This window comes from Boleophthalmus pectinirostris, unplaced genomic scaffold (genome assembly GCF_026225935.1).
Source record: "Boleophthalmus pectinirostris isolate CB_2022bp ecotype Guang Dong unplaced genomic scaffold, ASM2622593v1 HiC_scaffold_22, whole genome shotgun sequence".
Classification (NCBI taxonomy): domain Eukaryota; kingdom Metazoa; phylum Chordata; class Actinopteri; order Gobiiformes; family Gobiidae; genus Boleophthalmus; species Boleophthalmus pectinirostris.
In genome coordinates this window covers 21,737,815-21,871,212 of record NW_026571190.1, presented here as the reverse complement: position 1 = coordinate 21,871,212, position 133,398 = coordinate 21,737,815, and the positions used below count along the sequence as shown (strand labels likewise).

The window sequence follows — 133,398 nt, the reverse complement described above, 5'->3', positions numbered from 1 at the left end:
TCTTCTTTTGCCCTAACACAATTCACAACTTTTGTTTTGTTTGTTTCACAGTTTCTTCACAAAAAGCAGGCTGTCAAAAGAAATACTGTAGAGTTTCTTCTTTCATCAAGACCTAGAAACTTTAAAACACAGAGCCACAGGATGTGTGTATACATTTGTGTATATTTGGCAATTGCAATTTACAACCTGCAGCATGTCACAATAATTACTAAATCAACTTATCATTCAATATGTGAAAGCTGGAGCAATATAATTCGGGGTTCAGTATTTATCTTCTGTACATTTTCTTTCTTGAACTGGGGATTTTTTTTATTTATTTTTTTATAAATATGAAAAACAGACAGAGAAACAAAGAACACAAAAAAGAGAAAAACAAAACCCTTCCAGCTCCACCCCTGTCTCCATATGCACAATACAGACCTCATTAGTCACTCAAGTCCAGTGTAGTCAAAACACTCGAAAAAGGTGTCCTTATCAAACCAAAGTCCTTTTGCTTTCCCCTCACAGAGTGCAGGATCTTTTCTGGAGTAAGGTATGAATATAGTTGATGTGGGGTAGTTTTGTTGTAATACAATAAGATTTAAGATATAGAGTGTTAAATAACTAACTTCTATGGCTAATCTAGTAAAGTAGTAAAGTGTGGCTAATGGCATTGGTTCATTCTTCTATTTATGTGTTGTGGATCAGGCCTTTTAATGATACTGTCTATTTTAAAAGTGCATTACATGGATTATTTAATGTTATTGTTGTTTTGTCACTGGCTTAAAGTAGTTTCAATATTACAGTTTATGGCAGTATTTCTCTGTAGCAATATATATGCTTCAAAATTTGTTATCGTGACAGGCGCATTTATGTTTTTAGCTAGATACTGCATGTGCACAAAACACGACAATGAGAATGACTGGACCAAATTTGCTCACAATGTTTGGCACTAGAGCCAAAGCGCACCTTGCATTCCAGTGTTGTTTACTCTATAACCCCTAAATTATATAACTTCTAATCTGGAGAGCTATACCTCCATGGCTCTGACTTAAAGTGCTTATGACAGGTTAGCCTATTCATTCTTCTTAAACACAGTTAAGGTTAAATTTTTGACAAAACATTAATACTTGTTTTTTCCAATTTGGACATTTTTTTAGGTTTAAAATTTTACTTCCTGGTTGGAAATCATGACATCACCCTAGGGAATTCTGTTAACTTGAAAAACGTCTCTAATGAACACAGAAATTATTCTATAATTAGATATTATTATATCTGAAAAATACAAATATAAGAAAACACCCTTGAAATAAAGTTTGAAGTATCTGAAAAATACGTGTAAATTGTGCTGAACTTTTTGGATAGAAGTCTGTGTGATGTCATCATTATGTTTTAAAAAGCTCTACTTCCTGTAATTTTCAACATATTTTTTAACCTTTCTTCACAAATTGCTACTGGATGGATTGGTGTAAAACTATAATTTATATTTACAATACTTATAATCTCACCAAAATCTGTCATATGCACTTTAACCCCCTCCTTCTTCCTTCTGTTTGGAGAATAGACCTGCATCATGGGCGTCTGGCTGCCCTGCAAGTGGGGCACTTTTCTTTCTTTCTTTGGGTCCTTGCTTGATTTCATTATTTGTATTATTGGGAGACTTCCACCGTGGCAATCCCATTAGAGTAAGACTGGGCCCATGGAGAGGGAGTGCCGCCTGCAGAGCATGGCTGTGTGCGGGTGTGTAGCGCATACACAGAGATAAAGGCTACCATTTAACTTAATTGTTAGGGCATAGATTTGGAATGTGATATCATTACTTTGGCTTTGTAAGGTGCCTTGGTATTTGCACATAGCATTATGTCTGTGGCTGTGTGTTTTGTCTGCATTCCACTTTTGCATAGATACAGTATGTTGTGTCCTCGTATTGTACAACTTAAATATTATTCACATTTTTGCCCATTTTGCTGCCCATTGCCCATGATTATTTAAAATGAATTAATGTTTTGACTTTATGTAGGCTAAATTAAATTTAGTTCATACTTAACCGTGCTAGCTCATCAGTTTTCACTTTACACAGGACACATTCATTAGTAAATACCTGCAGTAAGTTTATGCAGTAACTATATTTAAACTGTTGTGTTTGTCTCTGTCAGATTCTCACCCTGGGGACCACAGAAGATGAGAATTAAACTACTTTTTGTTGACAGGACACTTATTTTGCAGGTGTGATATTTCATACTGCCTTAAATCAGGTGGCAGAAACCAAACCACATGGGTGGGGAGGGGCATAATTAGTTGAAATTCATGCTTGAGTATTCCTCCTCTCTCTGGGATAGTCTGTGGCGCCTGCTGATTGAGAATTATTGGGGTCTGAATGTATGTTAAAAGGTCGCTGTCTAATCCAATTATCTTGGATAAACAGGGGCAAAGCATTTGTCCTGTAAAGGCTAAGACTCAAACGAGTTATTTAAAGGGGAGATTTCAGCTCAGACCCTGGAGGTTTTCATATAAACTACTCAAACTGTCTGATTCATTGCTCTTTTGTTCCCCAAATGGTAAATACTTCAGTATGTTAAGTTATAGCCTATATTAGGCCATATCCAAGAGAAATACCTGAACTGATTTCCTAATGTTCCTATAGCACACGCTCATGACCAGTAAATAGGACAAACACTATATGGTCTGTAGAAACTCTAATCTGGTAAATACATGTGTTGCCTCTCTTTACATAAACAGAGCGCTCCTATGTAAATGTATAGCTGCTAAATGCATAAACTTAATCCTTTCAGTGTGCTGTCAGCAAAAAAAATGCACTATCTGCATCAAACTGTACATAGGCTGTACATACAGTGTTCCTGTTACATATAAACACAAACTAAACTTGCAAAATCAATGACGTATCAGGTTTATGTATCAACAATAAATATATAATATAGACATTCTAGGAAAACATCTTATTTATACTTGTCTAAATTCCAGTGAATTCCAGATTATTATTCTTTTTAAAAGGCCCATATTACACTGTTTTCTGGTCTATGTTATAATGCTGTTTCCTTATCACAAACATACCTGGAGTAGTAGTTTGACTCCTTCACACATGTTTAACACACAGACCCTGGATATTTAGGTTGAATTCTTCTGTCAGAAAACATGATATTATGAGCTAATACAGGAAATGCTCCACTGTCTTTTTAAACTATGTACACCATCACTAGAATCATTTGGATGATTTCAGCCCAACTACCACTTTATGGGATTACAAGGTGGAACAGAGCATTTTGAACTTTGGAGGTATAGACAGGGTTACAATAAAGGGTTACTCAAACATGTATGAATGAAGCAAAACACAACTATGTTTTTGATGAGGAAACATCTTAAAGCTCCCAAGAATCCATTTTGTGCAAATACCCTAAATTTGTCAGTGCCTCAGTTGGAAGAGCAGCTCTCATCGATGCATAGCATTATTGTATCCTTAATAAAAACACAACATCCAGGTTTCAGTGATTGGTGGTGATCAGAGAGTTCAGTGATGAGAATGAGCAGTCTTGTTTCCTCAGGTCTGGCCCAGGGAAGCTGTGGATGGGGACTGAATGAATAATAGTGTACAGAATCACTTTTAGAAACTTGTCCATCTTATAAATCAATCAATAAATTCCAAGTATTTACAATTAAATTACTAGTAAATTGTAGAGGATATAATGATGATGATGTTACTATCTTTCTTCTTTGTGTTTCTGGGTAAGTAGGTCTACATCAAGGCCTCAAGCCCACAGCCTCCTCTCCCAAAAGTAGGTCTTCCATTGAGCCTCGAGGACAAAGGGGTGTTGTGGGGCGAATGGGGTGAAGAACTGGGGGTTCAGGGGCACAAGATGATACCAAGCAAAGTAGTAAACACACACAGGGACCAACATTTATTTTGAATTTGAATAGCTTTGCATGCAACTTTTTATATTATTTCTGTTATGGAGACCATACGGTCTTCAACAAAACAAAATCATATTTATGGATTTGTTATAAACACTTACACAAAATATTTCTTTTAGAAACACTGTCATTTATCCACACTTGGGACTGACAAGACTTCAGTGGCATCTCATTGTGTTTAAGCCAAAAACGTTCCTGAATGTATTACTGTGAATGTATGTAGTGGTATGCAGATTATGATTTGGCCTCCTCTCCCGGCTCTTGTGATAGGTCGTCCATGGTCCAAGTGCGTGTCCCCATTGAACATCTGTGTTGCATCAAAAGCTCTACGCTCTTGTCTATTCATCCTCACTCTCATAGGCTTTGAATGGCGATTTGATTTTTATTGTTCAGCCTTCTGGTTGTGAACCCTGCTCCTTGATATTTACACAAGAGGTTTTTAATGACTGTGCAAAATACTATGGATATGTGTGCATTTAAGATCAAATTCATACTTTTTGTTGGGAGAAAGAAGTTCTTTCTCTGCAGACATGCATCTTGAAAGGGGGGAGGCTGGTGTTTTTATTATGGCCAAAAATGTCTGGGCAGAGACAATGAGCTATGCGAACAATTTGGCCAAGTCAATTGGCAACTCCCAGGGAAGCTCGGCCCCCTTTTGTGAATCAACAGGAGGGAACAGTGGAGAATAGTATATGTTAAAACTTATAAACTACTTATAAACCTGTTTCTTTATATAATATTATAACCCTTATAATCTGAATAGTTTTATATTTCAAGTATATAATTCACGTATAATACAAAAAAGTCATAATTAACTTTAAGCTATACTCAAGTATTCTATGCTTGAATAAACTGAATGTTGAATGTTATCTGCCAGATGAAGTTAAAAATGTACATTGTTGAGTGAGAAACAGTGCAAACAAGTCATTGCAAAAACCTATCTATCTGTATTGTGAAAAGCCCATTGGTTGAGTTTACAATGTTGGTAAAGTAACCATTTTTAGGTAGCTGGACTGTAGAGAGCTTTGACACAGATTTTGTTGCGCTGCACTCAAATGGTCTTGTTCAGCATTTAAAGATCTCATTGCAGTGTGTGCCCCTTCCTCTGTTTGTCCAATCCAAAAAGCAACCCCCTCTGTAGACAAAGGGCGCAGATGGCTGGGCCCTCCTTGGGTTTTCAGGGTGGGGTCCCAGGAGCAGACGCCTGTGAGAGAAGCGCCGTGCCCCCCCACCGAGTTCATTTCAGTTCCCTTCTGCAGAGACGACAGACAGGGGGCCCTGCTTATAATAAGAAGGGCTTAGAGTCTCCCCCCGAAACAGCCCAACGCCTCCTCAGGACTGCCCCATGACCCTTGGCCCTCTGCAGGTCACATGCACAGCTACAGAGGTGGGAGGAATGCCAACGCAAGCCGAATGCACAGTGAGGGAACAGCATGACTGGGGCATGTCAAGTTTGTGATTAGCACACTTAAATATTTTACATCATACACACATTTTTATAGTCTGAGTAGTTTCAAAGTACTTGTTTTCATTTTTCCAAATCTGACTCATGTGTGATTTGGCAAAAGTGTTATTCTGGTTGCTCTTCATGCTTTTTCTTCTCCAAGTTTATTCATCTTGGCTTAGGACTGTCACTAATAAGAGTACCTTGTTTTGTGTTTAATCTTGAGTTTCTTCTAAGTACATTACATTCTACATATCATGTCAATGTATAGTAAATACGAGACCTAATAATACTGTAATAGTATTGTCAAAATACTAAGTTGTCTGCTCTGTTTATTGTTACAGCATATAACATGACTCATGTAGTGTGATTTTTCTCATTGGCTTTATGTTGTATGCCCTCCCTCTGTGAAAGTATCTACAACAAAGTAGATTGATAAATGTAGAAAACGCTAATGTGTCTAACAACTAGGCAAAAACGTGAATTGGCCACAGACTGCCTGGAGTCAGACCATCTCTGTTATCTCCCCAGCTCCTACACTTGACTGCGTTGCTTTGCTCTCATCCGTTCCTGATAGCATGTTCTCATTTCAGAAGATACAGTCGGTGCTGTTGAATAATAAGGTCAAGGTGCCTGTGATTAGCCGGGAGTCCGTGTTTTGGCTCCATCACAACATAAGGCGGACTTTCCCTAAGCATGGTTTGATTAAGGCCAGTATTCGATGGAGGATAATCTGCGGGCGATTATCTGTGCGAGATAGGAGCCAGAGACAGCGCGCCACATTCATAATTCCTATGTAATACACAGCACTTAGTCCATGTGACCCAATGACCCACATCCAGTCTTGTAGATGGGGGAGTGTATATTGTGATACTGAAAGGCTTACAATGGCTTATGTGGAGGGACCTGAGGCACAGTGAGACGCTTGTCAGACCACTCCTGATCCAGGGGATTGGACCACAATGTGAGCTTTATATTGGGGAGAGGGGAGTGGGATGGACGTGGGCTCATTGGCAGCTGTCCCATGCACTGTACACAAAATAGTAAGGGAGGGGGGGGTAGGTCTAAGTGTGTGTGATAAAGGCAGAAAATGTGGTTTGTTTGGCAAAAGAGGACATGTGTTGTATCTGTGCAGTGTGCCAGTGGTCGAAAAGTTAAGTAAAGGCACAGTGTAAAATGTAGCTACAGTTGCAGTCATATATCTTGTGTAGTAAAGTGTGCAGGTGCAGTAGTAGTAGTAGTAGTAGTACACACAGTTGCATAGTCATAGCACTGATAATAGAATTAGTAGTCACTATGAGTAATTTGTATAAGTCAAAGTTGGGCAATTCTGGAAGGAAATCTAATTGCAGTTTTGTTTAGATTTGCAATTTATGTTTTCAGGTTTGCAATGCACAATGAGAAGACTGAAATATGAACTGCTAACATAATGCAAGAGTCTCATACATTTCAGAACCCATTTGTAGAGGTCTAGATTACCTACTTAGCAAGCTTTCTATAACCTAAATTATTATTATTGACTTTGTGATTAAATAATTACAACACTTCAAATAGTGATTTTGTTTACAATATATTATGCAAGCCTAGCCAAAAGTAATTTGCACTTCCTGTCTTGAGTTATAAGAAGTCGTTTTTAGTTTTATTGTGTTCTGGAACCACACTGGTATTTACAACATAAACCTCAAGTGTGTGTTTTTTTACTAGTTAATTCAATAGTTAGCCAAACCAGTTTCTGCATGGTCCAGAAGACATATGAAACTTTAATGCATATAAAGCCTAGATGCCAACTGTGTCACTCGCTGCATGCCTAAGCACAGTAAATGCATTTGTGTGTCTACAGTATAGTGTCCAGTCTTTGTGGAGTTGGAGGGATAAAGGACAGCTTGTTTTCAGTTAGTGTGCTTGAAAACATTGCATGTAATTAGTGTGCGGGAGTGCACAAGAAAAGGTTTTGTGTTTAGCAGTTGTAGGCTTCAGAGTGGATAGTAGCATTATACAGTGGCTAGTGGGCGGGGGTTGTTAATGTCCGATGAGTAAATGGAGGTCAGTCTGACTCCTGAAAAGTAAAGGCAGGACATGACAGAGAATGAATCTACCAGCACTGTGTAATATAGGACCATTAACCTTAACCTTAAGAATCTCATATGCAGTAATTTGACAAAATGACCAAAATAAGTGCACAGCAAATTTCAACTAATCCACTGTAACTGTTTAGCTAAGACATTAACTTGCAAATGCTTTAACTTAATTAGTGTCTATTTGCTTAAGCGACACATAGCAACAGAAAGTCTGTGAAAGAATCAGCTACAGGGCGTGGTGCATCAGAACCTACACAGAGATGTGTGTAGTACATTATACATAGATGGACTCAGGGGAGTTGCATCAGACAGAGGAGGAGGAAGTGAAGGGGCCCATTGTGGGGCCATAAAGAGTAGTCCCCGTGCCAGTCTGGTCTTTTGAAGTCACTAAATATATGTATTTAGAATAGGCGATTAACATTGTAGAGCAGCATACATTTACATTGCACAGAAACGTTTCCACATACGCTTAAAACATGAAATCTACAGTGAAGGTATCATGAAAACAAAACAGATGATAGAAAACAGAATATGGCACAATATAGAATTATTTAACATGCACTTTGTTTAAAGGTGCACTATGCAGCTTTTTGGTTGTTTCTGTGGATATGTCATTGCTTTCAGTGGCATGTTGCACAGTATGACATTAAACAGCTGTGCCTTACATTTATTCAATTACAGGTGATTTTACAGCTAAAAAAAACAAAACAGACAATCTGACAGTGAGCAGGGTTGCCTCTCCACAGATTTTACCTGTAACTTGGTCTGTTTTTTGTCTTTGTGAGTTTTAAAACCATTCTGTGAAACAATCCAGAAAAGTTACATAATGCACCATTAAAGCGGCGCTCATAATTCAAAGGGCATTTATTTGTTTTATGTTACTAAGAACTGTAAAAAGCTCCATGTTGATCCATATTTAGTCCTCTGTTCCCCCCTCTCTCTTTTTCTCACTGTGTCTTTAGCAGAAGAGCCGTCACAGGGGACTCACACTTGCCTCAACCCTCCTGAGATTCTGTTGTTGTTGTCTCTCTCCAAAATCTCTGCAGGCCACGAACAAACAGGAAATCCACCAGAAACCCCACCACCACTTCCACCTGTACTGCACTGATACTGATACTGGTCTGATAACGTGGACAGAAGCAGAGCATTCTCAATATGGGGCGTGCTTTTTGAGACAGCAGGAAGGTGCCCATGTTGTTTTTCAGTAATCCGTTTTTAATATCAGGTTTGGGGCAAGTGGGTAAAGGATAGGGAGAAGGAGGGAAGGAGAGAGGAGACAAAAGAGGGTTTGGGGCCAGACAAAAACGATTGGCAGCTCCCGGTGGTACGATAGTGTGTCTGTGTGTACATAACAGCTCAAGTGAAGGAGATGAATAGTTTGGCTAATACCCTTGTTGTAAAGCCAGCCACACAAGTCAAAAACATGCTTTGACTTTCTCTTTCAAACTATGACGTTGATCCAAGAAAACTGTAAAGTGAGACTTTAAGTGTCATTTGAGGACATCTGTGGATATGTTTTGGTTGTAAAGTTTGACTGGAGACAGTAGTAACTGAAACTAGTCAGAACTGGTTGTAATCAGCTGGTGTGACACATGACTTGCCGAAAGGGAAGCAAGTTTTTCTTTTCATTTGAAGTCATTTCATGCCAGCTTTGTAAAACATATGTTAAATCCAGAGTTAACAATAATTTATTTATAGTCATTGTAATGTTTAAGACTTTATTCAATTTGAAAAGTGTTGTCTGATTTTCTTCTTCGTGATCAACAAACAACTTGAAGAGTGATAATAAATGAAGTATCATACACATGGAGAAAATAAATTATACTTGACTCACAATTTTGTGTTAACGATGCAACCATGCAACTTTTCTGGTAAAGGGTCTGCCATCTGCTCGTTTTTTTGGAGATGTTATTGTCTTGTCTGGAATGTTCATTTATTCAGTTACAAGTGATTTATTGCTTAATAACACACACTTTCTCCACAGATCTGACCTGGTAGTAGCACATGATTGTTTCTACATCAGAAGAAATAAAGGAAAAAACAACTTAATTTAATGTAATCTGAGGGGAGTAAATAGTGATTGTATTTGTAAATCATGGGTGACCAGTGAGATTCTTCGTTTAACATGCATCACTGAACAAACAAATCTGATTGTACGATCATCTTTGTGCTAGACACACGAAGGAGGGTGTGGTCATCAGACTGATATCAATCTGTATAAAAAGAGATATCATTCCAGATTTGTCAGGCAACTTGAAAACAGTGCAAAGCTTGTTACTTAAAAGTAGAAAAATACTTTTTATATTTTGTAACATTTCCTGTACAGTTAAGTCCTTCCAGTTATTATCCAAACTCTGTCATCCTAAAAGTCCCCACAGTGTAGTAGCCTGTGCACTCTCCCTGATAAGAGACAGGAGGATGAGCGCTCACTCTCAGACATTTATCAGTGTCACTTAGCTGGAGAATGGCCTCACATTAGCGTTCCATTGTAGAAACAGGGCCTGACACAAAGAGCAGGACGGGCCCACGAGACTATCCTCACAGTAGCTTGGTTGTACCTTATTGACCCGCTTTATGGCTGAGGCACCCTTTTTGTAAAGCAGATCGGCGTCTGTCTCACCCTCCCCTCCTCTTCCTCCTCCTCTTCTACCCCCCTCCTCGCTGCTCGGGCCACTACAGGGTGTGGTAAGGAACATGGGATGGCAGAAGAAGAGAGAAGAGGAAGCACACTCTCTGACTGTCTCTATAAAGGTATTGTCTGACGAGCATGTATTTAAGTCTCTCTCTGGTGCCCCTTGACCCTGGTATTTAGCACAGGGGTGATATATGACCGTGCAGCACAAACCACACATGTGCATTATTTATCTGGCAGGGGTCAGAACTGCTGCTGTGGCGGGAGGTCAGGGCGAGAAGGGAGAGTGGGTCAAATAGCTGCACCCAGACATATGACTCATCACTGCATGTGTAGACCTAAACCTGACCAGCACAAAATTACATCATTACAACATTGTCTCTTGCATAGTGTATAGTATATGATGAGTCTTATAAATATGCAGTGTCTTATGAACTAAATAAGCCATAGATCCAATATAAAAAATATTACAGGAGAAAATACCTTTGAATGTTTTGATCAGAAACCATAAGTAAAACTTTGCATCATTATATTCCATTGATGATAGTTCAGTGGTTCTCAAACTGTGGCATGTGTACCACTGATGGTACACAAGCTCCTTCTAGTGGCATTTAGACAGCTCTTCACATTTTGGGCTTGAAGTACATTTGATTATTTATTTTTTTTACATTTTTGCCTTCCTTGAATTTCTTGGTTATAACTACTATGGCCATGATCTGTTCAACTGTTAGATCATGGTTAGCCCTAGATTAGACCTGGAATAGTTGCATTATATACATGGTTTAAATCTTGTGTGCAGAAAACCAAATATTTACATTGGTGGCACTTGGTGTGAAATGTTTGAGAGCCACTGGCCTAGAATGTCGTGCTCAGACCAGAGCAGAAGTCTACAATGTGCTTTGATGTTTGGTTATATCTCCTAATAGAATTTCCTTCTGTTTAGTAAAAATAACTTGCCATATTTTCCACAAGTGTTCAGTAACAAGTACACAAGTGTGCCTATCAGTAATAACATTTTGATATATCAGATTAAGCAATTTCGTTATGCAGTCTACAAACCATAATGCTAATAGGCCATGCAAATCTAAAACCCCATAAATCACCAAGTTAAATTACAATTATAAAATGGGTTCACATAAGGGCACATTGAAATAAAAGCAACATTGTGCTGCCTTTACCAAATCCCACCATTAATTTTTCATGTTTGCCATTAGGAGTTCACTTGGAGGATCTCAGCAGCAGCAGTAGCAGCAGTAGCAGTAGCAGTAGGAGTGTGTTAAAATGTGCAGGGCTGAGATTCAACCTGATGTGGTAATAGCACAAGGGGGAAGTGTCTGCTCAATTAAAACAACATGTGGGAAGAGTGTGAATAATACAACAGAGAAACAGGTTCAAGTACCCCAAATCTGTGCCAATCTATTGTGTTGCATTGTGTGGGATTATCTCTAACATTAGGCCTATTGAATTATTATTTGTTTAATATCATATACCGTACCAAAAACTAAATTGGCCACAATACATTTTAGATGAGCATAGCGTATAAACAATGTTATTTTTGGAATTGGCAACTAAATAGCAAATTGTGTGGGTGTGTGTGAGGCTGTTGAAATAGTACACATAAATCAAACGAGTGCAGTGGTTCAAACTGTAGTACACAGCTATAGCCACCGGTCTTTCTTAAATTCAGTCCTAATAAGTTGGGCTTTATTTGTTAGATTATTGACTGGAATAAAAAGTCTTCTCTCTGATAAAATATAGCAAAGTAAAGTAAAGTTTCTACAGATCTGTTTTATTACTGTAACTGCAGAAGGACAGCATGCTCTGCCATTTGCTGTAGAGTAGGAGGAGTGATATATTGAGGTACAAGTGTATGGGTGTATATGTTGTGTCCATGTGACATCTCAGCATCTAGAATCCCTGTAGTTTAAAGTTGATCTGGAGAGTGTCAGAATGTATTTTAGAATGTGACATATTACAGGTTTGTTTTATCTGGTTTATGGTTCATCTTCATGAAACAAAAACTGGCACAAAGTTCAAAATCTGTGTTTAGTATGAAAGAGAATTACATTTTTCAAAATGGCTTCAGGAACTGGTACCAAATGGGCGACAGTAGCTCAGTTTGAAGAGTGTTTGTCCACTGATCTGAAGGTTGGCAGTTTGAATCCAGCTCCCACAGATGAATGCTGTTATTGTGTTCTTGGGCAAGACACTTAACCTACCTTGCCCCCATGTCTGTGTACACTGGTGTATGAATATGTGTGTGAATGGGTGAGTGGTTCTTTGATAAAGTGCTTTGTGTGCCTTGAAGGTGGTAAAGTGCTACATAAAAATGTGACCATTTACAATTATTAATCTCACAAGGTCTGATTCATTCAAACCCAAACCCTAACAAGTGGGTTACACATTTCTACAGTGTTTCTGTTGTATTGCTGCATCCTTAGTTTGCACTCAGTTTAAATCCTGCTACTCCCTCATTTTGATCTTATTTGATGTGGAATATTTTGAATTTAGTCCTGATTCAGTTCAGTTCGGTGTTGTGTGTGACATGTCAGAAGTCAGACCCACTGTGTGGACAATATAATTAATTTAGTGAAATGTTCCCACCCCTTATTACACCATGATCACACTTGGTCATGTGCCTTCATCATCTTACAATAGTGGGCTTTAGATGTGACTCAAAGAGCTGATGTCAGTGCATCGCTTTGGCTTCTGTGCGTCTTCCTTCCTGGATCCCTGCGCTATGGCGATAAGGAGGTCAAAGGGCGCGGCTCGTGTGAAGGGCCTGACGGGGGGCTATAGATCACCCCTGAGTGACCATAACCTTTCCTTGTTTCTGCTGAGAATGCACAAACACAGCAGTCTATCGCTTCAAACCCACCTTTACAACTGGCGCTATTAAAAAGAAGGACATAAGTCTGATATGTAACATGACAGAAATGATCGTCTACATGGAAATCTTCAAATCAAATTATTTTTTAATTGTCTGGTCTAGCTATTGCACACTTGACGAGCAAAGGGGAAATAGGACGCTATTGATCTCACATGCAGGATTAGATTTCCGATAGCAAATAGGATCCAGGTCTCTTTGTACAATGGGAGGAGTAAGTGACAGAGTGCCCTATATATATCCCATAGCAGGGAGTCAATAGCCACAAGAACAAATAATACTGTGGCTAACGGCAATCAGGGCTAGCTCTAGCTCTCAGCAGTCTCTAGCCTGTCACGTGGAGAACTTAATTGTAAGATGGGAAACATATAGATATACAGTTGATGGGAGATCCAACATGGTGTGATGTCAGTAAGGGCTAGACAGTTCACTGCATATATAATAATCTTTTTCACTATCACCAGCCTATGCCTCCTCTCTGCAGTGATATGGTTGTAGCTTGTTTACAATTTGTATCAGATGCCTTACCATGAAACATATCTTTATTTTCATTTAGGCCTACAGTGGGAAAAGTGAAAGTGATAACATTTTAACTCCTCATGATGGCATTGATGGACTGTCATTAAAGTATTACTTGGACCAACACCCAAACCATGGGTTTGATTGACACATGGCCAGATTGTGGTACAAAAGTCATTATATTGATAGACTGACTTGGCTTGTACAGACCATGACCTTTGCTGTTGGGTGACTATAGCTATATATCAATGGGCATGAGAAAACTACTTCCTCATGCCGATGAAAACAGATGGGTTAGCCAACAGGGTTGGTAGTGGACTATATTGAAATTATACAGTCAGATTTCATTAGTCAGAAGTGTTCCTGACATTTATTAGCCTGTATCTTCTGGTGAGGGGTCTGCCACATGCTTGTCTCAACTGATGTTTTTGCTTTTCCTGAATATTCCACATTATAGCACCATGCAGTTTATCTTTATTCAGTTCTTACTGTGATGTTACAATGCATGTTCCACAGTATGGCATTAAAAAGCATCTAGCTCCATGGAGTCAGGGAGGTGGCAGACCCTCCACCAGAAATGTTAGAGTGTCTTTTCTGGTGGTGGGTTGCATAAGTGTAAAATAAATACTGTTTTTATTGCACACCCCCAGTTGCTCCCAGTGTCCTTTGTGCAGAGACAGGTATTCTCTGTGACAAACTGAAAATGCCACAGGAATGAATGTCCAAATGCATCTGGATCCTCTTTTATGGGTTACACAATAATTCTCAGAACAAATAAAGTGTATTGTGTGTATTCTGAGTCATACATTTACAAACATGTGGTCCTGCAAAATGGCTTAAATTATTACAATAGTTATATAGAGAAAAATTTAATAACTTTAAAAAGGGTACTTAGACTCGGCATGAATTTTCCCTTGTGTGTGTGTTTTTTTTCTTATTTCGAACAAAGAAAAAATGTGATTTAAGCCTTGATGACAGTCTCTTTTTCATACTTGGACAAATGGTTTCAATTTCAGCTTTTATGAAACATGCATAACAAATGTAGCCACATCTGGGCACAATAAATTATGATTAGTCCTGGATTACAATGAACAATGTCAACTGCTGGTGTGGGTGGTCCTGCGCATGGGTCAGACCTGACTGACCCCTCTGTTGTTTATCAAGATGTAATTCGCTCTGTTGGCGTCTGGTCATTGCCACCCTCCTCATGAGAGCAGAGAGGCTGTAGACCGCCATGTCCTGGGATGGATCAAGGGACATGGGTGGGTGCTCGTTGGGTGGGTGCCTTTTGGGTGGGGCCTGTCCTAAAAAAAAAGACCTATCATAGCCCATGTCCTCCTCTGGCCAGACCATCCATCTGGACACAAGTGCATTCATTGTTGTGACATTCCCAGCGTGGGGTTGTCTGCTGCGGGCGAACCGGTGCGGGCCTTCTTCACCTCCTAAATACTAACCATAGCTTTATTAAAGAAACCCCATTGAGTCTTTCACACAAACAAAAACAAATTGCGCATTGTGCTACTGTGTACATTTTTGTATGGTCTATTAGTATGTAAAGAAGAGTTATATATAATGGGAGCTGAAGCTTTATTGATCCAACTGTAATTTCCTCCACAGCAATCAATAGCCTCATCTCTTGTATTATTTGTCTTGTCGCATACAGAATATTTACTGAATGAACATAAACTAATCAAGGTGCCACACAAGGAGAGCTCACTTGAATCAAATGGATGCATACAGTATATTGTTTATTTTAAGATAAAACACAATGCAACTTGTCATTCAATTTTAAAATATAAAGAAATCAAATGCTGTGTATTGACACAAAGCAGAATAACAGGGATGGATGCTGTAAGTACTATTATATACACACACATAAAAGAGACAAAAAATAATAATAATTCAGTACTCATAGATTTTATTGGGCAACATGACGACATCTCCCCATTCAAAAATATATTATAATAATTTGTTTTGAATTGTTAATTGCCATAGCAACGGTACAAATGATTAATTATTCTGAACCCATAGATGAAAAGTTGACCATATTTTCATGTACTCAGAAATGTCTCTCTACTTTTCTCTCACTGGAGTGCATGTTTTCTATTTTATCCCAACAAATAATTGAAAAGTTTCACTTTTTGTAAACAATGAGGCTTCAAATATGTTTTAATCACTTGAAATGTGTGATTTACAAAGTTGGCATTTTGGTGCGGGATAAGCAGCATTGTAGCTCATATTCAGAAATATTATAAAACAGGAAGTAATTAAATCTGACATCTACAGATTGTCTTTGGGGTTTTTAACAGTGCAGGCATTTACTGATGCCTCAATATAAAACAGCATTGGTCTCCTGCAGCCCTATGAAGCTTGACTACCCATGAATCAACCTGATATTGTTGGAGATGTAACTCATTGGCACATCGTGTATAGGGCCAGTGAGTGGGACATTATGTCATAGACTGTATCACACTAAATGTTTTGCATATTGTTGTTGTTTTCCATTTGAGTCAAGGCACATCGGCTGCTGAGACAGGTCCAGTTGCCTGGTTACGGGCACAAGACGCCATATTTGAGTTTGATGACCAGCATGAGTCAATCATTTTCACATTTGGATCATCTGCCTCCATTTGAACTCCTCTGCACCATTTATACACTCATATCTACACGTCTTCCTCTTCTCTTTGGTCTTCCTCTTTGCCTCCTGTATCTCAGCTCATGTTTATCAATACTCTCTACTTCATAAGCCTACATTTATAACAAAGTGTGGGGGATTAAAGGTGCATTATGTAACTTTCTATGTGGAAAGTCCGCAATCTAACTTGTTTCCATGGCGTTGTTATTGTTGGAAATTTCAACAGTAGGACAGTAGTGTTCTCTGTTTTGCATTTTGGATACAGGGGTTTTTATTTCTCTAAAATACTGTGAAATTACCTGTAACTTGCACTACATTTCATCGGTCTGAAGTCATCTGTATGGCCCTGTTTGAGGGGTCCCAAGGGGGACCGCTGTAGGTGATGTGACTTATATGTTGATCTGACATGCTTCACAAAACTAACCTAACCAGCTCTTTCCTGTTTATCGATGCACACCATTCATGTCAAGATCAAAAATATTACATTTGCAGTGCAATGCAAATGTAATATTTAATACTGTAATACAACTAAAACTAGAAAACCAAAGTATTATACAGAGACACTAGAACTATGTATTATATATAGAGGTGCAGCTAAATGAAATAATTGTAGTTAAATCTGACAATAAACCAGAAGTAGTTTTGAGTTTACACTAGCTTTAGCCACGTCTACCAGAGCCACAAACTTGGAATTACTAAATGTGTTTTTGTGAATCACTGAGATTGGCCTCATGATTAAGTTAAATGAATATTAGTTATGTTTGTGTGATGTCAGTTGCTCACGTAGCAGAGCCCTGTCCCTGGACCGTGAGCCATGCTCGAAGGAAACGTAACTGGACTGGAGCTGCACCTAAGTGAACTGTACCAATATCAAAGAGGCTCTCGTCTCCATGGATATATATCAATAACATCCCCATGGAGACAAGCAGGTGACCCTGACCATGCAAAAAGTGACATAATGCACCTTTAACGTAAATGCAGACATCATGTTTAGAAATGGTTCGATAGATAAATAGAAGTTTGATTTCTAAATGTGCTTGTGATTAACTTCCTACTTAAATGCTCTATATAATGTGCTGCAGCATAAGGACAATTTGCTATTTTAGTAAATAGTAACAAGCCCCTTAATAACAGAAGGCACCAAATATAAAAAATATATATTTCAACTGTGCATTTCAAAATTAAGTGCTTCAGCATTAGACATAGGAATAGTTTGTAAAATGGACATATTCATTTTTATTTAGTGATAATGGATCAAACCAAAATAATATGAGTTATGCTGAACTAAAAAGGTGTAGGGATGGACAGTGGCAAAAAGGAAAATGAAAAACATAAATAGTTTCTTAAAATACTGATTTATTTATGAATTTACACTGATTAGCAATACAACTAAAGCAACTCCATTAGATTAACCATTTATATAGGATTTTCACAGGTCACAATGAAGCTTGGCTCAATCTGGCATCCCAAAGCAAAAACACGGAAGGAGGCATTAGTAAAAGCACAGTGCAAATGGCAAGAAACTGAAGAGAAAAATTACAATGGAGTATGCACATTCAATTCATAAGGGAGCGTTTTCAGCTCAAATCAAATAGTCAATAAAAGAGCTTGCTTTCTCCAAACTAAGAAAAATGAAACAAATGAGATGACAATGACAGAAACTTTGAAAGAAAACAGAATTAACATGGTGTGCTGCTAGGTCAGTCTGTTCGTACACTTAAGCTCATTTACCCTTGTTTTAGTTCAGGGACCAACTGCCCCTCCCTCCCTTCCTTCCTCCAAATCCAATAGTTCACATTGCTTGCTGGGATATTGGTACATCTGGTTGCACTGTAGGGGTTGCTAAGGGGGAGATGTGGCAACCCATCACACTTTGGTTTACAGAGTTCAGCTGTGGGTCACTGGACTGTTACACCAATGATCGTGTATTAACTGCCCAGCGGGAGGCCACTACTGACCATTGCATTGTAGCTTACATACGCCCAATATTGTGGACATGTGCATGATATGGGTAGTTTTAGTTTCATGTTATTATCACAACCCCACTAATATAAGGTGACCAGATTTTCAAAATAAAAAACTGGGACATCCCTGGTTTGGATTGGTTGGTAATAATAAAATTATGAAACAAGTGCATAATAAAGGAAAACTGTTAAGCACTCTGCACTAATGTGAGTCAGTTTAGTCACATTTTCTTTGTGTTTTGGTCATTTTTAAGCAGCTTTTCTATATTTAACCTAAACAAATGACATAATATGCGTCTCTTTGCTGTTGGCAGGAATCAGATTGGTGAAAAATAGGGACACCTGGCTGGGACATGTCTTGTATAAAACTGGGACAAATCACTGGTTTTGGATAAATCTGCTGAGACAGAGGACACAGGGCTCATAACTGGGATCGTCCCGGGTAAAAAGGGATGTCTGGTCACCCTACATTAATAGGCAGTACCCTTATACACAATTAATTACAACAGGCTCTGTGCACAGTAGCACGCTAACTACGGTGCCTCAAGGCTAACTGCCACGTTTATTAAAATCATAAAATATTAATTAAACAATCTATTACAATTTAAATTAATTCAAAAAAGGGGTACACAATTATTTTTATATGAATACTTCCATTTGTGGTGTTGTTCTAATATTTATGAGTTAATAAGACAAGTTAGCATTAGCATTGAGACACAAACAGCTAACTTTCTAAGAGATGCTACATGTTGCTACAGAAGCGTTCTCTAGTGAAGAATTTGTTTGTATTGTGTGTTTTTTAACATCTTGTTGCTGTCCAATGCCTAATCTTTAAATATTTATTAATTTTAGCAAGACTTAGGGCAAAACCCATAGATACTGTACAACTGGAAAGGAAGTAGTGACGTTAACACTGTGATTGTTGGGTTGATTTGTGCACAGAGCCTATTACACTGACAAGAACCAGCTTAATTTCTGCTATTTAAGTTACAGTAAACCATGGACTTTCAATAGTAGATTTTAGGGCTGCACAATATATCAAAATCAAATCAAAACCGCAATTGCAGTTGACGAAATTATCAAATCGCCAATATCCTCCTATGCATTTATTCAAAAATCTTGTAGTACCTTTAGTTTAGACTTCTATGTGTTTCTTGTATTGTCTTGTATTATAGTTTAGCAGTTCATGTTTCAGTTTTAATTCAGTCTCCTAATTTAATGCGCTGATTACAATATCCATTCCGAACAAAATCCTTCTTTTTAAACATACATTGCTATTAGATTTTTTTCTAATTGTGCAGCCCTAACAGATCATGACAACTCCAGGCAAAAAACACCTCGCATGAGCCACAGTTTTGAAAAGGCTTCTACCCAGCTCCATAGTCCACTTATAAGCAGATGTACAGCCTTAATGAAGAGATAATCTGTTATTATCCTTTCCCATTAGTGGTCATTATAGTACGCCTAATCAGTGTGCGTTATCAAAAATACAAGGCAATTTAAAATATCATAGAATTTGTATATTTGTTGGAAGCCTGAGATGTGTCTATGCAGTCCCTGGGGTAGTATTTGACACCAAAGCAGGAAGAAACTTAACCTTTGTCTTATTATCAAAGTAAAGGAGTAAAACTACAATATGGCTTTAAAATAAACTCACAACAAACGAAAGGCTTCAATATTATCGACCCATTTTAACAAGTGACTGTATTTGGACTTTACCGAGAAAAAAAATCATGCATGTGACTTCTAAATCCAACTTCCTGCCCCCTGATGAGTTAACTATTACTATGCCTTACATGCTTGCACAACCAATCACTTCACATCTCCTTCACTGATGAAAATACCTGTAGCTAAAATGTTAATGTCATCTACCACAAGAAAAGTGCAGCACAATAAAAAATATAATATAGTTAAAATTTATAGCCAAAAATATCCAGTTTTATATTTCTGTGTTATATAGTAGCTCTGTGTACATGATGCTAGCAAAAAATAGTCAGCCATTCCTTTCTTGGAAACAGAGATGCTTAACAAATGTAATATACAAATGGAGATGACTAATACAGAAATTTCAATCAATAGAAATTAAATTCATTTTCAAACAAAGGCAGAGACAGCACAACGAGATTGTTTTGTTTTTTTGTTTCAGTTTGTTTGGCAAAAACAAAACATTGAGATGAAGAGATGAGACAAATGCAATGCTACACAAATGATAGAGATGTTTGTAAATGCTAATAGAAGCTTAAAATCTCTGACAATAAAGCAGAGACTATTTTACTACTATATGACCCTGTGGCTATAGTTTTGTTAAAGCAGTTTCCAGTGTGACTATTTAAATGTAGATTTCATTTTCAACAAAATAATACAAAAATAAGGGAGATTTTGTTGCAGTTGTGCAGTCATTTTCCAAAGTGTTTTCGAGATGGGGTTTCAGCCTATGAAGAACATGTTATTCAGGATTTAAATGGCCTCAAGTGACACTTTTTGGCTTTATACAATGAGCCCTATTGGAGTACTGCATAAGTAATCAGGTGAGCGATATCCAACACCCACTGAGTTGCACAACATCTTCTGCAACTTATGTGACCCCACCAGATCATTTCCCAAAGTCTTTAGGACAAGTCGTAACATAAACATATTTGTATGTAATCCTTTCTTTTTTGCACATAAAATCTTTTTGTTAAAAAAGTCAAATAACATTAAAAACAAAACGATAAAAGCAGAGACAAAATGACAGACATTAACAGAAAAGGCGACACTTGCTCGGGATCTGCTCTCACGCCTCCGTCTTCTCTTTCTTCTTGTTTTTCTTGAGGAAGGACGGGGTGCGGAACTTCTTCTTCTTCTTGGTGTTGGGCGACTTGGAGGGCGAGCTCTCCTGGGACAACACTTCTTCGATCTTCTCACCGGGACGCACCAGGATCTCCACGCTCTCCACACTGGTGGTCAGCTGGCTCACGCGGTTTGACAGCTCCTCGTCCAGGCTGTGGTGGTCTTTGCCGTTCATGAGGCCCGTGTGGTTGTCTAACAGAAGCAGGAGGGACAGGTGAGGATAAGGTGAACTCAAGCATTTCACGTAGACTTGTGTATTGTTAAAAGTATACTATGTAAGTTTTCTGATTGAGTCTGCCACCTGCTTGTTCCCATGGAGATGTTATTGCTTTGCCTAGAATGTCCCACAGTATATATCTTGCATTTATTCGATTACAAGTGTTTTTAATGCTCAAAAATACATTGAAAAATGCATTCCTACTGTGAACATGGTGCCTCACCACAGATCTGAACTGTAACATGACCTGATTTAATGCCTTAATACTGTGGAACATTCCAGAAAAAACTATAACACCTCCATTATGTTCCTTTCCATTTTAAAGTTACCCTTTATTTGGTGTATGTAGCATAACATTATGACCACCTTTTCTTGCTTTAATAAATTGTGAATCAACATTGACTTGCTGTCCAGATATATATTGATTAGTCCTTATGGTTACTAAATAATTCCACTAATGTGTAACTATTTGTGAATTATTAACAACATCAATATTTCCCCATATAATCTTGGGGCAGTCATATGTACTCCTATGTGATTAGATAATTTACATATAGTTCACAAGTTTAAAAAATGAATTTTCTGTTGTCTAATAGGGCTCCAATATTAAATCCAATATTCTCATTCCACTGCAGAAAATGAAACATATTTGATTGCGTGCAGAGAGACCCACTGGCCCTGTGCTCTACATCCTTCATAATATCCTGTCATAAACCTCAGTGACCCGCTGGCCTAGAGTATGTCCTCCTTTCACCTCCAAAATGAGCCTTTTAAAATACTGCTGCTGCTCCCCATTCACTTAATGAGTGTTCACGTAACTCACAACAGCCCTTTCCCTGTTGTAACTAACAGATTAGGGGAATGCAGGGCAGCCCTATCAAATTACTTCTCTACACCACAAAAACACAGATATCTTCATGGCTTCATTTTACCTGAACACAAAACATGGCCACGTTAGCTAGACACTTGTATAACATCTGACCTGTTTTTTTTTTTTCAGCATAACAACTGGGTGACCTCACTGCAATGGCGTCAGGAAAAATATGGGTCCCCAGTGCCAGTATGTTGTCATAGGTTAATTGTTACTTATTGTGCGTGGTTTGAGTTGCAGGGGAGCGCACAGGAAGTCAATGCCTCTGTGACACACTTGTACAGTCACTGCTATTATCTTTTGTCTTACATGGAGGCCGGCCCAGTTCAAATGATAGGGATTTTTACAATAAGTGGGTTTCTGGTATTTAAACCTGTTTTACTGAAATCGCCACAAAGCTTGGAAGTCAACCATTTAGCTTCCCACTGAAATTTCAGCCTGAAAACTATCAACACTATATATACTACAAGATAATGTGAACATAAATGATTTCTTTTTCAAGTCTCATAAGTAGTAGCAAGTAATAATTATGTACTCAAACTTTGAATTGCAAGTGCTGACATTGAGAGAGTTTGATATGGGTCAAATGTTCATGGCTAGTCTATTTTTTTTATTTTTTTTTTACAGATCTCTCTAAACTACAGTTCTTAAAGGGCCCATATTACAGTATTTTCTGATCTGATTCTGATTATGTTATCACACAAAATTGATTCTTGTGAGCTTTTATCCTCATCAAAAACATATCTGGAGTTGTGTTTTGTTTCATTCACACATGTTCAACACACAAACCCTGCATATTTAAGATGTTCTTCTCAAACAGAAAACACTCTGTTCCACCTTGTGATGTCATGTGGTAATGCATGAAGTGCTCCACTGTGTTTTTAAACTGCATGCACCTTCACTAGAATCATTTGAACAATTTCATCCCTGTTAAAAAGTTAAAAGGTAAAAGGTAGCTGTACACTTGAAACCTACCACTACATGACATCACAAGGTGGAACAGAGCATTTTGGTTTTTGTCCCCTAAGGAAAGCCATAGGCTGAAACGCGTTGGGACTTTGTAAGTTGTCCATTAAGACATGCCGTAAATTAATAAAGGCATTTTATTTTAACCAGTGAGTGCCTTGGGTTTTTTGCATCTTTTTACTGACTTCCCTTCCCAAAGAGCACCACTGAGTTGGATCTTCTGTGTATTATCCTCTGGTGGTCCAGGAAGCGCTTCTTCTGAAACCTTTTTATAGAGCATTTTGAGCTTTGGAGATGTAGACAGACTAATAATAATGGGTTACTCAAACACGTGTGAATGAAATAAAACACAACTCCAGGTAAGTTTTTTATAACATAGCTAAAAACACACAAGAATCATTTTGTGTAATATAGGACCTTTAATTGGTTTTACCAGATCTGTTGATAGGATTGAAATTGACTATTGAAATTTTGCTATCATGGCAACCTAGTCTGTATGGTCCGATTGTAATCCAAATGGTCCAGAGGTAAACCCAAAACAGTTTAAACCTATGGGGCCAGGGAATGAAACATAGTTCTAAACACACATGAAATGACTAGTGAAAGTGGTCACAATGTTATACCTGATCAGACTTTTGATTCAAACTCATGCAAACACATGTTAAATATATATTAAAGTTAAGACATAAAGCATTCATGGAGATAAGTTGTTGTGAGAGATACCTTCTTTGGCCGGAGTGCTTTGTGCGGACTGGGTTACAGACAGAGACTGAGACAGAGTAGAGCCATCGTCAGAGGTTAGCTCGTGCTCGCCATCTGCAGGGAGGGAGGGAGGGATGCGGGGTGAGGGGGGGCAGTGGTGAGAGGATTGTACAGCAGCAGGGGTAAGTGGATGAGAGGTGAAGGGGGTAGTTGGAGAGATTGGGGATGAAGGGTCGAAGGGGTGAGGGAGTGGGTAGAGATTAGCAGTAACACAGACATGTTAGAATCAGGCCATGCACAGCTGCGTCCACACACAACTAACAAAATCCTCCACTGCTGCAAATGAGAGGGTCAAAGAGTCACCGTCACTCTGTTATGTAGCCGACACAGATCCGGCAGGGCAAGTTTGTACAACAACTCACTGCCAGTTTTGCGTTTTAAGGGTCAATGCATCAAATCCTTTGCCTCAGCAGTGTGGAAAATTCTTCTTTTGTGTATTGATTTAGCAAATGTTTTAGTCAGATGCCCTTCCTCTGTAACTATCACTTATAAATACAATGGCACATGTCTCGTTCCAGTTTGAATGACATGTGATGTTTTCACTGACATTGATTTGCGGTGACATCACACGGGGGGGGTGTTCTACATATATGTTTATGGTGGAATGTTCAGCAGTTAACACATGAAATCTGAGCCTGATACTTTTTCAGGAAGCTGTGGTAAATCTGAGCATTTGTGTTCATGTTTAGGTGTTTGATTTTCAACAAATGGTGAGAGTAACTGAAAAACTGTTGACTAATGCTAGCTAGTTTGTAATTGTAATAATTGTATGTGTTTAGGCTTGTGGTAAAAACACAAATCAGTTCTTTGTGTTAAAATAAAACTCAGATTACAGATTAGAGCCTAACGTTAGCTTCACATCTCCAGCGAATATGGATGACATCAGATCCAAAATATGAGCAAATTGACCACAATAGTTTAATGATTACAATTTTAACAATAATTTACCTTATAATCTCCTTGACAGTTATTCCTTTATTAGTTAAACTACATATATCTGTGTAACTGCACATAATGGTCACATCTTTAGCAGCAGTAACAAACACGTGTTAATTTAGAGTTTAAAAACAGAAAATAAAGTATGCATTACTGGTGTCATTAGACTGAAATGCTGATTAGAGGAGCAGTGACATTCCCATATCACGTTATTATCATATTCATTAGCACATTCACTTGGCTGAGGTGCCATTGACAGTTCATTCATGCAACACTGTTTAGAGCAGTCTAAGTGAGGCTCTGTTCTACAAAAGACCTTCATTCATTTTAAGGCCAAAGTAATGTTATATAATATTTGAACTGAATTTACACTAATTATATTTAAAGGAGCACTATGTGATAACATAGGGGAACATTTCGCCACCTGCTCGTCTACACAGAGATGTTATTGCTTGGCCTGGAATGTTCCACAGTATGGTATCAAATTAATGTGTACCATGGAGACAGGAAGGTGGCACCATAGGTTCAAGGTACAGTCACAGAAAGAATGATTTTTCAAGGTATATGTTTTAGCAAATGTAAACCTGTAATTGAAGATAGATAACTTTAATGTCATATCCCCTGTCTCCTGAAAAGTTACATAGTGCACCTTTAATAAAAGTTGTCTACATTGAAATCTTTGGTTTGGTTGATAGGTAAATGGTAGATTTGGCTCAGAATAAGGAAGCTGTTTTCACAAAAGATACTGTACATACCAATAATTCCTGTGAATACGCCAGCCGCATAGCAACTTTATTATTTCAGCTACTCTGCCCAAAGAGTTAAGAGACATTTCTTTCAACATTCCTCTTTTTGTTTATTATTTGTTTTAGTTTTAACAAAATAGTAAGTTAGTAACAATAATATAATGGTATAATTGTAGTGTTTTAAAGAATGGAAATTAATTGGAGTGTTTGTAGAATATATAGTGCCCCACAGGCTAGTATCAAGACCATCTCCAGCTTGTATCCAGATTGGCCTCCTGGGAGTCATGGGGCTGTGGGGGCAACAGTGTCATAGCAACGGGCCGCGCTCCTGCAGCGGGTGTGAAGACCTGCTGTTTGATCAGTCTGTCATCTTACTCACCCCTCATGTACATATGCACACCGGTGGTACCATGCATTTTCATAAGCAGGCAACACATGTGAGAGCTTATGCATTAAAACATCAAAATGACATCTTCTTTCGAATGGGTGATGGAGATTAGGAGACATCTCTAACCAGTCTGTTCATTATTGATTTTGCCCATGCCCCTTGTAAAGGCAATATGGCAGAGGGCTAATATGATTATAGCACTGACTTGACTGCGTGGTAGTGTGGACAGATAAAGAGAGGGGAGCCATTAAAGACCTGTGCTCATGTTTAAAGACCTAAGTACTGCGTGTGTATCCAAGGTCTTCAGATTTACCCTCTGGGATGAGCTAAGACAACAACAGGGTACACAGAGTAATGTATTATGTTATTCTAGCACTACACCATGGTGAAGGAGCTGTTCTTAACAAGGATTTTAAAAAGCCTTGATGATATTTGTGGGATTTAAAGGTTGAAGGTTTTTTATTTGTTATTCAAATATGCGAGAGAAACACATGGCACGGTGCAACTTGTAACTTTTTCTGGTGGCATGTCCGCTACCTGCTTCTCTGTGAGATGTTATTATTGTGCCTCTAATGTTCCACAGCATGCCATTAAAATTATCCATTTATCATTTGTTTCCATGTGTTTTTATTCTCAAAAAATCTTTGAAAAACCTAATTCCAGCTTGGCCCAGTGATGTCATTTGCTTGACTCCATGAAAACAGATAAGTTTATTGCCATGGGGAAAAGTCCAGGCAAAGCAATACAATGCAATCTCCTTGGGAACAAGCAGGTGGCAGACTCTGCTTCAACCAAAAAAATTACATAGTGTCCCTTTATAGGGATTTTATTTTGACCCATTGATTATACAGACTTTGTATGAAATCACTATGGGAAATATTTAAACATGCTATGGCAAATTTGGGCCTTTCTTCTTTATAATCCATCACTCCATTTATAAAGATTTATAAGGATACAAAGCTTAATACATGTTTCATAAGTGGTTCTGTTGTAAAATAAAGATGGTGGAGTAGACAGGTTCTGCCTCTGTGTGTGTCCATGCATGTGCTGGGGCCATATGTCTCACACCGTGACTTGGCTTTTATGCAGTTTGAGCCACTTTGCTCAAACAGAAATAAACAATGGTCAACACCATATATAAGAAAAGCATTGCCCAATTGAAGTTGTTTTACTGAAATGAACTAGCAATTAAAATATTCATAAAATGTTGTATCTATAAAGCCACTACAGTATTATCCCCAAGCAGCTACCTCACACTTATGTTTCAGCACCGCAAATAAACTACTAACAGACCATTAAATTCATAATAAAGATGCTGCACCATTTTTGTTCTTGTACAATGTCAGAAAAATAGAAAATAAAACATAGGAAATTCATTAAGTTTGGTGTTAATATTTAATTTTATCAGGACTGTGTATGTTATGGTGACTCTCTTACCGCTAAGGCCCAGTTGTCTCCTCTCCACATTCTTGCGGTACTCTTCCAGTTCTTTCTCCGACAGTTCACTGAAAGGGTTGGGAGGCAGGGGCGCCATCTGGTCCTCCTCTGTGGGTACGTACGGCTGGGGAGGAGGCGGACACAGAAACATGGGTGAGTTTGGTAACACACTAAAGCCATAAAAGCAAATCACAGTCACATGCTACAAAACACTGGATCATAATGTAATGTGATCCAGAGCGTATTTGAGATAATAAACCACATCACACAACGGAGACAGGGAATCAACTGACGCCCCTCCTCTCTTTTCAAGTAATCAGTCTGCAAACCATAACGTGTTCAGACTGTGGGAACCATCACAAAATTTATGCAATTTACAACAGTGAAACCACAGCATCCAGGGACAATCTTCAAGCATGCACACATGGTACACACATGACATGTATGTGCTTTGAATGACTGAAGAATAATATGTGGATATCTTAATGCTGTCATGCTACAAAAAATATTAAAAATAAAACAAATTGTAAAATTTGTGTGACATCAGATGTAAAGGTGCACTATGTAACTTTTCTGGTGGGGAGGGTATACCACCTGCTTGTCTCCATGGAGACGACAGCAGGCTAGGTTCTGGGGCAAGAAGTCCACAATCAAAGTAAAAAAGCAAAAAATAAGTAAAACATTTTTGAGCATTTTAACAACTGTAATGGTGTTAAGGTTTATATATTTAATTGTATGCTATGGAACATTTCAAACAACATCTCCATGGAGACAAGTGGGTGGACCCTAACTAGAAAAGTTAGATAGTACACACTTATTATTATAATGACATGCATATATCTTCAGAAATGTTAAAATAAAAGACACACATCACAAAACATCACTGCAATTCACTGTGCATAGTTACCAGGACATTGATCTGCACTGTGTCCTTTAAGACAAGACATCAACCAAAAAGCAAAGCAGTCATCATTTGTTTCCATTTAAATTTAATCACTTGTCTCCCTCTAGTGGTCAGAAGGTATTTAACATGTTCAGTTCTAACTTGACCTGCAGGCTGCATGTTAAACTCTTGTTTACCCACTCATCTGTTCTCACTTAATCATCAGTAATCATTGTTCCTGCCAGGCTCCAGCTTAACCATAGGTTAACCATTATATTATTCAGCTGTTGCAACAACACTTTATGTTTTGCCTTTTGTAAACCTTTATCAGATAAAGTAACTAAACAATTTCATTAAATATCAAGACAGGACACGTGTGTAAAAGAAATCATTCACTAAATACAATTTATATCATTATATTATAATTTTTTGCTCAAAGGTATAATAATGACAGTTACCTTGCGCGGAGGGTCCACTGGGATTCCTGCGAGGTGCTGAGAGACGGGCCCAGATGACTTCATGTCATATCTATTCTGCTCCCGTATCTAAAGAGACAAAGACCACACTTAATATAAAAATAAACAGAAATAAAAAGAGCACCACAAATACAAGATTAGCTTCAAAACTACATTGGCCTTTTAGAATACATAGATATAATTTTCATAGATTACATAAATTTTAGATTGGGTTTTATACTGTTACAAAATGGAGTGACATTCAGCTACAATGATTCCAGTATTCAACTGACCAGTTACTGAATACATAAACTTACTTTGTTTCTCTTTTCAAGCACTTCACTGGGGTCTGTGTTTAGTGGGACAAACTGATTGGGATCTTCAATTCTGATTGGTGTGCCCACCTCATCTGCCTTCATCCACTGTGAGAGCAAAAAACACACATTTAAAAACATAATTTTAGTTCTCTGAAACCATGCTGACAACTTAAAACTACACAGAGAATAATGAAGTGGCACTGTATGGGGAAATGTTTTATACTCCGTAACCAACAGAGGGCGTTGTGGCATAAAATATCAAGTTATCTAGTTACAGGTCAGGACTCAAACTCCACATTAACTTAACAGGATTAGGTAGAAAAATTTACCGTGGTTGTCCGGCTGTTGTAGCGGTCTTCATTGTTTTCCACATTGACTTTCATGTAACTGTTGGGAGAGTTAAGCCAGCGTGTCTTCTCTCTCTGCTGTCGCTGCTGGAGGAACTTGAAGGGGAGTCTGGTGGCCATGTCTCCATCCTCCTCGAACATGAAGGACGTGACTGTGGCCGGGATCTCCACTTCGCTCTTGTGCCTTGGCTTGTCCCGTATAATGGGCTGGCGATAGGCATACCCTGTCCTGTAACCCTGCAGCAAAAAACAGGTACACTTTATGTCACTGAATTACATGTGTCACAGCAATATAAAACATACGTTCCCTAAATTAATTCAGTACACAAAAGCTTTGGGCATCACAGATTTTGTATTTAATGGTCTCTTTCATTTGTCTCCGTCATCCAACGTTCCTAAACTTTATGGTTTTTTTTGTCTTTATGTCAGTACCACTGCCAAAGCAGAAGCTGCATCCAAGCAGAACATTGTGTTCTCTCTAACTCCACTTTACATGAGGATAATTTAGAATTTTCAACAAATATGCTAGATGCATATCTTTTATCTGCTAACAGAACACATCATGGTAACATCTTATTGAGCTCACCATGTTGTCAAGCATCCTCATGAGAGACTCAAACTCCAGCTCTCCCTCCCTCCACTTGTGGAGGCCGCTGTGGTTAACATCATTTATTTCCACATCATGAACTCGACTTTTGTATGCCTCCTGGTCCAGCACTATTAGGTTGTCAACACTTCCAGCACAAGAAATTGCCTTGACCTACAAGAAAATGGTTTTACAAAACACAAAGTACAAACTAAAGCTACAATGCAAACAAATGTATTTGATGCAGAGATTACTGCTGACATTGGTGGTGGATTTATTCATAGAATTTAAGATGGGCTTTACATGATGGATTAATGTTTCCTTTTGCCAATCTGATTTGCCTGACAGGGACAGAGAGGGGACCATCTAAAAATCCTGCCATGCTACAGAGAAGAGAGCACCCTTCTTGCTTTACCTCCAGGGATGTTTTGTTCAATCTCAGTGTCTCGCCATTGAAGTAAAAGAGGAAGGGACTTTTTTTTAGTATGGTAAAGATATAAAGGCCACAGGATATAGTTATTTATTGTTTTGTAAAATTTTATACATTTTGTCATGACAATGTAAACCCTCACTCATTCATTCAGATAACTTACCCCTGAAACCTTTTCTGCCTAAACATTTTGTCTTTATTACAATGCTAAATGATGTGGCAAAGAAAGCAGAGTGATATGTAATGTGTACCTGGATTTCACAGGCGTACTGAGCTTGGTACATGTAAAAAAAGGCCTCTTCGATAGTCTCTCCCAGAGTAAGGACTCCATGATTTCTCAGCACCAGCACCTTTACACACACATACATACAAAGTTATATTTATCTTGTAAACTCAATAACAGCTGACAGAAGCAGGAATTCCTATTAGGAACACACCACGCCCTGATAATTAGCTCATTTCCTCTGGTTGACCTCGAGGAAGGCCTATAAAAATACTACTTCCTTCATCCAAAATAACTCTGGGATATTGTGACATTAAAAATACTTTAGTTTGTACCTTTGTTGTTGGCCCCAGGGCTTTCTGAAGCTCTACGCGCTCCTCCTGCTCATCAATGCTGCCGTGGTAGTTGTAGTATGCAATGTCTCCCAGAATCAAAGATTCCTGGGAAATTGGCAGGAGCCCACACTTCATGGATGACACCTTAAAATAGGAAAAAAAAAAAAAAAACATTCAGCAGAACACTTTTTTAAAAATATACGCAGGCATGTCAAAATGTCCTCAAACTAAACTATGAACTTGGCTGTTTAATGCTGTCCTCAAAACATCGCTATTGAGAAGCGGTGTGCAGCTTCTGAAAGCTACTAGACTAGAGATACATGTGAAAATATGCAGGTATAAAAGATGAACTTACAGCGGCAGTGGCAGGACTGTGCACATGCACAACACAGCGGATATCTGGTCTCATGGAATAAATGGCGGCGTGTGGGCTGAATCCCGACCGATCGATCCTTAAGTTGCTGGATCCCTGTTCGATTACATTGCCAATGATGTTCACTTTAACCTGAGGAAATGAAGAACAATATTCAGAAAAGAGGCCTATGTAGCTAATACAGATATAACAATATCCAAATCTTATGATACGCATCTCACAGTGCAATATTTATTGTGATATTTTGTGGAGGCTGAAAAATGCAAACTGTGAATGTGCTACTTTTCCTTTTTGAATGCCTCGAAAAGCCTTTGGTACAGTTATAATACAAAGAATTAAGATTTGTGCTTAATCACCATTATTTCTTCATATAGTCTGTACTGACACAGCAAAGGATCATGGTCTATTTAGTTCCATCAATTTTTTTGTTGTTGTTGCTGCACCAAAACGATACAATAACACAATATTTTGGTTATGGTTACATCCCTATTAACTAAATATCTAAAAGAGATGGGATTTCTAGTTATTAACACATAGCAGACATTAGTATTATTATTATTAGAGAATAGTAGCATCACATTAGGAATGATCAAATAATCTACTTGAATATTATACAGCATTATACTTTCACTGCCTACATAACTCATAATCAGTCGTTTCAGGTTTATTACATTCACCATGGCAGAGAAAAGAGAAAGGATGATGAAGATAAAATACCTCTGTAACTGAAGACTATAAAATGTCAGGTAGATGGAGACATAACAATAAAAAGCAAGTTGAAAACTAAGAACAGGTGTGGTGTCCAAACTGATAAAAGAGCGTGACAACCCAGATGTCATTTCAACATTTCCACTAAACAGCTCACAACAGACACACTTTAATCTGAAGTAAAACCTTAATACCAAAGTATTACAGCTTACATATCCAAGAATTACTACTTTAATAATCATAATACAATAAAAGATGAATGTAACTCTATGTAGACTGTATATGGTTCAGTAAAAATCCCACTGTTGTAAAACCTTTTTAGATGCTACATATTGATGTGTGGACAGCTATATTGATATGGTACCCAGCATACACACAAAATAACTTGCAGCTCCAAATAACTATGCCAGTGCATGCCTAGATTGATTTAATATTGACAATGTTATGCAGCATGTCCGGTTCAGTCCAGCACAAGTTCACTCTAGGTCTTTGGCTGTGGGCAATGTAAATCCATTAAGTATGGAATTAATAGCCTCAAAAAATGAATTTAATTAGTTGAAGAGAATATATTATGCGTTTTGCTGTTTTTTTAATATTAGACTATAACTTACGTAGTTTCTTATTTTTTTTATAAATTGTGTTCATTGTAAATTGTAAATTCAAAAAGCTTAATAATGGAAACTGGTCAACTGACTTCCTGTTCAAAACTGCAGAAAAGACAAACCTGCTTCCTAACCATGGTATTTAATCATAGCAACAGCAGATTTTCATTTAAGTGTGTTTACTGATGAAAGAAAATACAATTTAGACCCCAACATGCATGATCAGGAGTCTGAATTTTAACATAAATGTAAGTTTATACATAGTAATTGGCGGAGAGTAATGGGGGGTGGGTGTAAACAGACATTTTCAAAACACTCAAGCCTTGAATGATGGAGGATACACAAACATGCAAGAATCAATTTTAATACGTCTTAGAGTCAGCTAGTGGTGAGGATATACTGCTACAACCTCGGTAAGTAATCATAAAAGTTGACTTTACACAATGCCCCCTATAAAGAAGTGTATTTGTGTGTGTAATTGTGAACTTGTATAACCCTGATCTCCGAGAGGGAGGAGCAGATGAGAAATGACTAGAGCCAACTCAGATCAGTCTGACACAAGCCTCCGCTGACCTGCAGACGAACTCAGACATTTTTGATTCACCACGTTTTTGACAATGTTCCCTTGTCTAGAGTACAACTACTTAAATATGTAAAATAAATAACAATAAACAGAGTAAACTAAATTGTGGTTATCAAGATGTTAATGAATGTTATAAAAATGTTAAGAGTTATTAAGAAGGTGTCATCATTACGTTCTGGCCAATCAGCTGTCTAGTATCACAATATATTATAGTTAGTATGTTTGTACAGGTGTTAGCAGCAAGGACACTCATAATGAAACAGGTTTTAGGAAAATACCCAGTAAAAGTATTAGCCCTAAATCATAGGGCCAAGTTCAACAAATGACATGCCAAGTTTGCATCCAAGATATTGTAACATACAGGCGATATTACCTCCAAACTAATAGTTACTCAATAATGAAAATAAATATTGGGAAGAGGCAACATATTAAGCTTTTACTTCTTACAGCACCACAGTACTTTTAATTTTTATCACTTTTTAACTTCTTGAGCATCTTACCAGATTTGACGCAGCAGCTTCGGCAAAGGAAAGCCCTCTTGGTATGATGAGGATGTGGTCCTGCTCTTTGCTGACACGAGCCTGTGGAAAAAGGATAAAAATATAAATTACAAAATTCCAAAAGAAATATGAATAAAATTTGAGTTTTGCCTGAGTAAATTTGCAATAAATATGCCCTGGGAAACAGGACTTTATGCCATTACAAATGCTTTTTGCAAGTGACTCCTCTGTATGAAGATGTTATTATTTTACCCCAGAATACTTCACAATATGGCATTAAAGGTAGCCACCTTGCATTTATTTCATTATAGGTTTATTACTCAAATATAACTATATATGCATATGAGCAGTCTTGTGTCACAGATCTGAGCTTTAACTTGGCTTAGTGGCAGACCCTCCACCAGATAAAATTATATCTGCACTTAAATTTTACACAAACCATTATTTCTGCCTCCAGAACAAGTACTACATTTTATTTGACAAATCTTGACAAATATGTATGGTTTTATCAATATGAATGAACTTGATCAGATTTATGGGCTGAACAAGTGCCATATCCATGTAACCATAGAAACCCTTACTGTGATGTAGGAGCTGGCGAGGTGTGCCCAACTGAACAGGTCCACCAGTCTGTAGACACTGGCCAGTTTGCAGCGCATTTGCTTCTCCCCCTTCACCATCGCAGACAAGTCCGCTCCGTACAAGTCATTGATGGGTGTCACCATTCCCAGACCTTTCAAAAGAAAACAAACAAAAGGGTCAAACTAAGACTCAGTTGAGTCTATAATCGAGGTCCCCTGTACCACACCTGTGTCTCAATCTCACAACAACATTCCAGTTTGTTGATGCAGTCTTGAACATACTCATTACAGCTGTATTTTTAACTATAGACTAGACAGAGCCGCTATAGGAGTTTTGGACATGTAATTGGACATTAGTTGTGCATTCCTGCCTTGTGATTAAAACCAGCTCAACATATGGATTCATGGATTGGACGACAGGATCAAAACCAGGGAAAAATGCGTGGCCCTTCCGGAGTCTGGGACAGGGCTGTCCCACAGAATATAAGACCTTAAGCACTAAAGGCTCAAATCTGGTAATGGATTGTCTCATGAAATAATGATGGTCTGTGTCTGATAATAGTTAGAATTGTCATGCTTTTGGGGGCATTTAGCATAAAATTATATTATATGTAGCTTGTGATTTTACATTTTGTTAATTTTAATATAAGTCCAAAATTACTTCATAATAGAAGCGTCCATTGACATCCAGTTCAAAAGCACAGAACTGATTTTCTGCATAATAGCATTTTTATTGTAGTAAGTAGCAATATTCATTTACATGTTTTTATTTTCGAAAAAAGGTTATGTGACAAATTTGAACCCTACATATCACTTTTAGTGGCCTGTATGAAAGATTACATGAATTTTTCCATTCTTATTTTAATCAGCTCTTAATCAGCTTGTTGCACCATTTTAAGATATTTGTTAGTTATTATTAAATAATATATCAATATTATTTATATAAACTAACTATACTGTACAAGTAGTATTGTTAGAAACTATACTAGGAATGGAAGCTTTTAAATTGGATTAAATCACCATCCACTTTTTACAATAATCATGATTATGTAAGCAAAACATCCAGCATCTTTAGAAGGCCTTCCTAATGCCAAGAAATACAGCACATACAATCAATTTGAGACTACGGATTGAAATTTCATGCTTGGATTTCGACAACTTCCAACATTTTCCCCACTATGGTACAAATAAAGGATTTCTTACATTATCTTTTTTAATTAAAGGTTTGTGTACAGGGTTGTGTTATACACACTGAGAGGGGAGGTGTTGAACCCAGCCACAGAGCTGGTCATGAAGAAGTCTGCGATCTGTCTGAGAGCCAGCAGCCCAGACGGGACACTGCCTTTCCTCTGCTGCTCCGTGATCAGGCTCTCCAGCTCCTCTTTGAATGCCTGCCACACACAGAGACACAGACAGTTATTAAGACTGAATAATCAGAAGAAATGTCAATATCTTAGAATAACTTGTTAAGGCAGAACAATTACCACAATAATTCAAACTATATATCAACATAATATTGATAAAATACATACAGTTTTGTTTATGTTTGCAATTAATCGAATACTGGGACAAAATGTTAATATTTCAAATCAGCTTTTATCATAACAGAAAAATTTAAAGATAAAGGAAAAATGAAAATCTTGATATTTTTTGACTTATTCCAGTTCCAATAATCAGAGGGTACTGCAGCAGTCCTTCAAAACTGTAGATGTAAATGGTTAAGGTTCAAGTATCACAAAATCACGCGTACATTTCAATACAAAAGGAAATAACTCTCATCTTATATGATTGTTTGGAAGATTACATTGCAAATCTTTTTTTAAAATTTTGAATCAGCTGACAGAGGCTCAAAGCTTGCTGTCTGATTGGTTGTTCTGGTGTGACTCAGTTTATGGTTAATCCCTGTGTCCAGTTTAATACAGGACATGCTAAAATGATGTTATGCAAGTCCACAGATATGCACTAGGGATTATCTCATAGGATGAAGCATACAGTTTTATGCAGTCTTTCATAATAAATGTTTGTGTTCATGAATCAAATGCTTATCACAAGATAGTAGAGAACATTATACTGTACACTCCGTCAGAAGTTTGGGACTCACCCTCTGATGTTTTTCTGTATGTGTTTACTACTTTCTGCATTTGTATACAGAAGACATAAAATTTATGAAGTCAGATATAGGGAATTATGTAGCAAACTATATAATTATATATATCTTACTTCATATATTTTAAATCTTGTGTATGTATCTAAAATGTAGAAAGTAGTAAGAAAAAAAGAAACAAAACACTGAATGAGAGGGTGTGTCCAAACTTTTGACTGGCCGTGTATGTTTAAACAGCACCAGTCAAAAGTTTGGACACACCTTCCAGACTTTTGGCTGGTAGTGTAAATCATACACCAATAGAAAGTCTATTCAATAGACTAATTTAGGGGCTAGTGAAGACATAGCTTAGATCATCTTTATAAGGCAGTTAACCTCTTCAGGAGGGCTTTCATTCTGCCTACAGGCCAATGCCATTAAAGCCAACAATGCAAAAGGATCCAGGAAACAGACTACAGGAATTTACACACATTTCAGGCAGGTATTTAGTCATTTCAGATCAGTAGTTAAAGGAAAGCCTGGGATGGCCCTGTGAATTCTGGTCAAAGTAAGAGAGTAGTCTCTCACTAAGTAAACCATGTAAGGCAGGGGTCTCCAACCTCTTTAGTGAGCTACCCTTACAAAATGAAAATGCTGAAGAGCTACTTATTTAGAGGTCACAAGAAATTGAGTAAATATAAGAGTCTTAGATGGGGTACACTTGCCTATAAAACATTTTCACAACTATTATATCTATGAGTGTACAAAGACAGGCATCAGAATACATTTACAATGGTAACACAGGCATTTAATCAAATCAAATTTTAGTTATTCAGCGCAATACATATGATTCAGAAATCCCTTGGTGAGTGACTTGGAAGGGGGTGAAGAGCTATTGGTAGCTCCCGAGCTACAGATTGGAGACCCCTGATGTAATGTAAATATGATCCAACTTTATTAATCAGGAGGGAAATTATTATGCCAGAGAGCATATAATATTAGCCTGATTCATCAGCCAGTTTCACTTTGTAGAAACCGTCTGACCTCACAGTGTTAGAATTTGTTCGCTCAACGGTACATTTTATCATTTAACCAATCGCTGCTATTTGGTAGTCACGTATGTAATGCGCCGCTAATGGGGCTAACTGGTATATTAAGCTTTTCCCAAATCCCGTAGGAAGAAGGGCAATAACGTCTTTCCCCTTGATGAAATTCACCAAACATTCTCTTTATTCCGGCTTTAAATTCTCGATATCTGGAAATCATTGACAACACTGAATATATGACTCTTCACTGGTGCCCGAACATACCAGAAGACCATATGAAACTATGAAACTATTCAATAATCTTTCTCAATATAAATTTGATTATGAAAGATAAAGTCATAAACCTGAGTAAAGTGTATGCGCACGCTGCACTGGCATAGTTGACAGACAAATCGATGTTTGATGTCTGACTGGTAAAAACGAGGGAGGGAAAAATAGGCCATGGCACAATTTCCCTCTTGCTCCTCTTTACCATTCAATATTCATGCATTTCTTTCATCCCTTTTGCAGTAGTCAGCCTAGACTTCAGTACCAATAGACTTTTGTTTATGCACACTCAACTTCCCTGTACCCCTCTGGTGCCCCATGGGACCCTCCATTACTGAGATGTGAATAGATTTTTGGCCCATTGGCTTTATGTCATATTGAGTGTTTTGTAAGAGCTTGTCCGGACACACTACTGTTTCTGAACGGGGCCAGACATTCCTGTTTCTATGGAGAGGTCACCACGCAACCGTCCTCAGAGACTAGGGCTTATGCAGCGTTCAAGTGACCCTTGAAAACTACGGCCAGCAGTAGGAATGGAAAATAAAGAAAAAAAATTGTAGGTGTACTTTAAGGTGCACTATATACATTTTCTGGTAGGGTGTCTGCCATCTGCTGTTCATAAAGATGCTATTGCTTTGCATGGAATGTTACACAGTGTGACATCAAAAGTATATTACATTTATTCAATTAGAGGTGTTTTTATTGCTAAAAAAAAATTGTAAAACATTGATTCTTGCTGTGAGGAGATCCCTAACTTCCATTACCTGATTTTCTCAAGCACCAGGTGGCAGACCAGAAAAGTTAACGTATCTTTAAGTGTAAGGACAATATACCACTGAACTATTTAATTATTTGTCCCACTTTACAAACATTGACCTCAATGAAATTGAATGTAGTTTATATTTTGTAGTCATTCTTGCTTTAGAGAGTTCTGCCCCTGCACTTTGGAGGAACAGTTTGCTGGCTCAGCTCAGGGCCAGCCTGCAGTAAACTCAGAGCTTTTCTCAGAGGTGGTGCAATGATACAATGATGTGGCTTTTTTTTTTTTTTACACTGACAGAGTGATTTCAAAAGATCGGCCTTGTTTAGTCCAGGACTGAGCGATCTCCTTTAGACTAAACAGAAACATGTAGCCAAATCAAACGGCCAGCTCCAGGCGTCTGTGGTAAAATTCACCATAATTGTTATATTGTATTTTACTTAGTCACAGTTTAACAAAGATACACGAGACATTAGACAAAAGTAAAATAAACATAGTTGGATGTGAATTTAAACTGAAACATTTTTATTGCACAGAATTAGAACTGTGCAATTAAGTACCTAAAAGTAACTGGTTATATTTTATTAATTAAAAAAAAAACAACAAAAAAACAGTTGGCATCTGCTCCACATGTGTCCAAGAAGATTATGACAGATTATATTCCCATCACTGACACATTAATCCAGAGGCCTCTGTGGACCATTTGATCATTTCACAAAACCATCACATCTGCAGCAAAAAAAAACAAAACAAAAAAAACAACAAAACAACAACGACAACAACAACAACATCTGATTACAGTCTTATTTCAGTGCCCTTTTAGTTCACACAAATCATCAGGCTTTTACAGTAGTTATAGAGGCAAAAAACAAAGCTCATATTAATCCAAAAAAAAACAAAAAAACAGATTACTGCCTCACCAGATTTGTCACTTTCTGGATGAGGAAATGTGATCCTTTCTCAAAAATGATGTTATCAGAGGCTCCTCAGAAACCACTAAATGCTAATATCTTTAAATAAAAGCAAAAGACAAATGCCTATCTCATAGAGTATTACTTACAAGATCATATCACTAGTATTATTGAGTCATAAATGATTGTGAACAATAATTTAGCATCACGAGCCTTAATGCTAAACGTTATGGGTGGCGTCACACTTGCTTAGTCCACTTCTTTTATACAGTCAGTTTCAAATACCAGGAAGTAGTCTGTATGTCCTCTCGTGAGTCTATGAAAACCTGTGTTGTTGTGTTGACCCTGTTTAAGATGGAGTTACGGTTGAACATTAACAGTTGCACATCACCCTTTGGGGGCGGCAGATGAGACCTTTTACAACTCTTACAACAGGTCTGAACCTGAGTTTGAATCAAAGCAGTGTCTGTGAATCTGCATTACCTCATCTCTCCTTGAATCACTAGTTACAGTGATTTACATGATAGGGCCTGAAAACAGAATCAACATTGAACCAAAACGTCACAATAAATCACATGTCAGACCACTACCAGTACAATGCGGTATCTAGCCTCAATAGTAAAAGGTAAGCCCAATACAAAAAAAAAAACAAAAAAAAAAGCTGAAAAATTTGCACAGCTGCCTTTGCAATTAACAACCCATTCGATTCTATTCTATCTTATAGCACCTATACTTAACAGGAATCTGAATAGGACTGCTTAGTCAGGTTGTCATGGTGATTATGTCAAGGATGTTTTTATGAATCATGTATTTTCAAAGCTTGTGGCTTTAGAAAGTTTTGAGACACCCATGTAATTCCTTAAATGTTTTCATGGTGTACCAAATACTGAATACTAACTAAACAGTACATTTTTTTCCCACTGATTACCAAGTTAAGTGAAGGAAGAACTGAATAAAACCTAGAGATGAATGCTTTCAAAAAGGTCTGCAGCAACGTCACAATTCCTATTTTGAACCCTATAAAGACACACATTCAAAGTATTATAGTCTAGTCCCTGTACCACATGTTGAGAACCAAAGCTGTAGCTGCTCCATATTAAATGTCGTGGTTCTCTTGTGTGAGTGAATGGTGTGTTTTGGGTCACATCCCCTGGCTGGTTAGGATTACACTCCCACTAAACTGCAGTTCATGTGAAGAGCACAGAGGCTGGAGTTGTCATAAAGATAAGGCAAATAAACAGACATATGCAGGGCAGTAATTATAGTTTTCTAAACTTTTCAACAACCACGCTTTTATAACTGCACAATGCTGCTCTTTCAGGCCAGACCTGCACATAGTAAAAGACTGCTAAGATAGAATGTACTTCAAATTTACTATAAATAAAGAAAATATAAAAATTGTCTTCCTAGAATATTAAATGCAATGAATTATTAGAAATTATGATGTGTATGTATTGTAGGAGAAGTAGCACATTCTCATATTATGTTATTGTCTCAAGACTGTGTGACCCACTTATGCAGAAACTGGAATAGTAGCGAGACTGATTTAGTTTTTCAAGGTTTTCTCAGCAGGCTCTTCTTGCTGTGGCCCAAGGCAAAAGTTATTTTATAGTCAAAGTCAAAACAATCACTATCACCAACAAATCATCTTAAGTTAAGATAATGTAAGTAACAATAAATAAACACAAGTCTTATATAACTATTTTTACAAAGCTCAGAATTGCATCACAAACTTGTGCATAATTTTTTTCATTCTATACCTGGTGGTGGTAAGTAATTACTGCAGTCCTGGGTACCCTGGGGCAGACTGATGGAAACAAAGCTACCAATCTGTGCCATCAGCCCCTCTGACCAACATGCAAACACCGTTTCATCTAGGCAATGTGAGTGAAGTATCTTGCCAAAGGATACACATAGCAATAGTTTGCACTAAAGTCTCTGCTGCTCCACTGCAGCGCCTGGTATTCCCAACGGCCTCCCCTCCAAATATTAACCGACCTGCCCCTGCTCAGCTTCCAAGATTAGAGAAGATCAGAAAGGACAAGGTGCTATGGCCATATCATTGAAGTGCATTCAACAAGCAAGAGCTTTTATTTTGAGTGAAAATACCTGAGCATGTAATGTCTTATTTGATGTTTCATTTTGAGGAGCCTCAGTCGTACTTAACAGTGTTATACTCCACTCCCGAGGCTAATTCTCCACTGCAGGAGCTTTCACTGCTTTACCACTGGAAGAGAGATGTTGTAAAAAGTCAAAGTGCAAAACCAGCTGCTGTGATATGGAACAAGTGGGTTTTCAAAGACCCAATGGAGCGATTTGAACCACTAATGTGTCTAATGAGACCTCCACAGGTTTAACAGTGAAAAGTGAATACACAGACAAGCAGCCATCTTTAAGGGGAAGACCAGATACTCCAGACTAGATACTCTACTAGGACTAGAAAGGACGCACTTGGGATGCCCTGCATTATCACCAGTAAACAAATGCAATACTACATTTGGACATTAGGGGACTAGCATTAGGGCTGGGCATTGCCAAGTACCTCATAATAGGCATTGAGGGTCCATGATACGATACATTTCCTGATACATAGATATCCCTTACAACCAGCCTTAAGGTTTACTAAACCACTGTTTTGATCATAACAAAATATATAGCAAGTAGGTAGTTAAGTCAGTAGTTTGTTATCTCAGTTTATGATGAGTTTATCTTGTTTTAAAATAAAGCATCAGACTATACACATGTCTTTATTCATACATGTATTGCCAAGAAGTCTGTCATGATTTTATATTATACACATCATGATTATATAATCCTTAATGACAAAAACACACTTTTTACTGAACTTATGATTCATAGATGTCCTAGTCGTACACAGTCAAATACTCCTCAATCTCCTTGAAGTGCACATCTGTTACCAATGTCCACCCATGAAGTAAAATTGTAAACTTCACCAAAATTGTCAAACTAGGGGCAACTAAGCAAGATTTTTACATTTTTGTGGAAAGTCTAAACTGTCCAACCATCTTCATATTGCTTCTTTTATTTTACCATGTGGTCAAGTACATTGTTCAAAAATATCTGCTGATGAGTACAAGTATCGAGTTTAGTATCAGTTAGCATGTGGGTACTGAGTTTTGGACAACCCTACATCTGCAATCAGTGAGGAGAACATTGGCGCAAAAAGAACACCAGCTCACCAGTCAAATTCAATTCTACCTAAATTCAATCTCATGCATCTTCTGACCATTTGACTTCTCGTACAGAAGCCTGATTAGTAGCACAGCAGTTCCCAGTATAGATAGTGTGAGAGGGGCAAATATAACATATGTCCAACCACAGCATTCATCAAATTAATCTTAACATCTCTGAGTAACCGTGACATCATGAGACAGAAACCAAGAAGCTGCAGAGCTCCTTAGGTCAGTTACACAAACCAGTCTTTCTCTCCAGTGCCATAAAGAAGCTCAATTATCCCCTGTATTCACACCGCTCTTCTCATATGACCTTCAAGATACTGAGGTCAATGAGAGGCAAGGAAAACAAACCATGAGCCCAATGCGTTTGCAAAATATTAGCAATGATTGATGACGAGGGTTGTCTTGACAAAACATGCCTTCAAACACCAAATGCCTTGACAAATAACATGTAGCGTTGCGGAGGTCTTTAGAATAGATTATGAAAGGGCTACGATGAGATGCTGTTGCAATATCTTGTAGCTACATGTTTTATATTATTTGGTAAGCAATGATAGACTTTAATGTTTAAAGTCGTCTGATTTGTACTAATCAGTCTGATGATTTTATAGGAAGAACTTCTGGGAGAGAATGAGTAATGCAGATTCCAGCCTTTGACTGGAGGTGGGGCACATAAAAAAATCAATAAAATAATATTAGGCATTCTGAAGACATCCAGAATTTAAATAACAGTTAGATTGTAATGAAAGACTATTAAAATCTGCAAAATAGCTGGTCAAAAATAAAATACATTTGCTATGTAATCTTTGAAGTAAAGGTAAAATATTCTCTAGCTGACATCAGTCAATAAAGCCAAACTTGCCTTTCACTGGAAAACAAACTGTTCTCTTCTTCATCACGTTCATAGACTGGACATGTGTGTGGTGAAGTTGACTAATGTTCCTTGGAATCTCTGACAAAGTTACAACACATCATGTTCTGGTTTGGTTTAGGAGAATTGCCGTGAGTCAGGACAGACACAGCGGTGGTCACAACTACACAACCTCCTTGCCTTCGTACTTAAAGATCTGAGGCCATATACATGCAAAATGGTGTTAAACTGAACTTTGAGCCCACAGTTACAATTATAGGTAAGCTTTTTGACTAAAATCTTATGTTTTCTCAATAATCAATAATCATATAAATCCTTTACACTTAAAATTTTCTGTAATTTATATTTATAAACACATATATCATAATAAGCATAGCTGTAAGCTTTTCTTATTATAGCCAAGATACTTGATTTTTTTTATTTTCATTGCTTTAAAACAATATTGACATCTTGGACAATACCAGTCATTTCTATTTTTAATTTATTGCTTGTGTTTGAGTACAAAGGACATTGTATGGTCAAAATCCATCAGATTAAAGTAACATGCAGCCTCCCAAATACAAACATTACGTAATTTAAAATGATTTAATCCCTCATTATGTGTGCATTATCTCATTTTGATGATTGGTGGTTTTGTATGCACCAACAGGCTTTTATCCAGAGGTGAAAATTACTTGAGCTGGCTGTATAAGAAAATCAGATGTCCCGCCTGGTCTATATTGGTCCAACTTTAAACACAAGCTGCCATCTGAGCAACATGTAATCTTCGACTGCGGCTGGTGCCCTAACACTGAAACCAAAACAAACCACGATGAGAGAGAGGGGCAGGAGAGGCGGGCACACGGGATCATACCCACTTGTTATTGCTGTTGTTGAAGCTGAATTTGGGTAGGCTTAATGCACCCTTTATGACCTCCACGGGGCCACCTGTTACTAGGGCGGAGCAAGACTTGGCCACTGTTCAAAAGCCACATCAAGCGAGAAGAAAAATGCATACCACACGAGTAACACACAAGCTGAAGTGCACATGCTTTGAGAGAGCGGTAAATAAGAGCCATCAGTGACCAATTAAGTCAAATAACTGCATGCTACGGGCCAAACAGTCCATGTCAGAGAGAGGAGAATGAAGGAGTAGAGCCATAAAACAGCTGCTTGTGAAATGCAAGATAATGAATTTGGTGATAAATTATAACTCAGAGACAACATGTACTTGAACATTTTGATACGATTTTGTGTTTTCATATAGACCACAGCAGTGATAACATAAGTCAACCTAAGCTAAGTAATAGGCCCGTCACATTGTCAAATGTTGAAGTCCAATATATAACTGAAGTAAACGTAGACAATAATTCATAATATTTAAACCAAACCATAAGTTTAGTTTTTTAACAATATTGTACAAATAACAGTATTGTACAATACTGTTAAAGAAAAAAAAATGCAAATGACAGAGTGCAACACTTGAATAGGTTGTATCTGCCATAGTTCATATTTCTACCTCTTACAACTCAAATTTCAAAAATATCAAAAGAAATCCCACTAGTATAAATAGTGACCCCCAAAAACTATTGTTCCATGCGTCATGTATTGAATGATAAGTTAATATAGTAATTATCATAACAATCCATGACAATCATAAGTAATACATTTGGAAAATATGAGTGAATATTTTGCTAGCTTGCTAAAATCTTCTTTCTTGCAGTTCCAAAAACACATTCACTCAGCATATCAAGTGTGTGAACTGGGATCAGACCTCCTGCCTTGACATCTGTGACTAAATACAACGTGCCACGCTAACTACCCTGGGTATGTGCAGAATGCAGCTCACATTAAAGCCCAAAAAAGACCAGGGCCAAGCAATCAGCACTACCCAGTATCAATCACACACACTTGTACACTTATATGACTCCATCTACTACTGTGGGACAGCCATTCAAAGCATTTATGGCTTAAAAGTATCGTTAAGACAGATCTTTGGGCTATAAATCTATTTAGAGTAGGTTTCAGACTGTATGTGTAATGCGCATGGCGACAGTGCCTATGGGCAGTGTTTCCCAAGGCAGGCGACCGTAGTTTTGTTAAACTATAAAGTGCTGCGGGAAACACTGCTTATGGGTATCAACCTAAAATGCAAACAACAATGGAGCACTTCAGTTGGAGAACAACCTTGAGTCAATACAAGAGAGCAAATATTACCAGGGGACTTGTCATAAAATAGGGAATCGTTCAAAGGGCAAAGAAAAAAACAGTACTTCCTTAACAATGGTGTTTATGTGCCGCTAAAAATCACGTCCTTAGGTAAGATAAGTGCTCTAACTCGAATTGTAACAAAATAAACAAGCAGCAGTACAGAGGAATCCAAAGCTCCAGGGGACTGCTACAACAACAGGACTTTGTGTTTGTTTCAGCACAATCTGAGCCCACAGCAGTATCACTAGATACAGGGCACAGGAAAGAGGGTGAGAAAAGAAGAGAGGAGGAGAAAGAGAAAGAGAGGACAAGACAAGAGGAGAGGGGGAGAGAAAGAGGGTGAAAGAAGAGAAGGGGCGAGACAGCATGAGAGAAAGAGAGTAGAGAAAAGGAGGGAGGAGGAGAGAGGGAGAGAGGAGAAGAGTTTTCAAACAAACAGGAGTTCTAATCTCATATTAAAAATAACATTCATAACATAACTTGTGCACGACTGTGGTTTATGTTCTAGTAGATACTGACCATTGCAGTGAGTATCCTAGGAGCTCCAGTTCAAATAAAAATGAGAAATATCTTGTTTAGCAATTTAAATCAGACCCTTGTCAAAGTCTTCATGCGGCCCCATCTTCCCTCTTCTAAATCATCGGAGCAAAATGTTCCCCCTGTTGCCTTATATAATCCTAGCTAACAAGTGTCAAAATGAACCTTGTATTTTCACAATGTCACACCTATCCAATAGACAGCATTACTGTAACTCACAGGGCTCTGCAGGATCTGTGTCACGCGTTTCTTCTGCTCCAAGATGTTGAAGTCTTGCCGTAGGTCTGGAGACATGTTCCTGGCTCTGATGTACTCAGGGTCATTCACATCAATGCGGTCGAAGTAGCGCTCCTTGGTGCCTGAGGCGGGAGGAGGGGTCGTGACCACCTCCTGGTGACTGTTTGTGCTCATACTGGCTTCAGCCTGATGTAGTCTATGGCTGCTTTTCTGTAGATCACCTGCAAAAACACAACACAATGGATCAGAGAAATAATCAGCTATCAGTAGTAATATTGATGAATATTACATCAAAAACACTGTAGTTATACATAGTATATAGTACATGTATAATTCTACTATTGACACAGACATTTATGATCATACAATATTAGTAGGTTTACATGTTGAGCATCCTGACAATGCATCATCATTAAGGGAATACAGTTTGGCTGTATGAAAAATGAAACAAAGAGACCATTACAGTAATAAAATGTATCATTGCACAGAAATAGACAACAAAAAGCGGAAATTGCTGAGTAAACAAGATTAATGAGATAATGGATAGCTTATTATTGGCGGCTGATCCCTGTGTTTGTCAAACAGGAAATGGACATTTGTGTGATCTCAGAACCTCATCTCGACAGTGACGCAGATAACAGCATTTATTCCATACAGCATACACTATGGACACTAGACACAGCTATGAAGAGCCACTGCTTCCTCAGTCAAGTTTAAAGAAGAAGACAGATTTGTTTGACCATGGCTTTTAATGTTTACTCATATGGGTTATTCTCAGGTCAAGAGGCAATGAATACAAATGGTTCTGTCATTGTAGAACTGTCAAGTGTCTTCTCCCAAGCCAAGCACTCTCTCATCATCCCATTGTGTTGAAATTGGGTTCACTGATTAGTAAAAAAAAAGGTATGTTATGGTTTACTTTTGTGAGGGGAAACTGAGCCTGTTACCTAGAATCAAGATTTAGGTTTCTATTAAAAGAAAACACATTTCAAAAGCAAAATGAGCAACGTCCAAACAATGATGGGCAGGCAGAGATAGATTTAGGCTCTTCCTAGAAACCCACTGTCCATGAATCACAACCGAAGAATAATATGCCTGGCCTACATTGTTGTATTATTTTAAAGGATCTTTACATAACTTTCTGGTAGAGCAGACAGATCAAACTTAGGCATTTTGTTATTTTATATTATGCTTGTTCTGGATTCAAAGTTTAAGCAAAACTATTATTAATCATTTATTTTAATAAGGAAAAGTTTAACATATATCTCGAAAGAAGAGAAAACATGCAGATGATGTTGAAATTTTTCAATAAATATTTAGTTTGGCCCACGAGTTAGTCCCAGTTTTTAAATTCAGCCCTCTGTGAATTTGAGTTTGACACCCCTGTGGCAGAGGGTTGTCACCTGCTTGTCTTACAAAAATGTTATTGCCTTGAATTATATAAAGTTATATGTCATTGATACAATTGCACCCTTTTTTATTAACAAAAACATCTGCTTTAGGAGAGTCACCTGTTTGTTGCCATGGAGATCGCAAAATTTTATGCGATTCATTGAAACATTTTGGGCCACCTAACAACACTGGAGAATTGAAGGCCCTTTACCTTAAACCTTATTGTGAATGGGAGGAAACACTGATCCAGCAAGACCCTGAGATTAAAGATATACAGAGACACTACATTATCCAGAATGCATTGCAGCACTGTCCATGTCTTGTGTGGTGTCTGAGGATAAGCTGGGGTCACATTAAGGAGAGGCGGGGCTTATGAGCGCTCCAGATGGCGTCTTGGCTTTAGCGAGTGGACAAGGACGCCTATGAGCAAAAGGGATCCTCCTGCTTTCCATCATTAAAAGCTCAGTGGTCATTTGACATGGGGCCAAACCAAACGATTGTCCCGCTGCCAATATGACTCCCGCTCCACAGTTAACTCTTTATGATGAGAAACGCAGGAGGAGGTGCAGGCTATGTGATTCTGTCCAACACACGCTGGTAAGAGGGGTCAGAGGGCATGCAGAAGATGGGTGAGATTACCGAGCAAGTGCACAAGTCAGTCTGAATAGTTCATAAAGGGTGGACCAGGAAAACTTTGATTAAAAGTTAACTGAAAGCCATTGGAGAATGTAGTAATGAATTGGAATATAATGGGTCTGTCTCACAATGGGTAACAAAAATTACTGAGATACCAGTTACTAATTGATCTTAAATTTAAAATTGAAAGTAAATACTCATTTGAAAGTAGTACTGAAGAAAATCACAAAACTATGACCAAATTGGCCAATTCCTGAATCATTTTGAAATGTTCTTGATTTATATTGCAACCACATGGTAATATTAATACAAAAAAAATCCTGTTATAAAAGTTTTTAAAAGTATTATCATTGTGCTTTCAAAACTGGCATCGAGTACTGAACCTTTTCCCATATATCGAAATCAAGTTTGACATTTTTGTATCATGAGATGCACTGATCTGATAATGGTACAGGATATCGGTTTGATATCTGTTCAGTTAATATCCTGACTGGACATATTGAAGTAATAAGAATATTTACTGGTCATAGTTGGTCATAGTTTATTTAGACAAAGCTGTTGCTTGAGAGCTAAATATAACATAACATAATATAACATTAGGATCAGTTTTGACTTATTTTATTTTAGCTTAAAGGAATTAGTCCATGCACCAGGTTTCATCCGATACTTAAAAGGTACAGTATCGGAATCAGTATCGGAACAGGAAAAACTGGAGTGGTGCACCCCTAATCATGACAACACTAATAAAGAATGATAAAAGCATAGGTCACAGTGCTTTAAGCTAAGCAAGAAAGTCCAGTGACAAAGAACGCACTCAACTTGCTCTAGTGGGGGCATGTCCTTAAAAGTTATTGCTTCAGGATAAATCAACTGTTGAATGTAACCCAATCCTGGTACTTTCCATTGCCTTATCAGTACAAACAAGTCCACAGGATCACTGAAACAGCCTGTTCCAAAAGCCACGGCTCATATGGGGAAAATGGATCAAATCTTAGTGAAATCCTCTTTAATTGAAAACAGCTGGACAGAGTGAGGTTATGTAATTATGAATTTATCCTGCGTGGTTCTGCACCACACAGAAAGAAAAGATCAGACCACACTATACACAAACACAAAATGAAGGATGCCAAAACAAAATTCTGACGAAAAATGTGAGTGTGTTTCAGTCATATGTAAGTCCATCCGCAGTTTAAATCCAATGTGCAGTATGTGTGGCATTCGGTACAGCTGTAGCTCACCAAAATAAGGTTACACTCCCAACAGCTCTGCCCCTGTACGCTGCCCCACTCCAACCCAACAGCACCCACCAAACTGAGGCTTTGTAAAGAGATCATTGTCCTCACCACTCCGGTCACATCCAGAGAGATCCACAAGACAGCAGAGAGTTCAAAGTGGTGAATTCTAGATGCATTTTTGCTCTCAAATACAAATGTAATGGCATTATTGTGGCAAGTTTGCAAGGAAGAAAAGTGGGTCTTGCCTTGACTTAACAATCAAAAGCCCAGCCTGTGAGTCTCTGCAATTTAGCCCTGGTTTAGTTCTCATTTGCTCCATCGTATCTCTAGCTTAGCCCTAGTTAATGGTCCTATATTACACAAAATTTACTCTTTTGAGATTTAAGACATGTTGTTAGCTCATCAAAAACATACCTGGAGTTGTGTTTTGTTTCATTTACACATATTTGAGTAATCCTTAGTCTGTCTACATCTCCAAAGCTGTTCCACCTTATGATGTCATGAAGCAGTGGTTTTCAAGTTAACAGCTACCTTTTAGCTTTTGTTCAGAAGAGATTGGCAATTCCATGGCTGAAATTATCCAAATGAATCACTGACGGTGTATGGAGTTTAAAAACACAGTGGAGGGCTTCCTGTACATGACATCAAGGAGGAACAGTGTGTTTTCTGTTTGAGAGAAACTAAACTAAATATGCAGGATTAGTGTGTTAACAAAAACAAAAAACCCAGAGATGTTTTTGATGAACAAACAAAAACATAGATATGAAAAAAAGCATAATATGGGCCTTTTAAGTATTGCTCTTAAGTGGAATATGTTTCAGACTTAGATTTGTCCTAGATTCCTTTTCAAATGTAGCTCATAATTTTTTATACCATCATTTCCTCAAATTACTCATTATGAAGTCCTTAATTCAGAGTTTTATCTTATATTATTTGTTGGCTCAAAATGTGTGCTGTGATTCATAAATGAAACATCTAATTAGATTTAGACTGAGACTGAGTTGGAAAGTAGTTGCCCTTTTTAAGAAATGCCACGACACATTCATTGGTATAAGCCTTGATGGATAGACTATGGCATGAGCTGCTAGACTATAACAGTAGCCCGAGGCAAAGGGGTCGTGACCTTTCACCCCATGACCTTTAGACAGCAACTGGCCTTTGGTGCTTTTCCTACTGCTCAAAAACACATGTTGCATCCATCTGTGGGAAGTCTATTAAAACTTTCACCACCTACAAACACTCATTTAAAGGCTATTAGTTAAGCTGTTCCTTACAAGCTGATGTGTGTCCAGAGAAAGTTACAAAGTTACAGTGAAAACAAAGAAACTATATTGTAGTTGGCAACTTGGCATGTACTTAGACTTAAACTTTATTGATCCACAGTTATTTGGACGCAGTAGCTCACACATCACAATATATTATAAGACCAAATAGCAAAAATATAAATGGTAATAATAAATTCAAAATAAGTAGCAAAAATATCAAGAGACTGGTGTCAAATAATTGTTCAATTACAATGAGAAACTGGTAGGAGATTACCATTACCCTAAAACTTTAATTCAGGTTGTAATGTTTGGTAATTGTCAATATTTCATCAGCTTTATGGTGTTGTTTACTGTAATCCCCAGCAACAGTCACACACATTGCCTCACGGGCCTTTAACATTTCGATACAGCCTGCAGCGGTGACAACATAAACTCCAACATTATAAGGACAAACAGTTCTTATGTAAGCCTACCCCTATATCTGCAGCTCATCTTTCTGACTCGCCTTGCCTCATATCACACTACATCTAGCCCTGTCCCACGGATTACTTTATATTTCAAATAAGGGCTACACAATACAATTTAATGTGCAATCTAATCGAAAATGCAATTTGAGCTGCAAGAATAAAATCACAAAGCCCTATTTCAAATGTTGTCTAGTCAACACCAACCATAATTCACCAAACCAAAAGAACTTTATACTGTCCACCAGGGGAATGCTACAAGCTGGGACAAGCCTGCACTGACCCTCCCATGGACAGCCATCCACTCACACGTGCAAATATCTTTATCATGGCTCGGGGGCGGCTTTAAAGTGTGGCTCCTTGTATCTCTCTGAGCTCCCACCCCTAAAAATAGACAGTCTTTGGGGTTATGTTACCACTACAATGACAACAATGCCAGGAAAGAATCTGAACATTGGCTAAGTTTATCTACCACTGTAAAAGGCAGTCACAACATGCAGAATAGACACAAAACATAGTAGGGATGCAATGTTGTGATCTACCGTGACAGGAGTTTAGAAAAGAACGTTGATATCATAGGGTGTGACAGCTCAGTTAGGGCACAAATTATAATCACAAATATATGGCTCATATTTTAAATGACAATAGTTTCAAATAATTACTTCTACTGTCAAGATTTACTTGTATGAGAAAATATAGGTCTTATATATTTTATTAGTACTGTTTTGTGACTTTGTTTTCACAGTCCCTAGATTAGCAAGATTCGCTGCAGATTTTGAGGAGCAAACATACAGTATCATTAATTGTGTTTTTGATGACAAAATGCGTGTACTAAAAATTGAAATTACTATTTTTAATTGGATTAATTTTCCTACATTAGGTTTATAAAATTAAAGTCAAATTAGAATAACTGGTTTTACCTCACAATGGTTAAGAAACAGCATTCTCCCACACCCAAAATTCAAATGATATTTCAATTTAAACAGTGATCCATAACCATGCTTTTTTACTGACTTAATGTATAATACTCATCACCAGAACAAGCACTCTGTTGTTTTTGCTGTTCACCAAAACCTTTGTACAGAATGCAAATAATGCCACAGTGCCAAAATGCAAACACTGCTGTAACCATTACTTTCTGCTCCAATTAGATCCTGCTTCAATTATTAAATCCTCCTTAAAAACACATACCACACGCTTTAGCAACTGTACAGCAATCTCTGCGCACATACTGTTCCTCTTGTTGTCTACATTCAAGATAACCTAAGCTAATCTTCAGCTAAAGCCCACATTCACTGCCCTGCTTCTGCCAAGTGTGTCCATCAGTGCCCCTGCCTCTGTGTGTGTGTGTGTGTGTGTGCGTGTGTGTGCGTGTAGCCATGCAAGCACGTCTAATACTCTGGAATTCCCCCTTAAAATTACAAATCACATTTCGGTACAGTAATCTTTAGTGTCATGCCCTTTAGCAGCTGGCGGGAAGACTGTGCACAATGAAAAATCGTACTCGAATAATACTATCAAACCATAAAACCACTAACCGTATTCAGATTACTTCCTCCTCAGTGAATGGGAGACAGCAGGCAGTAGTAGTAGGCGTCCATAGCAAAACACATGTCTCTTCTGTTCTATTGATGGTTGGATACCAGAACAGAAAGAACCCAGGAAAAAGAGGGAGCAGGAAAGAGAAGGGAAAGTCACAAAACTAGTCCGTCCAGGTGTTTTACATGTATTAGCTCCTTTTAAGGGAGAGGTGCCGCCAGCAGACTGAGATTCCCAGAATCAAGTGAGCTCCGCTGTGTTGTGCAGATATGTATCAACAGCTGTGAGTGTGTTAGGAGCTGTAGCCGATCTGTGTGTGTTTGTGTAGAAAAGAAGCTAAAGGAACCACGTGACGCAGCCTAATCCCCCACCCAATACAGACACACACATACACACGCATAGACCTATGTGTGTGCTGACCAATCAGAGAGCAGAGTCACGATGAAAGCTCCTCCCCTTCTCCTCCACCTCCCTCCCTGTCTCTCTCTCCCTCTCTCTCTCTCTCTCTCTCTCTCTCTCTCTCTCTCTCTCTCTCTTTCTCTCTGTGCCTGAAGAAGTTTTTTTTTTTTTTTTCTTTGATCCATTCACTTTTCTCTTCCACATTCCTCACTCCACACTTTTGGCCTTTCATTCAACACACCCACACCAACAGAGCCACCCCACGCTGCCCCATTAGCAGAACATACCAAAGGACAGGCGGGTAACAGAACCTTATACCACTCAAAATCACAGACAACAATCAGAAGTAAAATATTCCATACATACATGTGCTGACACAGTAGTTTCTCACACATAACATAATTATGAGCTAAACAAACAATTATCATCAACAGACAATACAATGCATTCAATGTTCAAAAGTAGTACACATAGGATTTATCTATTGGTCCATCTAAACCTCTTGCACACAATAAAGATAACACTGAGTGTACAGTTATAAAAGTCTGGTCTTGTTAAAGAATACCAGTGAAACAGAATAGTGCCATCACATGTTACATAATGATCACCAACAGGTTTATGCAGCGTGCATAAACCTGTAAATGATTTTGAATGACAGGTTACAAGAACATACTAAAAGTGAAACTGTAAAAGCCTGACTCAGTAAACATCACAAAGAGTCTGCATTAAAACACTGATACAGGTTTAGCTTTGCAAACCTGTTCTAGGTCTCACTCGGTACTTATAATGTACACAATGTGCACTATTAAATAAATCAACACTGAGGCTAACAACACTAAGATGATATATTTACTTTAATGACTGTGATTGATAATAAGTATAACAAAAAATATGCAATAAACAAAGCAAGCTTGTATTCTCAACCTCAAAAATCTGCAGTGTTGATGTGGTCAGGTTGTTTTGGTGGATTTACAAAAACATGTTCTTCTAAGAGGAATCATGTGGAAGACACCAGTATTTGCTCTCAGCGTGAAACTTGTTGGTAAAATGTACCCTCTTCACCACATGACAATGGCCCAACTAGAGATAGACCAATATATTGAGTCCATATTTGGATTATAAATGGGCTGTGGATAAATTTAAATTACACAATTTGGGGAAAATAATCAAAATTGACCCTAATCAGTATGTTGATGATGTCTAGACCCAGCACATTCAGTAGTGAAACAGTGTGTCCTGGGGTTTATCTGAGCTGTTGGTGGTCTATGAAACTTTATTGTGGGCATGATTATGAACCACAAGCTCCGTAAATCTGTGGTCAATAAAAGTGACAGTGTGAATGGCCGCTCTCACCTGCAGTGCAGCGATCAGACTCAGTAATAAGACTGCTCTCTCCACTCAGCGTTTTCTCTCCAATCCCCTGGACACTGAGAACACCAAGTCTGACTCAGGAAATCAGCACAGGCCTAACCTCTGCACAATATCAATGTAACAAAAGCAACAGCAGCTACACACTTCTGCCAAACAGCATACAAAAACACATAGCTGAAACACAGTGAAACAGATATAATGAGACTGTATCAGTATGTGTAACTAAACATTTGGATACGTTTATAATGTTCCCTCTTTGACAAACTACAATGAATAGCAAATCTTATCTTCAATTCACAATAGGCCATAAAATACAGTAGATAGTGTCAAATGGCAGTGAAACATTAAAGGGGAAAATGCAGGAACAAGTTAATTTATTATCATTGTCTGAAAAACGAAGGGTAGAGTCTAGGGCTGGGTGATAAAGTCATAAAAATGTTATTGTTTTTCTGTTTTTGTAATTCCTGTGACGATCTGATGTAATGTTATTTGGGAGGAACTTGTTAAACAGCACAAATCAGGTCACCTGTACCAGTTAAGTCAGTTCCTTCTTCTCATATTGTGTTTAAACAAGGCTCAAATTAAAATTTAACAAAGCTTCAGGCAGAACAGTGCCTCCAGTTTACATCACCCTTGATATGTTGGTGAAATTGCTCCATCATTCAGCATTTCTCTATTAAATACTGTTTAATGTCTCAAATACAGATAATTTTCCCACCTAATTTGTTAACCTCTGAGTTAGTGACCAGCTGTAAATTTTAAGAAGAGGCTAATGACATTATTTACTCAAAAAGACAACAAAGTGTACATGACTTGTAATAAAATCAAAATTGTGATCTGGTTCCAAAAACAAAATCGAGATATTCTAATTTGCCATATTGCTCACCCCTTGTAGAGTTTTGCCTTTGCATTCAGTTTATTTGTAAAAGATGAACCTGATTATGAGAAACAATGCCAGCGTCAGGCACACTATTTGCTCAGTAAAGTGCATGCTGTGGTCTAATGATAGTCGATCATGAGCGACTGAGGCCATAATGACTGTTGTTGCTCGGGGTTGCCTCATGTGACACATTACAGACATGGCTATGAAAACCCTGGCAATTGTCTCTACTCTACTGTTATCGAACCTTATCATTAAGAGGCCTAGCCCACCGCCACAACATTACAAAGAACAACCATTTACAAGCATCTTTTTCTTCTACAGGCCTCATTGAAAAACGCATACGGTCAAGCAGGATTCTATCTGTATATCTTTGCCAACAAACTCCACTATCAATGTTCTCCCCCAAAGAGCAGCAATGATGCTAGCTGCTCAGGAATGTACACCACATGAGCTAATTATTAAGACCATAGAGACCAGTTTAAGGCTCTGTACCCCCAAGAAGTGAAAAATGGACATCTAGATGGTCCCAGAGGAGCACACATGTCAGATGTGGTGGAGCTTGAGAAAATATAACCCAGGCCGCTAATGGTTGTTAGGCAACCTCCTGACATGAGAAAAGCATTTGCTCTGTTTTGACTACGATGACTTGTAATGACTTTTGTCCATAGAGCAGGAAGGTGAAATGGTACCCCTGAGGGAACTGTACCAATGCACAACAACGTCTAAAATAACTCTTGTTAATAGTCTGTCATTGTATATGCAACAGAATTTAAGTGCTAAAATTATGTGGAACAAGCACTATTCTGTCTTCGTAAAACTTAAGAAACCCAGGGACAACCACCTCTGTTGTGACTGCCTAATTTCACAATGACACCAGCTACAATAGTTTTAAACAGTTGAAACATCTGATATTTCAGACATGGCCACTTGAGAAGAATTATGCTCTGTTTACATCTCTGCTATCTATGTTGATTTTGTGAAATCAGAAAGATTTCTCTCAACTTAGAAGTGCACATCTGGTGATGATAATACTATTTTTGTTACTTAATCTTCAAACAGAGATGTGCCAGCCTTTGGTCTTGCATTTCATGTCATAATACCTGTTGTTTACACTGAACACATGACGCTGTAAAGACCTGTATGTGTCACTCCACTGTTTTCTTGCGCTCACAGACCTGTCTAGTTTTACACTTGTCTGACGGTGAGCCTAAGTCGGCCCTAATCCTGGTTTGAGGGCTAAAGAGTGGCTAATGTTTAACGCGCTTGTTCAACAGCGCTGCAGGCAAACAATACAGTGTGTGTCTGTGCAGCTGGTAACTTAGCAAAGAGAAGAGACACAGGGAAGGCCCTTGGCAGTGGCCATAGAGGCAGGTACAGATAAAAAGACACAATATAATATGTGTTTGTGCTGTGAGGAGGTGCAGAGTGCACTTAAACACCTCATTTACTCTGATGATAAACATGATTCAGAACCAACCCTCTGCTAGTTAAACCTGTAGTCTTCTGCTTTTCAGTTCAGTACAATTCTCCATTAAATGCATAAACACAAAATCATTATCTTGGGTTGTAATGGGCTTTGGGAGTGTGCGCAGCATACAAATCACTCTGGTAGCTAATAAAGTCTGTCTTGTCTTATCTGACTTGTGAGGCATTTGACCTTATTAACTGAGACAAGCCTTTATTCAAATCAAAAGCACATTTAGGTCGCTTCATTTAAGAGCCACATCTCTAGACTCATTCATTCTTAATAAATTAATTATTTGTACACTGCAACAGACAATTTTTCCTCTTCCTTAACTGTATTCATATCGACATGAGCTGTTGGAGCAGCGCTTCTGTTTGCCCTGATATCAGATAACACAGAGACTTTAACTGCACCTGCCCACTCCCTGGTTGGAAACAAGAGCACACACCCAAGTTCCGGACAAAAGGGGGACAAAAGTCAGCAAATCCAGCACTTCCGCAAATAATGGTCCTGTATATCCAGTGTTCACCTTGTAGACCTAACCGAAGCAAGTCAAATCAAAACTAAAATATTAATAGAAAGATTAATATCCATTAATGCTGCAACAGCAGAAATGAAGTGAGCTATAGAAATCGACTCCAGAGGTAAGGTGTTGCCAAGCACTGTATTTCCAAAGCAAATTATTTCAGACCCAACTTGTGTGAGCTGGTTGTTTGAGATGGTTGAATACTTGCACAATCATATCTACTGAATGATATATTATCTGTATCAATAGATCTTAACTTGATCGTTGACAAAAGACATTAACATACAACATTTCAAACTACAATCCAACTTTTGGTGCTAGCCCATGCTTGGTCAAGAAAGTCCTGAAATTATTGAGAGGACCAGAAAAAAATTAGGAAAAACATCATAATGAAATAAAGATTGGCATTTTGAATTAGACATGCAGTGTTAAGTTAATACATAACAGCTGTATCTAAATGTAACTATTTTTTCCCAAGATTTATTGAGAATGATCTTCTTGATGACATCTGTTTAGCATGAAAACACTGATTCAAGCCTCTGATTAACGTGTCTTAAATTGCATGTTAAATTAACATTATCCTGTAACAAATAAATAACAAATTGATCTACCATAATGAGTAGACAACATCCTCTTTGAGACATTAAGTCACAAAAACACTTTAACAGTTGGCCAGTGTCTGGCATTATACACTGTCTGAGAATCACAGCTGAAAGGTGTTTGACCAGGCAGATAAGGTGGGAGTAAAACGTGATAAAATACAGGATAATTAATTAGTCACAAAGAATACAGGGCTGGGTAGGTATCGTTCTTAATAATACAATACAAAGGAGGGATCATTTTCACAGCCTATGTTGTAGTTCTACCCTATGGCAACAGCATATGACAGAGAGCCAAATAAATAAAGCTATCAAATGAATCCTATTACATAAGTTGTTATAATCCTCTGCCTGACAACTGAAACAACTGTAGGCTACTCCCTAAGATAATGTCACACTTTAAAACTCTATAAAATATATCACATTCTCTACTTGTTTTTGTAGGGACCCCACGGCCAAAGTGTGGCTAAGGACTGGGCACAAAAAAGGGGGCGTCGGCCAAATGAGTGGGCGGGTGCAGTGGGATAGGCCAATTATGCAACCCAGTGGAGCAGACACATCCGATGTCCAAGTCTGATGAGGTCATGGTGCACATTTCCAGGCTGCAGCACATCACTTTTACAGAACTCTCACCGGTCACCACGGTTACGCCAAACAAACACCAAGAACCCACCCCCAAAAAGAGGAAGAATCTGAGGCTGGGGAGTGAAAACAAACATAAAGTCTGATAAAAAGGGCAGAGATGGGCCCTACGGCCAGTTTAACTTTGGTACATGCTTTGATGACCACAATTCTCAGAATTACTGTATTAATTTGAAGCAGTTTCAGTGATCAGGAACTGAAGTGACTTATTCTTTCATAGGCCAATAAGGAAAAATACAGTTGAAACTAATTATAATAGTTAACATAATGACAACAGTGGCTTTCATAAAAATGTGAGCATAACACGCAACTTTTTCATAAAACTTAGTCAGTTGTGTAACCCTCTCTCTATCCCACCCAAAGCCCCTGTACCGTCTATGAACAGCCCTGCTGCACAACTCGCACTTTGAACACAAATGACCACACAAGCACCAAGATGGTCCATTCAGAGATCTAAGAGCCGTCAGTCAAAGACTACAAGGGACAATGCTGCTTTGAATTGAAGTAAAAGCAATTTCTGAGACTGAACAGCCTCCAAGGGCCACCACAGTCCAAGACACCCACATCCGCAGATTAACAGTGTGCTCCAGTGAGGTATTTTTACTTGTGAGGAACCACCTGTTTTTTTTTGTTTGTTTAGTTTAGTTTTTTTTTTGTTCAAGTTTATTACCTGAAATTCAGTTTAACTGCCTGTACATTAGAAGGTCCACAGTACATAAGACAACATTAAGGTAAACAAAAATACAGTTTAATCCTGAAATTGTTGGCTGTTTATAATTAAGTTCCACACTTTCAGGTCAGTAAGAATGTATCTGCAGTTGCCTCATCCGTCCATCCATCCATTTTCGTCCACTTATCCGAGGCCAGGTCGCAGGGGCAGCAGCCTAAGAAGGGACTCCCAGTTGCCTCATTAATTAATAATTAATTATGTGAACACACAATACAAGTTTGAAACCAAACCAGATAGATATACAATAGAAAATACTTAAACTCTTATACTCTTATATTTGCTACAGTGAAATATACCCACATGAATAATGTAGAGTGATTAGTAAATGTAGAGTAAAAGAAATCTCTGTTCAGGGTTGAGGTATACAGTGCATACTGCATTTGACCCATCCATCATCGCTGCTGAGGCAACCAGTCTGGACCAGTCAATGATTAGAAATAATCAGCTAGCAGCAAGATTAGCCTTAAATTTAATGACATTTTAGACATCTCAGATAAAAAAAAACAACAACACATTTTTCTGAACAAAAAATGAAGTTCAGATTTGATAGACTCTGCTGACTTTTATGAGCCTGCTGAACAATGGAGAGATTTCTATGAGAGGCCCAGAGTTGGCACATGCACTGTACATCAGACCAGTGGCCTCATCACAGTGGAATCCAGCCAGGGCCCTGTGATGATCTTTTGTTTAATGTAAAAGAAAATCCCAGCATGTTACTATGACAACAGGAAAGTTTGTGCGAGCTCTTCCATGTTACCACACTGTGCAATGACCTCCTCTGTCCCAGCTGACCGCTCTGTGACATGTTTTCAACGCTCAAGGCCAAAAGACTGTCTCTCAGCACAACACATCCGGCCCTGTCAAATCTCCCAGCCCTCCAGGACTCAGATTCAAATACACAGCATCGGTCGGGGAGCGGAAAGTGGCAGCGAGAGGAGCTGATGATCTATGCATAACGTCGGCCATCTTGTAGCTGGGAGACGAGGGACTTCCTAACTCAGAGGATGAGACACACATGAAAGAAGAGATGATTTTTATTTATTTTCCATTCACATAATAAATATTTATTGCGATATCGTGGGAAAGCTCATGATATGGTGGGGAGGCTCACGATAAGGGATGTAACGATATCCAAATCTCTCTGTATGATATTTTCACAATATACATCTCACAGTACAATATTTATTGCAATATTTTGTGGAGGCTAACAAAACTGTTAATAAGCCAATGATGTTCATTTTGTCGTCTTGTATACTTTAACTTCTTAGGTTCTTTTTAAAGACAATGCAGTAAAGTGTATTTACCTTGTTGACATGTTTCGGCTGCTAGCTGCAAGCCATCTTCAGAACTGTCACCGGTGACACAAAAAGAACCTAAGAAGTTAAAACTGTTAATATGCTACTTTTTCCTCTTAAAATGACTTGACAAGATTTAACCCAAAGAACTAAGACTTTCTGCTTAGAACTGATATTCCTTCATGTAGTCTCCACTGAAATGGAGCAAAATATCTTGGTCTATGTAGTTCCCTCTGTCTTATTGCTATTGCTGCATCATAACTCTTATTTTAAGCAAAGAGACTTCTAATAACAATACAGACTCATGTAATGCTTTCTTCTCAAATTTTAACAGTACATATCATAACATCTATGGGTTTAATACAATTTTAAGCTTAAACAGAACAAATAGCAGCAGTAACATTATCAATATGTATGCTTAGTAATATGTATATTGTACACACATACACATACACACATTTTCTGCACACATGAAAACATTATCATAAATGCTGACCTAACTGAAAGTGTTGCATTTTAGTGTTTGATGTGAAACTGATTAAAAAAAAGCTTGGGTCCTCTACCAGAGGCCTGGGAGCCTGAGAGTTCTGCACAGTATCTTTCTTTAAGTATTTCTTTAAGTACAGTATCTGCCTTTAAGACAGAACTACGTATTGCTTATTGGGTATACACTAGAGCATTTATCCGTCTATTTATCTGAAGACTGTACATGGCCCCCCAATAACAATGCATCTAAGGGCTTAATACTGATTTAAAGTGCTAAATGAAGCAAATAAATTATGTTACGTTTATTTCAAACTCAATTTTCTTTCATGGACCCCCACTTTGGGAATTACTGGTTTAATAGATACTCATTCCTCAAGCATGTGGATACTTCAGTGACAACTCAAATATGTGAATTGTACATTTAGCCACATCATATTTAGTTTTACTTTTTTTGGTGTAAATATATTGAAATTATTGATGAAGCAATTAATCGCCACATCTGTATCTAACCATTACCAACATGTATGGGGTTTAAAGTGTAGTAAAGACGTAATATGTCTTGTAAGTAAATAATCAAAATTTAATTATGTGAACATTGAGGACTGCAAACATTTAAATAAAATATAGTATTACTGTACATGACAAATTTTACAGCCATTAACAAAATATTAACTTAAAGCTTTCATGTTTGGCATCTGTCAATTGTCTTGAGCTTTTTAAACCTAAATATGGGGTCAGGCCCCTTGAACAGTCCCACTGCTATTCAAGCTTCACTTCCTCCATGGTAGTTAGTGAAATTAATCTCATCTCTGGTCTGAGTCGGTCACAGCCCTTTGGCTCACCGCACTTTAGATAAACTCTGTGTGTGTGAGTTTGTACGTGTGTGCATGTTTGTGTGTGTGTGCTTAAAGGAAGGACAGGCTTCCTGACGGATGTACGCTCCACTGAGGGGAAAAGGGCACTATGCCAGAAGTCATGAGATTTGGGTGGTGGTTTAGTGCATCAATTTGTGTTCATTTACCCTTGTCCAAAGTCGTCCGATATAATCTTTAGCCGTTATTTAGTACAAGTCACGGGCAATTTAATTTCCTATTCATTTATTCAAAGTCGTTGTCTATTGGACAATATAGAATCTGACCACCAGGAAGTCCTCTGCACGCTTTTGTCAGTGCTCCATTTTGGTCTCTACAATCTCTTCATTCATCTTTTCTTTCTCTATGACCAGCCAAGCTTTATAACTGCCATGCATCCTTCTACCTACACCTTATACCTACTTTCTCCCTCCAAGTGTTGATATAAATACACACACACACACACAATAATATAAAATTTGAATTCATATACATCTTATTTTCTCCGTCAAAAAAGGCAGTGTATGTAAATTTGTGTTAATAGTGAATGATTTTCTGTCAATAAGGCCCACGACTGTAAAAAAGTTGGAGCAAAAAACAAAAGTATATGAAACTGTATTATCAAGAATAAGACTTGCAACTCTGGCTGTGTCTGCTGGGGATGCCATACCTACAAACTTGTGTTCAGAGTCACAAGTACTAGACTGGTGACATGCACCTGCCTCATTTAGAATATGCAGAAGGAACCAAATACCCTTGAGCAATCCACAATACACTGAAAATGTGGAAGGAGAGAATGCTGCGTGTGTAAAAGTGTTGGGGAGGGTAAACTTTTTTGTTTGTATATGTCTGAAGTTGTTTGAATGTCTAAATGTGTACGCATTTCTGTCTCCCTGTTTTTGTTAGATTTACACTGTTTTTGTTTATTGTGAAAAAAGAATGAGACTTGCATTGGTAATTCAATTCAATTCAATTTCACTCAAGTAGATGACTATAGTTGTCTGTACAACATGCGCCTTTTTCCACTGTATAGCTGATTTTGTTTATTTTTCTTTGAGAGACAGTTGTATAAATTACCCATTTCTTTGATGGCGTTTGCACTTTGAGTTCAGCTGTTTCCTCACACACCCTCTGCACACTGTAACACAAGTCCAAACACAAACAAACTGTCATCAGGAAGACCCACACGAGCTCCACCAGGAAGAGGCCACCAATATGGAGACTCATTGTTTCTGATGCCAACGGACGCGAACCGGAGTGATGTCACCAGGAAGGAACAGCTCTCAGCAAAGGAAGAGATTACACAACTCAAATCCTTAAGTTATTATTGCTACACCTGACTTATGTTTAAGGTCTGGGATCTGCTTGTATCCATGGATTATTATTGCTTTGCCAAGAATATTCAACTGTCTGGCATTTATTCAATTACGAGTGTTTATATTACTCAAAAAGTAGCTTACAAACATGAGTTTTTACTATGAGCAGGGCCCTCAGCACAGACCTTACTTTTAACTCTGCTGGGTTGTGTCACTGGTTTGTCTCCATAGAAATAGATAAGTTTAATGCCATATTGATGAATGATGATGTTAAATACATCAATGTGAATAAAAATGAGCAGAAAGAAGTGTAAATTTGTAATATCTACCCCCTTTTCAAACAAAAAAAATATTAATGGTGCCAACTTAATGAATCTGCAGCAGATACATTTATAAACAACTTATTTAAGTGGCATAACACAATATTAAGCACTTACTAACACAAAAGGACAGTTACACTGCCATCTCATATTTCTTGATATATCATATTTGACTTTTCTTAAACAGATTGTGAAGCTTTGATTTTTTTTCATTTAGACTGTTCCAAAAACTGACACAATTTTTCCATTTCTGTTTTGCTTTTTGAAGATTTCAATTCCTTGCAGATTATAATGATTACATTCTCTCTTGTAAATTTGTTTTGTCAAGATTTGCTGATTTGCTTTGTATATACCGATTTCAGTGTCTTTAATTTGTAAAAAATATTGGGTTTTGAAATTTTGTCTCAAATCCAAAACAATAATTCTGCCAAAAGAGTACACAACTAAGGTTGTCAGACAGGATAAAGAATCAGATTTAAACCAGAGCCAAGCCAAAATTCAAATCCCTGCACACGCTCAGGAGGAGGAATTTGCTTGAATAGTTTTAGAATGTGAGAGGAAAGAATAAGAAAGTATTTTCAGCCTGCGTGAGGCTATTGGGAGCGATTGATTCATAGTATTCAAATAGTGAGATTTGTTGGCTATTTCTATACATGTTTTCCATCTAATGTTTGTATTTGGTCACACTACAGCGTTATTTAAAGGGCCTATATTACACTATTTTCTGATCTGTTACAATGCTTCCTCATAAACATACATGGAGTTGTGTTTTGTTTCATTCACATGTTTAACACACACCCTGCATATTTACGCTGAGTTCTTCTCTCAAATGGAAAACATTGTTCCACCTTGTGATGTCATGTGGTAATATCGGAAGTGCTCCATTCTGTTTTTAAACTCCATACACCTTCACTAAAATCATTTGGATAATTTAAGCCTTGGAATTGCCTACTGAACTCTACTGAACAAAAGGTCAAAGGTAGCTGCTAAGTTGAAAACTAACACTACATGACATCACAAAGTACAACAGAGCATTTTGAGCTTTGGAGATGTAGACAGACTAATAAAGGTTTACTCAAGCATGTGTGAATGAAACAAAACACGGAGGTAACAACAATCTAACATACCTTAAAGCTCACAAGAGACAATTTTGCATAATATATGACCTCGAACGTCATGTAAATGTTGACACACCATAACACCACATTATCATTTCCCCAAACAAGCATGCGCAAAGTTCACCAGTAAAATATAAAAACTTTGACTGGTTAAGATTACAGTTAAAATATTGTGTAGCTGACTTCATTGTGAAAACCAAAAGCATGCGTGAATGAGTTAAGTCAGATGTGAACATGCAGCATCTAAGCTTACATCTCAATTAGTCCGTGATCTATTGTGGACACAGAGGAACAGCCCTGGGCTACACATAGCAGCGTGTCACATCAAATTAGACTGATCAAGCAGGAGGAAATGGACCCAAATCCAAATAGTAAAAAGTAGAGCACACACTGTGAAAAATATCACATTAATACATTTTTCAGCTGTGCAAGACGATACTGTCGCTATGCACTGGGATAATTCTTAGTCTCTGTTCTTTTACTTCAGTGTCCTCAGTTTGACAGCATCACCATCGCCCCTCCTCCTCCTGCTTTTGTTCATATGATCCTCTGAACTATTACCTCTGCTTTCACATCAAAACAGACAAAAGAGGTGAGGAGTTGAATGAAAGGGAGTCACATCAGAGCAGTTAACCTCACTAAAGCCTGGTTAAACTGTAGCAGACATCAAGGAGAGAAGAAAAGACAACTTTCTCACACATAGACAATATTACACAAATCGTCCCCTGGGTAAAACTTTGCACCATGATCCATTTTAAGTCTGTTTGAGCAATCACAGCAAGCACCATCACAGCAGGCGCATCTTAAATGAAATCTTTCCATGGATGAAAAAGTTATCATTGCAGGGATATTTTGTTATTAAAAGGGAGTTTTAACTTTTTGAGAGTCTGTAGCTGAACTGATTTGTCAAGAATATTCATAGTTTTAGGAAAAAAATTGCAAGGATACTGTGTACAATTGAATGTAAGAATATAAGAATCATTTGTCTCAGATAAGGAAACAAAAAATATGTTTTCATTAGTGGATGTATGTAAAATGGAAAAGAGCTTTGATAAATTCCTAATTAATCTTATCAATAAGTCTACCTGGTAGTAATGATATTACATAATTGTCCAAATAGGTATACAATGTACGGGAAGTAGCAAGGTTTTGAGATATATATAGATGACTGAAATCTGTTTATTTAGTTTAACACATTCTTAAACACTGTCAGTTTATCCTCCTCTACCTCCTCCCTCCTCTCCACCCATCTCTCCTCTGCCTCCCTCATGTGTCTGTCATCTCCACCTCCCTGTCCACTCTCACTGACTGAAGAACAGTGCAGCGTCCTGGCAGCTCTCCATGCTCCCAGCCTGGGCGGGAAAATAAACAAGAGACCACATGTTCCCATGGAATTTTAATGACTTCCATAATTCTTTTTTTTTTTTATTTATGAACTTCAGCAGACTTGCAGGGGACAGTGAATGGGCAATAATAGCAGCAAGAATGACATGTGTTTTATGTGGGTGCCAATGGAAAACTTTTTTGTTTAATTTGAAAGAAAATCAAAAGGAGATGCTTTTTCTGTATGTGATGAGTACAGTTACCCAGACAATGATTTCATACTTTGAAGTGACAGGTGTTAGGACTGTCCCAGCAGAAGCCTCCTGTCGATGAGAGGCCTGTCCAAATATGTGATGGTGTATTTTACAGGGGTCATGACCCAACAGTCAGACCCAATACTCCAGTGACCTGACCTGGACATGCTGAAGACCGTAGCAAAGCTGTAAATCTGTGTACTATTTTTACAGCAGTTGAGGAGGCCAGAGGAGGAAATGAAATACTCAACTGAATTTGACTTGTTTAAAACACAGTGCTTCTGTTAATTATAATAAAATCATAGTATTTGTGGACTGATAAAGCGCTTTGATTTTAACATAGTTGGAAACAAACTATGCCTTTCAAAACTATATTTTAGATGAACAAAAATGAAAAGAAAAGTGATAATGTAAAGGTGCATATATCTTTTCTGTCACCTGCTTGCTCTGTGTATATGTAATTGTTTGTCAGGAATGTTCCAAAGTATTGCATTAAACTTATCTCTCTCCATGAAGGCAAGTGTATGAAGCCACATGCTGAAGTTATAGGTCAGATCTGTGGAGAGGAGGGTCTGCTCACAAGAATGTATATTTTTTATGAAGCAATAAAAATACCTTTAGTTAAACAAACAGAATTTAAATGTTTTGCTGTGGAACATTCCAGGCAATGCAATAATGCAACACATCTCCAAAGAGACGAGCAGTTGGCCGACCCTGCAACAGAAAAGTTACACAGTGCACCTACATACCAGCGAGTATTATTAATATTACTGCTACAGAATGAGAACATCTGCAGACTGTCTGGCTTTGTCTTTAGCTTCATTAGCCGCCCATTATGATCTCACACAATATGTTTTATTACACATGTGTCAGCAGCCCACGAGCACGACTGCTGTTTCACTTTAGAAACTATTCTGATGTTATTCTTTCCATCTAAACCTGGGACCAGCTGTGGAGGAAATGACAAGTGTTTATAATAATACAACAGAGATTAATAACAGTGCCCCATAATGTAGCCTTATAATCACTTGAATGCCTTGCAACTCAATGCACACCTCTACCTCTTCCACCTCAATAAAGACCTATAACCTACGGAAATGTTACAAACTCAGCATTTCCTCAGCAGAACCTCAAGATTCAGTTTATACATTTGTCCTTCTTACAACTTTAGTGGCAGCATGCACTTTACATAAAGCATATTTAATGTGACCCAGTGGTGACAAGCAACTATCATAGTTACAGCTGCCCTGGAATCAACTGATGAAAGCATGCATGAACGACCACCACCAACACTCACGCACATACCACATTCAAACTAGGCAATGCTGGTGAAGTGTCTTGTCTAAGGACACAAGAGTATCATCTAAGCAATAACGAGACGCAGTCTTTCTTTGCTTTCAAGTTACAGTGGCAGGTATGGTATTCATAAGTTTATTTATTTGCATATGACTTTTGCAACTCCAAGGGTTTCCTCCCTTATTCTAATCTTTCTATTCCATGTAAAGAGTATTTGGTTTTTGTTATAGATGGTCAGCAGCAGATCTGAAATGCTGCCCTGCGGAATTGTAATACAGTTGTTGTTGTTTTTTTTTTTATGTTTAAGACAAGAGCATACTTTAAACTAGAATCACTTTCTGGTCTCTTTCTCCTGAGGAAATCTGTAATAATGACAGCAATAAAGAAACAGGCATGTCAAAGCTGCATTATTAATTGATTTAAAGAGAGTTACATTCAATTTAGTTGGACCAAATCTTAAAATTATAGCTGGCTCCCTGACAAAGACCTCCTGTTCACCTCTGATGTAATTCCCCTGATATGAGGAGGGAGACGTCACAGCCCACACTCACAGGGCTGTGCACTTATCAGGATCTGGACAGAGTAACACAAGACTTTATAAATGACTTCCAGGCTGTACTTCCACAAGAGAAAAGGGTGGGGTGCAACAGGCTAAACTAAAATAGATAGGATTTCAAGGGGAATTTATTTAATTTAAGTTCCCTCCCTCACTCCCATTGTCAATATTTAGAGATCTGTTAGTAAAGTAGGGGATGTCACAATATAACATTTTAGCACCACAATTGTTGAGAGGATGACAATTTACTACAATTACTGAGAGGATGATAACTTACTACAAAACAAAAAAAGGAAATCCTTATTTTTTCTTTATCATATTGTCAATATAAAATAACATCTCTATTTCTCTAGTATGAGCCCATTTTCATGAAATAAAACTTTTTTTTTTTTAAATCAAGATTAAACACTAGTATATTTAGGTTTTCTTTTTTTGGAGAATAGATTGAACTAACATTGCTGCGATTAGACACTATACACAGCAATAATGATGCAGTATACACATTTTTATGATTAAATTGTGACCTGTAATTATCAGTTTACCAAATGATCTTGACATGCTCAAGAAAAACAGAATGTGTTAAAATAATATGGAATAAAAACACCATAACAATCATGATCACAAACATGCCCGGATTGCAAAAAGTAGTAACATGATGTCCATAGAAAATGGCGGAGCTTGTCACATCCCCAGCACCGACAGCTGAGTGCAGTGTTCCCATGAACTTTGACAGGGCCAAAGCACTAGCCTATAAATATTGTTGGGAGAAATTTTCAAACTTTATTGCTCTCACCCTGTGAACTTAAGCAGATTGAGTTCAAGGCACCTGAGAATATTAGGTCAAAGCCAGGCCATAAGGTCAAGACTAATGAGTGAGGAGACAATACAGTAAAATCCAGTATTTCTCACAGGTTTATACTGAGACTGTGGTGGCACAGAAAACCCTTTTTGGAATAATTTTATTAAATACATTTTTAGAAATAAATATCACTTATATAAACTACAAAAAAAGTTACTTCTATATATTCCTCATAATACAACAAATAAAAAGTTAAATTTTAACATTATTGGTTGTTTTGTTTTTGACAATGAGAACAAAAATTAAACAAATGGGCCAACTATATGTATTGTTAGCATAATTTTACACTCATGTCCGTTAGGTACAGCCATTCAATTACAAACATTGTAAACAAATTACACTGCAGAGCTTAAATGAACTGCAGGTGTCTCTGACAAAACCACACTGTATGACATAATCATAGACAGACTGGCCAGTCCCCACAACACACGTTTTATAAGTCCAGACTTAAAGAGTAACAGCACAACAAGATCCATGTGTGATCAGTCGTGGTCAGAGCGTAAGGGAGAGGAGTCATCAGTGTTACGCATAAATACATACATACATATATATAGGCGCACATGTGTAAAGAGTATCTATCCACCAGACTTACTTAAGTGGAAGCAGATGAGACACTGGAGAGTGAAGCTAGCTGAATGAAGGAGCCTCCACAGACCTGGGCTCAGCATGGGACAAATATGATGTCTAGATAAATAGCAGGAATACAAAAGAATCTGTTTTGAATTTGTAAAAAGATAAATGTGAGAAAGATACTCTGAACTAGGAATAGCATGTGGTGTTGTATTCTGACAGATATAAAGTCTCAAGAGAAGAAGTCAACTGCAAATCACAGTCCTGAAGCACCAATATTTTCTTCCCCACAAATTCATTTAAAACAATGAAAGAAAACCCTGAAAATGGCCAAGTAATAAAGTCAACCAAAAAGCTTTTGCAATAAGATAGAGTTCTGCTCCTCCAGCAAATATTTGGGGAGAAGTGAACTCATCGCCATGGCAGCCAGTGCCATGGGAGCCACAAGTGTATGCAACTTTTGGACAGCCACAAAACTCAACAACACAAAATACAAGTCAAGAGTAGGAGTGTCAATATTGACAAAAATGTATATCTTGATATCTTTATGGGGTATCTCAATAATATCATAACAACAACCCAATAATAACCCAACTAAAATGGCTTAAAAAGTGTATTTAAGTGGTTTAAAAACTAGACAAATGTCAAATGAAAGTATAGAAATATCACTTTATACCATTTTGTACACTCTGGACTTTTTTTCCAATGTACACTTTTAATCACTTCTTTTGGCAGCATTTTCATTACAGATACTATACTTGGTACTGAAATGTTGCCTATCTTCAAAACATGTGAAAAATCCCTCAGTCGTCCAGGGAGAATCCATCGCAAAGGAGAAAAATCTGTATATTATAATAGCCTACAATATTTTTTCAATCTGCCCAAGAAGTATATTCTATATAATCTAAAAATCTATTGATAGCAGCCACTTATTTACATGTTCACCTCAGTCATTCTCAGCTGTGGGTGGTTTTATACCATTAAACCTTGGTTTAAGGTCTGGCTCTCTACCTCAAAGACAACATTACAACAAGATCTGACATGGTGATTTTCTTCACTTGCTAATCCCGTAGACGCCTGAAAGTCACAATGCACAACAGGGGATCGTCATGGCGACTGTGTGTGAACTGCATGGATACAGGAGCCTGGTTAGAAGGATTGTAGGACTGTAGGATTTTAAAGCTATTCTTATCTTCACAACACACTCCCATAACCTTGAGATCTGGTATGCTTACCCCAGTCATGCAAAACACCCTGAAGCAATAAAAGTGGCTAAATCAGATGAACTTAACCACAACTCTCTATTAGTTTCACTGCACTACTTGAGAGAGTGTTTTATAAGCTCTCACTCAATCCTCCAAACTTTGTTATTTCAAATCAAGTAAATTACCCAAATAATTGACGTCTAGAGACTTTGGTATGGGAATGCAGTAAATTCACTATATTGCATGGAATTGTCAGTATTGTTTTCTCATTGTTAGCCTGGTTGGTGAAGTAATCTGCAGTGAACGCTAAATTTGCCTGGAGAGTTTTGGGAGTTTGATATAAAGCACATGTTGTTTAGTCAGAAAGAAAGTAAAATCAAAATGGAAATCCCCCGTGCTCCAAAGTTGCCATTGTTTATCGTCTATCATAGCACAGGGTCGCATTTCAATGCAGAAGATGATCTTAATAATAGATAATAGAATGTCCTCAACAAAAGACACAATATCCATTTTTTTATCAAAATATGTTGTGCCTGTGGTTTAGACCTCCGCAAACATGTTCTGAAATGCATAGGATTCTTGTATAAGTTTGTCAGTTCACATTTCAGTCTTCTCTCAACTGTTAATGCTCCTGGGGTTGTTTGCAATGAGCATCTAATTGTAATCAAAATTCTTGTCAGAAAATTCTATTTTTTTTCCCAATATCCTGCAGCCTTGTGACAAAACATAGTATATTCTATTTATAAATTCCAATTCAAGAGATGTGAAGAATGCATGAAGCCCCCACATTACCACAGCACCCCCACCCTGCAAAGCATGCTGACACTTGAGAGGGTGGCACCTCTCTCTCTTACGCACACAGAAAGCTATCCTCAGCCCATTCACAGCTCCTATTCTTTTCTCTCCATTTAAAAAAGGAGGGAACCACTGCAATGGCAAGTTGGAAGCAACCCAAGGACTGTTTGTTTTTTGTCCTGATTTACTTACTTTCAAATGCAACTCCCCCTGCCAAGCCGCTGTAGCTCAACATTGAATGGAGATCAGTTTAGCTTGTAACAGACAGCATTCCTGGCTTAAACATATTTGATTATTATAAGAGCCCAACACTGCAAGGACATTAAAAGTTAAAACTAACCTGAATATCAGCCCTTAGAGAAGTGAAGTTTTTTCCTGTTGATAAATGCTATGAACACCTGCAGTGCAGCCACCACAGTCTCACACAGGGCTTTGCTCAGTCCGTCCGTCTAGCACGCCTCTCCCATAGTCACTGTAAAAACTGTTGCTCTGTCACTCCACACACTCTCCACGAAGCTCCGCCCACTTGCCTTTTCCCTCCAAAGATATCCTCTGTACTGCTCTTCCTTCCCAGGTCCTTGTGCCTTATCTGAGCGAAGTTATCTGCTGCATTGGCTCACAAGTATGCAGAGTGGGGCGCTGCTGTAGGGAGGTGTCAGCAGAAAAGGAGGAGGGGCCACCCTAATTTGAATTCACATGGGCTGACAGGGTACCTTAGTCCCCTGGGGTGCCCCAACAAGCTATTGTGAAAAGCACCTCAGATCTGCAGTGGTGTTTCGGTACGTTGACTTAAGCACACACAGTTTAAAGTGTGAAAGAGAAAGTCAAATTGAAAAGGTGCCAGGAGTACACCTTGTTCCTCAACTTTGCGTCTCTGTAAATGTTTCTTTTTATGTTCCACAGACTATTTCAGCCACATGCAAAGTTAAAAATAAGCAAATTTGCCATGGAAACAAAAATGGGAGTACTTTTTTTTTCTGAATCTAGTTCTCATGGGGCTAACAATGGAATATTCCTGTTAAATCGTCCAAAAAGCGGCGTATGGCACCGTTTACCTTTTGCTAATCCCAAATTGGAATTGAAAATGGAGTTTCATGAGTAAAAATACTGCAGCAAGTAACTCTATCTTAGCAACAAATAATTTTAAAATAGCATAATGAAAAAGGCTTAAAATAAGTAGTGGGTGAAATGACCTTGCATTATTACCCATGAAAGCAAATAATCTTGATATCCTTATACCAGGAACCATAAAATACACTGTGAGAAAAAAAAAAAATCTTGTTTTGAGTTTTGCAATATACTCCATAATACAAAATAGCATAAAGGATAACAAAGAGCACTCCAGTGAGCATGGTCACAACATTGCAGTTAGGTCAATTTGTAAATTGGGCCTAATATAAAATAGGACAGGAGGTAACATTAGATTAGCATGTGAAAGGAGCTCTTCTGTTCACACCACTTCTAAAACATACAACTCTTTAAATCACCTTGAGTGCAAATTCCAAACTGATAAACAAGACCACAGTATATAGTCCATTAAAGCCATTTTAGTGTTTTATGTTCTGCTAACATGGAAAAGCCAATGATACATGGTTATTGTTTACAGTTGGACAACGTAATAGATCAATCTAAAATCTAGGAATAGCTGTTTAATGGTGTGCATTTAGAGGACGTATGCTCTTCTTTATTGCTGACTCCACAATGCTCAGAGTAATTACAGGAGGCAAAATACATCATCTTCTGTCTGAGATTTGCAGGAAATGGTCCAGCTAAGCTCAGATCAATTCGCGATCAATCATTCAACTTGGATAGTGGGAGACAGGGGTGCTGCGTATGTGGCCGTGCGCCCCAGCTGTCAGGCTCTGGGTGCAGGGATTTCCTCCTCTGTCTGTGGTGAGGGGGCTAAAGAGGGCTGAGGGGGACTGTGGGTTTGTTTCACTGATTCTTGGGAAGAGGATCAATCCCTCATCGTCTCTGAAGGATGAGATGCTCCTACACTGGAAACTAATATCTACATAGCTGGATTTATTCTGCATACGAAACATATAGTTATTTAATCTATCTCTAGATGAAAAATGAATATAAATGACATAAGAGCCCCACATGGTGGTTCAAAGTGTGAAACAGGTAAAAGCCACCACACACTAGAATGTGCCCGATTTTGGCTATGATTTGCTTCTCCCTGAGTTCGGGCTCACTTTTGTGATTTTGTGTGAGATTTTAAAGCCACTGCGCTCCTCATGTGTATGGTGTAAGTGCAATTCCAAGCTGCTTTGCTGTATCGTATAAGATTAGCTAAACAGCTAAAACAGTGCGTTGGGGCAAATGGAGTTACGGACACACAGGCACAAGATATTAAGTCTATAAATAGAAAAAATAACTATTACTCACCTCTCATAATGTTGTAAATTTAATCTGCAGCATCTAATAGATGTAGGCAGCAAACAGCAGACGTGATCGCGCTCAAAACTTTGTAGCCTGTGGTATGCAACCATATCCTGCAACAGTCTTTCTGACGGAAGATTTAAAATTCTCCTCATGTCTGCGGCGTGCGCTTTTTGTCGCACATTTAAAAATCGTTTAAAACCAAAAAATCTCGGAGTGTGTGGCGGCCTTAAGCTGTCACAGTGTTACAATTTTATAAATGTCTGTAGTAAACATTTAAGGCAAAAACTAAACAATAAGAAACTTTGCTGCAGAATATTGATATCCAGTACTTAATTAACTAGAGCTGAGATACGAATAGATGATAGATAACTAACCTAAATATAAAGATGAAAATATAATACGAATTACATTTACTGTATCGTAAACTGCATCTTTTACATTGCATCCAAGATCAGTTGGTTGCTGTGATCCAAAACAATATATTAATTATGATTGTAACATTATGGAAGTATTTCTAACCTTTAAACCGGTCCAATATAGTTTACTGTATCAGGGCAGAGAGAAAGCCACCCAGACACGCACTTTCTTATCTTGATATCTGAGATAACATATTCATAACACGTCTGCATGCTTGACATGCCACTTTCAAATGCATGATCATTTTCTAAAGTAGGCGTAGATGTAGTAATAATAGCAAAGCGTATGGTTGCCACTGTTTTGGTATGAAGAATAAATGTTGCTGGGTGCATACCTGTCCCAGTATAGTGCAGGGCCTGTGGAGTCTGTTCTAACATTAGCACATACTAGTATGGGAGTATAAAGTGCCCGTCTCTGTGGGCGACTGGGTTAAAAAAAGACACACATGCAGATTATTTATGAGACCTGAGTGTTTCTCTGGACTGACTGTTTTAAGACACATGGAAAACCATCTGAATAACTGTGGGTTAATAAGCATGTTCTTCACAGGTAATTATAGGGTTTCCATGGAGCTGGTATAAGGAGGATATACTGTAAATCTAATCGGTTTGGTAATTATAGCTGGAGGAGTATTCAAATGCCCAAGATGAAAATCAGCGCTCCATTCTTCTTTGAAATGGATGGCATTTGTGAAAAACATTACTGCCCTGAACCAATATGAACTACACCAAAAGCATGCTAAATCATACTAAGAAATCATCAAAAGGATGATTTAGCTCGAAAGGACATACATTTACTTTCATAATTAAAACATACAATTAAGGAACACTGTTAGGCCCATTAATGCAAATAGATTAACTTTTTGGTTGAAAATACTTACTTGTAATTTATGTTTCCACTGCTTTGTGAGTGTCCTGAGGTGACCCAGGTCCAGCGGTGCCCTCTGTAGATCAGGAGTGTGGGGTCAGGTTTGACAGTAACTCTGTGTGACAGATGTAAACATAGACTTAACTAATGATCCCAAATGTGCCCCAGGTTAGGAACTGCCCATTACAGTGCACTGTCTGACTCTTGTGTTCAGTCAAATCATTTTGATGGATCATTTAATCGTATGTTGGTGGTCACATGGACACAGTAGTGGAATGTAACTCAGATCTCTATAGAATTTATTGGTTGCTAGACATTATATATTTCCCTCTGTGCTGTAAGTCTGGAGCTTGTGTGTAGGCTCTTTGACAAAGAGCCTACACACAAATATACAACAGCATCAGGCATCAATGCACCCACATAATTAGACAATGTGGAAAATACACATGTTGTTTGTATATCGTTAGACAAAATTGCTTACCAGTCCCCCAAATATAAAATAAACATTTAACAAAAACAATCCACTGCAATGTCTATATAAGAGTTTGCTTCTTCAGAGCTTTACACGGTCATTTTGAGTTTAGGCTCAAAAGGGACTGGCTGAATCCAACACCCTGCCAGACAGACCCCACTTGCTCAGCTTCAGCAGAGGCTGCCAGCTGCAGTAATGATGATGATAAACAAAAGTGACCTTTAAAAGTCCTACAGTGCAAATTGGATTCATTTAGTATTAGTTGTTTTACTGTGTCTGGAGTGGGAACACAAGGGGAGATAACAAATTACAGGCTAGTAGATAAGTCGACACTGTATGACTTTTGAGGCCATACTGTACTTAAAAGCTATTGACATTTATGAACATAGGTTTATTGAATTTATAAATGAACTCTGAGGAAATAAGCAATTCCTGAAAAGACTCGATTCACATGTTGACACTTTATATGTCCTTTAGGTAATTGAATTTTTCTCTGAGAGTTCACACTGTATTGTGATTAGTCAAATTCACCTGTCACTCAGTGCATGGCCGATGTCAATACCACTTGTTTAAAACCCAGATGAACCTGCCCGATACATGCCCGATGGCCAGTAAGCTCTGCCAATATTTTTGGGCTGATACGGTATTCGGTGACGATTTTGTTAATTTTCCCCAAATTCTGTAATTTAAATTTAATACAAGCTCACAGCCCCCCACCAAAGTACAATAACATCACAGAAATCAGGTCAAGATTCAATATTTACTGTTATCTTCCTGCCTCATGAATAAGACAACAATAACATTTCTCCTATGTTTGTATTAAATCTCATTGCATGTGTTGTTTAGGTCTGGGCCTGCACACAGTGACCTCCCCTCTGTCAGGTCGTGTCAGATGCCCTGCCCCACACTCCGCTGGGCTTGTCCTCATTTCTCTGTGTCTCTGTTCCAGTGTCAGGAGGACGCTCTAATGAATCGCTCTTTGAGGCAGATACCAGAGTGAATGTGTGTGAGGCCCAGAGCTTTCCCAGCAGACACAAGCACAAAGCACACGATTGTGGACTCCAACACGACAAAAGGCCGACTTAGATTTAGTTACAGGAAGTAAGGTGACGCAATTATTGCAATATTAAAATCAGGCTGTATTACAAGAAATGGACTGAATGTTAGGAATAGCCTCTCTCAGACAGAGATTAGCAGGACAGAGCTGTTGAAGTTTATTCCAAGCTTACTTCAGCTCTGCCCTGATTTTGCCTTTATTGTGTAAATCTTATACAGTTTGACTTGTGAAGGACTTTACATCTTAATTAACTGAAAATGATTTATTTATAAATGATTTATAAAGAGCATAAAATCATAATACACTACAATATTGTCTGTGCAATCCCTCAGTCATCCTGGCATGACCCATAGCAAAAGAAAGATTCAAAAGGTTGTAGAGTGAAGACCTTCTGCTCCTCAAAACAATATTGCAACATTAATGATCATGATAGTTATCAAGTATTACATTTCTCATTTTGAACAGCTCTGATGGTGTAAACTGTATTATATAGGCCGATGTGCACAATTTCATTAAGCCCTAAAAGTTTAAATGAGCTCAAGCATCCTTCCAATTTCACATGTGTCAATTTGTTCATGTGGTTGAGCCGTCACCACATGCATTTCAGTGGGATGTGCTTAAAGATTACGAGACACATGATGAGAGGAGGCCACAAAACCAACACACATGGACAAATGCGAACTGTTAAAGATATTCAAACAAATCATCTTTCAAGCTTCACACGTGGGCAGACTGACGATTCATACTACACAGGTAAAACAAACACTCAACACTGTCATTAGTGTTAGTTACATGGGAAACACCCATTTTGACTCTAATTGAAACCATGTGTTTAAAAGCCCTCCATGATAGGGAATAGTAGTAGTTTGTGTTAAGTAATGCATATTTTAAGAACAACGAGGGTTAAGAATAGTACTGTCTGAGTAATTTCCAACTAAACTATAGATACAAAAGGATCTCTCTGACAGGACTCTAGTTTTAAGTTCAATAAAAAGCCAGAGTGCCCAGACCGGGACTTTAACATCTTCCACTTCAGTGTATAACCCACTTTCAGTACCCTTAAAAAGACAAGTTTAGAAACCATCTTATCTCAACAACATCTCAAAATGCAACAGAATCCTTGAAATACAAAAACAGGTCTCTTTAAGAATGCTTCTAACAAAAATAACATTATGTATTCATATATTTTCAGTCATTGCTAAACCCTTTGTACAGCGTGGATTAAAGTCCACACCTATATCAGATGAGCATTAAAAACCCCAGTATTCGATGTGCTGAAGGGCTAAACATATTTATACACAAGAGTGTCAGATGTGCTCGGGCCTTTATGATTTACACTCAAGTCTGTCCAAGTAGAGCAGTCTTTGCAGTTACACCCTGCACACAATCCTCTGTCTGGATCTGTGCCCTCTGCTTTTCATTCACTGTGTAACACTGCCATGCCCCACAACTGCAGTCCACCTGCAGTACTAAAATCAGAATCAGATATTTTCAAGATAGAAAGGCTTGTCTTTTATATTTTATGAATGGGCATTTCATAGTAGGGCTTTTGATCATCAAGATTTTGAAAAATTGCAAAATCATGAACTTAAGGATTATTATGAAACAAGTTTACTCTTGACTTTCTTTGTCAAAGCAGAGTTATTGTTCAGTTTAAAAAATCTACAGAGCTTCCCCTATTTGGAAAAAGTAGCACTCCTTGCTTTGACTTTGATTAAATAATTGTCCACTATGTGCAAAAAATTGCACATATTATTTTTAGTTATAAACATTTTGTAAAATACTGATGACAAGTGCCACTATAGGCATATCAAATTCCACAATAACCAATACAGACAGAGTTGAGTGTGACCAGAGAGTGAACAGAAAAAACACAATGTCAAAAGTAACAAATAACATGCATAAAGATGGCTGTAGCTGCACCCACATGACATAGCATGCAAAATAAGGCTTGTAAGCATAAGGTGACTTTGAATGCAGAAGAAATGCTGACGTACCTGAGTTAGGTACAAAGGTGTGTGCACACACACCTTTTCTTCTTCAAGTGAAAGAAGAGAGAGAAGATTTTGGCAATAAGATGTTAAACAATATCAACCCCACAGTGTCAAACTGGTGACGGACTTTTCACCAGACAAGTTATCTAGTGCACTTATTTATAAATATTGTTTTCTGCAATATTGTACAAGGCATGTAAATGTGCTTGCCAAATGTTTGGCTTCATTCACTGTTCTGCTCATTGGTGACAGGAGACTGGTTCAGATGAATGATTCGGGCTTGTTATTGGCACAGCGTGCTAGGATTTTACTATGTTATGATGTATTAATGGTAGGATTACGTCACTATGTATGTGCGTGAAGTGAGCGGGAGCTGCATGGATCTCTTAAAATAACTGGATAGGGTATTGCTAGCTTGTAGCTGCCTCCATTTGATGTAGTGGGCACTCACTGGAACTTGAGCAGAAAAAATCCCCTGGGCTGAGACAAGATTTTTCTCATAGAGTGCAATGTAATCACAAACTGCTCATGTTCGGCTGACAAGGCACTTTCAAAAATGTCAGATTTGGTGGCGATTTTTACCTGTTTTTATATCATAAACATTTTCTCAGCTCAAAATTCTTCAGTTGTCTAAAGAAAACGCTTTATACTCTTTAGCTCTGGCTCCGCTCTAGCTCCTCTCGCTCTGATTGGTCAAAGTAATCATGTGATACACGAGCCCACGCTCCATCCGTGCGCTTGCGTGCATTCGCATGTGCCCACAGGAGAAAAGAGCACTACTGCACATACTCGGTCGGCCCACAGCCACCGGAAGTACCTAGCCAGGCTAGGCTTATCTGGAATCATGCGCCATTGAGCTCAGCCCAATGACTTGAATGAGCGGCCATTTTGAAACCCCGAAGCTTGGGGAGTTGCGGTAGCTGTTCCTAACGTGTTACATTAAAGTTTGTTAAAATCATCGGTCTTCAAGGCTCCTAAATATTACATGGTGTCAGAAGAAAAAGCAAAAATAGAAAATGGCACAGTTTAAACCACCACAGAACCTGAGTTTGCATGCCAACCTTGCGGAAAACTGGAGAAACTAGAATCAACGCTTCAAACTTTTCTGCACTACTAGCGGTATTGCCGAGAAGTAAAAAAAAAAATGCTATGTGCCACATTTATACATGTTGCAGGAGAGAAGGCAATAAAAGTATGCAACATGTTTCACTTCTCAGAGGATGAAGAAGGCACTCAAAAAGAAGTTTCAAGACTATTGTGAGCCACGAAAAAAACTTATCTTACATACGGCACATGTTCTTCACCAGAGTCCAGAAACAAGGTGAGACCATTGATGCTTATGTCACGGATTTAAAAAACAAAGGCAAAGACTGTAAATTCAGAGGCCTACATGATTCGTTGGCGTGTGACAGAATAGAGTGGCATAATAAATGATCAAGTGAGAGGCAGACTGTTATGTGAAGCAGATCTGACAACGGACAAAGCTTTGGATATATGTCAAGCAAGTGAGCGCACAAGCAGTCCAGTTAAAGCTCTAACTGAAAAAGTGGAAGAGAACAAGCTGAGAACAGTCAGGACAAAAGAATTCAAGAGTACCCAAAAAACGAAGCAAAAAGAGACCAGTTGCAACAGACGCGGATTTAAACATGGAAAAAACTGTCCTGCCTATGGTCAATTGTGCAATGTATGCCATAAGAAAAATCACTTTGCCAAGATGTACAGAACACAGGAACAACGTAAACAGTATGGAAAGAATGTTCATGCTGTGGAGCAAACTGAAAATGAAATGTAGATGTTCTTGGGGACACTCAAAGTGGAGTACAACAAAAATGTTTCTGAAATGGAGTCTGCTGAGACAAACCAAGCAAAAGACGTATGAACTGAAAGATTTGAAATAAAGAACAAAGTTGTGACATTTAAGTTAGACACAGGTGCAGATTGCAACGCAATGTCAATTAAGACATTGGATGCATTTGGAGACAGTGACAAAATTAAGACAAGCAAGACAAAACTTGTTCCCTTCTTTGGTCACAAGGTGGGAGCGTTGGGCAATAAAATACCAACGTGAGCATAAAAGTCAAAAGCACAAAATTTAGTTTAAAATCACACAAAATGTTTCAACTATTCTAGGAGGGGCTACCTGCTTAAAGCCTGGTTTAGTGAAAAGACTATGAAGTTACAAAAGACCACAACATTTTAAAAGACTATACTGATCTCTTTGATGGGCTGGGTTGTTTACCTGGTCAGCACCACATACAGATAGACCACACAATCACACCTCTGGGGCACGCCACAAAAAAATACCAGTTGCACTGAGAGAGAGAGTGTAGTGCAGGAACAACAGTGCATGGAGAAGATGAAAGTGACAGCAAGGCAGACAGCCAACCGAGTGGGTCAATAGCATGGTCACTGTGGTCACACCAAAGAAGATACGTAGATGTATGGACCCCAAAGATCTAAATCAAGGCATCAAACGTGAACATTATCCATTACTCACAGTTGAAGAAGTTGTCTCTCGCATGCCAAATGCAAAATATTTCTCAGTCCTAGATGCAAATCAAGGATTTTGGCAGATCAAACTTGACAAAGAAAGTTCCAAACTCTGTACTATCAATACCCTTATCGGCTGATACCGGTTCTTGCGTTTACCTTGTGGTATTTCATCAGCACCAGAGGTGTTCCAAAGAACCATAGCACGGATGATTGAGCATTTGGATGGTGTTGTCAACATCATTGATGACTTAATGGTGTGGGGAGACTGTTGGACAGAGCAAGAGAATATAACTTCAAATTCAACAAAAACACGTGTTCATAAGATGACAAATGAGATCAAGTATATACATACATGTACATACACTCACGGACAATGGCTTGAAACCAGATGAAGAAAAAGTGAAAACGGTGACACAGCTACCTCCTCCAAAGAAAAAACAAGAACTGTTATAGATTCATGGATATGATTTAAGATCTTGCCAAGTTCATACCAAACCTGTCAGACATCAGTGCACCTCTAAGAAAGCTACTGGAAGGAAATGTAGAGTGGTACTGGGAAGAACAACAGCAAAAAAGTTTTGAACTTCTATAACAGTTTGTCACCAAAGCACCAACACTCAAATATTATGATGTCAATAAATCAGTCACTCTGTCAGTGGATATGAGTTCTGAAGGAATAGGAACAGTCGTGCTGCAGGATGGACAGCCTGTAGCATACGGGTCAAGAGCACTCACGGCCTGTCAGCAAAGGTACGCTCAGATTGAAAAAGAGCTCCTTGCCACTGTATACTGCTGTGAAAATTTTCAGTACATATTTGCAGTACATATATGGAAAAGACATTCAAGTGGACACTGGACAGTGACCACAAGCCATTGGAGAGCATCTTCAAAAAGCCACTGCACCAAGCTCCCATGAGGCTACAATGAAAGCATCTGAGGCTCCAGAGGTAAAGCTTAAAAGTAAAGTACAAATCTGGTAAGGAACTTTACATTGCAGACATATTGAGTTGAGCTTTTCTCAGGGTACAAAAGAGGAGCTGCTGAGAAAAGAGATAGACGTGAACATGATTACACAGCAACTACCGATGTCTGAGGAAAAACTACACAAGTTTCAAAAGCTACTGCAGAAGACAACAGAAATGCAGTTACTCAAGGAAATGACACTGAAAGGTTGGCCAAATGAAAGGCATGCAGTACCAAAAGACATTTTGCCATATTGGACATGTAGGAATGAGATCACATACACACCAGGGCTGATGTTCAAAGCTGCAAAGATCATTGTCCCTTCCCAGATCAGACAAGAAATGCTTGAGAAGATACACGAGTCACACCTAGGAGTAGTGAAATATAAAGAAAGAGCTAGAGACATTTTGTATTGGCCAAACATGTCATCACACATTGAGCAAATGATATTAGCATGTGCAATCTGTAACCAACACAGAAAAAGCAATCCAAGAGATCCAATATCCAGCAGGCCATGGGCGAAAGTAGGCACTGATCTCTTCCACTACAACGGGTCTGAATTTCATTTGTGTGTGGACTACTTTTCAAAGTTCCCAGAATGTGGGAAGCTGAAGGACACTACCAGTTCCAGTGTTATAGTGGCTATAAAGTCAATGTTTGCCAGGCATGGTATACCTGATGTGCTAATATCAGATAATGGTCTTCAGTATGCCAGTGAGTTTAAAGAGTTTGCGGAAAACTGGGAGCTCAGACGCATCACTTCCATTCCCACACACGCTCAATCCAATGGATAGGCCAAAAGGACAATACAGACTATAAAGAACCTGCTGAAGAAAACAGAGTGCAGCAGAGGCGACCCCTACATTTCACTTTTGGACTACAGGAATACACCGCTGGAAAATGTAGGACTATCCCCAGCACTGTTGCTAATGGGATGTAGGCTGAAAGGAAAACTGCAGCTGAAAGAAAAGCAGGTAAAACAGAACCTGTATTTTGACAGACAAACAAACAGGCTGCCTGAGTTGCAAGAGAGAGAAAATGTTTGCATGCAAAGAGGACAGTCATGGCAGCCAACAGTGGTCCTGCACAAACATGAACAGCCACGTTCATTTGTTGTTTGTACATCTGATGGTAGAGTGTACAGAAGAAACATCTACGTAAAACAGAGGAGAAGACGTTCACAACAACCGGACAGGACACTAATCTGAAAATGGACTCTCAAATACAAACTGATTCACCTGATCAACATTGATGCACATGATTTACAGATAAATGTTAATGTTTATGCATACATCTCTCATACATAACAAAATCTGGCAGAGCAGTAAAACTACCTGCTAGATACAAAGAGTAATGTGAATGTACCTTGGGAAAAAGTGGTACTGTAATAATTATAATTGAACATATAACTTGTTAAAAAGGAGGATGTGATGTATTAATAGTATGCCACTACATATGTGCGTGAAGTGAGCGGGAGATGTGGTAGCTATTCCTAATGTGTTACATTAAAGTTTGTTAAAATGATCAGTCTTCAAGCCTCCTAAATATAACACGTGTCAGATTAAATTATTATTAAATGTGGAATTACATCAATATCCATAAATCCATAACACATCAAATCACTGGTTCAAACCTAATGTAATTATCATTTTCACTTGAAAAGTACTCATCAGAATGACAGGTTAATAGTAGAGTAGTTTGGGTCAGATACAGAGAGATTCATAATGCTTTTTGGAGTTTTTGCCACACCCCTTTTTTGTTAACTAATGGATCGGCAGGGCATGTCTTTAATTGACCAAGAATTTCTACAGCCCCCTATCCCTTAATTTACAAATGCTAATAGTATAAATGAATGCATCATACCAAAATCTTCAGAAAAATGCGATCTGGCAGATGTGTCAAAGTAGGACACGTCTCTTAAGAATGACACAGGAGTAATGAACAGGCACTGATTAAATATTGAGACTTGTTTTGATGACTATGAAAAAGCTGCCATATGTTGTATGTAATCGGCATATTTCTTTTCTATATTTGAACAGTTGGCATGGCAAATAACCATTCTGACAATGCCATTTTTCAAAGCCTGTATGCCATGTGTCCTTGAAGGAACCTCAGGCATTTCAGTAGCAAACTTTACAATTTCACACACCCTTACACAGTCTCAGATCTGTCTTGCTGCATGCCTCTGAATGCTAGCATATTGTTAAAGGCTAATGGTTGCCTCAGAAACATCTGCCATAACTTCTGGGCAAATACAATCTCCAATGAGGACCTCTACAAGAAAACAAGAAGCCAGAGTGTGGTTCAAGAGATCAAATGCCAACGCCTCCATTGGCAGGGACATGTTCTGAGAATTGACCAGAGCTGTATTCTGAAAGTAGCTCTGAGATGAACTCCACCTGGAAAGAGGAAAGGAGACTGACCAAAACCAACATGGTGAAGTACAGTAATTGCCGAGCTGAAGGAGATGGGACTGACATGGGGCGAGGCACAGCACACAGCCCAAGACAGGACCACATAGAAGCAACTCATTGTCTCCTTATGTCCCAGCATTCCCAACATTTACATTTTATTTCCAATTCCTATGAGCTCATAATTTAAAGTAAGACTTGAGAACAGAGGCTTTTTGTTGAAACCATAAACATGTGGTAAAAAATAAGAACACATTCAACAAAATAATTTCCTAGTCTTTACAGTGAGGATTAGTTATTTCAGTTGACCTTTGAACCATTTCAGTGATTAATGAGAAAGAACATCACAATTTGAATACATCTGAAACAGTCCATCATAGCCTACTCAAAAGCAGGTCTTAATTCTGAGCAAAAGAAAAACATAGAAAAGTACTGCAAACAATGATATCCTGAGCCCTTTCATTATGGCCTCTGTAATTTGAGTGCCAAGCAAAAAAAAAAAAAAAAAAAGCCAATTTCTCAAACTGTAATCTCTGCCATTTATAACAAACATCTAGGCTATTGAAATAAAGTCATGCAATGCAACATGTTTCTACTGGTATTCTCAGTAAAATGTCTATTCAATTTGCTTTAAAATACTCCTTCTAAAGTTTCGCAGTGTTAGAAAAAGGAAGTTTACCAATAATACTGTTTTGCAAATTTTACTGAAACCACCAAATTCAAACCCACTTTATTTATACAGCTAATTTTACAAAGAAAGCAGTTTCCAACATGCTGCACTAAGATCATAAAAAGAAAACAACTAAAGAAGAAACTGATTATAGCAGTCCTAAAACAATAAAACCAAACCATAAAATCAAATGAAAGCAAAACCATAAAATCATAAATATCAATACATAACTAAAATAAATATAAAAAATAAAAGACACAGAGGACCACACAAGTCACACAGTGTTAAAAGCCAGAGAATCAATCTTAAGATAAGACTTAAAACACTGTCCAAACTTCAACTTAAAAAACATAGTCCTAGTTTCCTCAAACAGTCAGTCACATTCCAAACCACAACACTGCATTTTATTACAATAAAATGTTTTGCAAATGGCTTTCACCCACTCTGATCCTGCTCTGCTCCTCGAGGGGTGGTATGAGGCAGTGTCCGGTCGCTTTGTCCTCCATTAGAGCCACCTGTGTCAACAACAGTCAGCTCACGTCTGTCCAGAACCAAACACGTGGGGCTAATGTTAGCATCATAAGCATAACAACAATGAAAAATGCAATAATGAAACAGTAATAAGTATAGAGGATGCATAAGTGTCTAGGATAATTGGGTGCAGGAGAGGACAAATTAGATAAAACAATGACAAAACACAACATGGATTTGCAGATGTTGTGATTGTCATTGCACTACTTTCCAAAGATTGCAGAAACATAATCCAAATACTTCATCTACCAGATCTGCAATATCTACTATGACTGCTACTACGTCATACTCTACACCTGGCACTTCAGTATCAGATCAATAACACAGCAGAGGCAGGTTAAGCCAGGCACTGAGGTCTGTGAAACCAGGAGTGACGGTTACTCCTGGCACAGTTACATAAGTGTTTTTTTGCTGACCACCTTCACCACACTGACTTTATGAATGTGACAGCTCTGACCAGTCCTTGTCATAGCTCCCCCATCCCTGTTATATAAGCGATACAATCATGGGCTTATTATGGGAAGTCAGCTCATTCCATTCAAAACAGACTTACCCTCAAGTCTCACCAGTTTTAAGGTCTAGGAGGCCAAATCATAAATTATAAATTAAAAGTGCTTTATTTGGAATGTCCTGGGATGGCATTAAATGTATCCATATTGCATTTACTCAATACCTTTAGGGTTGGGAAATATGGGGAAAAAACGTTGTTTTCCCCACATAGGCTTGTCATGATAACACATTTTGAAGCGTGATATATTGTTGTAGAGATATACTGCGATACTCTGTAAGACTGAAACTTCATGGCACTGATACCACAACAATAACACAAGCTAATCCTAGTAAATCATTTCTAAATAGACAGTATCATTCAAAAGGCCTGAGCTGCAACAAATAAATAGCAGAAAAGTCTGAACTGACGGTTACAAATGACTGAATCTTTATTCAAATTTTATTAACAACCCTGCCCTACATAATGAAAATATGAAACAGAAGCTGTGTCATGAGTATGCAGTATAATGTACTGCACACTCATGTGACGCCACTGTTTCATATTTTCTCTGTTCATTTGTTGCTTCAAGTTAATTTTACAAGAAGAGCCGCACCCAAACACCAACTCACAGCCCACATTTTCCATAGTGCATCACAAATGAAACCACACACATGGAAAAGGAAAGTACATTTGAGTTTAAGTTTGAGCTGGACTCGGATACCTGTTGTCTGTGATTGTCTTGTTGTTGTTTTACAGTGCAGCTGCCATGCTCCACGTGCACACACGCACACACAGCCACACGCGCACACACACACACATACACACACGCATGCGCGCATACACACACACACACACACTTCACACACTGACAGCTGTATTAACAAACAGACACTTGTGGTGAAAGATGAGTTCACACAAAGTACACTGGAGAAAAGTGCCATTAACCACTCACTTGGTTTATCCTTTCTATTCAGTGAGTTCATCACTAATAATAACAGCTTAGATAATGATACATACTCATTCTAAAAACACAAAGTTTAATGTGTAATGCAACTAATCCAGGGATTGGGGAAAGTTTTATTTTTTTTTTTATAATTGCCTAATACAATGTTGTGTCATCTTGTTACTTAAGCAAACTTAGCACTAAATATAAAAACAGCAACAACAGCTGATAAAAATAAACATAAAAGTAACTTGCAGAGTCATCTTTCATTGATTTCTGTATTTTTGTGGTTATTATGTTGGCCCATTCACTTGCAATATCTGAATCTCAACCAAATGATTTACAAGTTTGTTTATTGTAAATATCATCCGATTATCATAATTGAGATAATAAAAAATGGAGGTAGGTAGGTAAATTGCCCACTCCCCACCAGGAACACTCTGATTTGGACCTTTAAGAGAAACAAAGTAACTGCACTAACCCATTCGTCAAGCTTTCCCTTTGCTCCATACAACGCCAACAAATACGAGGTGGAAAATATAAGTCACTATATTTCAGGCATTCCACATCAAAACATGTGAGATCAGTGTATATTACGTAATGTTGTGTTTAAGCCATTTCTTGAGTCCATTCTAGTCAGCACACAGAAACTTGATATAAAGTCACATGACCACCAGATTGTCATTGTGCATTTGTGTGACTGCACTCGGAGTGTATCAGTGACAGGGACAAAACAAAGAGGTTAGATCCAGTGACTTCCTTTTGCCTCCCCATGTTTCCATAGAGACGTGACTCTGATATCTGTACTTCAACCAGATACATCCTCAGTGGAAAGAGAGTGCAGGACTATCACAGGGACACAGATAACAAAAGTGCCATGTGTTGTCATGAATCACAAGACTATATTTGAGGCTTGATTTGATACTGAGTAAAAAGATTGATACTTGTAATACCACAAACTTGTTTTTTATTTCATGAAAGAGGCTCTCAATACAAAATAAATAATAATAGTTTTTGAAATATATTTCCAATTGTTTACTCAAGTTATTATATAGAGCAAGACTCTGAGAGTATTCAGTTGTTTTAGTATTCAGGATTTATTTAGGATTAATTTTTTGATAACCATAGTATGTGCTCACAGATCTGCATCATAGCATTTCTTACTTGAGGATTAGAGATAAAACAATTTTATTATCCAAGTGGCATTTTCACAATAGGCTTGTAATAAAAACAATTTTGAAGTGAGATAAATTGCTGATGATAAATGATAATATGGAACTAAAAAAAAAAAAAAAAAAAAAAAAAAAACATAAGCTGCAATAAATAAATAGAAGAATGAAATACTTTTGTACTTTAACTTGTTGGGTTCTTTTTAAAGACAATAAAGTAAAGTGTATTTACCTTGGCTTGTTGACGTGTTTCAGTTGGTAGTTGCAAGCTACCAGTGACAGTGACAGTTGATGGCTTGCATCACATGTCAACAAGGTAAATACACTTTACTGTAGTGTAGTTAAAAAAGAATCCAAGAAGTTAAAGTACATAAGAAGACAAAATGAACATCTTTGGTTTAAATACTTTTGTAGTTAGTTTGTATCTATAATGAGTCATAAAAGTTATTTATTCAACCCTCTACCACTCAAATCTTATTGTATTACAGAAAAATAACAAAACTTTTCTGTTGTGAAAGAAAACAAACAGAAGGATATGTGGTAACAAAATGCATGTGTAAGAGAAACTGCCAGTGCTGGGTTTGAAAGGTCATTCCTATAAATTTCCATGTGATATGTACATTTTTGATGATGTGAACCTTGTTCCCTTCTCCCTTCACCTGGCGTTGCTTTCTGGTCTTCTTCTGTCTGGCCAAAGCTGGCAATGCAGTAGCAACTAGATACTAAAATGTATCTATTTTAACATTTTCACTCATTAGTCTGTTCAAAAAGACAAATCAGATGCACAGAGATCACTGATAAACCATCCCCAGTAATTGTATTGCATGGAATATTCTGCACCTTAAACACTATATCATTCATTGATGAGATCTAGAAGTGAGTTAGACGACCACTGAGAATTGACTGACTTAAAACATGTGCTTGAAAATGCATTGCACCTCACACTGGGAGGATATTGGATAGTTGTGGCTAACACATTAACCTCTAAAACTGTGAAATGGTCAGACCACAAAGGTGGAATGGTTACGCAGGATGTACCAACGCAAATGAAGTGACACCTTTCCTGTCCTAAGAGAAATATTTGATAATATTTGTCCAGTCTCATACAACAAAGACACATGCCTCAATCCAGAGTCCCAGTATGGTTATGTATTCTATGAATGGGAAGATGAAAGATTGTAGCCAGGGAATCTGTCCCGTAAACACATGTCTATTTGTGGTCGAACAGAGAGATGGGTCATGAATGTCGGATTAGCAACAAGGTGGGACTTTGAATCTCATGTCCAGAGATCCTGACAACAACTTGCCAAAATACTGTCTATGATTAGAATGATCAGACACAGCTAGGGCCAACACCGAGCTCAGGGAGGTGCTGTAGTAAGATGTTGTGATATAGAGATTTCAACATGATGAAGAAATCGGAACCTGTAAGTGAACTTTTACTTACACTCCCCTTCCATATCTAGCATGTTAATATAAAATACAAACTTTTACATGCTGAAATATACACAAAATTTGTCATATCTTTCATGTAATTAAATTTCATTTCTTAATTTAAAATTGTGTTTAAAGGTGTGCTGCATAACGTTTCAGGTGGGGGGTCCATACCTCTATGCCTCCATGGAGATATTCCCGCTATGCCTGGAATGTTCCACAGGCATTGAATTTATCTATTCTGCATTTTTCAATTACAGGCTAAAAATATCTTGAAAAACATATATTGTTATCACATCACCTGCTTGTCTCCATGGAGAGAGAGCCTGTATTAATACCATACTGTGAAACAATTCCAGACAAAGCAATAATATCTCAGTGAAGAGAAGCACGTGAACCACCAGAAAAATTACATACTGCTGTAATCAGTCTTACAAACCACAGCAGTTTGTTTATTGTGGGTTGTGTTGCATTTTTCTTATGTGGAGGCAGGTACATTACAGGGCCAGTGCCTCATTATAGAATCCCACACTGATACAGCATTTTACCTCCCATACACACAGGATTAATGCTCAGGCTGACCCATATCCAGACCAAACACATAGTTTATACACACACCAAAAGCAGCCAAAAACACCAAAAAACACCTCCAGAAATGATTTGAGGTTCTGTGATACATGAGCAGCCATAAACAGGAACAAGACCAGGGCGTGGTAAATGATGATGCAGTCAATAGAGCATGTTTCCTGGACATTCACAATAACAGAATAGGGTTGGGCAATATTGACAAAAGAAAAAAACTGGCAATCCAGCAGAACAGAAATGTGCCTAAACATGTTTTTAAATCATTACTTGAGGTTTACAATGTGAAAAGACTACAAAACTACCCACAAAAGTGCAGGAATATCACTTTAACCCACTGTTTGAAAGAACATTTGTCCTTTAACCTATTTTTTATTTATTTATTTTTAATCCAGTTTTTGCTACATTATGAGATAAGTTTTTATTATTATTTATTATACAATTTAAATGATATTACAATTTTGCGTATCTTCAAAACAAGATTAACAATATTATCATGATTTAGATTTTGACATATGCCCCCCCCAATTAAAAACACCACATTTGAATGCATACGTTAAAGGTGCACTATGCAACTTTTCTGGAGGAGGATCTGCTAGCTTGTCTCCATGGAAATGTTATTGCTTTGCCTGGAATGTTCCACTGTATGGCATTAAACATATCGGTATAGCATTTATTCATTTTGGGTGTTTCTGTTGCTCAAAAATACAATAATTCCTTCTGTAAATAGGGGCAACTCTCCACAGAACTGAATTGCATTGTACCGTAGTAACCTGCTTGTCTCCCTCGTTATAGATAAGTTAAATCTATACTGTCATACATTCTAGGCAAAGCAACAACATTTTTATGGAGACAACAGACCCTCCACTACAAATGTTACACAGTGCACCTTTAAATATTATAAAATAAAGGTATCATAAACACATTACAAAACAATACTATCGTCTATCTATATTCAAGTAAATTAGCACTTAACAAGTCTGCTTCAAACATCCAATCAGTAGTAATGGAAAATGGCTTTGAACAACACAAAACCAATAAAGCATGCCTCTATATAAAGAGTGTATGGGGTAATTTGACCTTTCCAAGTCTCTCTTTGGAATCGCACTCTCAGATCCTCAAACACTCAGGGATCAACAGCAGTAATGAAAGCGTCCATAGACACTGGTCACATGGGCTGACACATGCACAGCTATAAATGGACTCAATGCATCTCACATGAAGAGTGTGAGACAGGGGACTTTTTTGACAGTTACCACGAGACAAACCAACTATGTCTTCACATGGTCCAGTTGGCCTGCCCTATGAATGTGCAAAATGACAGTTAATGAATATAATGTGCCGGTGACCTGGAAGACTGTAGCTTCATTTGCATATTAATAGTGCGCCTGAAGAAAACTAATTAGCAATCCCCCCCATCCTCAAATAAACGGGATCTCAACACACTTGCACTTGACAATGCATAAATGCCTTCCATCTCAATGTAAAAGTGAGGCTAGAAAAGATATCTGGCATAGGGCCTATTGCAACTAAGAAAGTGATTGTCATTCTATTGGAAACAGAAGACTTACACTTACCACATAGTACAAATGAATAATGAAGAGGACAATATAATACAAAAAACAAACAAAAACATCAGACTGAACTTTGGACTCTGCTACGTGGTATGGTAAGATAAAATATCAATCAGTTCAATTAAATAAACAATGTTTTCTTCTAAAGTCCAAGCAATACTAGTTCTTTATAGTCCAAAAGCCAGTTGGAGCCATGGTGATGCCCATTTGAGCAAACACACCCGTTTCATAGTACGTCCCACAGCTGGGTGCACTCTGTACCCTCTCACCCATTCTCACTCAAGCATGTATCACACTATGATCTTCAACTACAGAGCTTATAGAAGCTCTTTTAGAAACTACTGACAGAAAGACTGAAAACACACATTTGACTTGCAGTCAAAAAAAAAGCTTGTGTTAATCAAATAATTCTACTTTTTTGTTCAAACGGACCATCTCACACTGAGTGTGCACTGTGTAGCCATTTTGCAGTCTACATTAAAGTAACCATACGGTAAACATAATATATTCTACGCACCAGTGTTTTTCATTTGGTTTCATTGGGTGTAACTGATCTAAGATCAAGCACTTAGGCATGCAGCATGTCCAGCCCAGTCCCGCGCCTGTGACCAAACAGAACAACACTGGCCAAATAAATGACAGATGTAGTTAAAGTCTTCAGAGAGCAAAGGAAATTTAATGTAATAAAAGAGACACACATGTCTTAAACAAAGGGAAACACTGCAGTCCAAAAGCCAATCAGTGTGCAGCGTGTATGAGAGTGGAGCCACATGTTTTTGATAAGTCCTCCAGCAGAGAGTGAGGTAATGATGAAGTCATCTGTGTCCTCTGGACAGGTTCAAATGCACTGAGCCGTGTGCATTTTAAACAGCCACAGACTCGCGTTTAGCACTACACACCTAAATTACTTAAGCCAAACATTCCAAGAAAGCGCAGACTTCACAACATACAATCACCGCGCAAAAATATATTGTTTATGTTTCATAATAGCACTGTCTGTAAAAGGTCACTTTTGCTAAAAGACAAAACATTTAGTTCATTTCATTCAGGGAGGGTAATGAAAGCGAATGAAAGTGTGTAGCCAACAACAGCACTGAACAGTTATTGTCATGTTGTCTCTAGCAGCTATACGAGGACTCCTGCGCTGCTATGAGGTAGATTTCTTTATTGGGCAATTGTGCAGACAACTAAGACAACTTTTTGGTTCCACATATTCAGGGTTAGCTGGGGATGTAGTGGGCTATTAATATTCCCAGAGGCAGTGCACGTGGATCATAATTCACAACTGCAGTACTGCTGTGTGTGAGGTTTTGCCTCATGACTCTGCACTTGAACCACGAGCAGGAGGCTAGCATCAGCATCAAGGTGATAATAAAAGAAAATCAGAATGACAGTGTGTGATTTGAGCGTCTGGGATTCACCTTATTACTTTTCAACACATGGCTTACGCATGTGGCATGACAGATCACTCACCTGCACCAAAAGAGAAAGACTTGACGGCGCTGACGTTTGTCCTCAGGTACGTGTAGCTCACAGATTTTCAGTGTCGGTTCACAACTCCTGGACCCTGCTCTCTGCCCGCTCTGCACTCTCCAAATAAGATCCTTTTGTGGCAGGAAGTAAGGTTCAGTCCTTTTTTATCCGTAGCACTTTGTTGCTAATACTCATGCAGCTTTAGCGTGGGCTAGTAGAGACCATGCACGAGGCAGACACTGTGATTTTGATAAGAAATGTCTATGTGTTTTAGACCGAAGCTTAGCAATGTCCCACAGAACAGAACAGCCATAAGTTAAAGGCCAGGCTAACTCTATAAAATACTATGAGCTACATACTGTCTTCTTTCTTATGCATAGTGACTTTAAAGTAATAATAGCTCCCTCTAGTGTTTAATATTACGTACTACATCAACACAGGGTTTGGTGTAGTCGAACTAGGTTGTTATAATAAATAACCAAGAAATTTTGATTATTCCCTTTACCAGAACATTGGCCTATGTAGTGCTGGTTTTCAGTCATGCAAACTGCCATGCCAAATGCATTTTAGGGATGTCAGTCACAGTAGGCCTATTCATTTGTGTCATAATTATTGTGAGAGTATTAGAAATCTCTCATTTCTACAGTTGTTCCAAATTATTTACACCAATCAACCAATCAAAAGTGAAATCCTAAAATCACTTTCGTTCACAGTATCTAATAAATCATAAGACTATATCTTAATGAAACCAACATTTAATTAACACATCTATACTATTTTCACTGTTATATATTTTTTTATTTTATGGGTATACTCAGAAAAAATCGATAATACAATCCTTAACTTTCTGTTATCTTGTAACTAATATATTGTGACCTAAATAACCTCGATTATTCATTAACTATTACAGTGTGGCCATGGGAATTAACACAGTGAGCAATTATTATTTTTATTTGCTCACACGTTAGATTAGGCTACAAGTTAGGAAAAACATGCATCGCACACAATGCTGCATTGTCACTGCAGGTGCAATTGCAATTCAATATCTGATAATGTTAGGACATTGTTGGTCTTATTCTAAAAGCTTGTAATAAAACCCCCATCATCAAGTGTAATTTATTTATTTTCCTTGTAATTTATTTTAACCTGTGTGTTTTTTTTTTTTTTAGACAATTCACAATACGTACATAATATGAGAGAGGCGGAAAAAGGAGGTCATTATTAATGGTCAAGAAATGTGATTATGAGTGTGTAAATGAACATCAAGGCTACACTGGATTAGATCTTCCACTGTTCACCCCGTTCCCTGTACTAGATAAAAAGAATCTCAAATTATTTTAAAATATCTTTATAGTAAATCTGATGAAAAAACAGCCTAACTCACTCTCAGGCCAGTAAAAAATTGTGTTGCTTTTCCATCCTGTCTTGTTTTTGGAGATGCTTAAGGTTTGTGCAATGAAGGACGCATTTACAATTACAGACCAGCTGCAATCAGTCATTTTGGACCTGTGCCACTTCAGAGACCCTCCAAAATGTGTAAAGAGCTGTGTGGTCTACCCCCAAAATAGAGCACAATAATGGGTCATCATCAGGCTGCTATTCTTAGAGCAAGTTACTATTTCTTCTTTACCCTGCCACAAGGACGACTAAGGTGTAGTTATGCGAGGAACAGGAAGAGGCTAAACATGGGTCTCACAAGAGCAGCTAAATATATTTTTCCACATGTCACGGCAGCAGTCAGCATCAGCTTTTTGGAAAATGCCTCTGAAAATATTACTAACAGAGGCCATAATGAGACAATCAGCTCACTCTATGACCTTAATAGATATAACATAACATAAAGATTATGCGTTGGATGTCACAAAATCTAATTTTAGTGTTACAATTACTGTTATTATCACAATTTTACAATTATTTGACACCAGGGTCAAACAAAACCTTTCATTCAGATGAACTGACATTCTCTAATATAAAGTTAATGTGGTATAAACAGACTAAAACAATTTAATTCAGACTTACATTTTCAGAATATAAAGTCATCTGAAATATTATTGATACTAATATTGACATCCCTATTGTTATGGATTGAAAAATGTTGTATTACTGTATGTTATATTACTGTAAATGCTGCAGGACTATGATTTATTTGACCAAAAATTCATCTGATCCTTCTGCCTCCCCTATAAACTGTATGTGAATGGCACCCTGTCGACCAATCAGAGGCCAGCAGACATAGTAGCTCTCCCCTGTGTACTGAACAGGGGAGACTACACTGGGCTGCACATGTCAGGAGACAGTCAGAGGTGCACAACTCTCAGACTCTCCACAGATCTGCACTGTTGCTTCTGTTAAGTCTTGTTTTTATGAGCACGTCTTTTCATAATCCTTTTATCTTGGGTGTCTGTCTCAAACTTAAATGTCAACATGGGATTTATGACCGCAGCTCTGCTGTTTTTAATTTATGGTGAGTTGATGATTGACATGATTTAAGACAGTATTCCTCGAGTGTTAATGTGTAAGCTATAATTATCTTTAGTGTTGTGTTGTTGATTTCTAAATTGCTCAATGTAGGTCAATGTGAATATTTAACTTTAACTCTTTAGAAGTACTCAGTACTCTTTACTTGAGAAAAATACAGGTATGATATGCAAATGTAAATGCAAAATGTACTCAAAGTAAAACAATTTGTGTACTACAGAGTTTAAATTTGACAGATAATTTGTTAATTGTCTGGCTTTTCTTCTGAGCTGTATTCAAACTCTTAACACTGAGGCAAATCACCTTTAAAGTGTTGTAGCTCAACACCTAGACTATTATATTACATTTGAACTAAACCTTAACTTAACTTATATAATCATGCTCTAAAATGTAGTAACATAGATCTCACAGGAAATTAGAAAAATAGGTCAATTAAAACCATATGACAGTGGAAAAAGTATGGACTTAATTACGCTAAATTGAGTTTGTCCCTGTACTAACTTATTAATAGAGGTCTTAATCAACTCATGTAACAGAACTACAAATGTTTCATTCTTAATTTGGACACATTATATACGAATTTTACTGTAAATGTCCCATTTGTTTAGAGAATTCTTCCATGTTGTGGATAGACATTGTATTTTTGATTCTTTTATTGTGACAGTGTTTTATTCTTGTTTCGTTCTCAGAAAATGCTTGTGCTGTTCAGTTCCTGGCACCTCTGAACATGGGCGGAGTAACGGGACAGGTGCAGTTTGACTCCACGTCACAGATGGCCACCCTCAGCGTCTCAGGTGCTGGCTCCTGCTCCTCTTTGAAACTGTCCATCACTGAGTTTCCCGTCATGTATGGCCACTTTGCTCACCCCTGCTCAGAAATCCACATTGGCTCCAAAATTTTTAACTTCTCCGTTGACAGCCCAAACTCCGCCATTAATGTCTCAGAGCTGTTTTTGCTCAGGTCAAGTTTAGATGACTGCTCACTGACCATACACACTTGTGATGGCACTGAAGTCTGCACTGTTGTTAGTGGAGGTCAGAAGCTCTTGACACGCCAGGCTAGGGTCACTGGATCCATAGCTGGAAATGTTTATTTACGCCATAGTCCAGAACTACTCAACCAGTGGCTTCTCTTAGATGTAGTTAGAGTTGACCAGATTGATGTAGTTAGTGTTGTCATTCATGGTTCTGTAAGCACTGCTGCAAACTGTGAAGAATTTCTTGGAAACATAAATTCTGCGTCTTTAACAAATCTTGGTGAAGTAGCTCTCTTTCCTACTATGCAACCACAAAAGCGTCGATTGCATTTGAAAAATTTTAACGTAAAAACTCGCTTTTTTGTTTTCTCATATGGAACAGGTTTCCATTGTGCTGAAATCTATGATCTACCAGAGAAGCATATTACGGCTGTGATCAATATGAAAGGCATTAAAGGGTATTTTAGCTTCCAACAAGCTTCTCCTTTCAGTGTAACAGAGTTGGCTGTCAATTTGACTAACTTACAAAGCGAAGTTGGTCCATACCACGTCCACCTATTTCCTGTCCCCTCTCTTAGGAATCCTCTTTCTAGCATATGTTCAAATGATAATCTGGGTGGACACTGGAACCCTTTTGGAGTAGATGCTAAAGACCCAGCATATCCAAAAGGACCAGGGTCTACTCATGACAAATATGAAATGGGGGATCTCAGTTCAAAACACATGTCTTTAGCAGGTAAAACTGAATTTGAAACTGTGTTTAAAGATTATAGCCTCCCTTTGTATGGACAGAACAGTATTGTAGGTCGTTCTGTAGTTATCCATAAATTAGATGGGTCTAGGTATGTTTGTGCCAGTATTAGCTATCCCGGAGAGGTAATAGTTGCTAGGGCTAGATTCTTAAGTCCTGTCATTGGAGAAGTTTGGTTCTCTCAACTTAAAAACCACCCTTTGTCTGATGTGTCAATCTTTTTGGATTTAAGTTATGGGAATTCAGCTACAGCGCCGACCAAAAGCCACAACTGGCATGTCCACACCTACCCTATTGGTTCTGAACGAGATGACAGTGATGGACGATGCATCACCACAGAAGGGCACTGGAACCCTTTTAGAGTAGACACAGAACATATGAGCTATAACACATACTGCAGTTCTGCGAGTCCTCTATCTTGTGAAGTTGGAGATTTGTCTGGCAAACATACTACAGTCAACTTGGGTGTCAATGCGGGTGCAGTGGAGGCGAAACATTTCTTCACTGATGTAACTTCATGGGTGCCTGGCATTGTTGGAAGATCTTTAGTTCTTCACCAAGCTGAAAAAGCAGGCCCGAGGATAGCTTGTGCCAACATCACAGTGGTTCGGACACCCAAAGCAAGTCTAGGAACCTGGCACGGGCCTGGAACATCAAATGGACAGATTGAATTTACTCAGTCCCTCCCACTTGGTCCCACAAAGGTCACTGTGTCTCTGACTGATCTGAATTCACAGGCAGGGGGCTATCATATCCATATACTACCCATATCACCTGGATATCCCCAACCCTGCTCTGATGCAAATATTCATGGACACTTCAACCCTCTGGAGTGGGATGTCCTGAGCTCCCCTGATCCTGGGATGGGCACCTTGGATCAATACGAAGTGGGCGATATAAGTGGGAAGTTCGGGATGCTGACAGGACACGATGAGATGCAGTCTGTTCTCTCAGATTCCAACCTGCCACTCACAGGACCGTACAGTATTGTGGGGAGGTCTGTGGTGGTCCACTACACTAACGGATCAAGGTAAAAAAATATCATCAGTCTATGCATTTGAAATACAATTTTTATGTATTTATTTATTGGGTCAGGTTATTAGACCAAAGTAATGTACAGAAAAAGGTACAGTTTAAGTAATTTATTCTACCCCCCTCCAGTGGTGCAAGAAGTACACAGTTTTGTTAAATAAAAAGTACAGATATAGTTTGAAATACAATCTGAGTCAACTTGTCAAACTGGAAAATGTGTAGGGAATAAAGGAATTGTGTGTGACAACAACAACATATATTAAGCTGTTGATTAAGATGTTACTATTCTTTTTTGATCCAGAATGCGTTGTGCTGATATCACAGCAGATAAGGACACAGATGGACACTGGGCAATGGCTAAGGGAGTTTTCAACAGTACTCTGACAGGAACTGTGCTGATGGTAATGCTAGTTTTATATTTATACTTTTCTGAACCAGCGCAGCGCTGCTATATAATATAAAATTCAACTAATACAATGTGTTTATTAATAAGATACAAATTTACTGGAGGAGATGGTTTTCTACAAACTTATTTTTATTATTACACAATACGATTATTAAGTCAACTTCTTTCTTTTTCTGAAAATGTTTCAGTGGTGATTGAGTGGGTTGACTGAGTTGAGAAAAAGAAAGAACGAAATCAATTTCATCTGATAATAATTGTTTTGTTTTTAGTAGAATTCAGCACATAAATTTCTATTGCTAAACAAATATAAATCCAAAATACAAATATAAAATGCTGATTCTTAGACTGTTAATGATGCATAATGTAGTGTAATGATTGAAATGTGCACTGTATTTAAAACTCAACCCAGCTGCCATAAAAACATGACTGAGTATGTTTCTTTGCTGTACCAGGGAGTTGGGCATAGCGAATTTATTAGCATAGCCGTAGCATTGGTGTCCTGGTTGGTTGAATCTAAACTGCAGGAACAGCTGCGCGTGTCAGCCCTGTCCCAATGCCCCTACTGAGCTGTGCGTCTGTGACATAGGCGACCAGTAAAATCAAAATATAGACAATTGAAACAGGGGTACGGGACCCTTCATTGAAATAATTTTGTTTTAATTTGTCTTTTTTCTGGTTTTAGCGTCAGCAAATATTTTCTGATGGGAGCAGCATGGATACTACTCTTGAAGTGACTCTACATTCAGCTACAGGGGTGATCAGTGTAAGTTTTCCAGGCGGGTGGACATTTGGCACAAAACTCTGATAACTTAACGCCATAGTAAATAAAGATTTTCCCAGCCCCAAGTAGATACAATCACATACAGAGATAAAGTGAAAGGACAGTAGGTGATTGTACAGTGTGTTACAAGATATAGAGAGTTACCTTATATAAATGTTGGCTTTGCTTTTACTGCCAAGTTCAAGTTCCTGGATTTTCTAAAAGGTGGCTCTCGAATTACAACTTGAGCCTCACTGCTAGTGCCAGACTTGTATATCTAGAGAACAAAAGACACACCTAAAGTTTCAATTTGGAGACTTAAGTGAATGTATGTTTACTGTAACCCAAATGTGTTTTGCAGTCAAATGTTTCATTGCACATCTCAACTAACCGAATAGGTGGATATGGGTGCACTAAAAATGGAGGCGTGTACAATCCCTTCAACATGGCAACCTCGGTAAGTTTTTGTTATATTCCTCCTATATAGGACAAGTACAATATAATAGAGTTATATCAGGAAAAGTATAATATAATAGAGGTATATCTTCATGTAATGTTGTCTCTCCTCAGAGCTCTACTTGTTCAATGGAGAATCCCCTGAGCTGTGTGTGCGGTGAGATTTCAATGAGGCAAGACCCGCTCAGTCTGACCCAGAGACAGGTTTACACTGACAGGATGGTACTCCTCACTGGAGACTTCACTGGTAAAAGAGTTTTATCATTTCATTCACGTTTCTACAGTAGTTATTTATGTGAACTGAATGGATTGAATTGTTTGGTTTTAGTTGTCCATCGATCGTTAGTTGTAAAGAATGGGGACATCATAATAGCTTGTGCAGACATCCTGCCAGAGTCGCCCTCTGCAGAGCAGTCCTTTCCTACAGTGATACAATTCAGCAGGTGAGTCTGTACAATATATAAGTAGCATTGTTAACCACTATAAAAAGGTGGTTGCTTGTACTATTAATAATAATAATACGCATTACCATGATACTTAACATAAATAAAAGCAGCATAGACCAATAGTTTTTGAGTAATAATTTGCACAATATTTCAATTAAGCTTTTACAAATGATATGTAACATTTCCATACTGTAGGTGACATGACAAGCAAAGCAAACAAATGTTCCAATGTCAGTGTTAAATGTATATATTTTTTTTCCTTTCTATTTCTTTTTTAGATATGACTTCAGAAGGAGAGTGGCTGATGTTTTGCAACTAGAAATATCACAAGTCACTATTCTGGCTGGATCTCCTGAGCCTGCAGCTAATGGACGCTGCCAGAGAGTCCACTTCATGGTTGCAGGTAATATTTGCCAACCTTAAAATGAATATTCAAATGGAATGCTATTATGAAATAGTAAATGTTATTGTGCTATTTCTCAAATGATTAATATATAATTTTAAGAATGATAATAATAGATTGCTTGAATCAGAATGTAAACTCTTAAACCCCCAGTCTGTGAGGTTGTCCTCTTTTCCTTATCACACTCCTATCAGGATCATGATAGCCAGCACATTATTTGTAGAAACAATGAACAATTACACCCATTGAAAACTTTAGAAACCTGAAAAATTACTCAGCAACCTGACACTGGGCTCTCACCCACCACTGTGGGGGAACAGAGAGCTGCCTGTACACAGTATAGCAGCACTAGCATAAACAAGCTGCAAGGTCCCCCACTAGTTTTACAGTGCATAACCTATTATTAGCCGTAATTGACCCAAATTAACATATAATTTTGAACGTTAAATTATTGTTGTGGAAATACTAGACAAGCCCAAGCTATTATATGATAAAGCACCTACATGAATCATTGGGCATTTGATAAGAGCATCTTCTGGTTTGTATAACATGTGCTTAATACTACTTAATCTTTGAATTGTCAACACTTTTCTGCAAGTTGTAAGTCACTATAGGGCCAAAATACAGGAGCACAACAATTTTCGAACTGAAGTGGTACTTTAGTGTGCAATTATGGGTTTCCACATCTGTGTCTCTAAGGTGATGTTAACCCCACGCTCCTGAAGTCTGTCAAAACAAGTGAGAAGATGGGCTTGTTTAAAGAGTCAGCTGTGTGCTTGAGTAAGTGCAGATTTTTTCTTTGCTTTAACATATTGTGCTTAGTTTTTAAAATAATAAATGTATTTTTGTTGACTTTAGGAGGTGCCAGTGTGCTTCTTCAGCCTGGGAAACTTCTTGTCTTTGTAGTTACTGTTGTCCTGTTACTGTGAGAATAAAAAAATGACATAGGTCTATGCCTCAATAATGCTGATTATTTCCGTGGTGGACTTGTTGAAAAGGTTAAAAAGAATTATTGCATTCGGGGTAAAAAATAAGCAACCACTGCTTGCATGATTGTTTACATTGTATTTTTTTACTTAAATCGATAAATGTACTGTACATTTTGATTTGTTTTCCACAAAACTTGTATTTGTGTAAAATGTTTGTGTTTTTATTTTTTATCAAAATTAGTTTGTCATGCATTACCAAGGATTCTTTATGTCAAATAAATTCACTGTAAATAAAACAAATCTGTGAATAAAATTGAATTATATTTCTACTTTGTGTCACTTTTCTGATATCATATAGAAAGTACATTTTGTATTTTCATCGATTTGCTGCTTATGAATAAAGTGGTTCATTAGCTCATTTGGGTGCTTATACATTGTAAACAGTGAAATTCATTCATTCATACTGTCTTTGTGCTTGAGGGATGCTCCATTATTCACAGAAAAGAGGCGAGTCTGCAACCCTCGGCGTCTACTGGCAGAGACCGCAGTCACGTGACCAGAAACGTCAACAGCGCAATGGCAGCCTCCTGTTTGTAAATTAACACAAGGTCCAAGCTGGTAAAGGAGTGCACTTTTTTTGCACAAGACTGACCATTTCGAGGTACAACGACTGGGTGTGTATTCAGGATTGCATTTGTGTCCTTTTGGGCTTAGTTGAAGTGAGCTAGCAAAGCTTTTCTATCTTAAATGTTCCGTCGTGTTGTTACTGCGTGGCGATGTTGTGTTTTCAAAGGCGAGACGAGCCCACACCCACGCATGTGACTACATCGTCCTGTGCAAATCCCCCGATCCTTTACTTGTCAAAAAGGGAGGACGAATGTTATTAATGACCATCTTAACCGGGTGGGTACCACACCCACTTGCGTTATACACGAGATACAAATGATGGTGCTGCTGATGTTATGTATGAACAAACTAAATACCAATTATTAAACTGAACATGGATGGGCTTGAGAAAAATTTAGTTGGACGCAATTAAACATGTGCATTGAAATAATGAATGAATGCGTTTCTGAATAATTTGTGACCAAGTTGTAAACAAGAATCTCATGCGAAGTGTCAGCCAATAGGAGGGCTCGTGGATGAATGCTTGAACCGGATTGGTCATCATATATGAACGGGATCTGGCTGTTATTGTATCATAAAACTATATGACAAGGCCTATATTACTTAATCTTTTACTTTTTAACTACATGTGCAGTCTGAAAGTTGCAGAGTCAGCAGATGTTTGTAGGGTGATAGGTTTAGGTGGTGACAGTGACTTTGAGCTCCACGTTATTAGTCTGTAACTCCTCAGCAGTCAGGGCCCAGTCAACATGACCTCCGTGGAGCCAGGTAAAACTAAAGCAGTCTCAAATGGTTAGCCTATTGTTTATCACTTATTGAGTAAATTTATAAGGCTTAATTTTTTTATTTATTTAAATTTTTTTCAGATTTACACTTCTTTTCATTACTTATGTAAAAGTACAGAATACTCCTGGCACTCCTTACTTATGTTAAAGTAATTGCTTTAGACATTATTGTAGTACTTTTTTTATTTGTTTTCACATATCATATAAATTATTATATACTTTTTGTGAAAAATAATGTGACTTGAATACAATGGTCAACTTACTGAAAAGATGTAAAGTGTATTTTGGTCATATCCATTTCAGTCCACTCATTTAACTATAGTATACCATGTTTATATAAAAAAGCTGATTATTCAAAATTAGAAAGGATCACAACTTCAAACTGGCTAATCAAATCTATTCCAAATCCACTTCTTGTACAGCAACACTAGTGGGGCAGACCTGTGTCCTTCATGTCATGAGTCTTAATGCATTGGAATGTGCATCAAAAGCCTTTTAAAAGAGACAAATGCAATACAAATAACTACTAAATAATAACTATAAGCAACTCAAGTAAAGTACAGATCCTTCCCATAAATTGTACTTCAGTTAATGTACTTCATCACTAACCACCTCTGATTTTATCTCAATCTTTTTAGATACTACAATGTCTCCAAAGATCACTGGAGAGCTGCTTCGGCTTCTTCGCCAGGCAATGAAAAGCTGTAAATACTTCCCTGAACCAATACACGCTTACATAGTCCCTTCTGGAGATGCACACCAGGTTTGCTTACTACACTCATTCTTTTTTCTTTTCTTCTTTTTTTTTTTTTTTGTTATTGTTTTTTTTTATTATTATTATTTTGCTCTCTCAACAGCCCCAAAGATATTAATAATATTTCATTTTATCAGCTTGCATACATTTATATGGGCCAGCTCAAAATACATTCTTCAGCCATATAAACATAAGGATAACCCCTTAAAGTAGCACCTACGCCTAAAGTAGCATCTTAACTTTCCACCTTGATGTAATGTACAGTAGGATTTGTTCATCATTTTTATGCCAGTTTCAAATCCAGTTTACTCAAATACTGAATAAGATATAAAAAAAATCCACTCTGTATTTTTTTATATCTAATGTCAACAAACTGAAGTTGAAACAGAAATTTAAACCTGGCTCTGTCCATTTTTCAGACCTATGTCCCAAATATGATGCATTTTGGTCATTTTTACACATAAAATAATGCTGTATTTTATATGAAAACATTAAGTGACATAACTTCTAATAATTTTTTTCTTCCATGTATTTAAATAAACTATAGAAGTTTCAGATTGATTTTTTCCCCTTTTCAGCTTGTGTGTCTTGCCTTAATTTTTTTTACATTCATTGGCTGAAGTTCTATGCATTTTTTCTGTCACTGTAGCTTTTCATGGGGTAATCTTGATTAGTTTTGTCTGGTCTGACCTTCCACATTAATTACAGCCCTTTGCCAACTGTTCCTCCCATTTCCCTCTTGAAGCACCAGTCACGATGTGAGACGAATAGTAATCTGTCCTCTCCTGTTTACAGAGTGAATACATTGCCCCTTGTGATTGCAGACGAGAGTTTATCTCTGGGTTCAATGGTTCTGCAGGTATTGTCTTTTGTATTGGGTTGATATCAAACCCTTTTTAAAATGTTATCAAATATCTGTATTCAACCACTGTTGGAAACTCTATCTCCCTTTGATACAATAAAAATAGACATCAATGAGGTTATTATGTGACTGTCCTAAATTTTGGACAAAAAGGCTTTTGCTTTACTATTTTCTTTGTCTCGTGTTTCATAATCTAGGAACAGCCATTGTGACAGAGCAGCATGCTGCGCTGTGGACTGATGGGCGATACTTCCTCCAGGCCAGTCAACAGATGGACAACAACTGGACTCTTATGAAAATGGGTAAATGTCCAATGTAAAACAAGTGCTATTTGATTCAGCTTTATTACCTCTGCCAAGGAGGTTATGTTTTTGCCGGCGTTTGTCTGTTTGTTTGTTTGTTTGTTTGTTTGTCTGTTAGCAACATAACTCAAAAAGTTATGGACCGATTTTGATGAAATTTTCAGGATTTGTTGGAAATGTGAAAAGGAAGAACTGATTTCATTTTGGGGGTGATCCGGAAGAAATCCTGGATTCTGGATCACTTTGAAATTTTAGTTTCTCAGTATCTCGGTTAATTATTGACCAAACCCCATGAAATTTGACTCAGGGATGGACAATGGGATCCTCTTTCATATTCCGGATCTGATCCAGAAGACTGATTTTATCTCAATTTATATAAAAAATGGGGGTAGTCCTTGGCGGAGGTCTGCGCTCTCTGAGTGCTTTTCTAGTTATTCTTTACAACACTGAGGGTTCATTCCACCTGCTTGTCTCCATGAAAATGCATTTACTTTACCTGGAATGTCCCACAGGATGACATTTAAGTTCCTGTTGAACCAGACAATAATTACGTTATTAAGTGGATTAACAAAAGAACGAAACATTATTATTATTGCTATTATTACTATTATTGTCGTTATTGTTGTTGTTGTTGTTGTTCTGTATTTCGTGCAATATCATTTTATAATTTTTGTTACAGGCCTAAAGGAGACGCCATCGCAGGAGGACTGGCTCATCAGTGTCCTTCCTGAAAACTCCAAAGTTGGGGTTGATCCTTGGATTTATGCTGCTGGTGCACTATGATCTCTTATTATCTAGTGGATTTTCTTTTAATAATTTTAACATAGTAATATTGACTATTTTGTTTGTGTTTCAGACCAGTGGAAGAACATGTCCAAAGCTTTGACCGGTGCCGGACACTCTCTTGTGGCTGTGCATGAAAACATGATCGACGTTATTTGGGCAGACAGGCCTGAACGCTCCAGCACACAGCTACGCACTTTGGGTTTAGAGTATACAGGTTCGTACACAGTCTTATTAAAGTTAGTGGGTTTTTGTAGGATTTCATGTTAAATTTGCTTGTTACTATTACACTATTATTATGTGATCAAGGTTTGTCCTGGCAAGACAAGATCACAACGTTGCGGGCAAAGATGACAGAAAGGAAGATCACCTGGTTTGTGGCAACAGCACTGGATGAGATCGCATGTATGACAAAAAACAGTATTATTTTTACATCAGTTACATACTTACAAACTTATATGTGGCCTCTGTAATCTAATGTAAGATATGATGGTATGGGCAGATTTAAGATTTAGTTTCCTATCTACCGACAAAAACACAAAATAAGTACTTTGAGAAATTCTTATTACAGGGCCTATATTATGCTGAATTGACTCATGAGCTTTAAGCCATGTTATAATGTTGTTACCTCATCAAAAACATACTAGTTGTGTCTTGTTTCATTCACACATGTTTGAGTAATCCTTTATTATTAGTCTGTCTACATCTCCAAAGCTCAAAATGGTCTGTTCCACCTTGTGATGTCATGTAGTAGTAGTAGTTTTCAAATTAACAGCTACCTTTTTATCTTTTGTTCTGTAGGGATTGTCAATTCCAATGCTGAAATCAAATTATTTCAACATTGGAATTGATTTCTTGAATCAATCAATCAAAATAATTAAATTCTTTTGACTGATTCTTTTGTTCTGTAGTGATTAGCAATTCAGAGCTGAAATCATCCAAATGAATATAGTGAAGGTGTATGGAGTGTAAAAACAGTAGGGCATTTCCTGTATTGCCACAGTGTTTTCTGTTTTAGAGAAGAACACTAAATATGCAGGATTTGTGTGTTAAACAGGTGAGTGAAACTAAACAACTCCTGGTATGTTTGTGATGAGGAAATAACATTATAACATAGTTCAGAAAACAGCTTCATATGGGCCCTTTAAGTAATACTTTACAAGGTAATTTGTTATTTACATTTACAGACATCAAAAACAAAATAAGAACTTTGAGAAATTCTTATTAATACAATTTCTAAAGCATAAATGATAGCATAGTGGTCATTTTACGTAAGCTGGTTTTGATAGCTGATCACGATCCAAGGACCTAGGGATGCACCAGTGTTGTTGGAGAAGGCTGTTGGAGCACCTTGTCAATGGGACCTAATGAGCCGAGTTTCTGATTGTTCGCTCTGAGGGGCTGTGTTAATTTGATTTACACTGATTATCATTGTTAACATGTAGTATTTAGCTAAGAGGGCTTTAGTGGCCCTTCATTTGTTCAGGCATCTACAAAATTAGTTATACATATGAATTAATCATTAAAAGAAAATCAGAGTACTGAAATTCTTTTCCTCTCCCAGGGCTTTTTAACCTCCGTGGTGCAGACATCGAATACAACCCAGTTTTCTTCGCATATGCTATTGTAGGGATGAACACAATAAGGTAATAAAGATGGCACAGGTTATCTTCAGTGTGAAAAAAAAAAACACTGGAAAAATATAACTTTTTGGTGCTCAGGTTTTTCATTGACCTGAAGAGGCTGAATGACCCTGCACTGAGGTCCCATCTTCAGCTGGACTCGCCGCTCAAACCTGATCTGTATATCACGACGCTCCCGTACGAGTCTGTTCACTCTGAGCTGCAGGCCATCTGCGCCGCTCTTGGCCCCAAGGACAAAGTGTGGATTTGCGATAAGGCCAGCTGTGCCATGACCCAGGCCATCCCCAAGGTATGAACTGTTGTAGAACAAATTGTAGTAGTCTGAGAGTTGAAGCGAAGAGGCTGAAGAAGTTTAGTAGTTACCACCCATATGGACCCAGCACCCAGAGAAATTAACCCTCAAGACATTTTGATAGTGTTGTCCATTCCAGTCTAGTCCAGTCCAGCCTGGCTATTATTCTGTTTTAGGGAGCATTATACCGCTGATGGTGCAGACCAAGAACTGAGCTGGCAGTGAGAGTCCCGCAGTACAGCACAGAAATGAAATTTCTTTAACACTGATCTCCTCAAGCCTTTTACCAATTCTGTTTTACTGTTGTAATGGTATTTATACTGAACCCTTTTAGAATCACCGGACCCCCATCCCGTACACTCCCCTGTGTTTGGGCAAAGCTGTGAAAAATCCAACTGAAGTCCAAGGAATGAGAATGGCCCATGTAAGGCTATTATTAATTTATAGATGCCCCTTGAGATCAATACTTTAATGCATGTGTACTTTTTACACAGATCAAAGATGCAGTAGCTCTCTGTGAACTTTTCGCCTGGTTAGAGAAAGAGGTAAGTGTCATAAAACATTAAACATATGACATTATTATACAATGTGCTGAAGTGTTTGTGTTTCATATTTTTAGATTCCCAAAGGCACAGTGACAGAGATATCAGCAGCTGACAAAGCTGAAGAATTCCGCAGGTTAGGCATTATATAGTAAACATATATATTATATATAGTATCTTTGTTTGTTATCAGTTCTGGTGTTGTTGTTGTCCAGTAGTACAACATTACTAGTACTACTGCTATTATTATGCTATTATTATTTGCATATGCATTTTCTTTGAATATACACACATTTGAATTGTGTTTTCATTTCAGCCAGCAAAAAGATTTTGTAGGCCTCAGCTTCCCTACTATCTCAAGTGTCGGGCCAAATGCAGCAATCATACATTATCGGTGAGTCAAGGATTTGTTTCTTTTTAGTTAAAATGATTGTGGTGTTTTACTTTGTGTGTTTTGTTTCTCCATAGTCCACTGCCTGAAACCAACAGAACCCTCACCGTAAATGAAGTGTACCTGATTGACTCTGGGGCTCAGTACGTGTAAGTACAGAGTATACCACATTTATACCACTAATGCCATACTGAGACTACTGTTCATGTAGCATTACTGTCAGAAATAATCTTATACATATTCCACATGTACATTTCTATTGTAAATTTTAATTATTTGTTTTTAGTGATGGAACTACAGACGTCACTCGCACCATGCACTTTGGGACACCCTCTGCTTTTGAAAAGGTAGTTATTGTAATACTTTGCCATAGTCACTGACCTAGAGCATTTATCATATTGTGGTTATTTTTGTAGGAGTGCTTTACTTATGTACTGAAGGGACACATTGCCGTCAGTGCCGCAATTTTTCCCAATGGAACCAAAGGTAACTTGGAGTCACTGTCATTCTTTAAATGAAATATTCAGATACAAAATGAGCATCACCTTTTAATATTTGTAACTGTGTTTTTCTATCCAGGCCACTTGTTAGATTCCTTTGCCCGCGCAGCCTTGTGGGACTCTGGACTCGATTACCTCCATGGGACAGGGCACGGTGTAGGCTGTTTCTTAAATGTTCACGAAGGCCCATGTGGCATCAGCTACAAGACATTTGCTGATGAACCTCTTGAAGCAGGAATGATCGTCAGTGATGGTACGAGAAGTTTTATACATATTTTGATTTTTAAAACATTTGAGGCTGACATCCCCCTTCTTTAGAGCCTGGCTACTATGAAGATGGCTCATTTGGCATTCGTATAGAAAATATTGTTCTTGTTGTGCCAGCTAAACCCAAGGTAGGGATCTTTGTATATTAATTATTTAAGTACTTGTACTTGTTGATAAATGTTGTGACTAGACCAACTGAACAAAATTGTTGTTTGGTTTGTTTAGTACAACTACAGAAACAGAGGAAGCCTTACTTTTGAACCCCTGACTCTAGTTCCCATTCAAGTCAAAATGATGAGTACAGAGCTGCTCACCCAAAAGGAGGTAAGGAATCATTTTGTGCAGTGCTTCTCAACCTTTTGCAATTTGCACTTCCAATCTTCGATAACTAAACACCATAGAATATGAAGTGAATAAATAATGACTACAGTGTAGTGCTTTTACAAGTGCAAGGCATTATTATTTATTGCAAATTTAATAGGATGATAACTACAACAGAATACAACATAGAATATGATATAGAATATAGAATAGATAGAAGATAGAACAGATTATGCCCACACCGTAATCAATAAAGTTTCCCTCATTATGGACGATTACCAAACAACGGAAAAAATATTTTACCGGTACTTGTTTTGTTAGTACATTGAGAGTAAATTATAAAATTGTGTTCATTAGAATCCAGATCTTATCAGACCCCATGTAAATCTTTTCCAGAGGGACTGGCTGAACGAGTACCACAGAAAATGCCGGGAGGTGATTGGGGCAGAGCTGGAGCGTCAGGGCAGGAAGGAGGCGCTGCAGTGGCTCATCAGAGAGACTCAGCCAATCGTCTAAGGACCTGTGTGTAAACTGTGTTTAACTGGACGATCGACCGCTCTGCAGTGATAATCATTTGTATTCTCTCTCACTCTGTGTCTCACGCTCAGCTTCTTTTGTAAAGCACATTGTATCAGCAGTTTTATTAAATGTGATCAAAATCCAAACAATTATCTTCATTAGCTTTGTTGTCTAAATTCTATGATTAATTTTCTCAATTGTTCTGTGCAGAGATAATGCTGAACTTGATAACACAAAATGCAATATTTTTATAGTAAAAATTAAGATATTCCATTTGCCACTGCGTTCTGTTGGCTGGTGGATTTAAACTTGTTAGTCAGTGCCATAGCCAAATTATATTTTCGTATGCCACATGAGTTCGCTCCGTATTTATAGAAGAATGTATTATTACAGTGTATTTGATTTAGGACTATTTTGCTACTGGTAAATTGAGAAGAGAGCTCTTTAAATATTGATGTCTTAAATACCATGAATAAGATCACCACTGACTACAAGTGTAAATCTTAAATCAGCTATATAAATTCCAACAGTCTGTAGCACTAAAGTTGCATGTAGAAAATGGGAGGGTCTAGTACAACACCACTTTTGGGGTCCCTGGCATACTCCTCAAATGTGGGGCTGGTCTTCTCCTCGGGGTCCCAGTTGACTTTGGCCTCCACCTCCTTCTCCTCATCCTCCTTCAGGCCAATGGGCAGAGGGTTGCTGTAGATGTAGTAGATCCGGGAGTTGTCTTTGGCTCTCTCTGATCTTCTCAGAAAAGCCAGAGGGTTGAGGAAACTGGTGGACCTCTTCACTGCTTTGACTGAGACTGGGTGGTCCGGTTCACCCTGGGTGACAGCGCTCTCGTACACATGAGCCCTCTTGGACTGCCTACAACAGAAGAGACCCACAACAACAATTAAGGCACAGCAAATTAGACATAACGTTGTGGCTACTGAGAGTTGGAAGTTATTATATTGACAATGTGACTTTTTTTTTTTTTAATAGCGGATGGGATATATGATGGTGATCCTGGGCAAATGAGCAAATAAGAGAAAAAATGTGTCCATCAATGGGTAGTTTTGAATCCTTTGTAGAATATGGTTTTACCCAATCAAATCACTCAAGTTATTACAGTGGATCACAAACTATGGCCATGATGAACTAGAAAATCTACTAATGTATAATTTACAATGTAATAGTAGTAGTAAAAATTACCATTATTATAATATTATTATTATTTATATATTATTATAGCCACACATATACACCCCTTTCATATATTAAGAAGGGGTACTCTGAGTGTACCCCTCAGAGTGTGAAACTAATTTTTTTGTGGTACCAGAGAAAGGAAAAAGTTCGGAACCACTGTGTAAGGAAAGGATAAAGAATGAAAAAACACATTAATTACCTGGTCCTATTAATACAAACAGTCATGCAGTAGACTCCTGTCACAGCAAGAATGCATAAGGCAAGGGCAGTGATGACAATGTTAAAGACTTTAAATTCTGCAAAAAAAAACAACAAAATAAATAAATAAATAAAAATGAGAATGAGAATGAAAATGAAAATGAAAAAGAAAAAGAAAATGCCAACTTAATATACAAGGTCCATTTTTCAGTTTAAATGTATAATGCCATACCAAACAGTGCAGCACTTATCTCATTGTCTTCCAGCACCAGAGTGTCCGTTCCATTCAAATGATTTTCCATAATCTTTGTTTGGAGTTTGCTTATGTTGTTGCCATTAGCTTCTTCCAAACACTTCCCAACTCCAAATGCCTGTTCCCCCTCTCTCTCCCATTTGGCCCAAAACATATCCCATCCCATGTGATCCGAAGTGCTTGGCTGGGTTGCCGTGGAAACACTTTCTCTGTCTCCCCTCCATGGTTTAAATGTGCCCTCCCCTTTCCCCCATCACCATCTCCACTTGTTTACTGCTCATTATTCTGCACAGCTCTGAGAGGGACACAGAGGGGGAGAGATGTGGAGGTCTTTTGTACATTTTAAATCAACTGGTGACCCAAAACTGCATGGGTCAGATTTGTAAGTTAATAAAACCTAACTAATGATTTTGACTTCAAACTGACAGACTTCACTTGCCAAAACAGACATTGTTTTATCAAAAGTGAATTAGTTATACCCAAAGTATCTGCCTACTTTTCCCTGTTGGCATTTTCTACAGGTACAAAGTAATCACTCACACTCCTAGACCACTCTCGTACAAATTGCTATGGCCTGTCTACAGTCTACTGGTTCCAGCTGGAAGACCCCATTCTGATCCACTGACAACAAAGGCACTATTCTTTTCAATTCATGGGACATTATATAATTAATTGCTTCATTTGAATTAGAGCTGTATCAACTCATACAGTAGCCAACATTTTGCTCAAAGAGGACAGAAAACAGCAAGCCAAATATATAGGACGCAAACGGGCCTAGTTACTAATTGTCGATTTATATTGCCTAGGTTAATAACCAGTAATAAATATATTTTCTTAGTATCAGCAATAGCAATAGAAATGGAAGCAGATTAGTGTAGTGTACTTTTAACTAAGACCAGGTAAAGCTTGGATAAGTTAGACCCACGTTTTATAAAACTGATTTCAAAAGTAGGCTACAATTCAACTCAAATGTTTTTTATTCTAAACATAAAATTGCACCAAGGAAATTGTTGTAGTGCATTGTGGAGCAATTTAATTCTTCACCACTAGATGCCCCCCTTTACCAGGTCAATGTCCCACTACCACCATAACTTGGGCCTATCTGTGGTCCTCGTTCCTTCGTTCATTTTGAGTGGCATCCAAAGCTTCAGTGTCCGTGTCCGCGACCTCAGTAAAGAAAACAGCATCGGAAAAAGATTGACTGATTAGGAAATAGGCCGTGGCAACGGTTTTCACGTGTTTGTGTTGCCCTCTGAACATCTTTAAAGCGTGTTTGAATTTCACATCCATCACAGTGTTTTGATTCCAGGAGCTTCTGGGTGGCATTAAGTTGGTTCAGTTTATTTGAATGGTCCGGTATGTAAACTGGTCAGTCTGTGGGGCTATAGCATGGGAATGCAATTATAAATACAATTTATTTATGTATAATGTATGTGTAATTTATATAATTACATGTATTTTCATGAATGTGTGCTTGTACAAACCAGAATAGCAGATCTCCCAATGTCCTGCTGAGCAGCAGTGGTACGAACCTGAACTCAAACCCCACATGATTCAATCCATCTCCAAGACCTGCTGCTGTTCATAGGCAAGACGTTTTACCCACTTAACCTGTGAGAGTTTTATAAGAACAACTTCATTTCTGTAAATTAGTGATTCAGTAGTTCAGGTTCATAGTTCATCTTTCACAACTGAAAGTCCAAGGTGCAAGAGTAGTTATAATTCAAATTCTCAAACTTAGTTTCAGAAGGATCAGAAGACTGTAAAAAGTATAAATTTAACATATATATATATATATATATATATATATATATATATATATATATATATATATATATATATATATATATATATATTTTTTTTTTTTTTTTTTTTTTTTTTTTTTTTTTTACTACCATATACACTATAAATAGGCTTGGGGCCAAATGGTCCTGAACTGTCATCATAAACTGTCTTAATTCTCATTAGAAATGCCAAATAAAAATTTAATTTCTGGCCAATGTAAAAAATTGCCTCTGTCTGCAGAGTCTATATGTAACCAGCACCTCTCTTATTATAATACATCTCAGCAGTGTTTGCACAGCTCCTTGATGTGTATTCAATCCATCCCTTAAAGCTGCTAAAACCTTGACAGAGTATGTGAGATTTTACTAATTCCCTTCCATTAAACAGACTGGCCTAATCTAAACATTCACCCTTTTATAACTCCCATTTTACAATTTCTTATCTTATCTAAATACATATTATAATGTTTATTTTGTTCTTTGTAGTCACATTATGACTGTAATGTGTAGTTACACTCCTCCCATGTTGCTTCATACGTTTTCACAGGAGTTGTTGGGTAATTAATTTAAAGTGATGAGGTTCAGCGCCACTGTCCCACTTTGACAGATGATACTTGTCATTTGGAGCAGTGGTGAGCCTGAGAGTGCCGCACACAGCAGCACTCATTAATTATGAGTCCTTAGGGGTGGTTAATCACAACTTTAAAATAACATCCAACCAAACATCCATGCTGTTTATAGCACAGATGAACTTCCTTATGTTTAAATCTTCTTTTGTCATTAAAGTCTGTGAAAGTAGCTCATAGTAACAGTCATATGTGTTTAATTATGGTTATTTTCATTTCAGTAATGTACTTACTTATACATTTTAGGTATCTGTACTTTATTTAAGTAGCTTTTAAAGTGAATACTTTTTACTCACTTTCACTTCAGGTTTCTTTTGAACAAAATTCAGCACAATCAAAATAATATTACTTTTTGCTCTAAGTACATTTTCAAACAGGTACTTTAATACTTTTACATACATATTTTTTTTCAGATCTTTATTTTTTATTTTTTTGTTCCATCTGTACTTTTATGTAAGTAACAAAACTGAGTACTTCTTTCTCCACTGGTTGTAGGGTCTATGAACACTGAATACTGTGAACTGGACAAAAGAGTGAAGACAACACTCATCCAAATTGCTTCTTTTGTTCTGAAAGTCACTGTCTTAAATACCTGTTGGAGCAATTGCTTACTGGGAATGTGTTATTAGTTAAGTCCATTGAACTACCCTAATGTGGCAGTTCACTACATTAGTGTAGTTCAAAGGAATCAAAAAGAATCCTGTTCTATTTTCTGTAATGATATCTGCTACATGACCCATATAGTATCCTGACAGCATCAAGCATGCCCAGGAAATGTTTCTCCAATATGTTTATTTACTACACACAAACACACAACAGTGGACTGAACTCTAAGTATACAAATCGAATGACCATTTTCTGAGGACTGTGAGCACAATATATATTGAATCGCTTTCATTTAATCTGGTTTAGATCTGAGAGGATTCCCAGTGGCAATTTTTATTTATTAGTTATCTTTTGTTCTCCAACCAGGCTGTTTTTCATAAAAACTCCACAATCTGTAATGTAAGCTCCGTTAAAATTGAATTCTTCAGGGATGCGCACGCTTGTGTGTGTGTGTGTGTGTGTGTGTGCGCGCGCGCGTGTGTGTGTATATTTGGTGATGAGTTGTGAACACATTGACTTCTTAGCTGAAAAAGGTCTAAAATTGCCAAACACAGTGACTAAATTTTCAGTATACATTAAACAGACCATAATAAAACACATGGGATAGCAGAATTGTTTTGATTTGTTGAGCTTAAATAATTATGAGGCAACTGGTCTTTTCATGGCCAGTGTTTTAGGACCACTCTGACCTTTGACCTTCTGCTGGCTTCATATGAGAGTGTGCTCATCTGAAGATGTCCAGGTCTCATCTCTCTGCCAGCTCCACAAACAGTTCAGCCACATTCTTCTACATTTGTGGGAACTGTGTTCAGTTAGTATTAAACTACATGTGTTTCAAAATGCATTAGTTTGACCAAAACCATACAGTAAATACAGTACAAGACTTTTGGCGTCAGGACGGTTTCTTAATTAATTTTAAGCGATTACAGCATGTAATTTGATGATTGAAGTAATTGAAAATGAAACATTAAATATTTGTCTTATTTTGCTTCAGTGTAACAGCCAGAGTTAGATAGTTTCAAATGGATCTTTTTACTTTCATGAAAACATATTTATAGACAGAGCAACGCTTGAACAAATGAGTGAAATGATGTAACGAATGGCTGTGTCGAGTGTTTGGGGTCATCTACTTAATAAATCACTGCTAATAGTTTATGCACACATCAGACAATGTTGTGCAATGACAACAGTATGTATGTGTCCAGGTCTCCATTGGCTGTCATTGAATCTTGTTTATTGCCCCCTACAGACCTTTGTGTAATCTGAGCATAGTTCAACCTACATGTTTTACTGTGTGACAGATAAGAAAGAGAACATGGGGAGTTTATCCCAAATAAACTGGACCTTAGGCATCTGGGGTTGTCTCAGGACACAGTGCTGCTCCTGAGAGACTGGGTAGTAAACACAATGTTAAGAGTTCAACTACTTCGCTTTGTTCTGCCGTATACAGCCACAACAATTTAGTGTGCTCATTCTGCTGGTCCCAGGTCTGGAAAAATAAGATATTTGAGTCAGCAGTGTTAGACTTATTATGCAAAATCGAAAAAAATTTCAGAGATTATAGTTGTTTCCCGTCACCATTTAAGTTGACTATTTTGGCACAAATGAAAAAAAATCCTCAGCTCGCTAGAATGATGTGCAACTATCCTTCAGAGGTGCTGTCACTTTCACCTGGTGATATCAGTTCTCCTTAGGCACTGCAGTACTAATGTGGAAGTCAGGAGACTTGTTTCTTTTATTAAGCTGTCTTAGAGGAATGTTGTGATTTTTAAATTATAACAAATTATAACATAATATTCCACAGGTATGGATGCTTATTTGGCAGTTTTTTTTCATGTAACTTTTTTTTTTCACTTGAAAAATGTTTTCTGAAGATAAACAACAGCTTAATAGACACAGATGGGGATACAATATGCAGGAATAAATAATTGTCTGTTATAATGTAAATTCATGGGACTGAGCTGCTTAAAGTTGAATGTGGAAGATCCAAAATGTGTAGTTTGAACAAAAAAAAATCAGCTCTGATAATATATTATATTATATTTTAAAGTAAAAATGTAAACAAAGTAATTTTGTCTTTTAATGGTATAAACTATTGTGACTAGATATTTTAAAGTACACTACTACACACAGACAATACATCAAGTGGAATTAAAATGTTTGTTTTTTAAATAAAAAATACAACTATAGAGTTGTTCTGCATTTGTTGTCTAAGTAATTCATTTTTTATTTTTTATTTTATTTCATCAATAATTTCTGTCAGTCTGCTTTCATATGGGCCTTTAAGTTATGTCATGTGTGCAATTACAAAGCTTTCCATTTTCACTTCACGCTCATTTCATATTGACATGTTGAACAAACCATTCGTTTTGGCTCCAGCCCCACACTGTCCTCCTGTGGTATTTCATGAAACCCACTCCTGTAGGTTTGCATTCACCTGCTGAAAGATAAACGCTGGTGCTCCCATGTTTCCCTCTGGCTCTGTATCAGATGGTCCCATAAAAACCTCCAGAACCCGCCCCACACTGTAAAAAGCTTTCACATCTCTGTTCTCAGGGCAGGCCGGAGCTGGGACATTCACCATCACTGGCCAACTAAATGTCAGTTTCTACTTTGGTGTGAAGGATTTTCTTACTTGGACTTGGCTTCTTCTTGGACAGCCACCATGTTAAAATGTCTAAAAGCATTATTGCTGATAGGAACTCAAAATAAAGAGGGAATCAGATCAGCAACTACCAGAAATAATCTGCCGTGAACATTAACTTGAAACATTATATTTTAATGGTGGGACTGGTATTAGGGGCTTATTGTGTTTTTATGGTACCTCATGATATAAAACGAAAAGTACTTTTTCAACTGTAACTGAATAAATGCAAGATACATACTTTTAATGACACACATTTCAGCCAAGAATGGAGAATGGAAGACTCTAGGCAAAGCAATATCAATTCCCATGGAGACAAACAAGTGGTAGACCCCCGCGAGTGTTGTGCGTGTGGAGAGAGGGGTGGGGCGTGGGAGGGTTTTTAAATTTTCTCTTCATTTTTGTTTTTGTTTTGCTAAATATTAAAATCAGTTAAAAAAAAAGAAAGAAGAAAAGTTGCATATTCACCTTTAAAAGTACACTGCTTAACTATTCTATGGAAGGATACACTGCCTACTTGTCTCCATGGGAATGTTATTGCTTTGCCAGAAATGTTTCATGGTATGGCATTAAATATATCAATCTATTATTTATTCATTACAGATGTTTCTATTATTCAAAAATGCAGTAGCTCTTGTGAATAGGGGCAACTCGCCACAGATCTGAACTGTAATGTAGCATGTACCTCATGTGCTGTAACCTGCTTGTCTGTGCTGTAACCTGTTTAATTTATACTGTGAAACATTTTAGATGAAGCATTTCCATGGAAACCAGCATGTGGCGGACCCTCCACTAGAAATGTTATGCAGTGCACCTTTAAGGTTATTAGAATACAAATACATTGGCACTTTGGCCCAATGAGCAATCAAAAATACAACTGAATCAACGTAAAAATAAAATGATAAATATTAATGATGAAAAAACATCTAAAGTTAATGTAGTTTATCTGCATTTAACATGTTGTGTAGACTGTTATGATAACAAACATGTCAATTTAAATATCTCCAAAAACATTCACCTGTATGCCCTATAGCATAAAACATGATTTTAGCAACAATGGAGCATGATCTATGGGTGCATTATCTGTAAGCTCCAGCTGTTTAGTCAGTCTATGAGTGGACTATCTGGGAGAGGATGGAGAAGAATAGCCCTGAGTCCAAAGTCAATGGAAGCTTTGTGCCTTTATCTGCCTTTATATCAGCAAAGGAACGTACTCCTAAGACCACATGTCAAACTTCACATAAATATCACACCACACCAGGAAATAAGCCCTAAAGCTGTATTCTAGTTTTCAAATGTATGTCAGATTGTCAGATTTTAGGTAATGACAAACAATTATGAGTGTACCTTAAAATGATGACTACTACTGTTTAGTTTTTTTGTTTTTATTTATTTAATGAGACAGGGACAGTGCACAATATACATTAACCTTAACAGGAGAGTTCATAATCTTTTTTTTTTTTTTCGCATTTCCTTTTGTTTAGGTGTTTGGCTAATGTTAGCTTGTATGTACTTGTTTAACAGCACAAATCAACAACAGATGGTCAAATAATAATAATAATAATCAATCTGAGTAATATAGGTTGAGAGAGAGCAGTACCTCTATTTAGCCTTATTCCCTCATGTTGATGCTATTACATGAAAGGTATCATTTAGAATATATTGTTTAGATGGCACCTATATTTAACCTTGCTCAGCAAGATGGATTCTCGTGATATTTGTGAGTTCACAAACTCACAAGAATCCATCTGGAAACACTGATGACAGAGCAGTATGGAGGTTTGTGTGAAAGCCAAAGGCGAAGCGCCCAAGCAAACCAAAACAAACATGGCAACGCCGACAGATACTTCAATCTATGTTACCGTCAATGCGGACTATTTTGTTTGTGAAAAATGTGCAGAAGGTAAGTGCTTTGATGCCTGCTTTTCTCTCAACTGGATGTAACAAAAGTTTGACTTTTCATCTTGTTTCGCTGTTATGATGGGTTAGCCAATCAACTTCAAATATTAGTCATGACATGTCTGTCTTTTCTAGATTGATTTCAGTGAGAACTGTTTGATAAACAGTTGATAAATGTCACCACACACATCACTGTGGCGTGAGCTGGGTTAACCTACATTCACTTTGCATCAAATCAAATGAGATTGCATGTTTTACTTCTCCTCTTGATTAATGACATTCACAGTACAGAAAGTATGAAGTTGGTGCCAACATCACTCTGCATTCTCACTACTTGTCCAAATATTGAAGTGACACCAGATTATTTCAACCCTCACTTGAGCACATGAATGGAGGAGCTACTGCTTCTGCCATCATTTGTATTGGAGAAGAAGAGGTTGTACCTCTGAGCGGAACCAGGTCCTGTCTAAATCTGGGAGACAATCCACCACTGACATCTGGAGGGCTTTTTAACTGTTTCAATATGCAAAAGGCGATCTCTCTGTTTAGCCAGGTTCTGAAAGATCATTTTATTTGGATGTGAGTCATTGTGTATTTTGGATGATTTATGCCCTGCAATGCTTGTGTGTTTTCTCACCATGTTGCCCCTTGCAGAGACACAGTGTCCTTGAGAGGGTCAAGGATAAATAAAGATGACCCAGGATACAGGCAGATCTCTGGGAACGCCGCTCTGGGGCCCTGTGTTTGTGTGGGACACCGGAGTTGCACCTAAAAATAGTTTGTGATTTTGTGTTGACAGGAATGCTCTTTTTCCCCTGCAGATTGTTTTCAGAACGGACACGGGAAAGAATTTCAATACACAGTTTTTCTGCCTGGTAATTTTACCCCATGATCAAGATTTATTTACTGAAAATAATCTGAATCTGCATCAATTTGCAACAAAATATGAATATAAAAGTTCAAGAGTACATAGTGCGTACATAGTGCATCATGTTTCTAAGTGCCTTTGTGTGGTTTTACTCTTAATGCTATAGCAAAAGTTCAAAGCATGGAAAAACATGTAATGCCAATTGAAATAAGTAAACAAAACAGTCTCCTAATAGTATTTGTCATCATCATACAGTAATGATTTGTAATGTTTAGTCTGCATGTGCTCATATTCAGAAACAATGTGTGAATAACAACATTTCCTTTATCCTGCATTCACCGGCACAGCTGTGAACATCAAAAATAGCACTACTACATTATAATAACATGACATAATACTTTTAGAGTGTCTCAGCAAAAAGGCATTCTTATGACTCAAGTTCCCATTGTCTCTAACCTAAAACAATGTCCCAGGCCATTACACCAGCTCCCCTTGATAACCTTTAGTCCAGAATTTGACTTCAAAATCCTCCCAGACTGCTCAGATGCTCTCTGCCAATAACCCAAATAGTGAAACCAAATCCTGCTCTGGTCCTGCTACAGTGAGTTTGTCCAATGGAGCGTGGAGAGAGAGGTCTGTTCTGTCCCAGAGACTCAGTGAGGGGGTGAGAGGGGAGCAGCTGCAGAGGTATCAAGCGCACATGATAAACTGGTGTCGGGGATGGAGAGATTAGCTCTAGATATTTCCATAAATTTGTCTTGTCCTGTTGAGACGTAAATAGTCACCCAAAATTGTTTGTTTAAGACCATTTGCATGTTGGATGTTAATCTGCTGGCTGTAATATAACCCTACTCAATTTTTTTTAGCCATTATTTTTAATCTGAGCTTTATTTTAAATACAATCTGATCAGAATGAGCTGATTTTGTTGGACACATGTGAGATGATTTTTGCTGTTTTTTGTTTGTCACTGTCACATTTTTGATAAAAGTCAAAAACCTAAATAGACCAAAAACGTTCATATTGACCACAGGCTCCTGAAAATGTGTTATTTAAAACCATTTTGAATTTTTCAGATCCATTTTTTGTTTTCAGATCTTAAAACCTTTTTGGTAGTGATTGCCAGTGTGTGCATTCTGTCACCGTGGTAACTGATAAACATTCCGCCAATAGAGATACATGTAGAACACCCCCAGCGCCACTGCAAAGTATCGATGATCTTCCACAGTATGGTATACAATATCTATCACTATGGAGAATGTTCCAAAGTACCAAACAAAGCAGAAAAGCACTTACTGGGTTGCTAATAGACTGGCTCCCTAGTCTCTTCTACAGGTGGTGAAAACCCCCAAAGAATAGATAAACTAGAATGAGCCAAAACACTCAAACAAACGGCGTCTGCACAATGTACGCGTTCATGTATCGTCATAAATTACACTCAGATGTGGCTTTGCAGGTTTCACTTTCTGCATTCACACTTCACTAAAACAACACATGTAGACCAGGGGGATGACTAACTCCACTTAACATTTGTTTGGAGAAGCTGGGGTCAAATATGAAGTTGTAAAGGTGAAATTCCACCATGAGCTCACAGGTGGGCTCAACAAAAATCAAAAATGTAAGTTGTGCCTCTATAGACCTTTTAATATGTCATCAAAATGTTGGGAAACGTCAAAATTCTGGAATGGAGGAGAGTGGATGCAAAAATAAATAATCCATAGCACATTTTCGACGTTAGATCAAAATGCTAATGGTTTTAAAGTTGTATTATGTAACTTTTTCTGGTAGAGGGCCTGCTAATAGCTTGTTTCCATGGTGACGTTACTGCTTTGCCTTCAATGTTCCAAAGTATGGCATTAAACTTTTCAATCTCCATAGAGACAAGCAAACCAATTCAGAGGTGAGACCTGTAAAGAGGCCCCCACTCACAGTCAGAATATATGTTTTAAAAGGAATTTTTGAGCAGTAAAAACACACACTATTGAATATATGCATCTTGTGTAAGTTTAACATCATGTCTGTAACATTACAATCAAAACAGTTTCATCTCCATGGTGGTGGACCCCCAACCTGAAAAGTTGCGCAGTGTGCCTTTAAGTCTTGAGTCTAAATTTCTCCATTGAAATTGGATTATGTTGCATTTCACTTTTGCCCCCAGTTGCCTCCTTTCCAGATTTAAGAATGTATTTATTTACACATTTTCATATAATAAGTCTATCTAATAGTATATTTGGAAAAATTCTAAAGAACAAACTGTAACTGTACTGGTTTGAAAAGAACATCGCAAAGTATGATTTATTTAACTCGAGCCTTCATCCTAAATTCAAAGAGGCCTCCACGAGCTGCAGGTTTAGTTGAACATAAAACAGGACTGACCCAGAGCCTTGGAGGACCCTCACTCCCTCCACATCTTTCAGACATGAGCACCATAGAAAAACAACCAGTCTCCAGCAGCTCTTTGAGACGCTGGTCACGCCACACATCACTACAGCTAAGTGCTAGCCCAAACATTTTTCCTACTTGTCAATGCCCGGGCACGGTCCATGTTAGCTTTAGATTACTCGGACAGCGTTGAGTTTATTATTTCTGAGCAATTAAATCCAAACCCGATATGCTAAAGAACAACATTAAAATGCATAAGGAGAAATCGCAATGGGAGACATTTTTAATACTTGGCATTTTATCTGAAATGTATTAAAAGGGTTAAAATGGAAATAGATTGAAAGCAGCTACCTAAACAAAACATCTTCATTAGACAAAATTCTCCATTTCAGGTAGTCCTGATCAGTCCTAGTTTAAGATCTGGAGATGGATTCCTGAGCGCTACAGATGCCCATTGCTCCAGACAGGTTGCACCAACACTGAATGAATGTACAGTAGTAACCTTAACTTTTATTTATTTAATTTATCCATCATGGTATAGCAGGTATAGCACTGTAAAATTAGTATATAACTCTTAAAGGGCCCATATTGTCCTGTTTTCTGATCCATGTTAAAATGTTATTTCCTCATCAAAAACATGGATTTGTGTTTTATTTCATCCACACATATTTAACACACAAACAATGCATATATAGGTTTATCTCTCAAAAAGAAAACACTCTGTTCCTCCTTGTGATGTCATGTGGTAATACAGGAAGTACTCCATTGTGTTTTTAAACTCCATGCACCTTCATTAGAATCATCTGGATAATTTTAATCTTAGAAAAGGTACCTGTTAACATAAAGGCTACCACTACATGACATCACAAGGTGGAACATAGCATTTTGAGTTTTGGAGATGTAGACAGACTAATAATAAAGGATTACTCAAACATGCATGAATGAAACAAAACTCTGGGTATGTTTTTATGAGGTAACAATATTATAAAATGGTTAAAATCTCACAAGAGTCTGCATAATATACGACCTTAAATAATCATAAGCCAACACAAGCTATGTACTGTAGCTAGCGGCTGAAATGTTTCATGAAAAATTCAGTTTAAAGCATGAAATCGCTATGTTCAAAATCCAGTCCCCTGATGCCCAATATATTATATGTCAGAGGAAAAACTTTGACCATTACCTGTCAAACTCCGATATCGCTTTCACCACACTTCACTGCAATTTCAACACCAAACTACACAAGGAAAGATGGGAGCCAGCTGAGTCTGGAACATTTGGTACTTAATAGTTTAGACAAGTCTGCTGCCGCTAGTAAAAGTAGCCGTACGGATCATTAAAGACATGCAGCAGAGATGTGTGGCTCCTAACCAACTTTGAAGCAGAATTAGAGGTGGTTTTTTATGTTCTTGTAAATAGTGGGGCAGGAAATAAAATAATGCGACTTGACTGATAAATGTTACGTGTATTTCACTATACTTAGATTAGGTTACAATTTACATTAACGTAAAATCTTGTCTTTTCAAATTGGCAACAGGTAAAATCTGTTTTTGTAATTTTCTTTTTTATTGTTTGTTTAAGTGAGTACAAAAGTATACTTAAGTGTGAGCACTGTACATGTTTTCATAATTCTACTTCACATGTCCATTTTTTTCTCTCAAAATATTTTAATTTACCCATATATTCTCTGCCTCCTTTTTATTATTTTAATCATGCATCATTCTTATTTCTTTCCTTCTTTTTATGACCATATTCATTTAGCAGATTTTATATTCTTAATTTACATGTGCACTATGAAACTTTTTGGCCAGGGGTCCGTCACCTGCTTGTTTCTATGGATATGTCATTGCTCTGTTTAGAATGTTCCATAGTATGACATTAAACAGCTGTGCTTTACATTTATTATTATTACAGGTGATTTCATAGCTCAAAAATACCTACAAACACAAGCAATCTGACTAACATTTCCATAGAGTAATGCATCTCATGGACCATCCATTAGAAAAAGTTACACAATGCACCTTAATATTCATTGTTTAAAATTACTTTATATCTGCAATGACTGAAGAATGCTTAATGTACAAATTGCACAATATCCAAAGACCGATAGTGCAGTTATGAATATAAACTTGTAGCACTTATAGTTTTATAGGCCTCAGACTGATGCTCAGATAGAGATCAGTTTGAGCCTGATGTGATGGGGGTGAAGAGTTGGCAATGAGTCAAATGGAGGCATGTGGACAGCTCATGTCCAAGCAGACACAGAACACATGCATCATGCAGAGTAAATGGGGGTGCTACTGTCAGACCCTTATCACTACTGCTCACACAAACAAGGGACACTCTGAGGCCAGGAAAACCTTACTGAGGGAACTGTATTTTTGTTTAAAGAGCCCACATTGCGCTATTTTTTAATTTATGTTATAATGTTATATAATGTATAATATTTCTTAATCAAAAACATACCTGAATCTGCATATTTAGACTAAGGTTTTCTCTCAGACAGAAAAACACTCAGGTTCACCTTGTCATGTGGTGCTCCACTGTGTTTTAAACTCCACACACCTTCACTACAATCATTTGGATAACTGCAGAGTTGCCTATCTCTACTGAACTAATAGCAAAAGGGAGGTGTTACCTTGAAAACTACAAGGTGGTACAGAGTCTTTTGAGCTTTGAGGATGTAGATAAACTAATAAAAGATTACTCAAACATGTGTGAATGAAACAAAACACAACTCCAGGTATGTTTTTAATGAGATAACAATATTATAACACAGCTTAAAACTCAGTCCATTTTATGGAACCTTTAAATAAATATTTTAGTTGAATAAGAACTATAACTACTTTAAATTGAAAGAAATGAAATTGATATGAAAATGAAATAAATAATAACATCTGTACTAATTTCTTACTTTCAAATCTAAAGCCATCACTAATATGATTTTTAAATAATATAATAAAGCTTTTAAAGACATTTTGATCCATATGTTTGTTTCACATTAGAGACCCTCCCAGCCTGTGTGCGTGACTACAGTGCAGACTTGGTTTCTCCTCTGGTGGTGTGGGTCTCTCAGCATTAATGTGATTGAGTCGATAAACACTTGTTTCTGAATGAGGACCTCCTGGACCTGCTCCATTGGAGGAGTCCACGGGGCCAGTTGGTTTTCATCTCCCTGACACGGCAGCACATTGCACTCCAGAGGTATTCCTCAATGAAGAATATGTTGGGTTTTTTTTACATTTCTTCATGAGTGCTACAGAACCCAGAGACTTCACCTCAGTCTCGGTCAAAGGGACACATTTTGATGTGTAAGTGTTGTGTGTGAATTACCTTCTATTCCATCACTATGGGTTGTTTATGCTTTGCAGTATTTTGTTTAAATAGATCCCCAAATTTAGGTAAAACTGGTGTGTGCAATAATCTGTCCCACTCACAAGATTTAAGTCTATAATCCCTACATGCTATAACTCCTATAGGCTGTGCTTTCATGACTCACGGATGAAAAGAGAAAAGGGCCAAAGCCAAAGGTGAGTTTTATTTTGAACTAAGGATCTAGAGCTAGTTCTAGTTTTAGGGAGTGGACAATCTTCCACTACATACACCCGCAAGTGCCACATGTTCTCTTTTCTTTTTTTGAAAAAAAAAAAACAACCCAAATGTGACATGTAATTTTACCCAATCGTTCTCGATTTGACTAAATCAAAGCACATGTCCATGACACATTAAGGACAATAAATCATATTGAATACATACTAATAGTACATTTTGGATTGTAGCCATGCTGAAAGCTAAATGTTATTTGATTATTGTAATTCATCATTCTGTGTTCAGCAGGTGGTGGTCACACTGAGCCTGTTACAGTTTGTTGACACATGTAATTTCCCTTATCTGGGTTTTTCATACACGTTCAATTCAATAATCAATGTGTTTAAACAGCTGAGACAGGAATTTACATTTATTTCTTAATCAAATAATCAGAACCATTAAGTAACTATTGCGTAGCTCACAGTTTAAAAAATGTGCAGATCTGAAGAGGAATCTTTCACTTAAGGCCCCATTCTCCTGTGGCACAGCATCACATTAATCTCACAGGCCTGTCATCACGGCCACGTCCATGAGCCTAATACAAATACATTTTACAGGTTTTCTCCATTCACAGTCTGCTCTTTAAACACTGCTCTATAGAATGATGAAAAATTAGGACTGTTGCTATAACAATCAACAATTTAAAAGTAAATGGTATTTCTTCTGAATGGGAACAGGGCTATAAAACCACAGTTTCCTTCACCACATGTATGTTAGCATTTAGTTTAGTTAACAGTTAATTTGTAGTATAAATTATGGAACACTGATGCAAAGTCAAATAGTAAAACCAGTACAAAGCATTTCTAAATATTTTGATGCTTTTCTAAGACCTTGTCGCAGAAGCAGCAATACGTCTTTCTGACATCTTTCATCTGCTTTAAATTACTTTACTAAACTATGAATCAATTTCTCGCCTTGATCTTTTCCACATGACATATTGGCTAAATAAAGGGGTCACCTGTACTTCCTGGTGACCTCACATGGGCTGGTGACTTGGGTGGTGAGCAGCATTAGACTTGGCTTGGGTTCAATGTTTGATTTTGTCGAATGATTGATTGTCCAACATGAAGATAAACATTGAAAATCTCCTTGACCACATCTGCTTTTCACATGTCACAGAAATCAACTTAACTCTGGTATCTTTGTGTTCTAAATGTGAAAGAACTGAAGTTATACAATAGTTGTTTTTGGACCTGTTCCTCTTGCTCACTGTGCAGTTTGCCGCTTAGGGAAAACATTTAGTTTAGTTAGACAGTGTTTTCTGGCATCGTTTTATCTGTTTTCCTCAGAGGCTTGAAGACACATTAAGTTGACAGATCTGATGGTTTATGAAGCTTGAATATTCACCTGCACTGACGACATACTGTGTCAGACAATTGGCTCAACAAGACTGTTTCTCCCTATACGGAAATGTAATCCCATGCAGACTTAAGGCTACTACACAAAACATATTATATTACTATTATTGAGGGACAAACCCCTGTGGAGCTTACATAAAGAATCTATATGACCTTTACAAGACGTTTATTGTTCTCTCTGTAAGAGGCTTAAGCAACTGGGCCTTCTGGGGTAAAAATGTCGAGTATGCTCAGAGTGGTGGAAATATACTTAATGCTTAAGAGCACGGTGTGTGGAAATGGATAGTATATTTCAAACTAGCAAAAGTATGACAATGTATGGAAAACTATAATACTTCAATTTACAATTTAATACTACAAAAGTTAAAATTATGAGATAATACGAATTCAATAAAATCAACTCTGGTCTGGGTATGTCCTGTTCCATTTCCAAACTTGCAGAGGTAAGACTGTTAGGGCATCAAGTCTAGAACATAACATAACAAAACCACTATAAAGAAAGTAGTAACAATTGAATTAGCAGATGTTCTTTTTGTCATTTTTTTCTATCCATTGTAGCACTACAGCACTACAGAAGTGTGCTGTATATTTGTTTTTAAGTAATGTATCAAATTGAGTGAGCGTAATAGCATAACTGAAGTAAGAGTCCCTTTTACATGTAAACAGATTTATTGAGACTCTTATATAGACTATGGCCTATATGTAACCCGTTCATGTGTGATCATTAGAACACCTCAGGTCCGTCCTACACGTCCCATGAGAACCTCTTCTTTCATTACCTCAGCCATCGCTGTCTCTCTCACTCCATTTGTTTCCACCAAATGCTCTACAGCCCAAATTAATTTATACTCTAGGGGAGAACATGCACACATTGACCAAACTCACACATGAGTGACAGCTCACAGCAGAGGGCTTCACTGAGAGCTGGAAGACTCACCTTTGACCTATAGGAGCTGCACTGACCCATGGACCCACAGCTGCAGTGGAGAGACAGGAAATTACACATTATTCAGACTATACCTTCTGTGCTTTCTTTGGTCAAAAGTATTTTGGTCTTTTGCAAATGCATAAAGTTGCTATCAATGTTTGGCTTCAAAAAATGTTCAGCAGTTGAATTTTTCCTGCAGCTGTCCTCTTGCACCTTTATACAGAGTTACTGACTGTGACTGCCAGAGTCTTACGCCTGTTACACGCAACTTTCAATTTCTTTTTTAGACTGACATGAATTTGGAACCACATAATTGTTTCTCCATTGTTTAATTGTGGGTTTAATGCTGACTCAAAGTGATGAACTCTGTTATCTTGACCTATGTCATCAGAGGTATAATACTCCCTACAATGGAAACAGGTGATGGTAAATAAACTTTTCCTGCATTTGAACTCCAGTCTCATGCCTCTTCTTACAACTCTTGAGACATTTCAGTTTATTCTACAACAGGCTCATGACTGTTAAATTCACTAAATAATTTGTTTGTTGGTGCTATAACACTGAAAACTTTCACCTATGATCCAAGAACAAGTTAAAGGCATTCAGAAACATAGAGCTCATGAATGTTACAAGTATTCAGAAACTTTAAACTATTTATTGGCTTCTCCGTGATGAGTCATGGCAGTCTGTGATGTGTATGTCCATCTGGTGTTTGTGTCTGTCCCTTCATGAGGAGTTAACAGGACAATAAACAAGCTGTGAGTTCACTCAGTCACACAGGAACGTCTGCTGGTTGAACAGGCATATAGTGAAATGTGTAAAAATAAATGTGAGATCATAAACATACTAGATTTGTCAAGGATGGCCTAGGTTATTATTGTACAACAACAGTTTTATAGCTTTCATGGCACGAGAAAGCTCCGAAATGTTTTAGCAAATTTAACTATTTAGTGGCTGTTTAGTATTAGTTTTGATTATGTATGTTGAAATATGTCTAATATAGTTGAAAAGGACCTTTCTTTTATTCTAAAACTGTGGGTAGCAATGGTTAACCAGTTTCAACTCCCTATTAGGCTATATGCACAGTTTGAGAACTTTTTTGTTTCAAAACATACTGATATTTTGCTTGAAATTGTTATTGGCTATTTGCCTGGCAAATCCAGACTGATATCTCTCTGTATTTTTATACTGATTGATATCATTCTGGTCCCCACGGCCTCCATTGCATCTCAAAAATGGCCAAATGTGATCATACAACCAGATTAGTTTTTTTCAGTGAAACAAAGGAGCTCACTGGTCACCCATGATTCACCAATAAAATCTAACATAAGATTAACAGATTTTAGTGCTTTGCTCATTGATTCAGCCCCTTGTGAAGTTTTTTTCCTTTATTGTTTCTGTTCTGGACAGACCATGCATGTCCCTAATTGGCTAAATCCCAGGATCCCAGGCAAATTTTAGCATTATGAAACCCAGCAGATAGAAAAAAAACTTCCACGATGCCTCAATGATGACAGATAATGGACATGCAATGCGGTCGTGTGTAGCAGTAAACAGCCCTTCCTCTTCCTCTCTGCTTCCTCACCAGTCACTGATCCACATCCCTGCTGATCTCACTAGTTCTGGTTCAGTAAAACCTGGTATTCACTGTCCGCAGGAAGAAGAAGAATCCCCTCTAAGTCTGTCTACTTTAACTAGACCTGTCATTAAACTGTCGCTCCACTGGCATATCCTTTCACCCACATAGCACAGGGAGACACTCGGAGCATTCCCGGACGCTCTTAAATGTGACTTTATGACTGACCTGTCCACCCTGAGATCATCTGAGGTTTATGGGAGACCTATAAAAACGCTGCTGTGGATCAGAAGCTCCCTAACTCATGCTTTGACTCTACATCCCTGCCCCCCTCTGTGCTCCTCTGTCAGTGGAGATTAGAGAAGAACCAATAAAATCATCAGTGCTGGACCAATTCTTCTTTGTCTGCTCACTGGAGTGGAGTGGTCACTTATCACTACATTAGGACATTATCTGAACTTATCTAAATTACTTGGTTTGTGGGCTTGAAGTCGTCATTGTTCTAACACTGATGCTATCTCACTGTACAACTTCCTCCTCAATTATTCACCAAATTCTCTACATTGTGATCAAGGAAGTAACTTTTCACTGGTAACTTTATCATGATGTGAAAAGACAATGGCTGCTATGGCACAGTGAATTGTTTTTGCACAAATTTCTGCTTCAAGTCAGTCATTTACTATTAAGGTGCACAATGTGGATAAAGTGTACTGTATGTTAATGTGACAGGTGTGGTTATAGGGTTGAATAAGACATGCCGTGGTTAAATAAGACTGAACCTGTATTGAATTAAAACTGTAGATGAGAGCTGGTGTAGGTATGACCATTAAGAAACAACTGTTGTCGTGGCAGTGGGCTGGGAAGGTACATAAGCTAAAAGTAATAAAAATGAAAGAATGTGTTTCTGAAAGCAAATGCGAGACAATGGATGAAATGTATATCATGCATATTTAGCATGCACTGTCACGAACAAATGAACAAACAATTGTGGGAGGACAGCTTTTTGTTTTAAAGTTATCAAAATGCATTGTTTCACATTTACTTAGAACAGGTCAGAAGTTTATTCAGTTGTTTGTTTTGTTTTGTTTTGTTTTTTGTCCATACACTGTGGTGCATTGTGTTTTGTGGAGTTTTTTCTTCATGTTTTAGTGGACAGACTTTACTGAGTCTGACCTCTCCTCTGTGTCCATCAAAACAAACATGTGGGATGTTTTCTTACCTGTGTGAGCACAAATTGAAGGTGACAGTTTTAACAGGGGCACCAAATGTGGCCCGGGTCATCCATAAAAGTCTGGACAAGGGTCAGTGAGACAGGTTTATATTTCGGAGTGTGGTTTACTCAACACATGCTGAAGCCATAGCTAAATCAAGATGATATAGGCCTGGTTTGAATTGGGACTTTTCTATTTGTACATCTGCTCACCAAGTTTTGTCTCATACAGGCGCATCAAATAAATGAATATAACTTTTTTCATTTACTATAGTCATCAGAATGTTCACCATTGCTGATTTTTTATTTGTTTTTTAAATCTGTTTTAAAAATAAAGTTTTGTGCACTTTTGGGTCCGCCACCTGCTTTTCTCCATGGAGATGCTATTGACTTGCCTGGAATGTTCTACAATTTGGCTTTAAACTTATTTTGCATTGAAGATAATATGTAAGTTCAGTTCAGTGCAGCTCTGAAAATCTTAACCTTCATCTCTTCAGTTCAGAGCAAAGGCAAACCAGGCAATAGCGCAACTCCAACATCCAGAAGGGCCCAGAGGACATGACTTCCTCAACCAAAAGCAAGTTTTCTCTTAAATACAAAATAAGCATTTTTAAATTAATCAACAATCAACTAGAAATCTCTGGTTGAGTTAATTCAGTACTGAAATTCAGGGCAGAATCACATACAAATATAAAAACAAGATAAAATTCTGATGATAATGTGGATGTGAGTCAAAGACACAGGTGTAGGTAATCCATAAAGCCACATGATACACACACATATGGATACACACACACACATGCACACACACACCATAAAGATGTTCCTATTCTTGTCTCCCTTTGGGTTTACGTTCGGTGTGTGCGGCTCTGAGCCAAAGTAAAACAGATGTTGTAGAAAGATATAAGGAACAATGTTTATGTGTGTATGTATATGACAAATGTATAAGACAAACTGTGCACTAAAAGCCACCTCTCTGTGTTCAGACAGGCAATATAAAGAAATGTTTTAAATGCTGAGAATGACCAAAAGACATAAAATCACAAAAGGTCACCAAGTCCATTTTATACTTTTTTCCAAGTTTCCATTTCATGCATTGGTAGGGTTTTATTTAGCATAACAAATTCTAGATTTCCTTTGGGAATAGTAAAGTATTTATCTTGTTTAATTTAAATGGTCAATGCCAACAAAATTAAATGCTGTGGTGACAGTATATATCAGACATAATTTTATGAGTATACAAGCATATAAAAAGTAATTTGTCAAATGAGTATTATCACATACTATAATAGAAATAGATATATAGATATTTTACAGTATGTTGTGTGTAGATTTAAAGTAAAGTAAGTAATGCTGAATGTAATTATGCTAATGTTTAGTTGGAGCAAAACGTGTATGTGGAAACTACACTTTCACTTGAGACATTTTCAACACATTCAAGTGTTAATAATGGCAACCACCTAGAACTGTGGTTATTGCAGTAATTCAAACCACATGTTAAAACTGT

At 37.7% G+C, this 133,398-nt stretch overlaps 3 protein-coding genes across 11 annotated transcripts; 2 read left to right on the top strand and 1 right to left on the bottom strand.

Annotated features, from left to right (window-relative positions):
- Window positions 1-17,437: 17,437 nt before the first annotated feature.
- On the bottom strand, window positions 17,438-93,808 carry add3a (adducin 3 (gamma) a). Of its 5 annotated transcripts, XM_055157820.1 has the most exons (16): window positions 93,558-93,808; window positions 75,315-75,416; window positions 46,222-46,460; window positions 35,393-35,531; window positions 34,141-34,292; window positions 33,560-33,640; window positions 31,149-31,298; window positions 30,794-30,937; window positions 30,487-30,585; window positions 29,806-29,979; window positions 29,202-29,456; window positions 28,873-28,977; window positions 28,559-28,645; window positions 27,218-27,341; window positions 23,672-23,764; window positions 17,438-21,086 (listed from the first exon to the last, which is right to left on the bottom strand). In XM_055157820.1, the coding sequence occupies exons 3-16, from the start codon at window positions 46,411-46,413 to the stop codon at window positions 20,839-20,841; spliced, it is 2,043 nt and encodes a 680-aa protein (XP_055013795.1). In that variant the 5' UTR covers window positions 46,414-46,460; window positions 75,315-75,416; window positions 93,558-93,808; the 3' UTR covers window positions 17,438-20,838. The 5 variants fall into 5 exon arrangements, with proteins under 5 accessions (XP_055013795.1, XP_055013796.1, XP_055013794.1 ...); XM_055157821.1 differs by lacking the exons at window positions 75,315-75,416; window positions 93,558-93,808 and adding an exon at window positions 72,160-72,257; XM_055157819.1 differs by lacking the exons at window positions 75,315-75,416; window positions 93,558-93,808 and adding an exon at window positions 71,970-72,153.
- On the top strand, window positions 93,022-102,448 carry cusr (Copper-only SOD repeat protein). Of its 3 annotated transcripts, none has more exons than XM_055157817.1 (11): window positions 93,022-93,449; window positions 93,549-93,603; window positions 96,725-98,792; window positions 99,096-99,195; window positions 99,883-99,963; window positions 100,322-100,417; window positions 100,531-100,663; window positions 100,745-100,859; window positions 101,141-101,265; window positions 101,965-102,045; window positions 102,124-102,448. In XM_055157817.1, the coding sequence occupies exons 3-11, from the start codon at window positions 96,763-96,765 to the stop codon at window positions 102,192-102,194; spliced, it is 2,832 nt and encodes a 943-aa protein (XP_055013792.1). In that variant the 5' UTR covers window positions 93,022-93,449; window positions 93,549-93,603; window positions 96,725-96,762; the 3' UTR covers window positions 102,195-102,448. The 3 variants fall into 3 exon arrangements, with proteins under 3 accessions (XP_055013792.1, XP_055013793.1, XP_055013791.1); XM_055157818.1 differs by lacking the exon at window positions 93,022-93,449 and having other exon boundaries at window positions 93,468-93,603; window positions 96,725-96,829; window positions 97,995-98,792; XM_055157816.1 differs by lacking the exon at window positions 93,022-93,449 and having other exon boundaries at window positions 93,468-93,603.
- A 297-nt stretch (window positions 102,449-102,745) lies between these two features.
- xpnpep1 (X-prolyl aminopeptidase (aminopeptidase P) 1, soluble) lies at window positions 102,746-110,931 on the top strand. 3 transcript variants are annotated; one of them, XM_055158113.1, is made up of 20 exons: window positions 102,746-102,868; window positions 104,245-104,369; window positions 105,156-105,219; window positions 105,420-105,524; window positions 106,204-106,296; window positions 106,381-106,524; window positions 106,617-106,712; window positions 107,872-107,953; window positions 108,029-108,239; window positions 108,577-108,666; window positions 108,737-108,787; window positions 108,862-108,920; window positions 109,101-109,178; window positions 109,253-109,324; window positions 109,462-109,522; window positions 109,592-109,661; window positions 109,755-109,928; window positions 109,994-110,070; window positions 110,168-110,266; window positions 110,660-110,931. In XM_055158113.1, exons 2-20 carry the CDS (start codon window positions 104,253-104,255, stop codon window positions 110,777-110,779), a joined length of 1,863 nt encoding a protein of 620 aa, XP_055014088.1. In that variant the 5' UTR covers window positions 102,746-102,868; window positions 104,245-104,252; the 3' UTR covers window positions 110,780-110,931. The 3 variants fall into 3 exon arrangements, with proteins under 3 accessions (XP_055014088.1, XP_055014089.1, XP_055014090.1); XM_055158114.1 differs by having other exon boundaries at window positions 102,750-102,855; XM_055158115.1 differs by lacking the exon at window positions 102,746-102,868 and adding an exon at window positions 102,902-103,097.
- The last annotated feature ends 22,467 nt before the right edge of the window (window positions 110,932-133,398 follow it).

Excerpts from the sequence above, each read along its gene's own strand:
- cusr (XM_055157817.1), top strand. The coding sequence starts at position 96,763 with ATGGGCGGAGTAACGGGACAGGTGCAGTTTGACTCCACGTCACAGATG. Across the intron at positions 100,664-100,744 it reads CCTCACTGGAGACTTCACTG|TTGTCCATCGATCGTTAGTT; the intron begins GTAAAAGAGTTT and ends GTTTGGTTTTAG. Across the intron at positions 102,046-102,123 it reads AGAGTCAGCTGTGTGCTTGA|GAGGTGCCAGTGTGCTTCTT; the intron begins GTAAGTGCAGAT and ends TGTTGACTTTAG.
- add3a (XM_055157820.1), bottom strand. The coding sequence starts at position 46,413 with ATGAGCACAAACAGTCACCAGGAGGTGGTCACGACCCCTCCTCCCGCC. Across the intron at positions 33,641-34,140 it reads TCGCCAGCTCCTACATCACA|GCTCGTGTCAGCAAAGAGCA; the intron begins GTAAGGGTTTCT and ends CTTTTTCCACAG. Across the intron at positions 31,299-33,559 it reads AAGCTGCTGCGTCAAATCTG|GTTAAAGTGAACATCATTGG; the intron begins GTAAGATGCTCA and ends TCATTTCCTCAG.
- xpnpep1 (XM_055158113.1), top strand. The coding sequence starts at position 104,253 with ATGTCTCCAAAGATCACTGGAGAGCTGCTTCGGCTTCTTCGCCAGGCA. Across the intron at positions 108,240-108,576 it reads TGACCCAGGCCATCCCCAAG|AATCACCGGACCCCCATCCC; the intron begins GTATGAACTGTT and ends GAACCCTTTTAG. Across the intron at positions 109,179-109,252 it reads GCAGCAATCATACATTATCG|TCCACTGCCTGAAACCAACA; the intron begins GTGAGTCAAGGA and ends GTTTCTCCATAG.